At 42.1% G+C, this 127170-nt stretch overlaps 3 protein-coding genes across 5 annotated transcripts; 1 reads left to right on the top strand and 2 right to left on the bottom strand.

The window, feature by feature from the left end:
- The first annotated feature begins 8624 nt into the window (after nucleotides 1–8624).
- Nucleotides 8625–74164, top strand: alcama (activated leukocyte cell adhesion molecule a). Its single transcript, XM_056411668.1, has 16 exons — nucleotides 8625–8830; nucleotides 46212–46318; nucleotides 48233–48458; nucleotides 49303–49367; nucleotides 55459–55546; nucleotides 56054–56224; nucleotides 58696–58820; nucleotides 59186–59318; nucleotides 61146–61258; nucleotides 61622–61745; nucleotides 61962–62083; nucleotides 63574–63703; nucleotides 65771–65797; nucleotides 67608–67722; nucleotides 68043–68161; nucleotides 72439–74164. Exons 1-15 carry the CDS (start codon nucleotides 8773–8775, stop codon nucleotides 68125–68127), a joined length of 1689 nt encoding a protein of 562 aa, XP_056267643.1. The 5' UTR covers nucleotides 8625–8772; the 3' UTR covers nucleotides 68128–68161; nucleotides 72439–74164.
- Nucleotides 74165–77733: 3569 nt separating this feature from the next.
- On the bottom strand, nucleotides 77734–88892 carry LOC130191924 (E3 ubiquitin-protein ligase CBL-B-like). 3 transcript variants are annotated; one of them, XR_008831297.1, is made up of 7 exons: nucleotides 87645–88892; nucleotides 87471–87526; nucleotides 86980–87093; nucleotides 86173–86343; nucleotides 85866–85970; nucleotides 82080–82208; nucleotides 80920–81005 (listed from the first exon to the last, which is right to left on the bottom strand). XR_008831297.1 is itself a non-coding variant. In XM_056411669.1 (6 exons), the coding sequence occupies exons 1-6, from the start codon at nucleotides 87854–87856 to the stop codon at nucleotides 80737–80739; spliced, it is 927 nt and encodes a 308-aa protein (XP_056267644.1). In that variant the 5' UTR covers nucleotides 87857–88887; the 3' UTR covers nucleotides 77734–80736. The 3 variants fall into 3 exon arrangements, 2 of the variants coding, with proteins under 2 accessions (XP_056267644.1, XP_056267645.1); XM_056411669.1 differs by lacking the exon at nucleotides 82080–82208 and having other exon boundaries at nucleotides 77734–81005; nucleotides 87645–88887; XM_056411670.1 differs by having other exon boundaries at nucleotides 80916–82208.
- A 2120-nt stretch (nucleotides 88893–91012) lies between these two features.
- Nucleotides 91013–124932, bottom strand: cblb (Cbl proto-oncogene B, E3 ubiquitin protein ligase). The gene is made up of 16 exons (XM_056411667.1): nucleotides 124674–124932; nucleotides 123488–123665; nucleotides 122994–123244; nucleotides 118062–118208; nucleotides 116007–116163; nucleotides 114705–114826; nucleotides 105102–105239; nucleotides 104105–104192; nucleotides 102275–102406; nucleotides 98037–98237; nucleotides 97643–97837; nucleotides 96306–96692; nucleotides 93606–93697; nucleotides 91551–91730; nucleotides 91422–91477; nucleotides 91013–91043 (listed from the first exon to the last, which is right to left on the bottom strand). The coding sequence occupies exons 2-14, from the start codon at nucleotides 123653–123655 to the stop codon at nucleotides 91592–91594; spliced, it is 2217 nt and encodes a 738-aa protein (XP_056267642.1). The 5' UTR covers nucleotides 123656–123665; nucleotides 124674–124932; the 3' UTR covers nucleotides 91013–91043; nucleotides 91422–91477; nucleotides 91551–91591.
- Between the last annotated feature and the right edge of the window lie 2238 nt (nucleotides 124933–127170).

The following is a 127170-nucleotide window of genomic DNA, read 5'->3' as shown; positions in this document are numbered from 1 at the left end:
TTCTAATCAGATATTAGTCTTCTAAGGCGATTAGCAAACACAATGTACCATTAGAACACTGGAGTGATCGTTGATGGAAATGGGCCTCTATACACCTATGGAGATATTTCATTAGAAACCAGATGTTTCCACCTAGAATAGTCATTTACCACATTAACAATGTATAGTGTGTATTTTTGATTAATGTTATCTTTATTGAAAAAACAGTGCTTTTCTTTAAATATATATATATACACATTTGTCGTCCTTGTGGGGTGATGTTGGTAAACCTCAACCAAGGTGGCCTGAGAAATGGAGACAGCAGGAGGCATGGGTGTTATACTCTGCCAACGCTCTCGCCTTTTCAATGTTGCTTTGTTACGCTTTGACTCAGCTTTCCATACTTGAGCCAGTCCTAACTAGAAGCAATCTGGTACTATAAGCTCTCGTGTGGCAATATGGCACTCCAAGCTCCTTAAGATATGATGATGCCTCACCAATTAAGGCTTTGTAGGTGAGGAGGATTTTAGAAGCAGGCAAGACTGAATGGTATGCGTTAAAAACCAAAGCAGGTAGCTCACCGACTTGGATTGAAGCTGGGGGTCAGAAGTAGCTTAACACGTTTTGGCAAAAAGATGTCAGCTTCCAAGGGTTGCTAATCTCCTGGACAGTGATCAGATGTTGACGTCATTGTAGTTTGCAGACAAAGCCGGTGTCTCAGCAGGGATGACAGGAGGCTGCAATAAGTGGCTGGCAGCCGCATCACATCAACCCGTCGGAGTGATCCCAGTGCTGTTGGCTTTGAATCTTGGGCAGCACTCAGGCCGGGCAGGTCGGTGGCTGCTGATCAATGCTCTCTGGCATCATTATGATCCATCCCATCAATAAGGCCAGAGATGACAGGCACTAACTCGGTTCTTGAAGCAGCAACTCCATCTTTGAACGTAGGCAGTCATTGGGCAAATCAGCCTTTGCTGAAGTAAAAAAAGGTGTGTCCTGTGTTTTATACTGTGGGGATGCAGAGTGAGACACATCCTGATAGGATGGCTATGCACATTTTCAGTATGCAAATGTGTGCTCATGAATCATGATTGTAGGAGAGTTGTGGCAGCTGTGGGGGTGGAGTCTCCAATTTGGCCTCAGCTGCTGGCTGTTTGGTAATCAGCCAGCTGCTCTGGCTGATTACCAAACAGTCAGCAACCGACGCTGCTCTCTTAAAAAGGAGCAGTTGAGAGTGGACTGAGAGAGTGAGCAGTGGTGCTGTTGTGCGGTCTGCTGGAAAATAAAGTATGTTGTCAAATATCCTGGTATTAGCGTCAAATCTCTGGTGCTTTGGGGGAAAACACACGGGTGACGGCCCGAAAGCCATTACACTGGAGCCCAACGTAGGGCCTCTTGGAGAAAAAAAGCACCTGGAAGGAGAGGAGCCAGACCAGCCAGAGAAGCAATGCGGTGGTTTGGAGCAGATGCTGGGCTGGATGCAGGCGATGTGGCGGGACCAGGCGAGGCAGACGTGCGCCCTTGAGCAGCTGTGGCTGGCCCCTGCTCCCCGTGACCCGTCACCGCAGCCGATCCCCGGGACCCGTCGGTGCTGCCGATCCCCGGGACCCGTCGGTGCGGCCGATCCCCGATCCTCAGGACCCGTCGGCGCGGCCGACCCCTGATCCCCAGGACCCGTCGGCGCGGCCGATCCCCGATCCCCAGGACTCGTCGGCTTGGCCGACCTCCGATCCCCAGGACCCGTCGGTGCTGCCGACCCCCGATCCCCAGGACCCGGCCCAAGACCGGTGTGAAACAGGGGTACAACCAAAATGTTGTAACTGTGGAGGAGCCCATAATGTGGCAAATAGAGGGTGTGATATGATGAGGTGGAAAAATGAATACCTAAAAATGAGAGTGGAATGAAGAATCTCTTATGTAAGAGAGGCAAATGTAAAGAACGCTGTTAACCAGGATTCAATGAGCAATGTGGGATCAAGTTACAACAATCGATTTATAACAAAGAAATGACAGGATATATGTGGACAAAAAATATTTAGTAGCATTCATTGCAGTCGTGATTAACAGCACAGAAGTCAAGTTAAAAAAATTCATGAAATCCAGCAGCAGTAAAACCCTTGGGATTTTTGGGACTGAAACAGCAGTCTCCAATAGGGAAAAAGCAGAGATTATTGCCAGGGCGTCTGCAAAGATTTATGGTTCATACAATTTGTCAGAAGAAGAAAGAAGGCGAAGGTAAAGAAGAAGGATTAGCATCCAGATGTTTTTGGGAGAAAACACATGAACCTTTTACTTTGGCAGAGATGGTGAGAGCAATACATGGATCATCACCAACATTTCCAGGGGAGGGTCATATATGCTATAAGGCATTTTGGAAAAGGCCCACACTTGAAGCTTATGCACCTTTACAACAAAGTTTGGGAAGAAGGAAAATGATCATGCAAAGAGGCAGTGGGGATTCCGAATCTAAACCGAACAAGCTACAGACCAATTGCATGAACATACAATATTTGTAAGATAGTGGAAAGGATGATAACAGAAAGATTTGCATATAAACTTGACAAGAGAGGAATGCTGGCAAGTTTTCAGAGTTGTTTTAGGAAGGGTCCTTTCCTTCACCGTGGACATAGTGCTCAGACTAAGAAATGTTTTGATGTCGGTATAGGAGAGAGAGAGGCCCAAGTAAGCAAATGAAAATTAAAAAAACAAGATGCATCCTCTGTGTCATATTGCCCAGAGCCAGTCATGCCACACATGTTCACTAGATGTCCCCGGTGAGTTTCTGTCCTCTGTTGTCCACTTGACTGCCCTGGTTATCTGCGGCCTTCTCATGAGCTCCTCTGTCAGGGACAGTTTACAACAGTGGTCAACAACCCTTTCAAGCCCTGACCTCTGCCTTGGTGACAGGCAAGATTTACATATTGAGGCATTGAGAGAATAAGACTGTCCAGACTGAGAACTTGAGGCTTTGACTTACAACTTGAGGCTTTTTTATTTGGCCTAATTGTAATTGAATTATATCAAACACTTTGGTACAGCTTTCAAGTGAATGTGACCACAGACTAAATTACTTAATTTCAGTGCAACATAAAAACATAAAAAGGAAATTATGTGTGAACCGCACACATATGAACAAGAAAAAAACACATTAACTGTTGTATTTATCAACTGAAGTTACAACACAACACTAACAACATTCAGTCAGTGCAACTAATGTAAGTACAGTTCACCTCTGTGTCTCATCACAATTCCATCAGAAGTCATGTGACTCAAGTCAGTGTGATGGCTGTGACTGAACACTGTCCGTGAGTGACTTGTAGTTGGGCTTATAAACACAGCCAGCCAGTCTGAGGCGGTCTGTAAGGTGTCTGTGACTGAACACTTTCTGTGAGCTTGAGGGCTCATCAGCACAAACATCCAGTCTGAGGCAGTCTGTGAGGTGTCTGTCAGTTAACTGGCTCCTTGACTTTGATTTGGGTATGGGTATATATTAGTATAATATATAAATTCTATTATATTGTATTAATACATTACATTCAAACCTAATCCTACATGTTTTTCAGTGGAGAACATGTAAACTCCATCCCAGAGTCCCGCCGGCTCAATTGTGCAGTAGAGAGGGGTAGGCGGTTGTCAAGCGGCTGCGTTAATATGTAGGCGGGAATCGTACATACTGGAGGCACCGGTCTACACCCTCTGTTTTTTAAAAGGGTAAAGTGGCAACCTGCGAAGGAAAAAATATACATATTAGTATACTATATTGATTATATTATATTGTATTAATACAATAGTTGTAGTTGTGTACTTTGAAAATACAGTACACAATTTAAAAGACAAGTCTGGTGATAATCTATATATCAACCTTATCATGTTACCAGAAATAGTGCACGGAATCTTTAGCTGAACATATCCTTCAACAAATGCACTTCCTCTTTTTGTATAGGTTTACATGAAACAAAAGTATTATAAAATTTTACCTGATGAGTCATTGTAAAAGGCTTGATAATGTGTCAGGATTATTGTTATAATGCATTATGTATATGTATGAGTGCTTAGAACAAAAAATATTCAGTGCTATAAGCTGATTATAACACATTAGATACAACTATATATTTGTATATATATATATTGTTGTATCTAATAGTGTATATATATGTTGTGTGTGTGTGTATATATATATATATATATATATATATATATATATATATATATATATTTACATGTGTTACTGAGCATAAAGCATTGTGACCTGTATTATTGTAACCGTCTACAGGAATGTTGGTTTCCAATACTGTGTAGACCAGTGGTCGCCAACCCGTCGATCGCGATCGACCGGTCGATCTCGGAGACGTTCCCTGTCGATCTCCAAAATAAAATGAAAATAAAATCAGAAACACATTGTTCCTCGTTTTCGAACATTTTCTGAAGTTTCTTCTGAAACGTTTTCTTCCTGACTGGAAGATCGACGTCAGAAAAGATCTCCGCCTGATTTTAATGAACGCCTGAAAACGGGTTCTCTGACAGCCGTGTTGTCAGCTGTGCTCCCTGGGAGAGGGGAGCGTACCACTACAGGTGAGGCGCAGGGGAAATGCAGAAAGACCTTTATTGATAACTTTACATATTACACAAGTTCAAAGTACAAGGACATACAACTACGTCATCAATAAATAAATGTTGTCATGCGACTCATGCCTGTACCTTAGTGTAAATGTTTACGTTACGGCATTAACAAATTACGTTTGCGCATGCGCAACTGCCGAGATTCTTGGCGACTTGCCAGGTACTACCTCCGTGACTTGGGCTTTTCTGCTGTTGTCCTTCAAAACAAAAGCTCAACATTGAGCTTTTTTTCTTGTCTGATGGAGCAATCTGGTTTACTTGAAAGTGATTGCAATTGTATTTATTCTATTATTTGAAAAAGCTCAGATGCAGGAGTCACAAATGGTGATTCTCATATTTATTATTATTATAATTATTTAAATCTGAGGATGTCTGTAGAGCTGATGTGAACGGAACGTATTCACCAATGGGCTGACTTCAGAACCAGTCCCAGATGAGAAAACGTTCATGAATACCACATTTGCCCCGAAAAACTCGTCAGTGAAGTAAAAGAATCACCAAATCAAAGACCAGGAGCTGGATTACTGACAGCAGCTCACAGACGGCCTCAGACTGTCTGTCTGTGCTTATGAACTAACTACAAGCTCACAGACAGAGTTCAGTCACATGCATCACACTGACTGGAGTCACATGACTTGATGGCATTGTGATGAGAGCTGAACTTACATGAGTTGCACTGACTGATCATGTTGTCAGTGTCGTGTTGTAATGTAAACAAATACAACAATTATATTGGTAGTTCATCCAGCTGCTCATTGAAATGTGTTTGTTCTTGTTCATATTGTGTGCGATGAACAAATATCTTACTTTTTATATCGCACTTAAATTCTGTGTTCCTGGTCTCATCAATTTGAAAGCTGGACCAAAGTGTTTTGATTTCATTCAATTAGAATTAGGCCAAATAAAAAGCCTCAAGTCATAAGTCCAGTCTGGACTGTCGTTTCCTCTCAACGCCTCAATAGGTAGATCTTGCCGGTCATGAAGGCAGAGGTCAGGGATCTTGGGCTCAAAAAGGTTGGTGACCACTGGTGTAGACTATGTAGCCATATCTCATTGATTTTTTAACGAGACAATATTCTTCCAAATGTTCTCCATGACAACTCTAAATACTATTTAGTCTTTGTGACTTCACGTCTCATAGGGTCCATTGGACCTGACTGGGTCTGATGCCATGACCCTGCTGATGCCCCGCCCACTCCTCCTCTCTACCTCTATCTGCCTGATGGATTGTGGAGGTCTGGATCGTGGTCCATGCCTGCTATTCCAACTATTCATACAATATGTCATACTCATTGAATGTGTTGTAACTCTGTCATGATTCCTTCTGTACACATGACATATATTGCTTCTGTCCATCTGGGGAGAGGAATCCTCCTACGTTGCTCTCCTGAAGGGTTCTTCCATTTTTTTTCCTGTGAAAGATTTTTTTGCTCCATTTTTTGGGGAGCTTTTCCTGATCCGATGTGAGGTCCTGGGACAGGGATGTCGTATAGATTGTAAAGCCCTCTGATGCAAATTAGTAATTTGTGATTTTGGGCTATACAAAATAAACTGAATTTAATTGAATCCAGTTATTTCAGACCACTTAGTTGTTGACTCAAAATATGCCTTATCGCTATAGAGATATGAAACAACCTATCTGTTGATAGAAGATTACGGCCATCATACTCCATTCTATTTTTACCAGCCGTTTGGTTAATAATACCCTGCAGCTGATAGGCCCTGCGCTGTTTAATCTTATAGTGTTCCCCAAAGGCAGACTTTCAGATGTGAAAACGATCCACATCGATCTGCCTGATGGATCATCGAGGTCTACACTCAAAGAAATGACTCATTGGATGAACTCAATTAAATTGTTGGCAGGTTTTCCATCCAATAATTATATGCAACTCCAACTCAAATTTAGCACATCAGTGCAATAAAATGTAATTAAGTTAGTCCAACTCATTTGTATCAAATACATCTAAAATAAAATAATGATATTCATTAAATTAAATTAATTTATGTTTGTCCAACTCAAAATATAAACTAACTAACTAAATATGCAAACTCCACAGAGAAGGAATGCCCCGATTGGGAATTGAACCCACGGCCCTCTGGCTGTGAGGCAACAGTGCTAGCCACTACACCACCGTACAGCCTTGAAAGTGTCTTCACCTCATGTAAACAACTGATTTTCAGCTGGCGCATGCGCAAAGGGTAGTCCTCAATGAAACACATTTATTTTGAGTTGATATGCACACCATCTAACCTAAATAAATCTAAAAAATGAAAGTATTCATACATTTTGTGTTACACCCATTAAATATAAACATCTATTTTTGTAATTGATTTATTTAAATGTATCAAACAATATTTAAATGTGTCACCTCGAAGAAGGGCTTGAATCGTTTTTGTGAGTGTAACCTAAATAAATCTAATAAATGAAAGTATTCATACATTTTGTGTTACACCCATTCAATATAAATATCTTCGTTTTGTAATTGATTTATTTAAATGTATCAAACAATATTTAAATGTGTCACCTCTAAGAAGGGCTTGAATCGTTTTTTTGAGTGTAGATTGTGGAATATGCCTACTACCAACTATGCCATGGCCCTATTGAGACTCTTCCCACTCCTCCTCTCTACCTCCATCTGCCTGATGGATCATCGAGGTCTAGATCGTGCAATATGCCTACTACCAACTATGCCATGGCCCTGTTGAGACACTGCCCACTCCTCCTCTCTACTTCCATTTGCCTGATGGATCGTGGAGGTCTCGATCGTGCAGTATGCCTACTACCAACTATTCATACACTCTGTCATATTCATTGATTGTGTTGTTACTGTGTTTTAATTTGTGCATAATGATTCCTTCTGTACACATGGCATCTATTACATCTGTCCATCCTGGAGAGGGATCCTCCTCTGTTGCTCTCCTGAAGGTTTCTTTCCTTTTTTCCCCGTGAAGGGTTGTTTGGGAGTTTTTGCTGATCCGATGTGAGGTTCTGGGACAGGGATGTCTAATATGTACAGACTGTAAAGCACTCTGAGACAAATTTGTAATTTGTGAAAATGGGCTATACAAATATATCGAATTTAATTGAAAATCGATCATAGTGACCGTAGTGATCTTAAATGTACAGGATTCCAGCAGTAAACGGGTAAAAAAGCACAAAAGAGACAGAGTAAAAATTAAAAAAATGTAATAGAAATAATAAACGGTTAAAAACAGTAAAGAAAATCTACAATAACTGCATATTATATATACAGAGTCATAATAAATGAATACAAATTTCACAGTGAATTAATATTGCACAGGTTGGAGTAATTAAAGGGATTAAAGTGTGTTTGTGGTCTCAGCCAGTGGCTGAAGGAGCTGTACAGAGCTGTCAGAGTGTCCTGCATAGGATGGGAGGTATTGTCCATCAGGGATGATAGCTTAGCCATCATCCTCCTGTCTCCCACCACCTTCACTGCACTCAGTGGACACCCCACTACACTACTGGCCTTTTTTTTTTTAACCAGTATGTACCCATGGCATCATGTGTGCCATCCACTTTCATTGCTCAACGCTTTGGGCATGCAAACTATGTTTTCCCCACTCCTGTGTCACTCGACATTGAGTATGTGGGGCTCACGAGCCAACCGCAATTAAAACGCTATTTTATTACTATTCAATCAGCCACTGACCTTACTTTGTTGAACACTGATGAATACCATCAGCAACCATATTGTCTAACCCATAATATGTTGTCAATCATCAGTTAATCCCCCATTTGCTCCCATGTTCTGCTTGTTTACTGCAGGCTAGAAGTGTGATGTGTGGTCAGACGGTGTTGTAGTACTTGACATAACTTGTATCGTTTCGTTTGGCTACAATGAAAATCCCCCAACAACTGTAGCCTTTGGCTTAGTTTGCTGAGCCTCACGTGGAGTGATGAGTAACCATATTTCCGACAGCACCTCAAGGCAACATACAAGGGGAAAAAAATCCCGGAAGAGTCTCCTCCTCCTCCTGCTGCTCGTGTCGGCGCAGTCAGATCTCGGTATTTCACCTGCGCTCCCTTCTGACCCTATAGGTTTCGGACTTCCATTGCCTCTTCCAAACCACAGTGACGTATCAACGGGCCGTACTCGTTTAGTCCAGATCGACTTGAGCCACAGAGGGATCCAGACACGGGCTGTGAGGATGGACCACGCTGCTTTCCTGTTGTTGGCTCTCGTGGGCTCCGGGACGCTACTCCAAGGTAAGCCTCGTTAACGTCGGAGCACCGAGCTTTGACAACCGCTGGACTCGGTCCACCGGTGAGCCTCCTGTAGTCACGTTACGTTGTCTTTATCCTGCTAGTAACTCAACGGTAACAGGTAAGCAACTTCCAGACGAAGTTCCCGCGCTCCTCTTGGAACTGGCTCGTTATCAGCGGTCGGCGTATTCACGTCTGTCACGCTTGTTCATGCTGGACGGACCCCAAATAGAGATATTCTATAATCATATTAGTCTTACGTTTAAAAAGAGAAGAAGGGCCGAGAAGAGAAGAGAATGGCTCGAATCTTAGTGTAACTTTCGAGCTCTGAACTCTGGCTGCTTGAGAAGTTGGATGAACTCGTTTTTGTGAATAAACAGGTCGAGGTGCGACGAGCTTTATCGGAACCCCTGGATGAGGAAGTAGTTGCTGCCTTCAGCTCTTTTGTTGTAATTCATGACGTATATTCAGTATAATTCACGCCTGTGTTGGTGTGTGTGTGTCTCTGTGTGTTAGGTGTGGCTGTGCGTGCGTGCGTGTGTGTGTGTTGCGCGTGTGTATTTGAATGGGCCAATAAGAAGTCAGAGATAACGCACTTTCACACTTGATGACTTTGTCATTCAAGTCAAGGAATGTGTTCCCTCTCTGTCTTACTGCTTGTAAGGCTTGTGTTTGAATTGAAGATATCATTCTTCTCCTTGTGGACTGAGAGTCGTCCATTCACAATTCAATATTCATCACCTTGAAAGGTGCAACCTGGAATTTTTTACTAAGGGCTAGTGAAGCCCTAATTTGGATCAGCAATTCAGTCCTGTAGCCTATGATCTCTGATGCTGACAGTGAACAGCTTTTCATGGTGAGAAAGAGTTAACAAATCTTTCAGCAGCGCTGACACATCTGGCATGTTCTCGTGTCACTGACACAGATCCCAGATAAATCGGAATAAATATCCCCTAGCTCTTATCTCTGAGTTGCGTTTGTGTCACTGGACATCCCTCAGCATTCAGCATGCTCTTTGTCAGAGCGGCTGGAGGGCGGCGTCTGTCTGACTAGTGGGTGAGTGGGAGGTGGGGAGGGAGGGTGTTTGGTGCCCGAACACTTGACACAGCCAGGGTCACCATCTCCATCACTTGATGCTATCTGGCCTGTCTCTGGATCAGTAACTCCACAGGAGGAGGGAACGCATAATTTAGGGATTTTTGTCTGAGTGTTGCAGGATTCACTTTACAATCATGATATTATTCATATTTATCCTCCAAATAGTGACAGACAGCAGCACAGTAGATAGCAGCTGAAGTCAGTTTCCAGTTTGATCTGAAACATTCCTCACATCAAAGAGGGAATGTTTTTAAAGACATAGAAGTTTGAAGCCACAGGAGGCTTTTAGGGGTCAATTTAAAGGGGTAAGCTGGACGCACAGATGTAAGTGGATACAAAGTGTTGGCTGTAGTAGAAAAAATTTCTATAAAAGAAGTAGAGTAGTGGTAAACACTGTTTGGAAAAGTAATTTTTGTTGACAGAATGGCATTTAAAGAGAGGTTTCCTACAGTAGGTGTGTCATGTAGGTAATTGGGAGCACTTTCATATAATTCAACAGCTTTCTTGTCGTGTTTGCATGCATATTGTGTTATTGTCCCCAATAGGTAATAGGAGAGCCACGGTACTGTTACAATGTTTCAGCTATTCATACATGTCGTGACAAATTCATGAAGTTCTGACCATTATGATGGGGAAAAAGGCTCCTATTAGCACTTTGTGGAGACACGCAGCCCACTCATTCATTCTAGTGGTACCAATCCGTTGATGCAGCGAGGGGGCCACCGCACATGGCTTCAGCAAACATGAGGCAGGGTCATCCGGAAGGAAAAGTTGAACCTGGAGCAGCTTTTGCCACAAAAGGTTCACTCTCATTTGGGGAGGCACACATTCCTGCTTATATTAATGCCACATGTCTACCTGTGACACATTGAGTTGTGAAATTCTGTCTGTCTATCTCAGTGTTTTGTGTCTTTTAACCCTGTAAACTCATCTTTTACTCAAACTTGACTTCCTGGATCATATCTGGGATCTGGATCAGTTTCACTGTTACCTTAGGCAACAGCAGTGGAGTCACTCGCTGTTTTTCACTCATTACTCCCAAGGCAATCAGTTCTCCATAATGGAGACCTGCAATCCTGTCTCCTTTATAAGATGGCCTTTGTTCCACTAACCAGCTAAATTTCTCAGGGCCATTAAAACATATAATTTTGTTCTGAGGCAGCAGGCTTTGCTCTAATTTTAATAAATACTCCTGCCAATGTATTTCCACATCAAGCAGCTATAGTGTATTTTAGCATTAGTCCGAAGCAGAGAAACAACTGGCAATCTGTTTGGGAAACACATTCTATACGGAGCAAATAAGGGTTGAATTGCATCGTCTAACCTCAGAGCCTGCATACATCATCACCTAGTACAGCAGTATAGCTACTGTTTAACTAAGATATGGGCCTGTTCCTGCCTTCAAGATTAATGATAGAAAAGTTTATTGGCATAGCACAGTGACTAGTAAAAGCTAGTGAGGAGAAACTATCCTGGAGATGAGGTGGTAGGACTTTCGCTCCCTGTTGTTGATATCACAGACCAAACTCATATTCTGCAAGTTTGAATAAAATTGAACTTTTAAGTTTGACAATAGTTCCTGTTAGCCTTGATCCCGCCACTGCAAGGAAGATAATCCAAATGATCATTGTTGAAAAAACTAATCTTATACCTGCCAGATATTTATTAACTACAAGTTTTAACTTGTAGTTAATAAATATCTGGCAGGTATAAGATTAGTGTCTTTAGACGCACACTACACATCTAGCAATACATCTTCCCAATTGCATATTGTCTCTCCATGTTATTGCATTATCATTATTCAAATGTCCTCTTATTCATTTGAATTACAGCACTTTATTCAGAGGGCTCAGACCCCATGACAGTGTCTGGCCCTCTGGTGTCAGGCTTTGATCCTTTCTTAGCACCGATAACAATTCATTCCAGTCAGGCTTTAATTCTATTCTACACAAGTACTTCGTGCATATTTGGTACTTAGGGACATTTGAGAGGTGAAGCTCCCTTTAACCAATCTGTCCTCTCTTTAAAATAATTTTAAAAGGAGTTAATAAGTTAGCTGCTTCTGGAAGTGGGGCAGCCAGACAAGTTAATGGATGAGGTATGCAGCAGCATTTTTAGTTGCTTTAGCTTGGGGACGGGACGGTTTGAAATGCTATCTGCCTCTGCCCCGGCTTAGCTTGGCTCGTCTTTTCCTGGAGGGAAAATACCTTTGTTGTGGTGAGGGAGACGAGGGGGGCAGCTACTTTCAACATTCAACCACCTTTATCCAACAATCCCAGCAGAGAGCTCTGAAAGGTCACAGTGTGTTTGAAGCCCCACCTAAATAAATATTTCTGTCAGATGTCTTTAGTTTGATCTGTTATTCAGAAAGCCCTGTTTAGAAACATCACATGAACATCCCAGAATGTAGCTATTGTCATGTGAAAGGAGTTGGAGGTTTATAAGGTTATTCTGTGAGTTTAGAAAACTCCACCTCCCTTGAGCTGCTGGTGAAACCATTTCAAAACTGTCAATGACATTCATTCAGTAGTGTAAATAAACGCACCAGTGGTTTCTTTCAATTCGGAAAAGCTGACATTTAGGAGAAACAAGGATTTCACCTCCACCTGCGATGCAATGTTAAAAGCAGTTTGGAATGTCAGGATGATAAAATCACCGCCCAGAAGAAATGTATAATGTATGGCATTAGGTCTCCAGTACATACATTGAGCACTACAGCAGGGCAAATTGGCAACCAATTCTTGGCCTTTGGTTCCCATCACTTTATAAAATATAAAATAGAGATAACAAATTGTGCTTCCCAGAATAAATACATGTTTAACATTTGTTCCATATTTAATACATATTTAATCCAGTCAGAACCAGAAGGTGACAAGTTTGACTAATGAACGCCGACACCACAATCAAATGTGCAAATAGATCGGACCAACAGGACATTTATGAAGTTTTCTGCATCTTTGAGCTAGATGAAAAAAGATACCAACATACAAATGACATGTTTACATGGCAACGGTACTCAGGCAAGCAGGCAAACCAAGGAGTAAAACTGTGGCTTTATTTAATTAATTCACTTGTTAATCAAAACCACTGTGGAATAAATAAACATTACAGAGACACACGGTAGCTGAACTGCAGATTCAATTCAGTTTCAATTCAGTTTATTTGTATAGCCCAATTTCACAAATTACAAATTTGTCTCGGAGTGCTTTACAATCTGTACACATAGACATCCCTGCCCCAAAACCTCACTTCGGACCAGGAAAAACTCCCAAATAACCCTTCAGGGGGAAAAAAAGGGATGAAACCTTCAGGAGAGCAACAGAGGAGGATCCCTCTCCAGGATGGACAGATGCAATAGATGTCATGTGTACAGAAGGACAGATTTAGAGTTTAAATACATTCAATGAATATGACAGAGTGTATGAATAGTTCATAGTAGGCATATTCCACGATGGAGACCTCCACGATCCATCAGGCAGATGGCGGTGGGGAGGAGGAGTGGGCGGAGTCTCAACAGGACAGTGGCGTAGTCAGGAGCAGGAATTCCACGACCCAGACCTCGATGATCCATCAGGCAGATAGGATCTATGCCGTCTCATAGGGTCCGATGACCCCATGAGACGTGAAGTCAAAAGGACTCCGGGGAGAAAGCAGAGTTAGTAACATGTGATTGAGAGATGAAAATTCATCCTTAAGGAGAGAAAAAAAAAGGAGATAGGTACTCAGTGCATCCTAAAACGTCCCCCGGCAGCATATCAAGGGTCTGGACCAGGTGAACCTGATTCAGCCCTAACTATAAGCTCTGTCAAAGAGGAAAGTCTTAAGTCTACTCTTAAACGAGGTGACTGTGTCTGCCTCCCGGACTGAAATTGGAAGCTGGTTCCATAAAAGAGGAGCTTGATAACTAAAGGCTCTGGCTCCCATTCTACTTTTTAAGACTCTAGGAACTACAAGTAGTCCCGCATTTAGTGGGCGTAGCTCTCTAGTGGGGCAATATGGTACTACAAGCTCCTTGAGATATGATGGTGCATCACCAATCAAGGCTTTGTAGGTTAAGAGAAGAATTTTAAAAGTGATTCTTGATTTTACTGGGAGCCAGTGCAGAGCAGCTAGTGCAGGAGTGATGTGATCTCTTTTCTTAGTTTTAGTGAGAACACGAGCTGCAGCATTCTGGATCAACTGGAGGGACCTAAGAGATTTATTAGAGCAGCCTGATAATAAGGAGTTGCAATAATCCAGTCTCGAAGTAACGAACGCGTGAACCAATTTTTCTGCATCTTTTTGAGACAAGATGTGCCTGATTTTTAAATATTACGTAGATGAAAGAATGCAGTCCTTGAGATTTGCTTTACGTGGGAGTTAAAGGACAAGTCCCGATCAAAGATAACGCCAAGATTCTTTACAGTGGTGTTGGATGCTAGGGCAATGCCGTCTACAGAATCCACATCACCAGATAATTGATCTCTGAGGTGCTCAGGGCGATTAAAATTACTTCGGTTTTGTCTGAGTTTAACATCAAGAAGTTGCAGGTCATCCATGTTTTATGTCTTTAAGACATGCTTGAATTTTACCGAGTTGGTTGCTCTCCTCTGGTTTTATCGATAAATATAGTTGAGTATCATCTGCATAACAATGAAAGTTTATGGAGTGTTTCCTGATAATATTGCCCAAAGGAAGCATGTATAAGGTAAATAAAATTGGTCCAAGCACAGAACCTTGTGGAACTCCGTGGTTAACGTTGGTGGTTATCGAGGCGTCATCATTTACAAATACAAATTGAGATCGATCTGATAAGTAGGATTTAAACCAAATTAGTGCCGTGCCTGAAATGCCAATCGACTGCTCCAGTCTCTGTAATAGGATGTCATGGTCAATGGTGTCGAATGCAGCACTAAGGTCTAACAAGACCAGGACAGAGAGGAGTCCTTTATCTGCTGCCATTAAGAGGTCATTTGTAATTTTCACCAGTGCTGTCTCGGTGCTGTGGTGTTTTCTAAATCCTGATTGAAATTTCTCAAATAAACTATTATGATGTAGAGAGTCGCACAACTGATTTGCGACCACTCTCTCAAGGATCTTGGAGAGGAAGGGGAGGTTAGAGATCGGTCTGTAGTTAGCCAACACCTCTGGATCCAGAGTGGGCTTCTTCAGGAGAGGTTTAATAACAGCCACTTTGAAGGAGTGTGGTACGTGGCCTGTTAGCAGAGACACATTGATAATATCTAATAGAGAGCTGCCAATTAAAGGCAAAACGTCTTTAAGCAGCCTCGTCGGGATGGGGTCCAAGAGACAGGTAGACGTGTTCGAAGTAGAAACCGTTGAAGATAATTGGTCACGGTTGATGGGAGAAAAGCCATCCAAATATAGACCAGGGCATACAGCGGTTTCCAAGGCCATTCCACTTGAGGACAGATTGGCACTGGTTAAGGGCAAGAGATTATTAATCTTGTCCCTAATAGTTAAAATCTTTTCATTAAAGAAGTTCATAAAGTCATTACCACTGAGGTTTATAGGAATACTCGGCTCCACAGAGCTGTGACTCTCTGTCAGCCTGGCTACAGTGCTGAAGAGAAACCTGGGGTTGTTCTTATTTTTTTCTATTACTGATGAGTAATAGGCTGCTCTGGCATTACGGAGGGCCTTCTTATAAGTTTTAAGACTATCTCGCCAAACTAAGCGGGATTCTTCCAGATTAGTTGAACGCCATATGCGTTCAAGCTTTCGTGATGTTTGCTTCAGTTTGCGGGTCTGAGGGTTATACCAGGGAGCAAAGCTCCTCTTCCTCACTGTCTTCTTCTTCTTCAGCGGGGCTATCGAGTCCAGTGTCATTCTCAGAGAGCCTGTGGCACTGTCAACAAGATGATCAATCTGGGACGGACTAAAGTTAGACCAGGAGTCCTCTGTTATATTGAGACGTGGTATCGAATCAAATGCAGAAGGAATCGCTTCTTTAAATTTAGCTACAGCACTGTCAGTTAGACATCTGGTGTAGAAACTTTTGACTAACGGAGTACACTCCGGTAGTATAAATTCAAAAGTTATGAGGTTGTGGTCTGACAGAAGAGGATTCTGTGGGAAGACGTTCAAATGCTCAATGTCAACGCCATAAGTAAGAACAAGATCAAGCGTGTGGCCAAAGCTGTGAGTGGGTTTCTGTACTCTCTGACAGAAGCCAATCGAGTCCAACAAGGAGATGAATGCAGCACTAAGGCAATCATTATCAACATCCACATGGATATTAAAATCTCCTACAATAATAACTTTATCAGTTTTAAGAACCAAACTTGATATAAATTCTGAGAATTCAGATATAAACTCTGAATATGGACCTGGTGGGCGGTACAGAATCACAAATAGAATTGGCTGTAGTGTTTTCCAGGTTGGATGTGAAAGACTAAGAACAAGGCTTTCAAATGAGGTGTAGTGTAATTTTGGTTTAGGATTAATTAATAGGCTCGATTCAAAGATGGTTGCTACTCCACCTCCTCGACCGGTGCCTCGAGGAATGTGAGTATTAATATGACTTGGAGGAGTCGATTCATTTAGGCAGACATATTCTTCATGGCTCAGCCAGGTTTCAGTTAGGCAACATAAATCAATGTGATTATCTGATATTAAATCATTTAGTAACACAGCTTTAGATGACAGAGATCTAATATTTAGGAGACCACATTTAATAGTCCTGTTTTGTTGCACTGCTGAAATAATGGTGTTAACTTGTACACATCTAGCAATACATCTTCCCAATTGCATATTGTCTCTCCATGTTATTGCATTATCATTATTCAAATGTCCTCTTATTCATTTGAATTACAGCACTTTATTCAGAGGGCTCAGACCCCATGACAGTGTCTGGCCCTCTGGTGTCAGGCTTTGATCCTTTCTTAGCACCGATAACAATTCATTCCAGTCAGGCTTTAATTCTATTCTACACAAGTACTTCGTGCATATTTGGTACTTAGGGACATTTGAGAGGTGAAGCTCCCTTTAACCAATCTGTCCTCTCTTTAAAATAATTTTAAAAGGAGTTAATAAGTTAGCTGCTTCTGGAAGTGGGGGCAGCCAGACAAGTTAATGGATGAGGTATGCAGCAGCATTTTTAGTTGCTTTAGCTTGGGGGACGGGACGGTTTGAAATGCTATCTGCCTCTGCCCCGGCTTAGCTTGGCTCGTCTTTTCCTGGAGGGAAAATACCTTTGTTGTGGTGAGGGAGACGAGGGGGGCAGCTACTTTCAACATTCAACCACCTTTATCCAACAATCCCAGCAGAGAGCTCTGAAAGGTCACAGTGTGTTTGAAGCCCCACCTAAATAAATATTTCTGTCTGATGTCTTTAGTTTGATCTGTTATTCAGAAAGCCCTGTTTAGAAACATCACATGAACATCCCAGAATGTAGCTATTGTCATGTGAAAGGAGTTGGAGGTTTATAAGGTTATTCTGTGAGTTTAGAAAACTCCACCTCCCTTGAGCTGCTGGTGAAACCATTTCAAAACTGTCAATGACATTCATTCAGTAGTGTAAATAAACGCACCAGTGGTTTCTTTCAATTCGGAAAAGCTGACATTTAGGAGAAACAAGGATTTCACCTCCACCTGCGATGCAATGTTAAAAGCAGTTTGGAATGTCAGGATGATAAAATCACCGCCCAGAAGAAATGTATAATGTATGGCATTAGGTCTCCAGTACATACATTGAGCACTACAGCAGGGCAAATTGGCAACCAATTCTTGGCCTTTGGTTCCCATCACTTTATAAAATATAAAAATAGAGATAACAAATTGTGCTTCCCAGAATAAATACATGTTTAACATTTGTTCCATATTTAATACATATTTAATCCAGTCAGAACCAGAAGGTGACAAGTTTGACTAATGAACGCCGACACCACAATCAAATGTGCAAATAGATCGGACCAACAGGACATTTATGAAGTTTTCTGCATCTTTGAGCTAGATGAAAAAAGATACCAACATACAAATGACATGTTTACATGGCAACGGTACTCAGGCAAGCAGGCAAACCAAGGAGTAAAACTGTGGCTTTATTTAATTAATTCACTTGTTAATCAAAACCACTGTGGAATAAATAAACATTACAGAGACACACGGTAGCTGAACTGCAGATTCAATTCAGTTTCAATTCAGTTTATTTGTATAGCCCAATTTCACAAATTACAAATTTGTCTCGGAGTGCTTTACAATCTGTACACATAGACATCCCTGCCCCAAAACCTCACTTCGGACCAGGAAAAACTCCCAAATAACCCTTCAGGGGGAAAAAAAGGGATGAAACCTTCAGGAGAGCAACAGAGGAGGATCCCTCTCCAGGATGGACAGATGCAATAGATGTCATGTGTACAGAAGGACAGATTTAGAGTTTAAATACATTCAATGAATATGACAGAGTGTATGAATAGTTCATAGTAGGCATATTCCACGATGGAGACCTCCACGATCCATCAGGCAGATGGCGGTGGGGAGGAGGAGTGGGCGGAGTCTCAACAGGACAGTGGCGTAGTCAGGAGCAGGAATTCCACGACCCAGACCTCGATGATCCATCAGGCAGATAGGATCTATGCCGTCTCATAGGGTCCGATGACCCCATGAGACGTGAAGTCAAAAGGACTCCGGGAGAAAGCAGAGTTAGTAACATGTGATTGAGAGATGAAAATTCATCCTTAAGGAGAGAAAAAAAAAGGAGATAGGTACTCAGTGCATCCTAAAACGTCCCCCGGCAGCATATCAAGGGTCTGGACCAGGTGAACCTGATTCAGCCCTAACTATAAGCTCTGTCAAAGAGGAAAGTCTTAAGTCTACTCTTAACGAGGTGACTGTGTCTGCCTCCCGGACTGAAATTGGAAGCTGGTTCCATAAAAGAGGAGCTTGATAACTAAAGGCTCTGGCTCCCATTCTACTTTTTAAGACTCTAGGAACTACAAGTAGTCCCGCATTTAGTGGGCGTAGCTCTCTAGTGGGGCAATATGGTACTACAAGCTCCTTGAGATATGATGGTGCATCACCAATCAAGGCTTTGTAGGTTAAGAGAAGAATTTTAAAAGTGATTCTTGATTTTACTGGGAGCCAGTGCAGAGCAGCTAGTGCAGGAGTGATGTGATCTCTTTTCTTAGTTTTAGTGAGAACACGAGCTGCAGCATTCTGGATCAACTGGAGGGACCTAAGAGATTTATTAGAGCAGCCTGATAATAAGGAGTTGCAATAATCCAGTCTCGAAGTAACGAACGTGAACCAATTTTTCTGCATCTTTTTGAGACAAGATGTGCCTGATTTTTGAAATATTACGTAGATGAAAGAATGCAGTCCTTGAGATTTGCTTTACGTGGGAGTTAAAGGACAAGTCGATCAAAGATAACGCCAAGATTCTTTACAGTGGTGTTGGATGCTAGGGCAATGCCGTCTACAGAATCCACATCACCAGATAATTGATCTCTGAGGTGCTCAGGGCCGATTAAAATTACTTGGTTTTGTCTGAGTTTAACATCAAGAAGTTGCAGGTCATCCATGTTTTTATGTCTTTAAGACATGCTTGAATTTTACCGAGTTGGTTGCTCTCCTCTGGTTTTATCGATAAATATAGTTGAGTATCATCTGCATAACAATGAAAGTTTATGGAGTGTTTCCTGATAATATTGCCCAAAGGAAGCATGTATAAGGTAAATAAAATTGGTCCAAGCACAGAACCTTGTGGAACTCCGTGGTTAACGTTGGTGGTTATCGAGGCGTCATCATTTACAAATACAAATTGAGATCGATCTGATAAGTAGGATTTAAACCAAATTAGTGCCGTGCCTGAAATGCCAATCGACTGCTCCAGTCTCTGTAATAGGATGTCATGGTCAATGGTGTCGAATGCAGCACTAAGGTCTAACAAGACCAGGACAGAGAGGAGTCCTTTATCTGCTGCCATTAAGAGGTCATTTGTAATTTTCACCAGTGCTGTCTCGGTGCTGTGGTGTTTTCTAAATCCTGATTGAAATTTCTCAAATAAACTATTATGATGTAGAGAGTCGCACAACTGATTTGCGACCACTCTCTCAAGGATCTTGGAGAGGAAGGGGAGGTTAGAGATCGGTCTGTAGTTAGCCAACACCTCTGGATCCAGAGTGGGCTTCTTCAGGAGAGGTTTAATAACAGCCACTTTGAAGGAGTGTGGTACGTGGCCTGTTAGCAGAGACACATTGATAATATCTAATAGAGAGCTGCCAATTAAAGGCAAAACGTCTTTAAGCAGCCTCGTCGGGATGGGGTCCAAGAGACAGGTAGACGTGTTCGAAGTAGAAACCGTTGAAGATAATTGGTCACGGTTGATGGGAGAAAAGCCATCCAAATATACACCAGGGCATACAGCGGTTTCCAAGGCCATTCCACTTGAGGACAGATTGGCACTGGTTAAGGGCAAGAGATTATTAATCTTGTCCCTAATAGTTAAAATCTTTTCATTAAAGAAGTTCATAAAGTCATTACCACTGAGGTTTATAGGAATGCTCGGCTCCACAGAGCTGTGACTCTCTGTCAGCCTGGCTACAGTGCTGAAGAGAAACCTGGGGTTCTTATTTTTTTCTATTACTGATGAGTAATAGGCTGCTCTGGCATTACGGAGGGCCTTCTTATAAGTTTTAAGACTATCTCGCCAAACTAAGCGGGATTCTTCCAGATTAGTTGAACGCCATATGCGTTCAAGCTTTCGTGATGTTTGCTTCAGTTTGCGGGTCTGAGGGTTATACCAGGGAGCAAAGCTCCTCTTCCTCACTGTCTTCTTCTTCAGGGGGGCTATCGAGTCCAGTGTCATTCTCAGAGAGCCTGTGGCACTGTCAACAAGATGATCAATCTGGGACGGACTAAAGTTAGACCAGGAGTCCTCTGTTATATTGAGACGTGGTATCGAATCAAATGCAGAAGGAATCGCTTCTTTAAATTTAGCTACAGCACTGTCAGTTAGACATCTGGTGTAGAAACTTTTGACTAACGGAGTACACTCCGGTAGTATAAATTCAAAAGTTATGAGGTTGTGGTCTGACAGAAGAGGATTCTGTGGGAAGACGTTCAAATGCTCAATGTCAACGCCATAAGTAAGAACAAGATCAAGCGTGTGGCCAAAGCTGTGAGTGGGTTTCTGTACTCTCTGACAGAAGCCAATCGAGTCCAACAAGGAGATGAATGCAGCACTAAGGCAATCATTATCAACATCCACATGGATATTAAAATCTCCTACAATAATAACTTTATCAGTTTTAAGAACCAAACTTGATATAAATTCTGAGAATTCAGATATAAACTCTGAATATGGACCTGGTCACATTGCGGTACAGAATCACAAATAGAATTGGCTGTAGTGTTTTCCAGGTTGGATGTGAAAGACTAAGAACAAGGCTTTCAAATGAGGTGTAGTGTAATTTTGGTTTAGGATTAATTAATAGGCTCGATTCAAAGATGGCTGCTACTCCACCTCCTCGACCGGTGCCTCGAGGAATGTGAGTATTAATATGACTTGGAGGAGTCGATTCATTTAGGCAGACATATTCTTCATGGCTCAGCCAGGTTTCAGTTAGGCAACATAAATCAATGTGATTATCTGATATTAAATCATTTAGTAACACAGCTTTAGATGACAGAGATCTAATATTTAGGAGACCACATTTAATAGTCCTGTTTTGTTGCACTGCTGAAATAATGGTGTTAACTTGTATAAGGTTATTGTGTACGACTCCTCTTCTGCTTACTATTGATTTATTTAATTGAAGTGGCCGTGGGACAGACACAGTCTCTACTCTAGAGTCATGGGTGGGTAACTGCTCGAATGGAAGAGCAGAGAAGGGTGTTAAACTACAACTCTGCTCCCGGTTCCTGATCTGAACCCTGGGTTGTCATGGATTAAGTCCGTGATCAACTTGGTCATATTCGCAGAAATGAGACGCTCCGTCCAACGTGGGATGGATGCCGTCTCTCCTCATCAGATCAGGTTTTCCCCAGAAAGTCTTCCAGTTGTCTACGTAGCCCACATTATTCGCTGGGCACCACCTCGACAGCCAGCGGTTGAAAGACGACATTCGGCTATACAATTCGTCTGTCTGCAAATTTGGGAGAGGGCCAGAGAAAATTACGGTGTCCGTCAACGTCTTGGCATAAGCACACACCGATTCCACATTAATTTTAGTGACTTCCGACCGACGGGCTCGGGCGTCATTAATAATGTCTTTAATAATCTGTCTTGTCGGGTGTGGGGGTCCATAGGTTGGACTCAAAGGCCTATTTTTTCCGTTGACAGGTAAAAAGAAACTACGAGAGAGTCCCTAGCTGATGGTGTGGATGGGGGAAGTGTTGGTAGCAGAGCACATAGCCATAAATGCTTCTTCATAAAAGGTTATTCCTCCACAAAATCTTTAGGCTTTAAATAAAAGATAGAATAGAACATATAGAACATTGATTTACAATGTGCATCTTACTTTGTAGTTACTGAATGCATGAGCCAAGATTGAATACAATGTAAAAACCTGATCTGTTTGGTGGCCTATCCTCAGGGACAGAAACACACACACACACACACACACACACACACACACACACACACACACACACACACACACACACACACACACACGCACACACACAGACTTATCAATCTGATTTAGTCTGTACTGAAAACTAAACCTTCGACTGCTACTGAGGACTGAAACCAGCTGTAACTCAGTGAGCTGACAGACAATTATTCAGATCCACCCAGTAGCTGAAGCCTCCCGGGATCCTATAATAACTCCCTCAAAACACAAAGAAAATCATTAGGCGTGAAAGATGTCAGATGAGATGAGTCCTGTAACCACTGGTCACCACTGCAGCCTTGGATGCCAGTGAGCCGGATGCAGCTGAGAGTGGCCCCTCAAAGGAACCAGAGAGGAGAAAAAGCTCCGTTACCGCTGAGTTGAAGGAGCCCCGGTGAAAAGACATTCAGCAGCGTGGCCCTTCCTGGAGATTTCATGAGCCTGTAATCTTCTGCCTCACTAATAAAATGAACTCTAAAGCTTCACACCTAATGGAGACCGCACAGAATAGTGATACATTGAGTGTTTAAATCTATGAGTAATGCAGGTCTTAGGATAAACAATGACCCCAAAATAATTGTATTTACCCTCTGAATAGACATCCTGGATGCATTTCTGTGAATAGACCATTTAACCAGCTATGTACCCAATAAACAACCGTAATAAATATAAAGAATAATGTTGTAGAACTCCAATCTAAGAAATCCAGGCTCAACAGCCTGATAATGATCCTAGATGCATACATGTACAATGGACTAATATGAAACCATATTAGTATTCTCTCAGGTTTTCTGTAAATTAAACATACATACTTGTATATTCATGAACACGAGTTCACCCAGGGTAGGACATTTGGTTATTTCTTGTTCATACATTAAACAAACATTAATAATAATAACTTATTTCTTTGTTTGTTTATAATTCAAAATTATATTTATTGAAATTTTTCCTAGTACAGGCAATACAGATAGGACAGACAAAACAAAGAACAACAACAAAACGCTATAAAAGGGGTATACATAAATTAATTAAATTCAATTTACAAACAAAAACTTAGCAGAGCTAAAGGGAAAATGTAATTTGAGAAAATAAAAAGGTACATATTACATTATATGTAAAGTGTATAAATATAAGAAATATGTACATACTGGTGCTCGTTGGCTTATTTGTCAACTAGCACCAGTTTATCATCATCATCACCATCATCTTCATCTGTGTCACTATTAGCCATTGGAGCAGTTGCTGGTCTGACCTGCTGCCTCTCTAAAGGGTTTGATGTGGGCCTATAGGCGACGATGTTTTGACAAGTTCATAATTATTAGAGGAAATTCTGGGTGATATCGGGGGCAAAATTATATTTATTGATAAATTGTATGAGCCCGTAAAACCGGCCAAATCTCCTGTGAAATGTATCAAAAGTCTGCTCTGTGACTTCCTCCAGCTTTCGTTTCACAATATTCAATTCCTGCACAAGCAAGTTATCTGTTTGTAGACTTATCCTGATTATCTTAAAGACAGCTGCATTAAACAGAATAATGTCTCCGCATTTCAAAAGATGGCGTTGCACAGCGTATATGAGTGACAGAGGGCGCAGTACTGTTTAAGCCTAATACCACACATGCAGGGGGACCTGCACCGTCAGCCTTGCTGACAGAAAATGGTGGCTCATGAAAGTGGGTCATGTTGACATTGTTTGCTGCTTTGAATTGGTGCGTCCCAGTGGCTTCACAAAGCAAGCATTCATCTCATGTTTCCCCCCGAAGGAGCCTAATGCCGGATGAAAGCGCTGCACAGTTGTACATCACCCTGTTTGTGTTAAACCACTTCCAGATCAAGTTTACAGCACCTACCAAGTCCCCCAGCACTTCAGCTCCCCAATTCTTTGTCAGCATCCAAATAATGATGATGCTGCTGCTGCTGTTGGATGTTGTAATTCAACAGCCAACAAACATGATGAAGTATTTCTGACTCTTTGGGCTCTACACAGATAAAGTACATGGTGGGAAAACTACACTCTAGATTGAAAACCTTTTTTTAAGTAACATCATTTTGAGTGGAGGAGGACATTGATGCCAAAGTGGCTTTTATTTTTTATGGTCTCTGTGTGAGTAAATGAAAATCACATTCCTCAGAAAAACACACCTTGATGCACGGGTAGTTATCACTGGGATGAGAAGACGTTTTATCTGCATAAACATGTCTCCTCTTTCCCAAAGGCTAAGGAATGCTGCTTCCTCAGTAAATACAGCAGGTTGGGACAACTTGGGAATACAGCTGTGAGACAGTCAGTGGGATCCTGACCAAACAAACGGTCAGACGCCATGTCGTAAGATCTGGCTCGGCTGAGGCCACTCTGAAAAGAAAAGGCGGTTCTGTTGAAGCATTTGTTTGTTTGTTCTTCTCTTTTCAAACAGCGAGTGTAAACTGTAACCTCCTATTTGATTAGAGATATTGAAAGTGAGAGATTTGTCATCCCAGCATGAAAACACTACTTTCTATCCTTTGATATACTAAACCCAACAATGATTTAAATCAAAACACAAAACAATGTCAGAAGTCAATGATTTAATTCGGACAAAAAAAAGTCAGATGGAACCTTGAATTTACACCGCTACAAAATGAAAACCATTATTTAGTGGAATTCATGAGGCACTTTGCACAAGACAAGATTTGCTAGGTTTTGTTCATTTCCCTCTACTTTCTTCCGGCTGTGTTTTGCTGTTATCCCTCTAGCATGCTGTGTCTGTCGGTAATCCTACACCTCATGCAGCCTGAAGCTGCAGAGCTTTTGGTTTTAAAGCTACCAGCCACCTCCTTGCCTGTGAAGGCGTAGCTGGTACCACACACGGTGTTCATATAGGACTTTTTTCGTGCATCTCCAGCGCTGTCGAGCTTCTCAGGTTTCAGTCCTGTGATGGAGGAATGCTGCCCGCTCTCATCCTCATGTTCACACAATCTGCAAGAGTTTAAGTTATTTTTAAGCGGTCAGGTTCCCAAAAATGTATATATTTAAATTTATTTTGTATAGCCCAAAATCACAAATTACAAATTTGCCTCAGAGGGCATTACATTCCTGTCCCAGGACCTCACATCGGATCAGGAAACACTCCCAAAGAAAACAGAAAAAAACCTTCACGGGGGGAAAAAGGGAAGAAACCTTCAGGATAGCTTCTGTCCATTCCTCTCCCCAGATAGACAGAAGCAATAGATTTCATGTGTACATAATGAACAGCATTAAAGAGTTATAACACATTTAATGAATATGACAAATGTATGAATAATGAGTAGTAGGCATGGACCACCATCCAGATTTCTACAATTCATGAAACAGAAGAAGGAAGACAGGAAAGGGGGACATCAGCAGGGCCAAGGCAGGAGGCACAGAGAAGGAGGCAGGGCCATTGGGAAGGAGGCCAGGTCCAGGCCAGGGGCCGGATGCAGGAAGCAGGGGCAAGGAGACAGGTGGGGAAGGAGCCCGGACCGGCTTCAGACACAGCCAGATCCAATGGAGCCTTTAAAGCGACAAGGCACAGAGACATGAATTCATCCAGAGGGAGAGAGAGAAGAGGAGAGAGGAGCTCAGTGTATCCTAAGATGTCCCCCAGCAGCCATATAGCCGATAACAGCATATCAAGGGGCTGGACCAGGGCAAACCTGAGACAGCCTGAACTATAAGCAAATCAGAGACAGCCCGAACTATAAGTGCTATCATAGAGGAAAGTCTTAAGTCTACTCTTCAATGTGGTGTCTGTCTCTGTCTCTCTCTGACTCGGTCTCTGTCAGTGCGTTTACGTGATGGTATAATTCGAATCTTGCTTTATTCGGACTATGCTATCTTTTGGGGGATCTGCTATTATCCCAATATACATGGCAGTGAGTAATTCGAATCATTGGCCGAAAGCATGTCATATCCGATACGATAGGTGGCGCTGTTTTCATTACAACTCGTGGTGATACAGCCATTTCCGCTTGACCTCTTCACCACTACCAACAACAACCAACAACAACAACATCAACATTTCGAGAAAGAACCATGAACTTTAGTATGTTCAACTCCTTCAATACATTAAGCATAAATTCTGTCTGCTCTTCGGTCCAGAAATGTGTGGTGGCTCTTGTGTTCTCCATAGCGTTGTTTGTTTGTTTTCTGCCGGCCAGGCTCCCGGCAGTGACAACTTATCGTCACTTTCGACTTCCGGGTCGCGACATGGGAGGGAGGGAGGGAGGAGGGCGGCGGGATCTCAAGCATGCGCAAAGACGCAAAGTCCAGTTCCTAATCCAATTCACCGTTACATGCCGCGATAGTCGAATTATCAACCGGATCGGATCGAGTTATCCAGGGGTGTTAATCGGATCGTAGTCGGACCGTACATAGTCGAACAAAGGTGTTTACATGAAACGGATAATTCGATTTCAGTCCGACTAAGCCAGTTATTCGAATGCATGTAAACACGGTCTGTGTCTCTCTCTCTCCCTCTCTCTCTCTCTCTGGTCCTGGCCTGCTGTCCTTTGCTCTGAGGCCAGGGGTATAAGGTCTAATTTTAACTTCAGGACTGGATAAGAACAACTGAAAGCTCTGCCTCTTTTGGCCTTATTGTACCAGGGTGATCTCCACATGGACCAGTCGGTGATAACATTCACCACCACCAAGCTGTCTCTCAGTATAGTCTCAGCACTCAGGTATTTTATCCTGGACCTCTTTGAGACAACACTCTTAACTCAACAGCAGTGTGTGACAACAGGGGCTCGTGAGTCAATCTTTCTGACATTTGTTTTAATGACTATGTACAGTATCTTTCAACACCATTGCTTAAAGCTGCTCCAAGGTTTTTTACGAGCATTTTTACCACTGATAAGAAAGCAGGGTGGCATTTCTGTTTCAAGGGATACTTCTGGAACGATCCCTATCTCCCTTCTCCTCGTAGAGCGTGACATGGAACACACACGGTCTCAGAGTTGTCTGATACTAAAATTGATAGTACAGTTTTCTGCTGTGGCCACCCAAATATAAGAAGGCTGTGAGAGAAAAGGTACCACGTCCTTCATTTATCAGGCTCCCCACACAGCTATAGCACAAATCTGTGGTTTATGCCATTTGTTAGTTTACTGCAATTCCTTATTAAGCTGCTCTAATAAATCTCTTAAATCTCTTTAGTTAATCCAGAATGCTGCAGCGCGTGTACTCACAAAAGAGGAGATCACATTACTTCTTAGTTTTATTTGAATACAAATTTGCTCCAAATCAAAACTCAGTCCAAAGATAAATTATGCCTGCATTTTATGAGACAACCTGAAGAAATTATGAGGAGTCACTTTGCACATGAACTGGTCATACTGAGTAGAACAGTCTGTTCTTTTTACCGAGAGAATGTTGGTCAAGTTCAAACTAGCAGAGTTCTTCGGGAGCTGAACATATAAAGACAACTGGTTGAGTGCTTGAGGGCAAAATTCCAACTTGTTTTTGGAAGACATAGAAAGGGAGTAGACCCCAAGTTTATTTTCTGTATTTTCATCCACTAAACCATGAGAATGAGTCTGTCAGTGAGAACTCTAAAGGAGGGAGGATTGTAAGCCAAAGTTACAGTGGGATGATGATTATGTAAGCACAGTCTTTCATAGTTCATCACAGTATTTAGTTTCTCTTGCATGACATCATATAGTTTATGGTGGCCTGTTGTACTGTCAGGACAGGAGTACATCTATTTTGAAAAAAACATGTCATCATGTACGGAGGTTTGCGTGGCTCCACACAATTATGATGCATTTGAAGAAATCAAATCGGTTACAGAATGTAAACAATTATTATAGTGCAAACTGCTAACCACTTTCTTACTCTTCCTATCAAATGGCTCTTCGAGTAATGTCGAACCCTTTGGCTTCACTGACTCCTGTAATCACACTCTCTGTATCCCAACACGTTCTGTGCTGATGAGACGCAGCTTTTCTCTTGGAACACAAGTTCCTGTGGTGCATCTCCAGTTTCTCTCTCTTCACCCACCATCTCTTTTCTGTTCTTCAATGTTCAGTGGAGCCTCTCCCAGCTGTTAACAGAGAGTTATGCTACCCAGCAAGCATTTGTTTAAATTTCCCAAACAGTTGTGTGCCATTTTGTTTCACCTTTTGACGAGAAATCATTTTGGATTTAATTCTTTAAAAAACGCTTTTCTAGTCTTTCGATCACTCAAAGCGCTTTCACACGACATGACATAATTATATCATGTAGTGTGTAAGCGCCCATTCATACACCATGAGTTACTGCTGATGTGCAGGTAAAACCTTAGCCCCTCTCATCAGTATATGAATGGGTGAATGATGTTATGAAGTGTTAAAGTGCTTTTGAGTGGTCGAAAGACTAGAAAAGCGTTTAAAAAAAATAATTAAATCCAAAATGCTATAACAGTACAGATCCATTTACACTGATGGGAGGGGCTAAGTATCCACCTGCACATCGGCTCAGTGGGCTGTTTAGACTCCAGTCTGTCAGATTGTTCCTTGTGGAAACCAATAAATCCTTATTAGGAAGTCACGTCTGCTTGAAACAAACTGTTATTATCAGTTGAGTCCTGAAATCACCCATCATCTTTCAACGTCTCAGAGGAGATTATGGATAATGGGCTGTTGGCATTGTATAAATTGGTGCCATTACCTTGAGGATACATCTATTCAGCAGAACAAATTATTGTCAGTGCAGCAGTTGATTTTCTTGGCATTGTGTCATCCTTTACTCACATACCAACAAACCTGAAAAACACAGGCTGCTACATTCCAATCATTATGATTCCACTCACCGCTGTGTCACATCTAACATGTCATATGACTCAAGCCCCTGCAGCTAAAGGCCCCATTGTTTGGCCTTTGTCCCATTTTAGACATGGGTTTGTTACATACACATGCCTGGATAATTAGGTTAAAGTGGATGAGAGCTGAAGAACAAAGTTAACTATCATGAAAAACTACAGTTTACTTATACTGTGTTTCTGTTATTATAATGTTTGTGTATTGTTTGATCACTTCTCTATCTTGACTCTTTCAAACCTGAAAAAAAAATATTTTATTTTTGTTACAAATGTAATTATTATTATTTGAGATAATAAAGAATTGTGAAATGGGACCGATTTAAAAAGACACAAAGGTAAATTCTCCTATACTTGACACTTCAGTTGTAACTAATAGTGCACGAGTGAGCATTGTTTCCGGCATGTGAATTCGAAGACGTGCGATAAGGCCTCTGACTGCTGCTTGTTGACACTTGTGGAGGAAGAGCAGGGAGAGCGAGGCAAAGGGGAGGGGGCAAAGCAAAGAGGATGAACTCTGAGTGGGGCCTCATACAAGTTTGACCTGTTTAACACCTGGAACACTCAACAATAAACCATTCTACATCATCTTCTTTCTATGTCAAAGGTTCTGCCATGAAAGCATATAAATGATACACTAGTGAAAACCAGAGGGTGATTCATGTTATCAGTATTACAGTCCATTATAGATGAGCCAAAGGTTTAATTAAACCCAAAGGTACTTTAGCCATTTCTGGCAACAACACTCATTGGCTTCTGAAGTCTCTCCATGATATTTTATAGATAATCCTTTTGATATCTACATAGTTCCCAGATAAGGCTGAGATAGACCTGAGTCCACGGCTTGATGGGCTAGATTGGATTAATCTTTTCTAGATAATATCCACAGACCTGGTCAGGATAAAGCTTCCCTTCACAGCTCTGTTCAGTGTCTCTTTCCTCCATATCAGCCTAGCTTTGAGCTCCGGCGCATTTAGTTGCTGATGGACCCTTTTTAACCATTTGCTGGACAGCATCACTTGACAGGCCGTGTCCATTAATATCCACTCTGAAAACCACGGGGAGTTGACTCCCTCTGTGTTTCTGGTAGAGGACTTCCGCTGAGTCAACACGTTCTCTTCACAGTGTTTCCGCTGCTTGGGCAGTGCTTCTAAGCTCGACATTACCCATCCTGTGAATATACGCTCGGCCCATCAAATAAGCTTCATCTTCACATTAATTTAGGTATTAGACAAGAAATCACGTATGCCGTGTACACAACACCTCTATTAAAGTGGTCAGATAGCAGTACTGTTCAGATACAACTTGCTCTCGAGAATCTTGAGGTTGTGGCTCTTTCAGAGGAATCCCTTATGCGTATGTCTGGTCTCCAAACAATATTTAGTCACAAAAACACACAAGAAGTGACACGGATGTAGTCCTCCTGACACGTGTTCACATAATAGCCTTTTATCTTTTTTACACATCTCCACTGTTCCCCTATGTAGATCAGTCACTGTGTTATGTGTACTTTTGCAAGCGTCCATCCCCCAAGGTGCAACAACAACTTTGGTCTGTATTGCAAACCCAACACATAGCACACAGGTGACTCCTACGCCAGGCTTCTCCTCAACCCACGATGTCATTGGCTGTAGCTCCCTGACAGACATTCTGACAGGAACAGATATTTAGCCTGCTAGAGGTCTGGAATGCGTCTGAGATCCAACTGTGAGCCTCTCAGCTTGTGTCCTTGAACAGTTCACACATGGCGCTCGAGTGCCGATGTGCGTGCTCCAAGACAACGTGGATTTGCCTGTCTTCTGGGTATTTAGTCGGCGTGTAGGGCTAAAGTTGTCAGTGTGAACTAGGCTTTTTGTTAACTTTGACTGACTATCGACTTACGTGGCAACATGTCAACATGTACTCATGCATGGAACACAAACAGCTGCCTCTTCCTCTGTTTGTTTGACCCACCCACCTCCCCTCTTGTTAGATCGGGTCTTTACATAGGTGCTGGTTGACAGCCTAGTGGGTTGCATTCAGACACTGTGGCTCCGTTGGTGTCAGAGCACTGACCAAGGTAGCTGATGCAGTGGGAGAGAGACCGGGTTGGCTGAGTAGGCACATTTAAATCATGCACGCTAACTGGCATAATGACAGGGTATCTGCTGAAGGCCAACAACTTTGTCCCCTCTTAATTGCTGTACTCTGACTCCTGAGCTCAGGAGGACACACATTCTCACAGCCCTCATTGTTTTTTGGCAAATTAGGTTTATATTTTAAACGGAAGACGGGTCACCTCCGCTGACGAGCATAACGTTGATGACCAGACATGCTGGTTCCTCTGTAGCCTGCTGAAGCAGCAGAGGGCACTTTTCCATAGAGGATGAATTGGCCTCCGTTCTAGAGGCTACTTGTCTTTCCATCTCCTTCTCCTACTGTCCCTTTATATGAGGAATAGACACAGAGGCCAGGTTGCAGCAGATGAGGAGGTATAAGCAGTAATGTGAGAGAGGCCGAAGGAAAAGTAGAAGCTGAGTTTCTCAACTCAAAATAATCTAAAAATGAGAGCAGGTCTTTTTCCTTCCGGTTGCAAAAGAAGTCTGCCGTTCTTATGCGCAAAGCTGCGGCCGCTGACATGCTCATATCATCAACACCACTGTGAGTAACGTAAAGCACACGAACATCTGCACCAACAGAATCACTTCCACATCTAATTTGTTTCAGAAAAAAGCTGAACAATAAATGCTGACATATGACCAGAATAATATAATGAAAAGCCAGTTGGAGCAGAACTTAAATGTGAATCAGCTGATTATAATTCACTCGACACAATTTTCATCTACATTTTTTTGCTTAACTTGCAGAATCAGTCATTTGTTATTTGACCTGAGTTTGCAACCTAAATGTTCCCTTTTGAGTGAAGTTGAAGATTTCAAGAATCAGCCATCTGGCATCTCGTATCACAAATATGTGGCAGGGCGTTCCAATATTTAACATCACCAATATGCTCAAAAGCTTTTAAATGCCAGATCTTAAAGTCACTTGACACGTTGTATCTAAAGGTTGCAGGTAGTGATTACAGGGTTCTGTTTGTGCTATTTTCTAATGATGGTCTACTTCTCAGGAGTCTCATCGTTTTCATCCTACCATTTGTTCTTGGGTCAATTAGTTTTTAATCCCTTCGCCTTTTGTTCTGGCCCCTTAATCGATCTCTCTTTCTCTCAGTCATGATTGAAATATAAAGAACCGACCCCCTCAGGCCCCTCCCCCCTACAGAGCCACTTTAGTGGTAATAGGAAGAGTTTGTTTGACCTTCATGACTTCTTCTATCTGTGTGGACTCCTGTAGACACATACAGAGAAAAGACGATGTTCTGCTCACAGCCACGTGTGTGTGTGTGTGTGTGTGTGTGTACATTCACATTCTTCCATACAGTATATGCATAGCCAATGTTCTGCATTTACCGATGAACTACACAACACTTTCTCAGCTCAGGCAGAATGGTGAAGAACACTTCAGGGAGAAAATAAAGTCGTTCAGAATGATATGTAATGACAAAGTCAAGCTTTCCTCACAACGGTTCCACAAATGAATCAAATCACAGAGCCTGAAGACAGTCAGATTAAGTTAATATCAATATTGACAGTTAGATGGAAATCTGAAAACGGGTGAAGATTTGAAAATATAGTTTTTAAAACCTTCTCTCTGTGATCAAGCTCACCCATGTCTTGTGCCAGGAGTCTTTTGGCAGTAGTAGTATTAGGGCAGTGGTCACCAACCTTTTTGAGCCCAAGATCCCTGACCTCCGCCTTCATGACCGGCAAGATCTACCTATTGAGGCGTTGAGAGGAAACGACAGTCCAGACTGGACTTATGACTTGAGGCTTTTTATTTGGCCTAATTCTAATTGAATGAAATCAAAACACTTTGGTCCAGCTTTCAAATTGATGAGACCAGGAACACAGAATTTAAGTGCGATATAAAAAGTAAGATATTTGTTCATCGCACACAATATGAACAAGAACAAACACATTTCAATGAGCAGCTGGATGAACTACCAATATAAATGTTGTATTTGTTTACATTACAACACGACACTGACAACATGATCAGTCAGTGCAACTCATGTAAGTTCAGCTCTCATCACAATGCCATCAAGTCATGTGACTCCAGTCAGTGTGATGCATGTGACTGAACTCTGTCTGTGAGCTTGTAGTTAGTTCATAAGCACAGACAGACAGTCTGAGGCCGTCTGTGAGCTGCTGTCAGTAATCCAGCTCCTGGTCTTTGATTTGGTGATTCTTTTACTTCACTGACGAGTTTTTCGGGGCAAATGTGGTATTCATGAACGTTTTCTCATCTGGGACTGGTTCTGAAGTCAGCCCATTGGTGAATACGTTCACATCAGCTCTACAGACATCCTCAGATTTAAATAATTATAATAATAATAAATATGAGAATCACCATTTGTGACTCCTGCATCTGAGATTTTTCAAATAATAGAACAAATACAATTGCAATCACTTTCAAGTAAACCAGATTGCTCCATCAGACAAGAAAAAAAGCTCAATGTTGAGCTTTTGTTTTGAAGGACAACAGCAGAACAGCCCAAGTCACGGAGGTAGTACCTGGCAAGTCGCCAAGAATCTCGGCAGTTGCGCATGCGCAGGCGTAATTTGTTAATGCCGTTACGTAAACATTTACACTAAGGTACAGGCATGACAACATTTATTTATTGATGACGTAGTTGTATGTCCTTGTACTTTGAACTTGTGTAATATGTAAAGTTATCAATAAAGGTATTTCTGCATTTCCCCTGCGCCTCACCTGTAGTGGTACGCTCCCCTCTCCCAGGGAGCACAGCTGACAACACGGCTGTCAGAGAACCCGTTTTCAGGCGTTCATTAAAATCAGGCGGAGATCTTTTCTGACGTCGATCTTCCAGTCAGGAAGAAAACGTTTCAGAAGAAACTTCAGAAAATGTTCGAAAACGAGGAACAATGTGCTTCTGATTTTATTTTCATTTCATTTTGGAGATCGACAGGGAACGTTTCCGAGATCGACTGGTCGATCGCGATCGACGGGTTGGCGACCACTAGGGAATCTGGTCTTAGTCAATAGTATAATTATAATAATAGTATACAAATAATGAAGGAATGAAAACACTCAAAACATCTCTGGTGTCCAGCCTTGTTGTGCCATGCTTATAATCATGGTATGCTGGGTTGGGATGATTTGTAGCAGAGGAGTGCTCGGCCTGAATGTAGCATCAAGTCAAGGCCGTGTCCTCCCTGGCATTCCTGTCCCTTTCCTCATGAGGAACAAAAGAGCTTTATTTGCCTTTATTGATGGCTTGCTGTATCTCAGCTGTGCTGTAGTTTGGGTGTAATAATAATAGTTAAGACATATTGACAATTGTGAACAGTGTTGTATTGTTCGTCAACTTTTAATTTCAACTTTCAACTTGACTTATCCCAGAAGGCAAAGTGGTTTTGCAGCATAGAGTACACCATAGAACATACATGAAATAAGTCTGTCATGTCTGAAACTCCACAACTGTGCTTCATTGGGACGAGAAGCACATTTTAAATTTCAAGGACTTTGTTGAGATAAGGAGACCTCCCGAGACCACTTCCATGAAGTGTGTATTCATGCCCTAATATGTGTGTTATCTAGGTTGCCCTGGGAGAGTGCTAATTCAGTGTGAGTCAGGTCTACTTTTCAGTACCGAAGGCAAAGCACTCACAAAGAGTGCTGCCTTATCTCTCTCTTCCCCTCCAGCTGCTCCAAAGCTCATACTAAAGAAAATACATTTTGCTTTGTGCAGGACTTTTGATTAATGTGGTGAGGACAAGGTGTGTGTATAGTGTGTGTGCATGTGCGTATAGTGTGTGTGTGTGTGTGTGTGTGTGTATGTGCGTGTGTGTGTGCGCAAAATAAGGGGGATTATGAACTGTCAATCAATTTGCTCTCAACTGTAAAATTCTCTGAAGGTATGGCGGAGAATTAGAGCTGGATCAAGGCACTCATTCAGGCTGTTAGACTCTGTTTGAAACAGAAAGGAGAGAGCAAAGGGAAGGGTGGACTGAAGCCGGAGGGAGGGTCAGAGGCAGCCGGATAATGATAGGACTGTGCTGTAACACCTGCAGCTTTGGGAGAATCCTTCACAGAAGCTGAAGTCAGTGGCCTGATGAAGTGCATGTACGTGCAGAAGGAACCGTGTGGGAATGGATATAAGAGCCAAACCCTCTTATGTATGAATGTAGAATGTAGAAAGTAAAAGAAATCGATGCCACAAGTCTCGTTTTTTACCACCATCTCCTTACTTTATGTGTATCTGAAGCTAAAGCTTCTGTATATATTTGTATTTGTTGTAGAAGCCTTCATTGGGAACACAGTTTCTGGGTTGGATTCTCATGGCCATTTGATAAGTGAGCCATCTGGCAATCTACCCATACAAGGTGTGACACAATGTAAACTGATGCTTGTCAGTGTCACCCTCTCTCTCTCTTTCTCTCCCATTGCCTTTCTCTCTTAATACAATGTGTTTTTCCACTGCTGTGTGGGTGGAAAGAAGAGGTATCAAAGTGGATTGTGCCCCCTTGTTGTCGATAAGTCCACCAATCGGTTGTGCTTGTCTTAGTCAACTAAGATGTATTTATGGAATGCGTCATATTTTTTAAATGTTATTTTCATGCTGAATGACTTATTTTCAAGAATCTTTATTAAATTAAATTAAATTCAGGTTATTTTGTATTACCAAATATCACAAATTACAAATTTGACTCAAAGGGCTTTACAATCTGTACACATACGACATCCCTGTCCAAGGATCTCACATCAGATTTATCCACATCTCTGGTGAACACTAGAATCAAAGTGTTGCTTTTGTGTGCTTCTTTGTGGAGAAATACGGTTTGACAGATATGTTGATTAAATCAACTCATCTATTATGAACCAAGACTCACTTCAGTTTGCATGGTCAGGGCTTTGCTACTAATGGTTAGAAGTATCATTGTCACACGATAAGGACCCTGTTGTTAATGATCATCATCATCATCACAATCACAGCCTCATTTAAAAGCAAGACAAAACTTAAGGCCTTACGAATGGGATGACACTGAAGCAAATTAGATTCTCTGATGTTTTCCTTATTAGTGGACAAAGATACATCTGTGCTTCTAACAGGCTCCTAATCGACATCTCAATGCTCTTCAAATTACTCATTAGTGTTGTAATCTGGTGGATCGGATTTTTTTATATTGATGCTCACATTTTAGTTAGCGATGGCTCAAAGTGGAGAATAAGAAATTTACCATATGGTCTGGTCCAGGCACGTGCACAGATAGACCTCTAGTGGTGCTCAAGCACCTGCCCTTTTGCCCTGGATGAGAAAAGGGCCCTTTCTGCTGGAGACCATTTTTTCTTCCTTATCAGTATTTAAGAATAAAACTTACTCTCTCTGTCATCAATTCCCGCCAAATGTGTTTGGATATCTGTCGGGGCATTTATTTGAGTTATTGTGAGAATTTTGCCTCGACCTGCTCCGCGGCGCTCACAAGCCCCCGCCGCACCGCACCCTCCCTCCTTCGAAAGTATGTTACATTTATTAATTCATTTTATAAATGTCACAAGAATTCACAGCTAGAAAATAGCAACTAAACTATAATGCTAGCTTTCTGGGTCACACTACCCTTGTGCTACATTGTTTTACGTGGTATGTTTCTCTTTATTTAGTTTGTTCCAGTTTTACAAAGATCATGTATCCCATCCACACAATCTTGTATGAGTAATTGCAGAGGGTGAAAAGAGTAAACGCAAGAAAAAACAACACTCTAATAACTACTTCCTAACCGAGAGTGAGGTCATGCCGGGAAATATAAGACTTCCGTAAAAACGTTAGAAAGCCTCAATCTGATATTTCCCGGCATGGCCTCACTCTGGGTTAGTAAGTAGTTATTACAAGTGTTGTCTTTTCTTGCTTTTATTCTTTTCAGCCGAGCAATCGAGGTTAGTAAGTTGTTTATTATATGGCATTTTTTCGCTCCTGTTGTTTTGTAAATAAAAACAAATTGTAATATGTCATTCGTTCAGCTCTCATGTCTCACGACACAATGTGTTTCAGGTGTTTCCTAGCAACCAGTTACTTGCTCACTTCAAGTTACAGTGATCAATAGATAAATCATGTTGCCGATGGGTGCCCTTTTTGGGGGGTTTGAGCACCTGCCCCCCAAAATGTCTGTGCACGTGCCTGGTCTGGTCAAATGATCTAACCATTGAGCCTCATGAATGCATCAGGGTTCATACAGAGATGTCTAACAGACAGATAATGGCAACAGCAGGCCTCAATCCACTGAGTCGAATTGCAGCCAAGATAAAATCAGTCTGGTGAAGTGGTGCCATGCTTACTCTCAATATATTCATTTGATTTAGAGAAAATTACTGATGATTCAGCCGCATATTGTGGAGTACTACATGACCAAAAGGAAACCCATCAACTCTCGTGTGACGATGATTTAGCTTTTATTGTTTTTTTTTAATGAGCTTGGTATGCTAATCGGCCTGTTAACAACGATCTACAAAAGAAATACAAAGCGGCTACACCGGAACCCGAGAAATATTGTCCCTTGCCACCAGAAGCTTATTGTGGTCAGACCGATGAAGGAGCCTTGTCCTCAAATTCTCACCGACTTGAAAGTACTGTGCATGTGTGCGTGTATGTTGTGGGTGGGTCCGGTGCACTTAGCTGACAGGCTAAGTGCTTTCTAGCACAATCTTTAATGATCCATAACGAGCAGACAGTAAGAGCGGCTCTGCTCAGCAATGTGATGAAGGGAGTGATACAAAGGGAGGATGCCATTCATGACTGGTGAAAGTCAGGGATCTCTCCCAGAGACATGCCAATACAGCACCTGCAGAATACGGTCCATGCACAGGTCGGTTACGTAGACACATCTTAATATAGATAGCAGAGAGGCTACGACACGTTAAAAAGTGTGGGACTGAATTAGCACAGGGCTGCTCTATGAGTGCATTTTAAGGAGGTATGTGGCATTATTTGCAAAATGTAGTATGCATATGTATGCATGAAAAAGACAGAGCAGGCTGGAATGCACTAAACAATGGCCCTCTGTTTCAAGGCATGCTGGTGGGAGCAGGTAGTAATTTAAACTCTGCAAGAGGAATCCACTGGGACTCACCAAGCCTGTTCTGACCTCCACACCACAAGTCACTGGCCTTGTCCTTCGTCTTCAGATCCAGCTGGCAACAGGAAGCGATCCTGACTGTTTTTTTCTCCTGCACGTCATAAAACCTGAGCTGTCTTGCCAGAATGAACCCGATGGATTTCTCTGTTTTGACAGTGCTGGGGCAGATTAGAATAATGCAAATGTAAACAAAGACTCTCTTTGCCTCCTTTTGAGCAGCTGCTAAGCATAGGCTACTCAGGCTTTATTATACTGTCAACAGCAGGCAAATAAAGATGAATTTGCTTTAATTTTTCAATGAACATGTCTCAGTACGCAGTGATCGTGATTAAACTCTTCATCTGTCAGGGTTTCAGAGAAGACGTGCCTAAACCAGCAAGCAGCTCCTCCTATGCTGGAATGCAGCAAATGCTGTGTGTAGATAGAGAAAGATGTTGTGAGACATGTAGGGGCCGATGGAAGAGTAGGGGGATGCTTTTTGGGCCACTGAACAAACCTAAGTGAGTCTAACCCTGCAGGCAGACACTAGAATCAGCCTCTGCCACATCCTGCTAGTCTAATTTCATTAGTCCCCCCCACCCCCCCTCCATCCACTGTTGGAGAGCCGTTGTAGTTCTCTTGTTCCACAAGCAGCAACACAGAGATGTGCTAATACCATGTGTATTCACGCTGAACGAACGAATCTCTGCAAAATTATTAATAATAGCAACTAATATAACGGTTCCAGTTCATCTTCCACTTGAAAACATCTTCTGTTTTTGAGGATATCATGGTTTTTGTAGCAGTCAGAGACATCTGAGACTCCCTCACATGTGTTCAAACCTCCTGCACGCATTTTAGATCTCTAACAAAAGCTGTGATTAACCTGACTGGGTTTTGAAGCGTTGTGTGGTTACTGGCACAGGTTCCAAGACACTGGTCCCGCTCAGAAACGACTCAAAGGAATAGTCCACCAAAAAAAAGTTATCCCTCTGTTATTTCCATGAACATAACTTTAAAAACAACACAATTATGTCACAGTGACAGCCTGTGCTAAAAGTAGATGATGTTCCCTTGGCTATGAACTGAAGATGTATTTTTGTGTTTATGAGAGAATCCGAATGAGCACAAACCCACGGTAAAAATAATCAAGTATGACATATTTCACATTATATTACATTGTGGGTAGCATTTATATTGTACTGCAGTTTGTATTATTTATTGTAAAACACATTTACATCAGCTTGCCCTGAGTGAAGTCTGCTAAAAGACTCATAGTCTTAAGCTAAATGATGCAGGAGGTCTTAGTGCTGGAGGTGAAGATATGGAACGTTACATGACCTTCACATCATCACTCTCCACAATCACACACTCATTCCCACAAAAGGGTTCACCATACAGGGAACTACAAACTCGTGCATGAAAAGAACTGTGAACGTGAATTTGTTGCAGTGAGACAAACCATAAGAGAAAACAATGTCTGTCTGCCAGCCAATCAAAATGGACCTTTTGATACATCATATGAGGTGTTATAATATAATAATGGCTGGTAATGTCAGGCTACAGATTGACACTTAAATCCAAACTAAAAACAAGTGTCTCAGACTTAATCTCAGACTGATACAGATGGTGCTGCTGCGAGATATTGACATACACATTGATGGACATATGGCCTCTTGATTGACGTTTATGCTGGCAACAAATGATCTGTTAAGTGCCAGCAACTTGATCCATCACTAACGTTGACCCCAACAGCTTGGTTGCAGGCCTCCAGTGGTGTACTTTTACACAGGAAACCCTGCAGATGGTGCAGGACTGTCCTCTTTAAGTGCTGACATCGAATCCATCGGTTACCTCTGAGAGTTATCCCTAATCCCTCAAGTTGTATTCTAGCGTCCCTGAGGGAAAAGAAAGGCAATCAAGAATGAAGACTAGGATCTTAGGTTTGTATGAAAGATTAGGTTCTTTATTGCTGTTAAAGTCAGATTTCTTTCCCCTGATGTATTTATTCCAAATGCAGGCTGTTTGACCTTGGTAAAGATAATTCATCTCACCCTCTCTTGCAGACCATTTCATCATTATTCAACACTGTGTCTTTTTAGGACTGGGAATACATTTGAATTACCACAAGTAGTTGAAAGTGGTAATGCTTAAAGGAGGATTTATTATGCAGGAAAAGAAAGTGGTCTACATTCCAAATTAGCCATACATTTGCCAGAAAAGATCAGATTAAAATGTAAACTGCAGGATCAAATGTATCCCCTAACTGACACAGTGCAGGGGACTGGCCTTAATCTGATCCATGGATCATGCTGGAGCTAATTACCATCTGCTCACTTACACTTCCTGGCCCCGGAACACTGGCTTGTTTTCAATTACATCTCCCGAAATAAGATTACAGCTTTAATTTTTAGATTTTTGGGAGGAGGAGCTGCGTGGCTACATCTTTTCCAGGTGAGGGCCAGCATGTGTGACTGCAGTAAGTGCCAGCTGCTTATTTCTTCCACTGTATTGTAGGGCTCAGCAGTGAAGTGAATCTACCGCTACAAAGTCTTTATTGATGCTGTGCATGACACTTCTATCCTAACATCCCATATTAGATAACGACCATGTTCCGCCTTCCATGCAGCTCCAACATCTTTGTGGAATATTCTGTGAATTTCAGTTTTTCGCCATCATCTCTCCTGCTCTTCTTTCGTTCAATATTTCTGTTGTCCGGTTCATGAACACACTACATTCTAGTGGCCATTAGAGCCCTTTGTGTCATAGGCTACTTTCCTGTCATAGGCTACTTTCCTGCCATAGGCTACCATATATATATATATATATATATATCTCGCTTACAGAGTGGCAAGAGGAGGCTACCTGTGACCACCAAGACTGTTAGGAGGTGGTTTCGGGGGGCTAATGACGCCCTGCAGGACTGCTTTGAGTCAAAAGACTGGGATGTGCTGTGTGGACAACATGGGGAGGACATCCACAGCATGACGGACTGCATCACAGAATACAAACACTTCTGTGTACATACCACCATACCAACCCGGACTGTACGCTGCTTCCCGAACAATAAACATGGATCACCAGTGGCGTGAAAACACTTCTTAATAAGAAGAAAGCAGCTTTCAGGTCTGGGGACAGGGATGAGCTCAGAGTCCAGTACGACCTGAAGGTGAAGCTCAGGGAGTGCAAGGAGGCCAAATTCCAGCAGAACAATGTAAGGGAGGTGAGGACCGTAATGAAGCGGATAACTGGCTTCAAGGTTGGAGGGGGACAACAAGGAGGTTCACTGGAGAGGGAAGACAAGCGAAACCGTCTCTTCAATAGGTTTAGTTTACAGCCCTCATCTATCTCCCACACACACCACACCTCACAAACACCTCCCCCTCTGCCCTCTGCTCCCCCCTGGTGAGCTGCACAAAGGGTTCTTCTACCCCCTCCCTCCTCCTCCTCTCTGTGACGACTGACCAGGTGAGAAGACAGCTGGGAGACTCCACCAAGGCAAAGCTGCAGGATCAGCTGCATCAACCCCAGGGTCCAGAAGATCTGCACTATCCAGCTGTCTGATGTCCTGCAGCACCTCTAACCTGAGCCTGAGACAGGAGGAAGTCCCGGTGCTGTGGAAGACATCGTGTCTGGTCCCTGTTCCAAAGAAATCAACTCCATCTGTCCTCAAGGAACTCCGACCAGTTGCCCTCACATCCAATGTGATGAAGGTGCTGGAGAGGCTGGTCTTGGCCCACCTTCGACCGTAGGTGAAATCCTCACTGGATCCTCTGCAATTTGCAGACCGGCCTTTTCTGTGAGTGGACGACGTCATCATGTACCTGCTGCAACAAGCTCAGTCACACCTGTATGGAGTTGGTGGCTGTGTGAGAATCATTCTCTTTGACTTATCCAGTGCCTTCAACACCATCCAATCACTGCTGCTGATTGAGAAGCTGCGGGGGGTGGGGGTCAAGGTGTCCACCGTCTCCTGATCACTCAGTTTGTTTACATGCAATCGAATTCTTGGCTTAGTCGGACTGAAATCGAATTATCCGTTTCATGTAAACACCTTTGTCGGACTATGTGCGGTCCGACTTCGATCCGATTAACACCCCTGGATAGCTCGGTCCGATCCAGTTGATAATTCGACTCTCGCGGCATATAACGGTGAATTCGATTAGGAACTGGACTTTGCGTCTTTGCGCATGCTCGAGATCCCGCCACCGCCCTCCTCCCTCCCTCCCTCCCATGTCGTGACCCGGAAGTCGAAAGAGACGATAAATTAAATTCTCCATGTACCTTCGGCGACGGCGTCTTCTCTCCGTTATCAACTCAGCCAATAGCGCCATTTGCATTCGCTGTACTCCTATTAACACCATGGAAGAATAGTAGAGGGATGTAGCTTCACCTTGCTCTCTGTTCGTCATCTTTCTCGAAATGTTGTTGTTGGTAGTGGTGAAGAGGTCAAGCGGAAATGGCTGTCACCACGAGTTGTAATGAAAACAGCGCCGCCTATCGTATCGGATATGACATGCTTTCGGCCAATGATTCGAATTACTCACTGCCATATATATTGGGATAACAGCAGATCCCCCAAAAGATAGCATAGTCCGACTAAAGCAAGATTCGAATTATACCATCATGTAAACGCACTGACTGACTACCTCACTGGACAGTTTGTCCGACTGGGCCGTGTGCTGTCTGAAACGGTGGTCAGTGAAGTTGGAGGCCCACAGGGAACTGTTCTGTCTCTCTTCCTGTTCACCCTGTACACCACTGACTTCCAGTACAACTCAGGGTCATGCCAGCTGCAGAAGTTCTCTGATGACTCTACAGTGGTCGGGTGTATAAAAGATGGATGGGAAGTGGATGGCAGTTGCTCATTGCAGCGTATAATAATGCTAAAACGTGATGACTCGCACATATATGCACTCGTTTTGTTTTGCACATTATTGTTGTTTTGAAAAGACATGCAGTGTAAAAGTCTTTATTGTCAAATGTTCTAACTAGTTTTATCTTTGTTTTTTACAGGTTGCACTTTATTGTTATCTTGAAAAGATGTTCAGTGCAAAACGGGTTAATTGCAGCCACTATAAGCTATTTTTTGCCAAATGTTAGTTATTATTTGCAGATAGAACTATGTATTCCAATAAAGTCATTGAAAACTTGTACTAGTTTTTTGTCTAAAGCAGAAAACTGGTTTGATTATCAAATTTGTTAAAGAATTCTTATACTGCATTTTAATTGTCGAGCGTCTTTAAATGTTAACTTTTCCAACTTGTTTTAGGTTGGCAAAAGCACCAACTATAGGTGTTTGTGTTTGTATCGGTCGGTCGTTCATTATTTTTCTTAAAGCTACCAGAAAGAACTACCATTTTGAGTTGATTTTGGCGGTCCCTCTGGACAAACGCACCAGAGTGCCTTTTACTGCAACGTCTAACAGTCTGCGCTGCGCAATCCCCGTTCTGGAGCAGTCGGGCGAAGCTCTGCTCCAGAACTGGGGGCTGGTTGCCGCCGGGAGGAATCTCCTCTGGGGTCTGAGCTGAACTGAGTTTCTGGAGAACCTGCAATATTAGTTCTGATTTCAGTGGAACTCGGTGGCACCGTTGATGAGCACAAATCAACAATCTTCCCTCTGATGGGCTTGTTCACTTACGTAGGTCATATGGAGGCATCAGTGATGAACTCAGACTGTTTCAGGTCCAGTTTTCTCTTGGAAACTCAAAGTTACACCGTAAAGTCTTTTGCTTTTGAAGATGTATTTCCTATCCAGCTTGTCATTCGTCCCCTGCACAATCCTGGCAGCTTCAAATACACGGCACACTTATCTTAGAGGTGCTGCAAGTTTGGAAAATGTTACTACCCAGCTATATTTACTAGTTATACTATTTGGTGATAAAAATGCATAACGTCTTTGTATGCACGCTTTGTAGCTAACAGGATTTTGACAATTTTAACATTGCTTCTCCCTTCTATTTTCTGTAAGCCACTGCAACTATCACCTTTGTATGAATGTGAAATGCAGTAACAGGAAATTGATTTGGTGAACAAACCAATTTAGTTCTTTGTCCTATGAAGTTTTCAGGAAAACTGGTTATCATAGTTGTCCATCCAGCTGGAATACACCAACAGTGTGTTGACTTCTCCATAACTGTTGTTGTGTGTTCAAAGTAACCGGTAATACATTTAGCGGACTCCTCTGAATTACCATGTGACTTGTTTCTTGCATTACCAGAGAAAACATGCAGTTTTTTCACAGTACCATTCATTAAACCCTGACTAGTGTTGCATGTTGTGTTTGTGGGTGCTTTCATTTGAAAGCATGATCTCCTTGAAGAAAAACAAATAATGATTCTTTGTGTTTTTGGAAGTCTTACAGCAGATGTATTTCATTAGACGTTTTTCGCCGGCTGCTCTCTGAATACACATAACCAATCATAACTGACATTACTTATTGCATCATATAGGAGGAAAGAATATAGTACAATTTGAAATACAATAAAGAAAATCATATGCTCACTTTCTCACAATGGCTGGCAGATTTTAAGTAGCATGATTGATGAATGTGTCTAATGTATTCACTGATAAATGGGTAAACAATTGGGTTATATTCGAAAAAAGACTTATTGTATCAACTTTGAAGAGAAAGTGATACAGGGACTCTTTCTCGCTGTTTTTAGAGATTAGATATCAGTAAAGAAATCAGAAAGTCAGAAGAGAGGAGCATTGCCTGGGCCAAACCACTTCAGTTAGCAGCTGCTCTTGAATGACCAGAATCTGAGCTGCTTCTTGTTCTGCCTGTTTAGCTCAAAGAGAAAGAGTTGGAGCGTGGAGACCTTGGTGTCACTCCACTCTGCCCTGACCTCCATCCATTCATCCATCTTCTCTCCACCCTTTTTTCTGCGTTCCTCTTCCACGTTGCACATGACTGGGCTGTGCCGCCATAGCAACTACTCCACCTCAGTGCTCCCTCATTTCTGTGGATAGAGGAAACCCCATTTCCTTGCGTTGCACATGGAGCACTAAGCTCGACCTCATCGAGCTTGAAATGGTGGCGTTGTGACATTTGGAGTGACAAAGTAGTTCTGAGTAGCATTATTCACTTTGTTCACACCTCTCCATTTCTAGATATTTCTACTTGGGTGGAGCTGCCATGTCAAATCTCACAGGGATACAGGCCCCATATTTAATTAGACGCTAGACTTATTCTGTTCTGAATGTAAACCGCAGCAACAAATTCTCCGGGCAGATAATATGGCCGACATGTCCTTCATATTAAAAATTCTAAATATGTTTGAGCACCAAGTCTCACAATGTAAACACAGAATCCACCTCCTATTGTCATAGATTGTAAAGCACTCCGAGACAAATTTGTAATTTGTGAAATTGGGCTATACAAATAAAACTGAACAGTCACCGCTGCACTGTCCGTCTTATTTTTCTGCAACAGAACATCAGACAGCCAGCAGCATGCTGGGTAGTGGAGTAGCCTGGTCCTAGCTGTGTTAGCTTAGTTTGGTCCAGCAGGTCTGGTTGTTTGGTCGGCCGTGGGCGGTGATCGTCTCAAAGACCACTGGACTTGATGCACACACTTCCTTTTCAGATGTTGATCAATGTGTTCTTTCATATGCCATTAGTGATAAACACGAGAAAAACGATAGAGATAAAAATGGAGCCAAAGTCATGGGAGCTACCGGCCACAGCAAGTACATGTACATTGCCATAGCAAAGGTAATGGTACAGAATGTATTTGATGATAGTAACAGTGTGTCCCCTTTTTCTTGCAGTGTCGGCTACAGAAGGTATGACTGCCTTGTATGGAGATATCATTGTTGTCCCATGCAACAGTGGAGCTACGACACCAGAGGATCTGATGTTCGTCAAGTGGAAATATGTAAGTAGATACTGTGACAGTTTCACAGATCTTTTTCAATCAGTTTAATTTGTCTTTTTAATATCTTTTGACGTGTATGAGGGTTACTGAACGCACATATTCCAAAGACCTTCAATGACGTGGAAGAAGAGGAAAAGGAAGCCCATATGATACATTTGGCTTTTCTTTAGTGTACATGACAACACTTTGTCTATTTCATCAAAACTGAGTGACAAAAGCATTGTCTTTTCCTGGAAGAACTAGAAGAAGACTTTTCTGCACATGTTCTAATTATAGATTAAGCATTTTTAAATGTTTTCTCCCGTGATAAATACTGAAATAAACCCAACGGAATTAGAATAACTAAACATGTCTGCAAATACATCCGTGTCATTTTTTTAGAGTTTAAGTCACAATCATTGTAAAACAAAATAGACACGATTAAATATAAAATATTATGGGAACACATTTAGTGCGACAAACCAATGAAAACCTATAAAAAGAGGGTCACCCATTATCACAAACAACAATTGTATACTTTTACATACCACCAACCAGGACTACAATATACTGTCACATCCAACAGTTATGTACATAACCAAGAGTAAATTCATTTTTTTCCTCAAGATAAACTAACAGCTTTTAACTTTTTTCAATGTCGGCCCTCTCTCTGTGGTGAGACACTGCTGGACATTTAAAGTGTTACCTCTAATGTTCCTCTTACACTTACTGATGTGCTCGCTCTTCTCAAAATAATGTAGATGTTTACCTGAAAATAGTGAGCTCATCCGGGAGATCGTTATTAAATTGTTGTTGTATATTGATCAATAATTCCAAAGTGAAAATAAAATTCTCTTTTATTAATGCCAGATTTGTATTTATTCTTTAACCCTTGTGTTGCCTTCGGGTCATTTTGACCCGAATCAATATTACACCCTCCCCCCGCTTTAGGATTAATTTGACCCCATTCAATGTTTAATGTCGGTGTTCTTTCGGTAGTCAACAAACAAACATAAAGTGCCTCACACTTAAACTTGGAAAACAATATTAATTCTAATAATTTTCTGGAGGTTTTAATTGCTGGCGTCAAATTGAACCCAAAGGGTAAAATATGTTAGTAAATATAAAGGTAACAGGAGGGTGAAACATTGAATCGGGTCAAAATGACCCAAAGGCGGGGGGAGGGTGTAATATTGATTCGGGTCAAAATGACCCGAAGGCAACACAAGGGTTAAATAATGTGTTTTGTGCCAAAGGAGCTTTCTGAGGAGAATACATGAGTTTCAGTATTACATTGTCGCCTAATTTAGATTTAGATTTTTAGCATGAGCCGAGCTTTAAAAGCTTGTTACCCTTTAAAAAAAATTTTAAATTATAATTAGGTTGGCTGTAGCTCATGGGGAGAGTGGTAGTCAAGGTACCCGTTTCGATCGCCGCTCTCTCCATAGTTGTATATTGAAGTGTCCTTGAGCAAGACACTGAACCCCGAGTTGCTCCCCGGGCGCTTCATCGCTCCTTAATAAATAAGGATGGGTCGAATGCAGAGAAGAATTTCCACACTTTGGGATCAATAAAAGTGTACATTCCTTTTTTCTTTCTATTAAAACATGGTTTCCGTGTCATATTAAAGATGTTGGTTAAATATGGATCATCATAATCTGCAGTGTAAATAAACAGAAACAATTAGATCAATTATGATCTGTGATGCTGAAGCTGCTAATTATAGAAGAGACAATATGACTTGGTAGTGCCCCCGAACTAGCGTTTGTTTTCCATGGAGTTACAGCTTTCAATTAAATAATAGTTTGATGTTCTTTGGAGGTTTGCTGAAATACAATAGTTACATGTTGGGTAATGTATGCTAAGCTAATTGAAGAACTGTGATACTCAGATTTACCACATGACTGAACCGGTCTGTCTTCTCTGCCTCTTCAGGAGAAAGATGATGGCACTGTTGGTGATCTGTTGATCAAACAGGCCAAACCACCAAATGACCTAACCACGATTCAGGCCACGGACGATTATGCCATGAGGGTCAGCATCGACGACAAATTCAGCCTGCATATCACCAAGGCCTCGCTCAAAGACCAAAAGACCTTCACCTGCATGGTGGTGTCAGGCTCCGAACTCTCGGAGTACCCCGTCTCTGTCCTTGTTTACAGTAAGCTCCGACAAAACACTACAGCAATGTCAATCCTAGACCTTCATTGATGATTTCATGTGAAGTTAACTTTCATCTCAGACTTCCTGTTGGGCTTGGTCCCATCTAAGGGCTTCGTTTCAGTTCAGTGAGCTTTTACTTTAAAGTCACGATGCCAGTCTTTCCAACCTGTGATATTTCTGTTACACTCCAACACTGCATGAATCTGCATGAATCCGAACTGAATTCTGCCAGATGAAAAAAAAGAAGATTCCCCACCATGAAAATCATCATTTATCTGTACAGTGCACCTGTGGAGACTGAACCACTGGCCAGCGCACGACCCCGGTTACCTGAGCTACATCAACGCCTAGAGTCTATCACTTATTCATCATCTCCATGAGCTCAAAACTGAAACCCCGCCAAGAGACAGTTTTACGCCAATAAGGAGATTTTTCTGACCATGTATCACCTGCAAAGCTTGGCTTTGCAAACCCAAGTGTAAAAAAGGATTCAATTTCAATTCAGTTTATTTTGTATAGCCCAATATCACAAATTACAAATTTGCCTCAGAGGGATCAATAGACCTTCAAGAGAGAATTAGGTGGTAGTTTACAGAGGACAAGAAATCATGTCCTCCAGCTTGAATATTAATAATGCAGCTCCAGTAAATATTTAGATGAACCAGGCTTTCTACAAGCCAGGTGTTGGCAGTTACATGTTTATACTCACTGTGCCCCTCTGTACTGTAGATACATTTAGAAGTTATTGATAGTATGAAGGACATCCAAACAACTTCATGAAAATACTCCCTGAGCCAATCTCTGTGATTCTTAGACATGACTGTCCCCTATTGTGTTTGCAGAGAAGCCGTCTTCAGTTCAGATCATGGACAAGTCTAAAGTGCTGCAGAAGGACAAGGCAACAACGGTAAGGGTCACTACTACTGCCTTTACATTTTAATGCTCTGTGTGAAACTGTCCTCCAATACCACATGCATTCTACACACATGAATGTGAGTGTAGGCTGTGGTGTGTTGTCCCCGGTACTGTTATGTGCTGAATGTAAAGGAATAGGATGGGAAAACCCGCTGAGAGTATTGAATGCTAATCTGGCCTGCACACAGGTGACAGACATGTTGGATAGTGCACAGTCCAACAGCCCAAGGCGTTCAAGGAAGTCTGGTACAGTAGTCGATATGAGATTCACGATTCAGCTGCTGTCAGAGCAATTCTATGGTGAAAGATGACTGAGCTCTCTATCATAATTACTCTTAAAATACTTGTCAGACTATGACAGCATGTGCACAACTGTGTGCTTTAAGAACAACACATACTTACTTTCATTCATAGTTAAACACACACTCCTGCAAAAATGTCTCTCCTCGTGTTGCTCTTTATTTGTATTCCCTGAACACGAACACACACTGTTATAAATATATTTTGGAAAAAGGGCTTTTTAAAAGCAGCATGTTCACAGTGGTCATCTGCCTCCTCTCTAGCACATGTATTCCACCACAAATACACATTTATTATGGACCAAGTGAGTGCTGCTGCCTCCCATCAGTATTCCCACCGAGGAAATGCAGTTCCGTTGAACAGCTTTGAGCATTCTGTGGTGAGGGGAGAGAGACGAGGAGAGACGTAGGGTAAGAAAAAAGTGGGAGTGGAAGAGAGGGATTTCAGTTTTGATAATTTACGGGAGGGATCATGGAAGGTACGACTGCTTCATACTCGAGTGGAATTCCAAATTAGAGGAGTGTCTTGTTGAGTGGTGGAGAATGCAGCAAGCCTGAACGGTCTCGGCCACGGATCAGCTGAGGTTGCATTTTGATTTGATCACAAAAGTCAGCCTGTGTGTATTCTTTACACATAAGCAAGCGATGTCAGATGCTATATAGCAGATACTGGAGCAGTTTTTGTTCTTGAAAATCAGGTGAGCGGTTCCTGCAGTTTCTCAAGGACAGAGAGAAAGTTTGATTAAATTAAATTAAATTTATTTTGTATAACCCAGAATCACAAATCATCTGCCTCAGATGCCATTACAATCTGCACACATATAACATCCTCTGTACCAGAACCTGTTGACAATTATAATTTATCTTAAGAAGACAGTTTATATTATGACAACTGTTTTACTATGTTGTCATAGATTATCAGGGATAATTAATGACAAATACATGTACGCTCGTGTGTACCTCTGTGTGTATGTCTTTTATGTGATAGCTTTCTGGTTTGCCTCCATCAGACAGTTTCTCGCCCTATGTAGTGCTTGAGCCAAGCTAATAGAGTGAAAGGGACAGAGAATGACATTTTAAAAAATCCATGAATGATGGATTAGGAGATTAGGAGATTAGGAAAAAGTCAGCGTTATCGTCGGGTTAATCAGAGTGGGAGAGAAGAGCTCCACATTGTACTTGAATGGGAGCCTTTGCTTGCCTGAAGGTGATTAGTTTCAACAGAGCTCTCCTCCTGGACCTGCAGTATGTTAAAAACTCTGTAGTCTGTATTACTGTGTGAATATCTGAAGATTCAATTCAATTCAGTTTATTTGTATAGCCCAATTTCACAAATTACAAATTTGTCTCGGAGTGCTTTACAATCTGTACACATAGACATCCCTGCCCCAAAACCTCACATCGGACCAGGAAAAACTCCCAAATAACCCTTCAGGGGGAAAAAAAGGGAAGAAACCTGGAGGAGAGCAACAGAGGAGGATCCCTCTCCTAGGATGGACAGATGCAATAGATGTAATGTGTACAGAAGGACAGATTTAGAGTTAAAATACATTCAATGAATATGACAGAGTGTATGAATAGTTCATAGTAGGCATATTCCACGATGGAGACCTCCACGATCCATCAGGCAGATGGCGGTGGGGAGGAGGAGGGCGGAGTCTCAACAGGACAGTGGCGTAGTCATGAGCAGGAATTCCACGACCCAGACGATCCATCAGGCAGATAGGATCTATGCCGTCTCATAGGGTCCGATGACCCCATGAGACGAAAGTCAAAAGGACTTCCGGGAGAAAGCAGAGTTAGTAACGTGTGATTGAGAGATGAAAATTCATCCTTAAGGAGAGAAAAAGAGGAGATAGGTACTCAGTGCATCCTAAAACGTCCCCGGCAGCTATAAGCCTATAGCAGCATATCAAGGGCTGGACCAGGGCAAACCTGATTCAGCCCTAACTATAAGCTCTGTCAAAGAGGAAGGTCTTAAGTCTACTCTTAAACGAGGTGACTGTGTCTGCCTCCCGGACTGAAATTGGAAGCTGGTTCCATAAAAGAGGAGCTTGATAACTAAAGGCTCTGGCTCCCATTCTACTTTTTAAGACTCTAGGAACTACAAGTAGTCCGCATTTAGTGAGCGTAGCTCTCTAGTGGGGCAATATGGTACGACAAGCTCCTTAAGATATGATGGAGCATCACCAATCAAGGCTTTGTAGGTTAAGAGAAGAATTTTAAAAGTGATTCTTGATTTTACTGGGAGCCAGTGCAGAGCAGCTAGTGCAGGAGTGATGTGATCTCTTTTCTTAGTTTTAGTGAGAACACGAGCTGCAGCATTCTGGATCAACTGGAGGGACCTAAGAGATTTATTAGAGCAGCCTGCTAATAAGGAGTTGCAGTAATCCAGTCTCAAGTAACGAACGTGAACCAATTTTTCTGCATCTTTTTGAGACAAGATGTGCCTGATTTTTGAAATATTACGTAGATGAAAGAATGCAGTCCTTGAGATTTGCTTTATGTGGGAGTTAAAGGACAAGTCCCGATCAAAGATAACGCCAAGATTCTTTACAGTGGTGTTGGATGCCAGGGCAATGCCGTCTACAGAATCCACATCACCAGATAATTGATCTCTGAGGTGCTCAGGGCCGATTAAAATTACTTCGGTTTTGTCTGAGTTTAACATCAAGAAGTTGCAGGTCATCCATGTTTTTATGTCTTTAAGACATGCTTGAATTTTACAGAGTTGGTTGCTCTCCTCTGGTTTTATCGATAAATATAGTTGAGTGTCATCTGCATAACAATGAAAGTTTATGGAGTGTTTCCTGATAATATTGCCCAAAGGAAGCATGTATAAGGTAAATAAAATTGGTCCAAGCACAGAACCTTGTGGAACTCCGTGATTAACGTTGGTGGTTATCGAGGCGTCATCGTTTACAAATACAAACTGAGATCGATCTGATAAATAGGATTTAAACCAAATTAGTGCCGTGCCTGAAATGCCAATCGACTGCTCCAGTCTCTGTAACAGGATGTCATGGTCAATGGTGTCGAATGCAGCACTAAGGTCTAACAAGACCAGGACAGAGAGGAGTCCTTTATCTGCTGCCATTAAGAGGTCATTTGTAATTTTCACCAGTGCCGTCTCGGTGCTGTGGTGTTTTCTAAATCCTGATTGAAATTTCTCAAATAAACTATTATGATGTAGAAAGTCGCACAACTGATTTGCGACCACTTTCTCAAGGATCTTGGAGAGGAAGAGGAGGTTAGAGATCGGTCTGTAGTTAGCCAATACCTCTGGATCCAGAGTGGGCTTCTTCAGGAGAGGTTTAATAACAGCCACCTTGAAGGAGTGTGGTACGTGGCCTGTTAGCAGAGACACATTGATAATATCTAATAGAGAGCCGCCAATTAAAGGCAAAACGTCTTTAAGCAGCCTCGTCGGGATGGGGTCCAAGAGACAGGTAGACGTGTTCAAGTAGAAACCGTTGAAAATAATTGGTCACGGTTGATAGGAGAAAATCCTCCAAATATACACCAGGGCATACAGCGGTTTCCAAGGCCATTCCACTTGAGGACAGATTGGCACTGGTTATGGGCAAGAGATTATTAATCTTGTCCCTAATAGTTAAAATCTTTTCATTAAAGAAGTTCATAAAGTCATTACCACTAAGGTTTATAGGAATGCTCGGCTCCACAGAGCTGTGACTCTCTGTCAGCCTGGCTACAGTGCTGAAGAGAAACCTGGGGTTGTTTTTATTTTTCTATTATTGATGAGTAATAGGCTGCTCTGGCATTACGGAGGGCCTTCTTATATGTTTTAAGACTATCTCGCCAAACTAAGCGGGATTCTTCGAGATTAGTTGAACGCCATATGCGTTCAAGCTTTCGTGACGTTTGCTTCAGTTTGCGGGTCTGAGGGTTATACCAGGGAGCAAACCTCCTCTTCCTCACTGTCTTCTTCTTCAGAGGGCTATCGAGTCCAGTGTCATTCTCAGAGAGCCTATGGCACTGTCAACAAGATGATCAATCTGGGACGGACTAAAGTTAGACCAGGAGTCCTCTGTTATATTGAGACGTGGTATCGAATCAAATACAGAAGGAATCGCTTCTTTAAATTTAGCTACAGCACTATCAGTTAGACATCTAGTGTAAAAACTTTTGACTAACGGAGTACACTCCGGTAGTATAAATTCAAAAGTTATGAGGTTGTGGTCTGACAGAAGAGGATTCTGTGGGAAGACGTTCAAATGCTCAATGTCAACGCCATAAGTAAGAACAAGATCAAGCGTGTGGCCAAAGCTGTGAGTGGGTTTCTGTACTCTCTGACAGAAGCCAATCGAGTCCAACAAGGAGATGAATGCAGCACTAAGGCAATCATTATCAACATCCACATGGATATTAAAATCTCCAACAATAATAACTTTATCGGTTTTAAGAACCAAACTTGATATAAATTCTGAGAATTCAGATATAAACTCTGAATATGGACCTGGTGGCGGTACAGAATCACAAATCGAATTGGCTGTAGTGTTTTCCAGGTTGGATGTGAAAGACTAAGAACAAGGCTTTCAAATGAGGTGTAGTGTAATTTTGGTTGAGGATTAATTAATAGGCTCGATTCAAAGATGGCTGCTACTCCACCTCCTCGACCGGTGCCTCGAGGAATGTGAGTATTAATATGACTTGGAGGAGTCGATTCATTCAGGCAGACATATTCTTCATGGCTCAGCCAGGTTTCAGTTAGGCAACATAAATCAATGTGATTATCTGATATTAAATCATTCAGTAACACAGCTTTAGATGACAGAGATCGAATATTTAGGAGACCACATTTAATAGACCTATTTTGTTGCACTGCTGAAATAATTGTGTTAACTTGTATAAGGTTATTGTGTACGACTCCTCTTCTGCTTACTTTTGATTTATTTAATTGAAGTGGCCGTGGGACAGACACAGTCTCTACTCTAAAGTCAAGGGTGGGTAACTGCTTGAATGGAAGAGCAGAGAAGGGTGTTAAACTACAACTCTGCTCCCGGTTCCTGATCTGAACCCTGGGTTGTCATAGATTAAGTCCGGTGATCAACTTGGTCATATTCGCAGAAATGAGACGCGCTCCGTCCAACGTGGGATGAATGCCGTCTCTCCTCATCAGATCAGGTTTTCCCCAGAAAGTCTTCCAGTTGTCTACGTAGCCCACATTATTCGCTGGGCACCACCTCGACAGCCAGCGGTTGAAAGACGACATTCGGCTATACAATTCGTCTGTCTGCAAATTTGGGAGAGGGCCAGAGATGGATGGTTGTCCGGGGATGGTTGTCCGGGGATGGTTGTCCGGGGATTGTTTTGTTATTTGACTCGGACAGTAAATTTGTCTATTTTCCTCCTGTGGTCAAGTTGAATTAGATTAGTCCATAAACCTCCATTTTCTCTTTACCCGTTACTTGATTTTTGTCTTTGATTTAAGTATTTCTTTGAATTGAAGCATTTTAGTTGAAAAACATCAGCTAAAACTGTTAGAATCTTGGGTAAAATGTTAAGTAAAAAGATTGGTTTGGAGCCAAACGCACCACACCTGTCCTCGGTGGCCATGACGTATGCCATGATGTATCTTTAAATAACAAAAAAAGCAGGTATTTTCAGCATAGTTCTTTTTATTTACATACTATTACACTAGTAATATTTACACTCTCATCCACATAGATCATGTTATGTTGATGTATTCTTGTGTGAGATTGTAGAATATATTATCCTTGTGAGTATGAGTGTGTAGACTTTGTTTTACTTTGTTTTATTCAGGTGGGAACATGTGTTGCGACGGATGCAAACCCCACAGCTACAATCACATGGACAAAGAATGGAAAGCTCTTGGTAGCCGACGGGAAAGGTAACAATGACACACACAAAAACTGTCCAACAGTCACACGAGATGCTGTCATACAGAGATCCCCCTGGGTGTTCTAGTACAGTGAGCGGAGAGTGAAAATGAAATCATAGTGGATAGTATTTAAGACAAGGGAAACACGTAATTCGCTGTTTGCTTGTCACTGAAGGATACAAAAAATGTATACAGCATCTTGACTGTTTTCATTTGTATTTGACCAACTCTGGGATCAGACAGTAACAGATAGAACATTATGTAAAAGTTTGGCGATGAAGTGCCTGAAAATAAGACAATCATACAAGTGTTTGGAAATGGCTACTTGGACTTCTAGACTTTTCTGTGATTGCTAATTTACCATCATCTGGGTTGGTTTGATCCAACAAATTTGGTTTCTGCTAAACCAAAGAAGGCTGTATGCAACATTGTTAGCTGAATGCTTGGTTTACAGCACTAGCTATGCTGTGTACTTGTGTGTGTTTGTCATCTGACCCGCCCTCCCTTCCTCTGTAGTCGTTGTCATCACCCCGAGCATGAAGTTGGATCCAGCCACAGGCCTGTCCACCACCTCCTCCACCCTCCAGTATGCAGCTTCGAAGGAGGACGCTGTCGCAGTCTTTGCCTGTGTCTCCACACATGAGCTGAGCAATCAGGAGACTAAGATGGAGCCCGTTCCTGTTCACTGTAAGTGGAAAACGCCACCGCCACCACCAGGCCCTAGAGCTGTATTACACGCTGCTCTACCTGCTGACATACAATAGATTGGCAAAAGGAATGAGTGTTCTATCTGGTTAATACTTGTTTAATGATCTGGCACTAGGGGGATATGTATTAAGGCTTTACAGCCCTTTTAACTGGGTTTTTTCTCATGTAATAAAGGACTGCAAGGTTCTGTGCAATTGAAATGGAAGAGAAACAGCACTGGAGGGAGTGAAAATGTATAGTAACAGTCACTAGAGCACACACTCTCACACACATTCACATGCACACAGAAATGCCAATGAAAAGGTGTATTTATGGAAGTTGACCTGTTATGTATTTTTTTTATATTATCTGCAACAATATAGTCAAATGAATTTAAAGTTTTATCCCCAAAAATTTCCCACATTGATTTTTTTGAAGTTGACAACACCAAGTTATATTTCCACCCATAAACTGACAGTCTTTTTCGTGCAGGATGAGGTCAACTTGCGGTTCCAAACTATTTCTTCAACCAATATTCCACGTTCAGTTAAGGATAAACATCTCTTTCTTAATGTATTATTTATTGAAGAAGGGCTACCACCATCCTATTTAGGGCTGCAACAACGAATCGATAAAATCGATAAAAATCGATTATTAAAATAGTTGGCAACGAATTTCATTATCGATTCGTTGTGTCGCGCGATTATTACGGCCCTCAATAAGTCGCGGAGTATAAAAAAAGTTGATTTGAGCGCAGAGCGGCGCTGGAGAAACAAGAGCGGCGGAGGGAGAGAGACCATAATGTTGCTTTGTGAGAGCTAATCAGCGCTGAGCTGCTCCTCCGTTAGTGAATCTAATTGGCTGCTGCTGCCCTCGTGACGCTGGAAGCGGAAGTCATTTACGTCGTCGGAGTGACATTCACGGAGCTGAGTGCGCCTACGGGTGATGTTATGAACCCAGACACCAGGGCACTAGATGTTACCACGTGTGTGGCATTTCCACAAGCAGTATAACGTAGAAAAGTGGTTATTTTTCCGTGGCGGATGGCGGACAATATTTTTCCACGGAGAAAGGCAACGGAGATAAGCCACGCCCCCTCTCCGTCTGAGGCGTTTAACCCATAAATAGCCAACTCAGGAGAGTAAACCGCTGTCAGTCTGTTTATGACAGGGTTCATACACATGACCAATGAACAGGGTTCATACTTCATACACATGACCAATGAACAGGGTTCATACACATGACCAATGAACAGGGTTCATCCACATGAACAGGGTTCATCCACATCATACTGCTGACCAGTGGATCTCCAGGACCTTTCCAGGAATTTAAACCAAATTTCCATGATTAAACATTTTGTGAAAACTCGGTGTATACATGAACAAGTGAGAAGATGTAGTATTTAAACTAACAATGAGAATTCCAAAGCATACCGTATATATTCCGTTTAAATTAATATTTGAATATAATAAATTTGCATTACTTTTCCAAAAATTCTGAATTAATTACTTTTCTAGGCCTAGAAACAGCCATTTAAAAACTCCATGACTTTTCAAGGTTTTCCATGACCATACAAAACCTGTTTTGAGTAAAGGGTTGACAATTACAGGTTTTTTTATTTATTTATCCGATTAATCGATTAATCGATAAAATAATCAACCGATTAATCGATTATCAAAATAATCGTTAGTTGCAGCTCTAATCCTATTAAAGGTCATAGAAATGTCATTTATTTAGAAATATGCATATTTCGCAAAGAAATTGGCAGTCTATCAAGCTGTGTGCATGAATGTTAGCATACCCCATATAGCATATAGTTGAAAACCCCCTTTAAAAAAAGATTTGTAGTGGAAAGCAGACTCATTGTACCCATAAATACTGATACAACTTGATGCACTAATTTAGTTTTTCACATATTGCACATTGTTGTTGTTTTGAAAAGTGTACAATTTAGTCAAAATATTTATTGCCAAATATTTCAACTTGTTTTCTTTTGTCACTTCATTATTATTATCTTGAAAAGATATTCAGTGCAAAACCAGTTAATTGTAGCCACAATAAGCTCTTATTTTGCCAAATAATATTTATCTTTTGCACAGATAGAACTTTGTTTGCATGTTCTAACAAAGTGGTTGTGCGTTTTATTTGTTTTTGTCTGATGCAATCTGGTTTACTTGGAAGAGATTGCAATTTTATTTATTCCATTATTGACAAAGCACAGATGGAGGAGTCACAAAAATTTGTTATTTTAATACAAATTAATTATAGACCATTTTGTTACGATCTTGTTGGGGCAGAGGAGCATGAACATTTTTCTTCCTCCAAAGTGGGGCGTGACAGAAAAGGTTTGAAAACCACTGAACTAGTCCATTGTGAAAGGGATTTCTTTATTGTCTGTGAAGCTTCAGTACACATGCTCCATTTCGTTTCCTTCATTCCCTTTCCCCTCAATTACCCCCCAAACCCCTCAGATCCATCAGAGAAGGTGAGCCTCCAAATTATGTCCAAGGGACCCATTGTAGAAGGAGATAACGTGACTTTGAAGTGTCACGCTGATGGCAACCCTCCACCCAGCTCCTTCTACTTTCACATCAAGGTCAGTCAGAGCTTCAACCTCACTGCTGTCTGCTCTGGAATAATCGTTGGTAATTGAGAGTTCAGCCATCGCCTTACCATAGACAATGGCAGCCACCCATTATCACTTCCCTCAAATGTACATTTGTACAAGTGGTCTTGTGTGTGGAAAAGATTCATACAGTAAGCCAGAATTGGGTGATGATGGTTCAATGTTCAACTTGCTATAGTTGTTTTAAAAAGCACTATATGCCTTATCGATCTGACTTCTAGAAATGACTTGTCTCTGCATGCTGTCTGCTGTCTTCCTTTCTTTCTTATTTCCTGATATTATCGCAGAATCACAAGCTAACAGACCCTCTCTCCTCTCCCTCCTGTCTTCACCAGGGCCAGAAACTGCTGGTGGAAAATTCAGACACCTACACCTTGGCTGCGATCAGCAGAGAGGCTGGGGGTGAATATAAATGCTCCCTGGCTGACAACGAGAAAATGGAAGCCTCCCAAAGCATTGTCGTTAACTGTGAGTGCTCGTGACATATGGAAAGCCATAGCATATTGTAGCAACTCAAGACAAAAACCTCCAACAGTCGTCTTCACTTTGGCTTTGCCTGAGCCACGGCTGCCAAAACTCCCTTATACTCATAAACTCACAATCAGTCAATGTACATACATGAAATTTGATTAAACAACTCGTTCTACCCACTGAGCCACAGCTGCCCCACCTTGATTAAAATGTCTTTCCTTCTTATAAATAACAAGGCACTCTTATTCAATGTAAACAGAGTCATGGGAGCAGGTTAATGGTCGTCAAATTTAAACTTTGAGAGCCCAGCCTGGCAGGGAGGTAGATCAGTGAGTGCCAGGCTGGAAGGAGGAGAACTTATTAGAAGTTTCACTATAGTGAGCAAAGGTGTAGGGTAGGCGAGGAGCGAGGAGGACTGTTTTCCCTCCACCCAGCACTCAAGTAATTACACCCCTTCTTCCCAGATGTATGTTTCTCGCCTTCCTTTCAAATGGGCCGGATCATTGTAATAAAGAATAAGTCCCTGCTCTACATCCAATATTGCAGCAGGAAAAAAAGGATAGCAAGTTGACCTAAACTGTACAGGTTAAGTTATGTGTGTGTTTAACTTCAAACACATTTTTATAATTATTACCTCATCATACTTATTTATTCACAAGACTGATGTGAATGTTATTTAAGTGGGGAACTCATATCTGCCACCAACACAGTGCCAAAGCCATGTTATAACAAATGTAAAGACGTTCTGTGAAACACATGTCATCCTAAAACTGATCAAACTTGAAGGCTCACACATATGGGCACTAATTTAGTTTTGCACAGCTTACATGTATAAAGATATACAGTGTAACATTCAGTAAAACTCTTTATTGCGAAATATTTGAACTTGTTTTGTTTAGTTTTTCACAATTTGCACTTGATTGGTTTTAGCTTGAAAAGATACTCAAAGCAAAACATGTTATTTAATTGCACCCTCATTAAGATATATATTTGCCAAATTGTAGTTTTTTGCACAGATTTTTTGCACAGATTGTATTTAACATTTTATTTGTTTTTGTCTGATGGAGCAATCTGGTTGACTTTAAAATGTTCTTTATTCTATTATTTGTAAAAACACAGATGGAGGAGTCACTAAAAGTCCTGAATTCAATAAAATGTCAGCATGGACCATTTTGTTCTAATTTTTTTGGAACTGTGGGGCATGAACATTTTTCTTCCTCTAAAGTGGGACCGGACAGAAAGGTTTGAGAACCACTGCTTTAAAGCAAACAGCTATGTTGTTGTTTTTAACCATTCTTCAGTAATGTACAATTTACCGAGATTCAGTTTGATCTGGATCAGGTAAAAACAGGTTCCTCTGTGTTCTAGATCAAGTGAAATCAGGTTTCTGAGTGATCTAAACCAGGTTCCCGTTGGATCTTAATCAGATTACACCAGGTTGGATCCGAATATTGTTAAACTAGGTTCCTGTTTGATTAAGATCAGGTTAAACCAGTTTATTGTTTGATCAGGATCAGGTTAAACCTGGTTCCTGTATGATCAGGTTAAACCAGGTGTTTGCTTGATCTGCATCAGGTAAAACCAGGTTCCTGTGTGATCCTGATCAGGTTAAAGCAGGTTCCTGTGTGATCCTGATCAGGTTAAACCAGGTTCCTGTAATAAATACATGTTGATCAATTTGATGTTTGAACCTTTTGCTTGTTCATAAATTAGACCGAAAAACTGAACTCTCAGAAGTAAATGTAAAAATAGATCTTGTGACATTAGAGGCAGCCAACCAATAGGACTCAACCCAATGATCTGTTTCCTGTCTTGTTTTCTCAGACATTGACCTGAGTTTGACTCCCACTGGAAAGGTAGTGAAGGCCGTAGGGGACACCTTGTCCGTGAAGATGGAGAAGAGCGCCTCGGGTGACACTCAAGTATCATGGACAAAGGTAATGGTGCCAGGTTTTGCAATCTATGGTAATCAAACCTCAATCCATATCAATCTCATATCCTGTGAACAATCGTCGTGAAAGAGAGCTCAGCATACCACTGTATTTATAGAAGGGCTGATAAATCACAAGTCTATCGTAAAATAAGAGGAGAAAAAGCAGTTTATATATATTGTTTTTTATATTTATTTACGGTTATTTTCACTAAAATAATTATTCATGTTAATCCGGACAGGAGAAGTGGGGAAATGCATGATACTGACATATTGTGTTAATTTACAGACCGGATAAGTGAAAATGACACTGGATGTCTGTTACTGTGGTACTGAAATTAGATTTGCAGATGTTTTGTTTTGTTTTCAGAATGGAAAGTTACTGAAGGAGCCGGTGTTTAGCAGGCTGACTTATGCTGATGCGGGACTCTACGTATGTGAGCTTTCCATGACTGGCCTCACACAACATCAGAGCTTTGAACTGGTCGTAGAAGGTGAGAGATAGTGTGTGTCATCGTCTCACTAATAATGTCCTCTGGCTGAAAATAATGGATCACTAAACATGTATAACTTTTGTATTTAGTTGCACCATCTTCTTTTCTTGATGTTGAACAAGTTCACAGAGGCCGGGTTAGGGATTAGGGTCTTTTCATATGTTTCTTTCTGGAAAGTGGTGGGGGTCATAACATTGTGTCATGTTTTTGCATTAGGAAAGCCTGTGATCACAAGTCTAACCAAACACCGTCCTGGTGATGCCAATTACAAGGTTTTGACCTGCGAGGCTGATGGAGTACCAGAGCCCAACTTTCAATGGAGCGTCAACAGTACAGATGTAAGTGTGTGTGAGTTTAGTATCTTTTGTGGGGGGAAAAGCAGCGGCATGTTGTAATGGGATCACACAAGCCTCCTCGCTAAATCAGACCTGCATTGTAAAGTGACCCCTTCCCCACATCCTAACCCCCTAATCTTGTAACGTTTTGTGACTTCATCTTCATGAAATCACAAAGACTTCTATCGCAGTGACAAAGTCTGTCCACAGACCTATAAACATGTGGCAAAGTACTCCAAACCTCCTTTTGTGCTAGTTTCCAAATTCTGCCACGACAACACACACTCAAACTCACAAGGGGGACTGTGGATCAGTGTTGAGTCCTTCAATTAGAGGATCGGTGGTTCAATCCCCAGCTCCACTAGCCCATGTTGATGTGGGCTGGACACATAACCCCACATGTCTCCTGTAGCTGTGCCTACAGTGTATGATTGTGTGTGGGAATGTTACTCCTGAACGGAAGGTGGACGTTAGCCACTAGCTCCTCCCACTAGTGTATGAATTGGTGTGAAAAGGTGAATGTAGTGTGAAAGAGCTTTGAGTGGTCGGCAGAGTAGAAAAGATCTATAAGGTACAGTCCATTTACATTTACAAAGTGAAAAAAACGCCAGCATCGCTGTAACAGCAAACTGTGCAGTGCTCTATGAGGATCCTGTCCTTAAAGAGAGCTCCTGTTGAGGTTTCCCTCTTCTCCACCGTCGCTTCAGCATGACAGCCGTACAGAGCTGTTTCATTGAGGCTGTGCGTTAGTGCAGAACTGTCATTATGTATTGTAACTCAAGAGTTATCACTCTGGAGCTGTAATGCATCAGTTGCAATTCAATTCAATTCAATTCAGTTCATTTGTATAGCCCAATTTCACAAATTACAAATTTGTCTCGGAGTGCTTTACAATCTGTACACATAGAAATCCCTGCCCCAAAACCTCACATCGGACCAGGAAAAACTCCCAAATAACCCTTCAGGGGGGAAAAAGGGAAGAAACCTTCAGGAGAGCAACAGAGGAGGATCCCTCTCCAGGATGGACAGGTGCAATAGATGTAATGTGTACAGAAGGACAGATTTAGAGTTAAAATACATTCAATGAATATGACAGTGTATGAATAGTTCATAGTAGGCATATTCCACATTGAGTGAGAATAACTCACTCAGATGACCATTAGTGTGTGGATTCATTCTCATGAATATTGTACTTATCAAGATGTTCTGGTCAGGCCTCTGCATGAGCAGGTAATGTTTCACAACAAGGCAACATGTCTGTTGGCCAGGAAATGTTTCCTTCTCCATTCAGAATAGGTTTGCAGCTATGCATTCACTGCCAGCAGCAGAGTTCAGCTCTCCGGTCTGATTTTCCTCCCAGTATCCGTCTTCCCGCTGTTCCACACCTGTTGACATACACAATTTCCTGTAGAGTGGAGTATTTGATGTTTGTGCAACGGGAACGTGTGTGAGATGTTTGAAGTCTGTGTTTTTGTTTTCTGCTGTGCCTCCAGGAGGAGAGCACCTATACCAACGGCAAGGCCACCCATAAAATCTCTGTGATCCCCAAGGTGAATCTGACAGTCACCTGCAGCGTCAGCAACAAGCTAGGAGAAGATAGCATGACCATCAATGTTTCCTCTGGTAAGTTCACATGAGTCTACAGTTTGGTCATTGGCCTCACACAGTGATACTTCTTGTAGTGGAGAACTGACGTTAAGCTGCATGGAAGAGACAAAGCACATATTTTCACTTGCTTTGCGTTTTTGTTGTTTTACGTTAATGCAGCTAATCAGGATAATTTGGCAGCAATACTAGAAAATAGAGAGAGATACATTAGTCACATTCATATGAAAGCTTAACTCTCTCTGCAAGGCTTCCAATGTAAATTGTGATAGTGATAGTGACCTGGCTCGTCATGCCATGATTGTGTTCCTGCCAGTGTGACTTCAGAGAGAGACCATGCCCACATTTTTTATTTATGACTGATTTTGATATCACTTCAATCCTTTTTTTACAATTTAAAAAAGCGTTGCATGAAACAGAATAACTTCTAATCAAAGCTTGTCTGCAGTTAGAGCAATTCAAGTTGCTCGGGTGAGAGCTGTCTGAATTTTGAATCTAAAGAAGACCAAAAGAATAAAGTATATATAAGGGCTTTTATACAGATACTGATAAGACATATATGGATTGGATAAAAGAGAACTCACTGCATATGTTTTAAGTCTTGTAATACTTGGTTTCTTTCTTTCTTCTGTATTCTACGTTCTATGACAACATTAAAATGTAATTAAACTACATCATAATCGTATCCAATCCTGAGCTTAAATGAGTTCAAATGAGATTTTCTTTTTTTTATTATAAAGTAGACCAAAAAGGGATCCAAGAACAAATGTGATACAAAAATCGACTAAGTGAAATTCAGGAAGCCTCTGAAGCATTTTACAAAAATCTATACTCTAAAGTTCTGGGGAGATGTAACCCAGATTGATAGGTATCTAAATTCTATAAAGTTGCCCACTTTAAATGAAGACAGTGTGGTGGCCGGCAAAAAAACTCTCACCAGGAAATGGTTATCACAAGAAAGCCCTACTCTAATTACATGGATGGACGTGACAACACGGAGAAGATAACAGCATCTGTCAGCTACAAACTGGAACAATATTTGGCATATTGGAAAAAAATGATTGCATGCGTAACAACCCCACTTGATTTTATTTTCAGAAATCAATGAATGTACAATAGAGAATAGATCACCCACTAGTTATACATTATTTTCTTTTTTGTTTCATTCTTTTTCCTTGTTGTTTATTGTATGTTTTACACCTCTTGCTCTATATGTGTATAACTCAAATGGGCATCATCTAAAAATCTGCACATGTAATGTCAATTGTCTGAAAGACATCTTTTAATGTCGAAATGCAATACAACATGAAATGCAATGCAATACAATGCAATACAACATGAAATGCAATGCAATACAACATGAAAATAAATAAAGTAGACCAAAGATCAATGGAAAGTGATAAAAAAACAATTTAGTGGAATTACATCCCACTGGGATGAATTTGTTATTTGAATGACTTCACATGAGCCCACCTTGTAAACTGGCCCCTGTAAAAGAAGTCTTTTTAGCAGGTGTTGGAGTGAGAAACCACTGTCAGTGTTACAGACATTACCAGAATATTGAGACTTGAAGGAGTTTTTTTCTTTCTTCGAGAACCCTTGTTATATGTTCTGCAATTCATATCAACCTATTTTCAACATCAGTTATTTGCTGAGTCTAACTTGCTTAAGTGGAACATTTAAATGGTGACAGTTACACAAAATCCTTCATCTGAGACAAAACAAAGAGGATTGTTTAAGGAAAGGCTAAATGCTACATGGAATCATGTCATGCATTGATTCTGTCTCTCCTTCTCCGTCTTCGGCTGCATTTCCTGTTTAAGGGTGCTAAATCTGTCTCGCTTGCGGTTTGAGCCACAGCCTGGAATATACTCTGAAAGCATAGTCAATTGTTGCTTTTAATATGTATCGCTTCTTTCCAAGGTACAGTTTGCATCTTGAATAGGCACTCGGAAAAGTATAACTATAAAAGGCCTTACTCCTGTTTGATCAGTGCAGTTTTTTGTTTTTTTTGACAAACAGAATTTTCATGCTTTATTTGAATTTCATTTTTATGAGTTCTAATTTATTCATGTTTTATTTCAGTTTTTAAAGAGGAAAAGGAGGATAAAGGTAAGATTTGTTATTTTTGTATTCCTTATCTTTTACTTTCTTTGGAGGAGTCTCTGTTGAATAAGAAATGTCAAGTACTCTTCAGGTAGTCAACGTTCACTAAACTGGTTTCTCTAACTATGAACTCAACAATCACTTCTCTCTCTCTTCATGTATGAACTGAGCCTCATTCATCACTTTACCTGCAGACATACTGTCTTCACATGCACCCTCATCTCATCTTTTACATTTCATTCTACTTCTTTAAACTCCTGCAGAGAATTAGCATCATATTGGACAGATCATAAAGAATATCCAATGATAAAGACATAGTTGTGTTAAATGACGACAACAGTCAATGTGCCACTGAATTATAAATGGCCTAATGTTCAGTCAAAGCATTTTGTATTTAAAGAACATTATATGATCTTCTGGTAGCATCTGTAGATATATACAGCATATTTACACTTTATAAACTTACTGTACTGGCTGATACATATGATTCCTTTTAAAATGTTAGATGAGTTTTAATTTGTGTCAACAAAACAAGTCCCTATAACTTCTAATTATACTGTGACTACGCATGCACGGCCCACATGACAGTGTCTCTTCAACATTTATAGCAGTGTTTACTAAATGTAATGGAGCAGAACGTTTCTCGTCTCACTGACACGCAGGTGAACCTCTCCTCTTCTATAAAAGGATCACATCACCATCTCCACCATATCCAACATTTGATGATATACAGCTCATGAATCCCAGAATGTAAACAAATCTTTACTTTGATGTTGCTATAGTAACAACAAGGACACATTGTCTAACTATAAACACAAGACGAAGCAATGAAGTGTTTGCTGATGAAGTGTCATAAACTAGAGTGTTAGTCTGGCTCTCTGGAGAGTTTGCAGGGAGAGTTGCAGTGAATCATTACTGAGGACACTTTTTGATGTAGGTTGCTCTGTTCTCATGCCGCTAAGTTGAATCAGTGTTTTAAAATGAAATTCTGTTTATTTTGTATAGCTCAAAATTACAAATTTGCCTCAGAGGGCTTTATAATCTGTACACATATGACATCTCTGTCCCATGACTTCACAACGGATCAGGACAAATTCCCCCAAAATAGAAAAAGGCAAGAAACCTTCAGGAAAGCAATAGAGAAGGATCCCTATCCCCGGATGGACAGAAGCGAGAGATGTCATGTGTGCAGATGAACAGCTTTAGTTAGAGAGAAGAGGAGGAGCTCAGTGTGTGTATCTTAAAACGTCCCCCTGCAGCCTATAAGCCTATAGCAGCATATCTAGATAACGCCGAGATTCTGTAGAGGGCAATGCCATCTACAGAAACCGTATTACCAGATAATTGATCACTGAGGTGTTCTGGGCCGAGTAAAATAACTTTAGTTCTGTCTGAGTTTAACATTAAGAAGTTGCAGGTCATCCATGTTTTTATGTCTTAAGACGTGCTTGAAGTTTAGCGAGCTGGTTGGTCTCTTCTGGCTTGATCGATAGATATAATTGAGTATCATCTGCATAACAAGGAAAGTTTATGCAGTGCTTCCTGATTATATTGCCCAAAGGAAGCATATTTATATATGTAAATAAAATTGGTCCAAGCACAGAACCTTGTGGAACTCCGTGGTCATCGAGGCTTCATCGTTTACAAATACAAATTGTGATCAATCTGATAAATAGGATTTAAACCAACCTAGTGCTATACATGAAATGCCAATTAACTGATCCAGTCTCTGTGATAGGATGTTATAATCAATGACAAAGACACCCTTTATAAGTGTTAGTCACACAACTGAAGCCGTACTGCTGTCTGTTGCCAGGCTCTTCAGAGGAGTCAGAGGACCAGTCTAAGCTCATAGTGGGAGTGGTGGCAGGGCTCCTCATAGGCGCCGCCTTGCTGGGACTCATCTACTGGCTCTACATGAAGAATGCAAGGTATAGAAACACAAACTTGACACACACACAAGATAGAGTGGTTTAGATGCTGGAGAATTTGTTCTCTGGTGGGTGAATTTACAATAATAATCCGAAGGAATGGGAACAAGGTCTACAGCCATAGTCTCAATAGATTAACAAACACGACTGTCTGCCCTAAAACGATCCCATTATGTGGAAGAGCATAAGAATAAGCATGTGATGGGCGGATGTTGAAGAGTTGGTATGCTTCCTGCTGTGGCCTGACGTCTGGGGCAGGGCGAGACGGTCATTCTATAGCAAATGGGTTTCACACGTTTGCAATTCTGTATTCAACACAGACAAGGAAGCTGGAAAACTGGTGAGAAGGAGGTGGGAACATCTGAGGAGAGCAAGAAACTGGAAGAGAATAATCACACTGTTTAAAGATACTCAGCCTGTGCTACAAGGGATGAAAGAGGTAAGGCACACAACACGGCAGTTACATTTGAGTTCAGCTTTAATTTGAATATCAATATACATCTCAATATCTCCAGTATAATTTCAGTTTATTACAACATGCTTCTTATATTTGTATGTTTCTCGAGGTTTGGTTATGATTTATTCTCAGTTAAATTTCAATACAATTGTTTTGGTATATAGACGGTAAGCCCAACATCACAAATCACAAAGTTGCCTCAGAGTGCTTCACAATCATTACAACGTACAATCCGTAAGATGATTGGACAGATAAAATAAACAAGCTAGTGAAAAAAATATTAGTGCTGTGAAAAATAATGCGTTAACTCAGTTAATTCAATTACAGGTTTAACTAGTTTTTTTTTTTTTTACGCATTTAACGCATGCGCAGAATGAGCTTCCAATCCGTCTGTTGTTGGTCGTCGGGACGAAAAAAAAGTCACTTGCAAAATGAGCTTCCAATACACCACTTCAATCTGAACTCTGTCCGCTCTCATGCAGACGGTCTGTTCATCGGTAATGATCCTTCCGCAGGTTCACCTACGGAAACCTTGTTACGACTTTTACTTCCTGTAGATCAGGGGTCTCAACACGTCGATCGCGACCTGCCAGTCGATCGCGGCGTAGTGTTGGCAGATCGCATGACATTAAAAAGATTGGCCCGCCCCCTGACATGTTCTCTAGAGCACGTCTTTGTTCTTTTATTAAACTAAACGTCTGTTGTTGATCGTATCTCCACAGCAGCATGTCATTTCTGTCTCTTCGCGTTGCGTTAACACTTATCGATCTCCGTCTCACGCGCCACAGAGCTCCGTGCGCGCATCGGACCGAGCAAAAAAAGTCACTTGTCAATCTGTCCCGTGTCCGGGCCGGTGAGGTTTCAGCTTTGCAGCGGTGTCCCCGCCGTCCCTTTCATCACGGCCCAGTTCATGAAGAAAACCCACACAGTCAGTTTGCCTCAGCAGCTGCTAGAGGAAGACTAGAGGCCTTTAGATTGTATCATGGTGGAGTTAATGTTTGACAAACAAGAGAAACATGTTCTGTTTAACCCTCCTGTTACCTTTACATTTACTAACATATTTTACCCTCGGGATCAATTTGACCGCAGCAATTAAAACCTCCAGAAAATTATTAGAATTAATATTGCTTCCCAAGTTTAAGTGTGAGGTACTTTATGTTTGTTTGTTGACTACCTAAATAGCCCTTTAAATAAATAAAAAAGTTGATATTTCTTATATGTTTGACACAGTGAAGAACAGCCTGGGGTCAAATTGACCCCAAAGAACACCGACATTAAACATTGAATGGGGTCAAATTGACCCGAAAGGTAACAGGAGGGTTAAACATTCTGTTTAGGATGAAGATGTGTTAATATTCCATATGGAAGAAAACTGCTAAATAACTGCTGAGTTGCAGCACCATTGTATAGAAGAATGTATAAATGTATATATCCGTCTTTTGTCATAAATCTCTATGTTCTCACAAAATATACCGAGAATATCGGTAATATGTGATTAATCATGATTAATCCACAAAAACCTGTGATTAACCCGATTAAAAATTTTAATCGTTTCACAGCCTTAAAAAATATATAAGTGAATGATAAAATAAGTATGCTACAACATCCGTCATACATTACAAAAGACTGTGTCCTTCTTTCTTACCCAATTAATCATCTCACGACCCCTCAGAATCTTTCCCCAGGTTGGGAACAACTGGTTTAGATGGTGTATCTACACCAGTGTAGCCTGGTTCCACATCTTGGAACCACCATCCTCATGATTTGTTCATTGATTCAAAGCAATTTGGTGTGTAGTGAAATTCGAACACTAAACCAGCCAATCAGAGCTTTGCTGGTAGGACACAGAATAATCTCACAATGTGGGCCGGGCCAGCCAGATGATTCAAACTCTGTGACAGAAATATGCATTTGCTTTCTTTTTGTCAGATTAATGAATTGGTGCATGTGCCTTATTCTTATTTCCAGAAATGGACTTAGACATGCCCGTAACCACGGTTTGCATTGCAAACTCACCATTCTAAAGGTGCGTTCACACCAAAAGCGATGCGATTTTTCGCGTCGCCCAAAACGCGTGCGTTTACTCACTTGACCATTTCCCGTGTTCACGCCATAAGCGTCGAGACGCTCCACGAGGGGCGAGGCTTATCTCCGTGTCTCGTCTCCGTAAAGACCGTTATCATTTCCTTCATCCACCAGAATAACTAACCACTAGTTCTGCTTTATACTTGTTGTGGACACCCCACACACTAACGTCCTCGTGTTTGGGTTCATGACATCACCTGTAGGCTCACTCAGCTCGGTCACTTTCACCGATGAAGTTACTGTTACGTCTGAAAGACTTCCGCTTCCAGCGCTATGAGAGCGGAACATTATAAACGCTGTTATCGTTTTCATAACATTATTGTCCGTCTTGTTCTGATTCAACAGCGGCGGACAGCGATGACGCTCAGAGCAACTCAAGAGCTGATTGGCCCGAGTTGCGAGATTACCACCTCAAAGTTGAAATATTTCAACAAGGGGCGAAAATTGTGCCACTGAAAACGCGCCGCTGTAAATGCGTCGCCCACATCGCGTCGCCCCAAACGTACCGCCTGATAAAATATCGCATCTATCGCAGCCACACGCGTCTGTACGTTGACTTTTAATGGGATTCGGTCGCGCGAAAAAATCGCTTCGCTTTTGGTGTGAACGCACCTTAAGAGTGTCAGTGGAAATAACAGCAAATTAGATTGGCTCCCATTGAGTTTCCACAACAGCGGCAGTTATTTATAGTGCCAAAATCATGTGATTTACCTGTAAAGCAACATCTACACGTACAATGTATCAAGTCTGTCAAGTGAGGTATGAGTTAGCCAAATGAAGTAGGTACCTCCAAAGTAACAGTTTATGTCACCATGTGAACCTGCAGTAACAGACTTTTTAGTCCATAATTCCCTGTTTCTGTTACTTTGAAGATACCTGCTTGATGTTTCTCATTCCGACTGCTGAGGCCAAATATCATCTTCAGATAATCTCTGGAGGGTGTTTTTGCACAAAACAAGCACAGCAAAATGTGTCCCCATTACTTACCTTCAAAGACCCAGCCGGGTCCGATGGACCCTATGAGACGTGAAGTCAAAAGGACTCTGGGGAGGAAGCAGAGTTAGTAATGTGCAATAGAGATGAAAATTCATCCATAAGGAGAGAGAAAAGAGGAGGGAGGTGCTCAGTGTATCCTAAAACGTCACCCAGCAGCCTATAAGCCTATAGCAGCATATCAAGGGGCTGGACCAGGTGAACCTGATTCAGCCCTAACTATAAGCTCTGTCAAAGAGGAAAGTCTGAAGTCTACTCTTAAATGAGGTGACTGTGTCTGCCTCCCGGACTGAAATTGGAAGCTGGTTCCATAAAAGAGGAGCTTGATAACTGAAGGCTCTGGCTCCCATTCTACTTTTTAAGACTAGGAACTACAAGTAGCCCCGCATTTAGTGAACGCAGCTCTCTAGTGGGGCAATATGGTACTACAAGCTCATTAAGATATGATGGTGCATCACCAATCAAGGCTTTGTAGGTAAAGAGAAGAATTTTAAAAGTGATTCTTGATTTTATATGTATACATGTGCATTTGATCCTTATTTTCAGATCTCGTGTGGACTGCAAAACAATCGCAATCAAATATTGGCACACAACGTGACTAACTACTTTATCATGGGCCTTTTACAATCATGTCACTCGAAAACTGAGCTGGTCTGAAGTCTGTGTGAGAGGCAAACATTTCAATCCGCTTTTTCAGCCCACCACTTTGGTCCAGACTGAAATATTAGAAGTACTTTGGACAGACATTTATGGTCCACTGTTCATTTCACTTCTCCTGGGCTCAAAATACTGATTGTTCAATACTTTTAGTTTACGACCACTAATTAATTAGCATGCTAATAACTAAGTTGGTGAATATAGTAAAGGTGATTCCAGTTAATCATGCAGTTAGCCTGCTTCCAGCTGTAGCACCAGCTAGTGTGTTCACACAGTTGTACACAGTGTTGGTTTATACATCTGACCTCTTGAAGGTTTGCCACATCTGACTTTGTTACTGTGTTCCCAGATCTCCTCAGGTACTTTGGTGAGTACAAGGTTGCCATATTTAATAGGACTGATGGCCAATAACTAATGAACCATGATCTATGTTCTAATAAACTGGAATTATCCTTTTTTTCTCTTGTATATGTTTGAATCTTACATAATTGAGATGATTAATACTGTTTCTCTGTTTGTCTTAGTGAGGCAGTTGAAAGCAGCCATGCAACAGAGAAAATACAGACTGCTGGCCCCTCAGGCTCCACAAAAGCAGCAACACTGTAATTTCCCACCAAGTCCTGCTCACAGCCTGCTGTCCCACCTCACTTACTGTTTGATTTTGTGATTCTGTGTTCCTGGTGAATGCTTTCTGTTACTTTTTGTTTTGAGCAATTCCTCTAAGGCTCTGTGGTGGGGCTTTTACCGCTGAGTTCTTCCTTTTAGGATTTATTTGTTTGCTAGTTCGTTCTTGAATTTCTTCAAAGAATGTAAATCCCGTGTACACTTTTTGTTTAACAAATTACAATGATGTGTCTGCCCTCACGGAGCATGCCAATGTGTATTTGTTTTGTTTCTATAGATGTCTGTGTGCTGTTTGAAAAGCCTTTGTTGGCTGTGCTCAGAGAAAGAAACACCTTCCTGCTGTATAACCTCACTGAATCTCATCTCAGACTTAAAGATAACCTCAACATCTTAACATTGGCAAATAGATTGTCTGTTTAGTTAATGGATGGCTTCTCCAGAATGACTAGTTATAGTGATACTGTTGATGTACTATTAATAATTCAAACACTATTTTTTTTATTTTAAATGTTAGCTATTTTAAATTTCATTGGTGTATATTTAAATTAGACATCTGCAAATTACACATTAAGACACACTCAACCACTAGTTAGTTGTTTTTGTAACTTAGTCATTTCTTCCAACTTTTTTGCCGTCTCGAGACTTTTTACTTCCTTAATGTAGAAAATAGCTGTCGTCAGAAAAGTGAAACAAAATCTAAGAGATGTAGGTTTTTGCCAAAATGCTTCTTTTAGTAGTTTAGTTTAGTTAAATGCACGACATTGTTCATGTCTTCACCTCTTAGTTCCTGCACCGTATTTTGTTTTTCATGCTTTTCTCCATCTTTTTATCTTCATGCCTGGACTGAAATCTGTTTTTGTGTTTTTTATGTATTTATATTCTGTGTGCACCATCCCTGAATGCCGATGCTGCAGCATGCAAGATAGTTGTTTTTTAAGCCTGCGTGGAAAGCATCATCAAGTGTTGAAAAGGTGGTAGGGAGTTGAATGAGTGTGAATAAGGTTATACAGTATCTGTGCTTATTCTCTGCTATATTGTTATTATTATGTCATTTTTAGCTCAGTGGTGTGAAGGATTTCCCATACAGTGGTTATGATTTGCCAATCAGATGACATGCTTTCTGGCATTACATACATTTATTATGGTACATCCCACAATTCACCACTCCAATAACCCACCAAGGACAAAGGGTTGATAAAACTTAAACTTTTCAACAGAACATTTCTAGTTCACACCATGTAAACTTGCTTTTCTCAAGAGCTTCAGATGCAGATAATGTTGGCTGATCATAAAACACTAAATGTTAACTTGAAGGAGTTTATCTTTCGGTTGTCCTCCAAACTGAAGCAAACGGATGACATTCCATTCTCTTACTTTTTGTTTAGCTGTGTAGAAGTTACCAATGTGCCCACTCAGCATGAAAACGCCGTAATCAAATTGTGGGATGGTTGCCAGTCAGTTGATCACCACTTCAAGCACCTAGTCCTCGTGCCTTTTGTTCCCTTTTCAATAATCAGATCAGCAGTGAAACCAAAGACGGTAAGATCAGAAGGCCATAGTAGTGTTGTAAATACAGACTTCTGTTTTTGTACGTTGTAGACAATAAAGTTTACATTTTGAAACTAATAGTGTTATGTCTGAGTTTTTGTAAATGCATACGACATATAAAACTAATTTATATGCAAGGACACATAGCGGTGCAAAGTTTTGAGCGTGGCAGACTGTCAGGCCCTGCTGCAGTGGACTGGCTTCTCTAAGGCAATGTGGTGCTCTGAAACACGACCGCTTTGGTCTACAGCACAGGTCACTAACTGGCGGACCGCGGTCCGGGTCCGGACCCAGAGGCCGTCCCATCCGGACCCGGACCGCCAGCCAAAACAGAAGGTTATGATTTAAAACCTGACGGGGTGTTTTAATTTTTTTACCCGGCGGCGCGGCGCAGCTTTTGCAGTCTTTACGGTAGTGGTTTAGCGGATGCGGAAACGCACAGACCAATTGCATGCGAGTTAAGCCATCCCACGTGATACCACTCAGCCAATCAAATCTATGCATTCTCGGCGGTAAACATTACATCTCAACAGAGCGCTACGCAGACAGATGAGAAAGTAGAGGCAGGTTACACTTGAAAAGACGGTAGAAAGAAAAAGAAAGATAGCGATACATGTAGAAAACAAAGGAGAGAAACGGACGACTGCGCCGGAGAAAGTTTAGAAAAAGGCGAGTGAGACAGCGAAAGGGAGAGAAACGGACAACTGCGCCGGAGAAAGTTGAGAAAAAGGCGAGTGAGACAGAGAAAGGGAGAGAAACATAAGGAACAAATGTCGCTCTCCAAAAAAAGAAAAGTTGACAGCGAAAATAGAGCATTTAATCCGGAATGGACAGACTCATTTCTGTTCATACTTCCCACAGGGAGCACAAAACCAGTATGTTCAGAAACCGTGGCATTTATTAAAAGTGGCAATGTGAAACGCCATTATGAGACAAAACATAAAGGTTTTGAACAAACATACCCACTCAAATCCGAAGTGAGATCACAGAAAATAAGTGGTCTCACAGCCCAATATGAACAGTCCACCAGGATCCTGAGCCACACGTTCACTGCCCAACAACGTGCTCATGAGTGTTCCCTCAGAGTTGCTTGGATTTTGGGGCAACACAAAAAGCCATTTACTGATGGAGGGCTTGTCAAAGAATGCATGAGTGTCGTCGCTGAAACATTACTTGACGGAAAACCAAAACAAGAGCTTTGTGATAAGATAAAGCAAATACCCATGTCAGCATCATCTGCCACAAAGAAAAGTGAAATATTAACTCAGGATGTGCTAACCCAGCTAAATGAAGCCATACATAAGGCACCATGTGTAGGCTTAGCTGTGGATGAGTCCACTGACATCTGTGACAATGCTCAGCTGTTAGTGTACGTCAGGTTTTTCAACACAGACCAGAAAGCATTCTGTGAAGACCTGTTAGGTGTCACTCCCCTTCAGACCAGTACAAGAGGAGAAGATATCTACCTGGCCATTAAGGAGATGTTAACGAAGAGAGGAATAGAACCAACACAAGTGGTTTCAATAGCCACAGATGGAGCCCCTGCTATGATAGGGAGAGAGAAAGGAGCTGTAAGAGGACAATCCAGAGCTCATAGCTTACCATTGCATCATTCATCAATCTGTCCTCTGTGCCTCCCTGTCAGATGAGCATGCTGAAGTGATGAATACAATGATGAAAATAATCAATTTTCTCAGGGCATCCTCTTCCACCCAGCATCGCATGCTGAGGGAATTCCTCAGAGAAGTTGATGCCAATGCTGATGATCTTTTGCTGCACAATAATGTGAGATGGCTCAGCAAAGGGAGGGTCTTAGCGCACTTTTGGTCCATCAGGAGGGAAGTAGCATCTTTTTGGCAGAGCTAACACATCAGAAAGCAACACAGTTTTCTCTCTTTTAGGAAATGATAAACAGATGGATAATGTGGCCTTTTGGTTGATATCACTGCACATCTGAATGAACTGAATTTGAGGCTACAAGGCAAGGACAATTCAATTTGTGAACTGATGACCGCTGTCCGCTCCTTTCAAAAGAAACTTGAGTTGTTCAAGGAAGACCTGCAGGGAGACTGTGCACACTTCCCAGCAGTGCAGGAACAGGTTCAGGGACAGAGAGATGCGTCTTCTTTTGTTGACTTCATTGATAAGCTGATCGTAAACTTCAGCAACCGTTTTGACAGCTTCAGCTTTGGACAGCAGCTCACCATGTTCATTCAGAACCCATTTATCATCACTGATGTCAGGGGGTTCTCAAAGGAAGTCACACAGCACTTTAAATGGGTAAATCCTGGGCCTCTCCAGATGCAACTGGTTGATCTCCAAGCAGATGTGTCCCTGAAAGAGCAGTTTCTAAGAACTGACCCTTCCACTTTCTGGCTCCAAACGGTCCCTGAGACAGCTTTTCCAGGTCTGAGGAAAGTTGCCATATACATCTTGACCATGTTTTGCTCCACCTACAACTGCGAGGCAGCTTTCTCCACGATGAATATCATCAAAAATAAATATCGTTCGAGGCTCACCAATGAGCACCTCCACATGTGCATGAGGATGGCCCTGACTCATTCAAGCCCAGGTTTAAAGTCCTGGCAGGACAAGCTAGAGCTCAATTCTCACACTGAGCAAACAAGTGGGGGAGTGGGATGCAAGAGTGATGCTCTAAAACTGTTCAATTGTTAAGATGTGTTGAGATTTATTATCTGTAAAATTGTTTGAGACTGTGAAACAAATGGGAAATTTAAGCTTTTCCTCCCTTTATTTAATTTTTCTGAAGTTAAGCACTTTATTTGATTATTATTATTTATTATTACATGCACAATTTTCATTTTGTATTTATTTTATTTTAAAATGCAGCCCTATTTTTATTTAGTTCATGAGAACATTATACATATCTGCAGTCCAGTTCTATGTTACATGATAATAAATATTGTTAAAAAGTGTTTTAATCGTACTGAATTCATTTGATTTGAAAGGTATTGATTACATGCAGATGTTGATACAACTACCAGGCTATATATATCACACTAAATAGTTAGACATTATGATCTTCTGGACCTTTGCTTCAAGAAAATTTCTCTAACTGGACCTCTTAACATTTTAGTTGAATACCCCTGGTCTACAGGGACTGCCGAAATCAACTCAGTTCCTGAGTGTAACCTTAAGATGATAGAAAATGTATGCATGTTACACATGAGGTATCACTTTCTTTCATATCTTCCACTTTATTTCAGCATTCCTTCCTTATTCAGTACCTCAAATAGCTTTTTCCTGCTCTGATATCAGTGGCTGACAGTCAGTGTGATGCTCCCTGAAGTCATAATCTGTACACAATACATCTATTGCATCTGTCCATCCTGGAGAGGGATCCTCCTCTGTTGCTCTCCTGAAGGTTTCTTCCCTTTTTTCCCCTTGAAGGGTTATTTGGGAGTTTTTCCTGATCCGATGCAAGGTTTTGGGGCAGGGATGTCTATGTGTACAGATTGTAAAGCACTCCGAGACTAATTTGTAATTTGTGAAATTGGGCTATACAAATAAACTGAATTGAATTGAATAATCACACGTGACTCAAAGGAGGTTTGATTTACAAGTAGGTAGTCATAATTCCCATGATATCATGATGAAACACAAACACACACATGAAATAAAACAAGGAAATTATGACTTTTTATTTATTTATCCATGAAAATAATATATCAAAAAGAAATATTAATAATGTATAAATTAATTGCAAAATTATGCTTTACATATTCTTATATCATGTTGTTGTCACCAAAGCACTTTAATACGAAAATGGCATTAGAAAATAAAAACTGCTTACTTTGCAACCTAAGGCCACTTTCCCCCTTCAGAAGAAACTCCAAACTGAGTAGTTCAAGCCTGAGAAAATTAAGCCTCAAGTTAAAGGAAAAAAGCCACTGAATTTGATGTCAGAACGTGATGTGGCTCGTTCTACTGAAGATAAACCAGACAAGGGTTAAATCATTGACTAATCTGTAACATTAACTATACTCTAATTATCTAAGATGTGAGTTGGAAAAGGAGAGCAGTCTTTCAGATTTCATTCTGAGGATTTTCTGGTTCAGCACAAAAAAAACCTAAATGCTTTAATATTTGTTCACCATGTAACCATGGTGATTAGGGGAGCAGATGACTTGGCTTTATCCAAGGGCTTAATTTCATGTTTTTGTTTCTGTTTTGTTTAGCTGACATATTGTTATGGCTTTGCTGTATGGGGTAAAAACATTTTTGGGAATCTGTGTCGGCACTGTCCAGGATAACAGAAATTAGAGACTCGGTTCTCAGACTGTCTTTGCACACAGCGTTGCTATTATCACTAATTGAAGCCATGAGATTATCATATGTTCACTGGAGGGTTCCCTTTTATAGTACTGCTCAAGGAAGGAAAGGATGGCAGTTGAAGCAATACATCATCAATGGTGTGCCTCTCAGATTGTAGACTTTATGAGCACATGGATATTTAGTCTCCATTACCATGCGTGTTATTCCCATGGTGGATCATGCAGCAACCTTTTGGCCACCTGGTCGGTGACTTATTCCAACACACAAAAACACCACAGAAGTACGGAAAGTGCTTTCACGTTTGGTTTCACTCCCTCATTATGAATATATGTGGAAGTAAAAATAAAAGTCATGGAGCTCTATCCTCCTGCTATTTTATCAGGATGTTCCAAGTGATTCTTCTCATTTCCAGCAACACTGAAATGTTTGCAGACACTGTGATACCTGCGTAGTGAGGAGACCTTAACCCAATAACATGTTTAAGCTCCTCCTGGGAGAAAACTATAATATATCATTTGAAATACATGTTGATAGCCATGAATGAGTATAGAGAGCCTGGAGGTGAAAATATTCAATGCCATGCATCTGTGTGTTCATACGGCTCGTCCCGGGGTATAGCTTGGAAATAAAAAAGCGGGATCTTCGACTGACTATGCTGTTCAAACACATGCTTAGGAAGTAGCATCGATTATGTAACTTTTATGGAAGCAAATACTACTAAGGGGACTGAAGCAGCCATCAATCTACACATTTAAACTTCTACAGGAAGCAATCTTTATGTCAGATTTAACCAGGATAATTTTGTTTTTTATCTGCAAAAAAACATTGAACTCTCCAAATTGCTGAGATCTGGAAACCCAGCAATATCGCTAGATAGAAGATGGGAAAGGAATAGGAGCATTCATATGATAGATAGTGTTTTAACAAACTGGGTTTAACTTTAGACTGCATATAAAGAAAGGACATAGTTGTTTTGATTCTAAAAATAATAGCTGGGTAAACAAAGCCGTTTCATGGCAAAACTACATCATCTCTAAAGGAAAAAGGCTAAGAAAACCAAATTGTTTTGCATTTGGACAAATCCAATACATGAAATGGTGAGAGATTTGACCTTAATCTCATCTCTTACTTAGAATGATTTACAGTATTCTGTTCGTCTTTACTTTGATCATTCTACAATTTTACATCAGGAACAATTTTCAATTGTTGGGAGAGGCAACTTTCACTCCAGATTAGACAGTGATTCCTCAAACATGTGGGACATGTGGCCATATGGCGGCTGTGTAATTGAAGCAGACAGGGAGGATGCAGTGTGATGGCTGCCGGGCACATTGTTTTTGGAGCTCTAACAGACACCATCTGTCTCGTTGATCTACACAACCGGTCCACTTCTGCCATTTAAATGCTTGAGCTGAAATGCAGGCACAATCGTTTGGCTTTTGGCGAGGATAAATTGTACAAAAGATATAGCACATTCATGCAGAACAAATACATTCATCAGCTTGCAGTCCTCAGATGAAGAAAAGTGATTAATCCTCTGGTCAAGGAACAGAAAAAAGAGCAAAACTAAGCCTTTCACCCTCTCCATGCATCACTCTTCTCGTCTAAAGATACCAAGTCTCACAAAAAGTGCTTCTCTGGAGCTGTGGTAGTTTTCTCCAGGGGGAAACAAGTGAATCAATCAGGCACCCTCTGGCTCCATCTAACGGCTCCCAACTCACTAGATCTTGATAAGTCAGCCAGATCCTTGACAAACACTGAAGTATTCTCCAATGGACATGGGAAGAGGAGGGAGTTAGTAAAACTGAAATATGAAATATGAAAAGAAGAAAGTAACAAAAGGAGTAAGAGAAGATAACTGGTGTAGTCTGGCTCCACCCATCGGCTTAAAAAAAAATAAAACCTGCATGTAAGGTGAAAAGAGCTGGAGATATTGTGTAAGGCTATTGTAAGGCCCTTCAACATACATCTGAACAGGGTACCGTAGCAGCAGTAGGAGGTCAGGGCTTTACAACAGGCACACAATCCAGGCCTGAAGACACACTAGAGTTTTTAAAAACTAGAAGCCAGCACTGACAAAAAAGCTCACTGTAAACAACACCAAGCCGGGTTCTTTTTTTCTTCACGGGTTTAAATCATTCACAGATGGTCTTTTTTCCCTTTTTCGATTATCTGTGTTCTACTGTGATTTGGTTTTAGCCACTTTGTTGTCCATTGTCATCCCTGTTCAGCAACAAAAAGGCAAGTCTTTTGAAATATTTCTGTTGAATACTGTAGTTCCAACAGTTCCATGCCAAGCAGAGTCCATTTTAATTGGTCCATTCAGAGGCACAGCTTCAATGTTGTGCTCTCATTTACTGTCTCTTGGTCTGGAGGTTTAGTCTTGGGGCCACTAAGGCAAACTCACGCAGAATGTTTCTGGCCACATCCACTTTGTACTGGGCGATCATCAACGCCCGCTTCACGTCCTCGAAGGAGTAGCCCTCCCCCATCAGCTTTGCGATTTTGGCATCAACGTTGTCTGACTCCAAGTTGTGGGGTTTGCCCGACTTAATATCCGGAGGGATCTTCCTGGGCAGTGGCTTGGGCGGCCTGGCAGGGGCCTGCAAACAGTCCATTGATACTTGGAGAGAGAGAAGGAGAGAAACTGTGTCAGTGGAAAGAGGCCCCTGGTCAAGTAGATATCTGTAGACTTTACAGAACAAAAGCTTTGTCATTTTTTCCAATATTATCTGAGTTTGGACCTTTATTATTATTAATAACAATGATAATAATACATTGTATTCAAGGCCCTTTTCCTGGTAAAAAACAAACAATAGAAGCAACAATAATATAAAGAGAGATAACATAACAGTAAGAAACAAAACAAAAACATGGTTAAATAGCATCACAGGTTAAAAGCAGATTTAAATAAATTAGTTTTAAGTGCTGTTTTGAAAGTGGTGAGTGATGGAAAATGTCTGAGGTGATGGGGGGGAAAGTTCCAGAGGGAGGGGGCAGCAATGGAGAAGGCCCTGTCTCTCCAGGTCCGATACTTGACAGAGTAGGGGGGTAAGGAGGTTGGCGTCTGCAGATCTGAGGTTGTGGGTGGGAGCATGTCAGTGCAGGAAGTCAGAAAGGTAAGGAGGGGTTCAGGATTGTCAACAGCTTTGTATGTGATGAGGAGAATCTTGAAATGTATGATTTGCTGTGTGAGGAGTCAGTTAAAGTCTTTGAATGACTGGGTGATGTGAGTGGGAGAATAGAAGCTAATAACAGCAGCGTGCTGGATCTATTGTCGTTGTTGATAGTTTTGGTGGATGTGCCGTACAATTCAATTCAATTCAGTTTATTTGTATAGCCCAATTTCACAAATTACAAATTAGTCTCGGAGTGCTTTACAATCTGTACACATAGACATCCCTGCCCCAAAACCTCACATCGGACCAGGAAAAACTCCCAAATAACCCTTCAGGGGGGAAAAAAGGGAAGAAACCTGCAGGAGAGCAACAGAGGAGGATCCCTCTCCAGGATGGACAGATGCAATAGATGTAATGTGTACAGAAGGACAGATTTAGAGTTAAAATACATTCAATGAATATGACAGAGTGTATGAATAGTTCATAGGCATATTCCACGATGGAGACCTCCACGATCCATCAGGCAGATGGCGGTGGGGAGGAGGAGTGGGCGGAGTCTCAACAGGACAGTGGCGTACTCAGGAGCAGGAATTCCACGACCCAGACCTCGATGATCCATCAGGCAGATAGGATCTATGCCGTCTCATAGGGTCCGATGCAGCAGTCCAGTCGAGAGGTGATGAAGACGAGGATGAGTGTTTCTGTGCCTGAAGAGGAGAGGGAGGGGTATAGATGGATGATGGTTTCAAGACGAAAGAAGGCGGTTTGTGTGATGTGCTTGACGTGGTGTAGGTAGTGGGTGTGCTGGATTTGGTGGAGATGTAGAGCTGTGTGTTGTCGGGTGGTGTCTGATGTTGCCACGGTGGGGAGCAAGTAGAGAATGAAGAAGAGGGGGCCGAGGACTGAACCTTGGGGGACACCTTGAGGAACTGGGGCTGTTAGACTTAGATTTAATGATGATGAGGTCTAGTAGGATTAGGATGTAGAGGGAGAGGAGGATGGAGTGGTTGATGGTGTCAAAGGCTGTATTGAGGTCTTGTAGGATTAGGATGTAGAGGGAGAGGAGGATGGAGTGGTTGATGGTGTCAAAGGCTGTATTGAGGTCTTGTAGGATTAGGATGTAGAGGGAGAGGAGGATGGAGTGGTTGGTTGATGGTGTTAAAGGCTGCACTGAGGTGCAGTAGGATGAGGTTGTAGAGCACACAAACACAAGGCCCGCTGGCCAAATCCGGCCCGCCACGTCATTTTTATGTGGCCCGCGACGGCTTGAAAGACATGGGTGGGGGAAGAACAGATAATCGAACTCTTAGTTGCTTTACTAGCATGAGTTTACTAGAGTTTACTCGCCAGACTAAGCACTCGAGAGGGGGCGTGGCTTATCGCCATAAAAACAGTTCATTACCACTGTCCACCATAGAGGAAATAACCACTATTCCTTCTTTGTACATGTTGTGGAAGTCCCACAAACGTCGGACCATCGAGCCCTTGTATTTGGATTCATAATATTAATATTATATACAATATTATCCGTAGCCGCACACAGCTTCTCCAGGAACTGTGTCTGGATGACTGCCGCTTCCACACAATCAACTTATCCTGCATAGTTTCCGATTCAACAACGCCATGACGTCAGTGATGTCAGGCGGAGCATCTCAACGCTGATTGGCTATAACTACACAGCGGCACAACAATGTTTCCATCCTCTGCTCCTTCATCACCGTCTAGTACGCTGCAATAAGGACCAGGGCAGGCTGCAGCACATTATTCGCTCTGCTGAGAGGGTGATTGGCTGCAATCTGCCATCCCTTCAGGCCTTGTTCGCTTCAAGCGTGCAAGAAAGATTGTAGCCGACCCCTCTCACCCTGGGCACAAACTGTTTTGAGTCCCTTCCATCTGTCAGGAGGCTGCGGTCTATCAGGATCTCACGCCACACAAATAGTTTCTTCACGTCGGCAGTCAGGCTCTTTAACAGAGCCCGGGTCCCCGACTGACTGACCGTCATCCCCAGGACAATTTCCTTCCGGTCACCCTGCACGTCCCTTAATTCTTCACATCACCTAATTCTTCACTTAAATACAGTTAACTCTTCACTGTTAATACACTTGTCACTTTAAACTTACTACAAAAATGACAACACTCGTTAAAGTACTGAAACCTGCCTGTCTGTGCACTTTATTTTATATTAATTCTTAATTCTTGCACTCTGTTGATTGTTGTTGGTTGTTTCTAATGTTATTTTCTATTTTTGCACCACCCGCCATGACAAATTATTTGTATGTGTAAACATACATGGCAAAAAAAGGTTCAGATTCTGATGGTGCGTGTCTGTTTGGGGTTATGGGATGCGGATGTCAATGTCCACGGTAGATAATAGAGATGACCAGGGGTTAAGGACCAGAGAGCTTAAATGTCAGGTGCTCAAATGAGGATGGAGTTTGGATGGTAGTCAGGCTGGTTTTCAGTTTTCATGTGTAAACAGCTCCGATTCCTCCTCCGCGGACATCAGGGTGTGGTTTGTCCAGGGAATTACATCCAGAGTGGGTGGTTTGGTCGAGTGCATTGTAGTCCAGGTTTTCTTTCAAAGTTTCAGTCAGACAGAGAATATCAAGGTTGTTGTCGGTAATTAATTTATTGATGATTAGTTCAAGAGAAAATTTAGCAATTTTCAAGGAGTGTTTTGAGAGGATTTGGGTAGTGTCGGGAGGTTGGCTGTATTCACGGCCGTTTGTTGTGATGACATTAAAAGGGAGTGGGCTTGCACTGGTTCCACAGAGACAGGATTGAGTTGACACAGGTGGGTTTGCAGATGATGAACTTGCACTGGGAGCCGATGTGGACATATCTAGGATGGATGTTAGAGGTTGTTTCAGTTTATGGCTCTCTGAAGGCCGTGTGGAAGTGGCAGCCTGTCTGCCACTACAGTCTGAATGGGGAGAGCTGCAGCTGAGTGGGTTAATGACTGGTCAGGCCAGTAGGGGAAGCTGTCGGGCAGTTAAGGAAGGATGTCAGGGGCCTTTGCTCTAGGCCAGGGGTCAGGAACCTTTTTGACTGGGAGAGCCATAAGGTGACTTTTTCTTTGCTCCGCCCCGATGCGCGCACACATGCCGGCATCGGCGCTCTGCGGTGCGCGAGACGGCGAGCGGAGAAGTGTTGCTGTTGTGTAGAGACGATCAATAACAGACGTTTAGTTTAATAAAAGAACAAAGACGTCTTTAAGAAAGGGACCTTAAATTACTTCTGCTGTGATCTGGCGCGATAGAGAAAATTACAGAGTGGCGGGTGGAGATTTTTGTTTTTTAAACTCAAACTCAAAAGAGCCATATGCCGTCACCGGAAGAGCCATATATGGTTCGCGAGCCATAGGTTCCCGACCCCTGCTCTAGGCCCTGGGAAACAGTGTGTGGCTGCCTTGAAGAAACGTATCTTCCTTCAAATTCAATCCCCAATTATCACTGTGGTCAGAGAGAAAAGCGGGCGAGAGGGTAACACTGTGCGCTTAGCGTGAATGGATGGAGGAGGCGAAGATTTGGCCAGTAATGGCGGAGAGGACAAAGGACAGAGAGCGGAGGGCAGGATCTCGCCGCGGTGCCGATGTAAAGAGCGGGAGGTGCCCTTGGCTGGCAGCTCTGAGTTGGAAAGGACCCAGAGCCGCGAGGTCGAGGAAGCTGGGAGTCCCTTGCCAAAGGAGGAAAGTCCTGGAGGGCAAGGATTTTGTATTTATTTTCCAACTGGACTTGAGTATAGTGGTGAGTGGCAGGAGAAGGATGCCTCCTTCCAGAGCTGCTGTGAGCACGTACCAGGGCTTGTTGCGAGATGGAGTGGAGCTGACCAGGGCTTTATGCTTAGCCACGAGCCGGAGCCAGGAATCCTCAGGGACTGGGACCGGAGGAGGGGAGGATCATTGGTTGTGTCTGTTTGTACTTGATCAAAGCTGATGGTGTCCATGAGTTGCTTGGCATCCTGGATCTTGTAAAGTGTGGATATTCTTCCTTTCAGATCTGATTTTATCGACCAGGCGGGAACAGCTGACAGTCGGATGGAGAGGTGAGTGGAGCCATATTAGATGTGGCGGACACAGGGGCTCCAGCCCACAGCGTATTATTAAGTAATCACTGTCATACGCTAGAAAGCAGATATTGAGATATTCACTGCCAATATCTCCTCAATTCCAGAGATGGACAAACATGGTCTGCCTGCTTCAAGGGATAAAACAGGATATGGTCTGGAAAAAAAGAAAACTGAAACCAAACACAATTAAGCAGATTTGGAGTTCAAAGTTTCAGACAAACTTTTGCACGTCTGCTCATCTGGATTTGTGTTTTGAGCCATATGTGTGCATGTGCTGAGAAGGTTGAGGTACCTACCTTGATGATCGTACTCCAGGCAGCCCCTGGAGCCTTTATCATGCTCCGCGTGTCGTCGGACTGGAGGCAGAGGAGCAGCATTGTTCAGAATGTCAAACACTGTGCCTAGACCAAAGACAACAGTGACAAGGGAGCCGGTGGGTCAAGAAAGTGATGCTCTGTTTCTTGTGGATTTTTCCACACTTCGGTTAGCATAAGAAACACTTTATTCCCTGTGATTGACAGTCATTAGCTTGGCATAAAACTGTAGGAGAAGCACTTAACTTGTATCTTATTGCACAACTTTGATCAGAACGAGAAAGCTTACTGGGGGTTAACAGCAAGTGCTCGTGTCCAGAGGGGGGCCTATGTGGTCGTGCACTGACAGAAGAGGAGCACGTGGAGGAGTTGCAGGATGAGGACGGAGAAGAGGAGGAGAGGTCGGTGAAGCTGTGTCTTGCCGGTGGAGGAGGAGGCTGGGACGGAGCGACTTCTAATGCTGAAAGAAAGACAAGACTGAACTCTCTGCTCTGATTCACAGTTCCTACTTATTCCAGAAGGAGCTGCCTGATGGTCATCTGTTAAGCCTTTGACAGGTCCACTGATCAGTCTTTTCCGGTAAGCGTATTGCATCACTTCTGGTTGCCAGCTTAGCAGCTAGCGATGGCTTCTTTCTCTTCCTCACCCATTCCCTCTTGCTCAGTCTGTCTCATGTATAGTTATTCCGTCTAAACCGTCTACCTGTCTCTTGGACCCCATCCCGACGATGCTGAATAAAGATGTTTTGCCTTTAATTGGCAGCTCTCCATTATCAATGTGTCTTTGCTAACAGGCCATGTACCACATTCCTTCCAAGTAGTTGCAATTAAACCTCTCCTGAAGAAGCCCCCTTTGGATCCAGAGGTGTTGGCTAACTACAGACCGATCTCTAACCTCCTCTTCCTCTCTAAGATCCTTGAGAAACTAGTCACGCACCAGTTGTGTGATTTTCTACATCATAATAGTTTATTTGAGGAGGATCTGACTGAAACTGAACAGGAAAGCCAGGGTGGCAGAGGTGTTGAGACAGACAGGGAGCTGTGGCTTGGGGAGTGTAGGTGGGTGGTGGGGATGTGATCAGGTCAAGGTGGGCTACCTTGTGGGGGCAGCAGAATGTCATAGTCAGAAGGTATCTTGCTGGTGTTGAAGGGACAGAGGGCCGTATGTGCCACCCGTGAGACCAACCCCCTGACCGACTCAGAGTGTCCGCCTAAGTATCAGAAGCAAAGAAGACTTTTTCAGTGATTATGGTCTTTCACCTATTTCAATAAACGAGACAGAATGAGATGCTCTACCGTTATCAAGATCAATAATTTCAACAAAAAACTGATACTGTACTAGAAACAAAATTAAATTACTGTTTCTGATTGTAAGTCTCAACTAGAACATTGTAAGACTCAAGTTTCAATCACGGTCTCTTAATATAATCATACACTTAGTACAAACCATTTGTGAGCATCACATTCACCCTGCTCATTGCAACATTCACCACATTAGATGAAGATGCCAATGATCTCACAGTACGATGTAATCAGATCAAATGTAGAATTGTGATGTTCAATCATCTCTGGTGGTTTCAGGACTCACCAGGCTCCAGGGGCTTCTCGTCAATGGAGGGCTCTGGAGAGCCGTTCTCAGAGTGCCTGAATTAGAAGAAATATTTTGGGTTAACAGCAGCCTAATTAAACTCTAAGGAAACCATCATAGATGGATTACCATAGCAGCTTTAAAACATTGAAAGATGTACCCAGCAGGTACTACCTGCTGGGTACAGAGATGCTGATGGGAGCCTGGCTCAAGCAGAGGTTGGATGAAGGGATCTGATAGTCATCCTCCATTCTCTCCATCACTCCCCGCTGTCGTTCTCCCATAGGGTTGCTGAAAGGGTTGGAGGGTCTGAAAAGATTACCATTTATCAACCCAACAATTAGCATCACTTGTACAGTTATTACAATGACTGCAATCCCTGACATGTTCCCAGTCCCATTAGAATCCCATCAGATTATAGTGCTGGGGGGCAGTAAAGACAGGCAAAGGTGCAGCAAGATTCATTATTTTACATTTCTTATTGTATACTTTAACAATGTTTCACCACACTACACATGCTTTTACTTGTCCAGTTATCTGCGGCAGGGCAAAAAATTAATCTCTGCATGAGTAGGAGTTATGCGGATTTGAGTAGAATCTGAAGTCTCTCACTGATGGGTTCAGATTCCTCCATACATCTGTCAAATGTATATCATCTAGCATTTAAGTCAAGCACCTGCACTCGTTCTTCTATTTGTGTCTGCTGGGGACCTTCTAATTTGTAAGCACAATGTCACATTTACTGCATTATTTATTGTATTGTCCAAATGGAAGTAATAAACATTATGTAAAAACCCTGCTGTTTGTTGAAGTAAGATGCTTTTTGACCAGCTATCACGGCACTCAATTGCAACTGAAAAGATGCATCAGTGTAAACAGAGCCTATAAAATGCTGATATATTTTAACCCTCAACAGTCTGAGAAGACAGAGAGCGTCTTGACAGGACAGGTTTTAGCTTGGACAAATATCCATCACTGTAGGTTGTGTGATAGTGCAGTTCCCAACATCATGTGTGAGAGCTGACTTTTTAATCCTGTTTGAAGTCAACTAGACTCACAGTGGTGTAGTGGTTAGCACTGTCGCCTTTCAACTGGCTCCAACCTGTTCACTTGCCCCACCTGAACTGTGTTTACCTATCTGCCATGATACAGTACAATGTTATTGTGCTGTAAAGGTGCAAAGTACACCAACAGTTGTGTCTTGAGTAGGTCATGATTAAACAGTAAAGGAACTGTTGAAAGATGCAGGACCTTCATCAGCCAATCAGTTACAAAAAACACCTGTGCAGCCTAATATCCAATCCTAACCACTGAAACATTAAAGATGTAAACTGAGCAGGTAGATGCAGTAATGACCAAATAAACATACAGGTTCAGGTTTGGGCTTTTGGGAATGAATGGTTGTCTCCATATGAATAGCAATATAAACATGTCACACTGCGAATATAACCTATGCTACAAAATGCAAGTCAGCTAAATGTTCCTTGTGTAAGGGAAGTGTGGACATCACTAACAACATTACAATATTTTACAGCACTAAATTGTTTTCAGCAGGACCGTAGCTTCCCCTTTCAGCTCGAGCTTCATGAGAAGTGATAGTTATATTCCCTGCCTCCACTTCAGCCCAATACACATAAATGTCTAATCTAATTCTGGCTGGAGCTAAAAGGCTATTAGAGGTTCAGCAATCATTTTTAAAAGCTGTGTCTAACCAGAATTTCCCCTAAGGCCACTAGACCTCTGGTAGAAGACCCCTGAGTCTGAAACCACAGTTAAAATAAAGGAGGAGGTTCAGATGCAATAGAACTTTGAAATAAAAGTAAAGGCAATGGAACAAGTAATTATTTTTATTATTTTTAATATTTTCTTTGCCACAAACACATCGGCACTAACAACATACGACCGCAGCACACTTTTGGACATAAACTTTTGCGCAAAACAAGGGTTTTGTCCACTTTTTCCATCGATCCAGCGTGGCGGCAGAGATTGTACAGCGAACCACAACAACAACAGTGGAGCCGCTACTACGGGGACGACGAAAACATCGAGGAAACGGAGCGGATTCGAACAGACTGAGAGTTCAAGCCCACCGTCCACCTCTGCCCAGCATCCTTCTTGCTAACGTCCAGTCTCTGGAAAATAAGATGGATGATTTTAGGGCAAGGATCAGATTCCAACGGGACATGCGGGATTGTAACATCTTTGTCTGACGGAAACTTGGCTGACCCGCTGGTGCCGGATCAGTCATATGCCCAACCGAGTCCTTCTCTGTTTCCGTGCAGACAGAACGGAAGAGTCTGGTAAATCTAAGGGTGGAGGGGTTTGCTTCATGACAAACAACATGTGGTGTGACCCCCAAGAACATTAAGACTCTTTCTCGTTTCTGCTCGGCGAACCTGGAACATCTGAGGATCTCATGCCGTCCATTCTACCTTCCCCGGGAGTTCAGCTCGGTCATCACCACAGCCGTCTACATTCCACCACAAGCGGACACCGGCGTAGCACTATCGGACCTACATGATGTGTTATGTCGGCATCAGAACAAGTATCCCGACGCGGCTGTGGTGGTGGCTGGGGACTTTAACAAGGCAAACCTAAAAAAAGTCATGCCGAACTTTCACCAGCACATTACGTGCTACCAGAGGGGAAAGAACGTTGGACCACTGCTATACGCCATTCAAGAGAGGCTACAAGGCTGTCTCTCTCCCTCCGTTAGGGAAATCAGACCATGCCGCCAGGATGAGGACGGAGAAGAGGAGGAGAGGTCGGTGAAGCTGTGTCTTGCCGGTGGAGGAGGAGGCTGGGACGGAGCGACTTCTAATGCTGAAAGAAAGACAAGACTGAACTCTCTGCTCTGATTCACAGTTCCTACTTATTCCAGAAGGAGCTGCCTGATGGTCATCTGTTAAGCCTTTGACAGGTCCACTGATCAGTCTTTTCCGGTAAGCGTATTGCATCACTTCTGGTTGCCAGCTTAGCAGCTAGCGATGGCTTCTTTCTCTTCCTCACCCATTCCCTCTTGCTCAGTCTGTCTCATGTATAGTTATTCCGTCTAAACCGTCTACCTGTCTCTTGGACCCCATCCCGACGATGCTGAATAAAGATGTTTTGCCTTTAATTGGCAGCTCTCCATTATCAATGTGTCTTTGCTAACAGGCCATGTACCACATTCCTTCCAAGTAGTTGCAATTAAACCTCTCCTGAAGAAGCCCCCTTTGGATCCAGAGGTGTTGGCTAACTACAGACCGATCTCTAACCTCCTCTTCCTCTCTAAGATCCTTGAGAAACTAGTCGCGCACCAGTTGTGTGATTTTCTACATCATAATAGTTTATTTGAGGAGGATCTGACTGAAACTGAACAGGAAAGCCAGGGTGGCAGAGGTGTTGAGACAGACAGGGAGCTGTGGCTTGGGGAGTGTAGGTGGGTGGTGGGGATGTGATCAGGTCAAGGTGGGCTACCTTGTGGGGGCAGCAGAATGTCATAGTCAGAAGGTATCTTGCTGGTGTTGAAGGGACAGAGGGCCGTATGTGCCACCCGTGTGACCAACCCCCTGACCGACTCAGAGTGTCCGCCTAAGTATCAGAAGCAAAGAAGACTTTTTCAGTGATTATGGTCTTTCACCTATTTCAATAAACGAGACAGAATGAGATGCTCTACCGTTATCAAGATCAATAATTTCAACAAAAAACTGATACTGTACTAGAAACAAAATTAAATTACTGTTTCTGATTGTAAGTCTCCAACTAGAACATTGTAAGACTCAAGTTTCAATCACGGTCTCTTAATATAATCATACACTTAGTACAAACCATTTGTGAGCATCACATTCACCCTGCTCATTGCAACATTCACCACATTAGATGAAGATGCCAATGATCTCACAGTACGATGTAATCAGATCAAATGTAGAATTGTGATGTTCAATCATCTCTGGTGGTTTCAGGACTCACCAGGCTCCAGGGGCTTCTCGTCAATGGAGGGCTCTGGAGAGCCGTTCTCAGAGTGCCTGAATTAGAAGAAATATTTTGGGTTAACAGCAGCCTAATTAAACTCTAAGGAAACCATCATAGATGGATTACCATAGCAGCTTTAAAACATTGAAAGATGTACCCAGCAGGTACTACCTGCTGGGTACAGAGATGCTGATGGGAGCCTGGCTCAAGCAGAGGTTGGATGAAGGGATCTGATAGTCATCCTCCATTCTCTCCATCACTCCCCGCTGTCGTTCTCCCATAGGGTTGCTGAAAGGGTTGGAGGGTCTGAAAAGATTACCATTTATCAACCCAACAATTAGCATCACTTGTACAGTTATTACATTCAAACTGCAATCCCTGACATGTTCCCAGTCCCATTAGAATCCCATCAGATTATAGTGCTGGGGGGCAGTAAAGACAGGCAAAGGTGCAGCAAGATTCATTATTTTACATTTCTTATTGTATACTTTAACAATGTTTCACCACACTACACATGCTTTTACTTGTCCAGTTATCTGCGGCAGGGCAAAAAATTAATCTCTGCATGAGTAGGAGTTATGCGGATTAGAGTAGAATGTGAAGTCTCTCACTGATGGGTTCAGATTCCTCCATACATCTGTCAAATGTATATCATCTAGCATTTAAGTCAAGCACCTGCACTCGTTCTTCTATTTATGTCTGCTGGGGACCTTCTAATTTGTAAGCACAATGTCACATTTACTGCATTATTTATTGTATTGTCCAAATGGAAGTAATAAACATTATGTAAAAACCCTGCTGTTTGTTGAAGTAAGATGCTTTTTGACCAGCTATCACGGCACTCAATTGCAACTGAAAAGATGCATCAGTGTAAACAGAGCCTATAAAATGCTGATATATTTTAACCCTCAACAGTCTGAGAAGACAGAGAGCGTCTTGACAGGACAGGTTTTAGCTTGGACAAATATCCATCACTGTAGGTTGTGTGATAGTGCAGTTCCCAACATCATGTGTGAGAGCTGACTTTTTAATCCTGTTTGAAGTCAACTAGACTCACAGTGGTGTAGTGGTTAGCACTGTCGCCTTTCAACTGGCTCCAACCTGTTCACTTGCCCCACCTGAACTGTGTTTACCTATCTGCCATGATACAGTACAATGTTATTGTGCTGTAAAGGTGCAAAGTACACCAACAGTTGTGTCTTGAGTAGGTCATGATTAAACAGTAAAGGAACTGTTGAAAGATGCAGGACCTTCATCAGCCAATCAGTTACAAAAAACACCTGTGCAGCCTAATATCCAATCCTAACCACTGAAACATTAAAGATGTAAACTGAGCAGGTAGATGCAGTAATGACCAAATAAACATACAGGTTCAGGTTTGGGCTTTTGGGAATGAATGGTTGTCTCCATATGAATAGCAATATAAACATGTCACACTGCGAATATAACCTATGCTCGCAAAATGCAAGTCAGCTAAATGTTCCCTTGTGTAAGGGAAGTGTGTGGACATCACTAACAACATTACAATATTTTACAGCACTAAATTGTTTTCAGCAGGACCGTAGCTTCCCCTTTCAGCTCGAGCTTCATGAGAAGTGATAGTTATATTCCCTGCCTCCACTTCAGCCCAATACACATAAATGTCTAATCTAATTCTGGCTGGAGCTAAAAGGCTATTAGAGGTTCAGCAATCATTTTTAAAAGCTGTGTCTAACCAGAATTTCCCCTAAGGCCACTAGACCTCTGGTAGAAGACCCCTGAGTCTGAAACCACAGTTAAAATAAAGGAGGAGGTTCAGATGCAATAGAACTTTGAAATAAAAGTAAAGGCAATGGAACAAGTAATATCTAGCTAGTGCTGAACTGAATGCTACTCAAATCTAAAACATTAGTCCAAGTGTGTCACACAAGTCTGCTTTAAGACCATAGACTAGACAGCTATTTTGTTATATTCCCATTTACATCTACACAAGTCTTACAATTATTTTGTTTGCATAAAATGCTCAACAGACTTTTGTCCAGCATCTTTCATCCCTGCATGTTCAGTAGGAGCTCACTGGTTGCAGTAATATATCAATGCATGGACAAGGCAATCTTTTCCGCCCATATTCTACAAATGTGCTGTTCAGATGTATCATATTTCCAATGTAACGTTGCGTGTGTGTGCATGTGTGATACTCACTTATGGCTACTGGCAAGCGTGGACTGCTTTGGCGAGTGCCGTGAGGGAAGGATATCATAATCGTCGCTGACTTGAACACCATTAGAAAAAGGCTGCACACAGAAGAGAAGGGGGAGAATTATAAAATGCACAATGTAACAACTGAAAAGTTATACCAACTGAATTGATGAACTTAAATAAACTTAAGTATAGTATATTATGCTTTAGATATGTCATGTTATTCCCTGTTTCTCTTGGGGTAGTGGAGTCCTTATCACTTATCAAACACATCCAACTCTGCAGTAAACAGAAACATTTTACCCACTTTCTGTAGCTTCAAATCCACTCACTAAAAAGGCAGTGTGTGGGTTGAATGATTCAGATTGTGTATTTACATGCAAATTATTGGTTTTAATCAAACCTTCTCAAACTACAGACCATCTTGAGATGGGTTCAGGTCGCAGTGCCAAATCAGACCAGAAGTGTAAAGTGGGGAGCCCAATGGCCCCTTCTCCACTTCCTACCCTTCTACTTCTGGCGCCCTTGCTCAGACCAAAACAATATTCTCCTATATTTTGATCTCAACAACACAACTGTGAAGTTTCAGTGCATATTTCCCTCTGTTTGCACTATTCCAAAGACGAAATCTGTCCGTAAGCAGAAATTTAAAAAACACTTTGCAAAAAACTCAAAACCTCCCCTTTATGTGAGCGAATGCATGCACGCACGCACGCACATCCCTGGCAGAGGCCACTAAGGTAGTCAAAAAACTCCTTGGTTGTATATCACTATGTTTTAGGAAAGGAATCCAGAGTTATATTATATAACACATTCCCAGAGCGCCTCCAGGAGGCCTGTAAAAAAGGACAGCATCTCTGAGTGACAAAGAAAGAAGTAAGTAAGTTCTACTACTGGGCAGCACGAATGCGGTACATATGAGTGGGTGAATCCAGAGGCTACAAATGTATAAATTGACATGGAGTCGGCAAATTGTGGCTTACTCACTTTAAAGAATTGTCCCTTCTGGAGCAACTTGTCAAACTCTATGAGGGAGAACCTGAAGAGCAAATACTCTCTCCAACAGTCCCATTTCTTTCGCTATTTACAAATAAGACAATATGTACCCAAAACCTTGGATACCACAAACATGTGCTTCCTGGAGGAAATCCTCACACAACCCATACCAAGAAGATTAATCTCTCATGTCAATGAAGCCTTCGGCCTAAATCTTAATTACTCCACTGACCACATCCGCAAACAGTGGCAGATGGACATGGAGGATCAGATAGAGAAAAATGTATGGACATCAATTATGGAACACATACTTAACATCCTGAGCTGTAGCACAGATAGAGAAAGACAATTCAAAACATTACATAGACAGCATTGTACACCACTGCTGAGGTGCAGGATTGGCCTAGGAAGTAAAAGATGAGGTGGTTTCTTTGAACGGATATTACCTGGAGCTTTAACCTCCTCAATGTGTTCTGGCAGCTAAAGTGAGAAGTGCAAGGAGTGACAACAACACTAACCTGGAATACTATTGTATTTGGCACGAAAGACAATTCTTAAATTCTGGATTTCTAAAGATACCCCTTTTATAGATGATTGGTAGAAGGGGATTTTGGAAGTTCTCCCCCTGGAAAAGATGACCCACACCCTCCATGACGATGTCAAAAAGATTTGTCAAGATATGGAAAGCGTACTTTGTCTGTTTGTTTTGTTCTTTACCTTTTTCTTTCTCCTTTCCCTCTGTATATTGTATCACAAGACTCCTCGGAGGAGTTTGCCTAACCTGATCTCATCCGATACTTCGGTAAGCGTATTGCCTCACTTCCTTTTGTCAGCGTGTCTACTATCTGATAGGATAGCGTAATTTCACAGCTCTAGCTAAACCAAGCTAATTGTGTGATATTCTTTAGTACAAGTGGCTGATTACCTGCTGTACATCTTTTACATTTGAACACTCAGCTCTCTCTCCTTATTTTAGCGACTTATCGCTTAAATCCAAGTACATAGTAGCTAAATTTAAAGAAGTAATTCTAGATTGGTCATCTTGTTGATAGTGCCAAGACTCACTGATAATGACACTAGCCCCTCTGAAGAAGACGGTGAAGCACACAATTTAAATGATAGAGAATTTAAATTGTGTGTTTTTATTGATTCAAACAAATTGTGTCATTAGGGAGGTATTCTAAGCCGTTAGAGCTACTGTTAGGAAGGTAAACAGCTCGTATTTCATCTCTAATATCGATTTTATATTCATGTTAAAACATCTCCTTCAAACAACTGAATTTATTTAAATTTCCAATCAAAACTACATTTTACATTACAAGATTACATTTGAACATATCATAAAGAACCTTTGTTGGTTGGCCGTTAGCGGTGCTTCTGACATTCAGCTCCTGTTAGTTGGTTGTTTACAATGTAACAGTAATCAGAAACATTTCTGTCAGGTAAATTTAGTACTACAATGTTTTCCTCAGAAATAGTAGTACACTAAGTAATAAACATATGTGTTTCATATTTTTAAATGGCATTAGGGGATTTTTGTAAGATATTTAGGGGCACAATGATTTAGAATAGTAACATAATTCAATATCTTTCAAGTCTAAAGATCATATTACATTTTAAGCTGCTTGGGGCCCTTTTAGAAATAGGCTTTTACATACACACGCTAAGATTTTACCTTAAATATTTAAACTGATATCTAAGCCCTACCTTGGGGCTCTCTGAAGTTCCTGTCATCTCCATTCTGTGATGTAACCTCCCAAATCCAGCAGACGGGAAACTGAGTGGTCTTCCGTTCAGGTGAGAGTGGCCTGTGGTCTCCAGCTGGAACGGGTGCTCTGATCCGGTCCTGTGGGTATCTGCAGAGTGACTTTCTTTGGAACACCGTGTCTTAGGTGGCATTTCGGAGTCTGCCACCGTGCCCGTAGAAAATGAGATGGAAGATGTCAAGGGAGAGGACGCGGGGAGCCAAGAGTGACGGGACTCTGGGGGGATGGGCGGAGGACGCTCAGGAGGAGGGGGTGGAGGTGGGTTCCTCTGTGGAGGAGGTGGGGCTGGGAGAGGCTTGTCCTGCTTCCTGGACATTCCTGGCGAAGACTAGAGAGGTGGAGAAATGGTATGTTTGTTAAATAGAATGACAGAAGACACTCTAAATAATGTTCAACACATTGATAAATCACAAAAAACATTTTTCTGATTTATTATTGATTTTATGTGAGTCCAGGAAGACGAGCAAGCTACTTTTTTTGTAAGCTAGATGGACTGAGAATGTTAATAAAGACCACAGTCTATTTATTGATTGATTCATCCATCTATTTATTATTTAACTTTTAGTTATACAGAATTATCCCATTAAGATTTTGAATCTCATTTACGAGGGGGCCCTGGCCAAGATCGCAGTGTAAAAGTTATATGCAAGCCCCACAAATGGTGGACGTAAAAAACAAAACAAATCTACATTTTACATGAAATAGACTAAATAATTATCATTTAGAGTTAGAACAAGTCCTTAATAGATTAAAAAACTATATATATATATATATAATCAAAATGAATGTAATTTAATATTCTATTAAATCAAGGTCACCAAAAAGAAAAGTTTTACGAGAGAAAAATGTACCAATCTTCATTTCCAGGATATGAAAATAGGCTATTCATGCAAAGATACCCTACATTTTGGTTTGGTCCCATGTCCTTATGGTACGCTGCCAAATCAAATGTGCAAGTGAGATATACAACTTTATATTTTGAATCGTCACAAAACATGAACAATCGGTAATAAAAGAAAAGAAAAAAATACATTGTTATATACTGAGTCAGATTGTAGCCTTGTTCCCCCTAAATGTTGGGTTGTTGCTTCTGGTGACCTACAACTGTGTTTGTGTTCTGTGTATAAACATATACTGAATAATTGTGTCAATTAGTCTTGTTTTCAAACCATACTGTAAAGCTTTGCTTTCGTATAAAATGCGTTTTCGTTATTATGTGACTGCCCACAAATAGTATTTAACCATTTATCTCTGTACCTGTGAAATGCTGGGACTGACCTTCGGGGAGACGGTGGGACTGACAGAAGGGGAGCGGATGGCGCCCTTCTGAATGAGGTCGAGTCGTGGTGGGACAGGGGGAAGTCCGAGGTGCAGGACACAGTGGCTGATGTCTCCTCCGTGTACCTTTCTGTGTTGGTTGACAGGTGAAGAGCTGGGAGACACCATGGGCGAGTTCTGGCGCTCTGCACAATGCTGAGGGAAAAGTACATATTCTCTGAAAGAGGTGTTCAGTCATTTAGGACCAGCTGTTGTTTTGTTGAAGCGTAAGATAATGAATAATTTTTTCTTACATGTAAAACTGCTAAAAGTAAAATGTCATTAATATATTACATTGGAGTTTATTTCCATGTTTTAATTTATACCGATGATATCAATAAAGACAAGTCTTTACCTTCCTGATGTTGGCCAGTCCATTCATGACCAGGCAGTCTTCTTTGTCTTCCTCATCGTCCAGCTCCAGCATTGGGCAGCTGTGCTGGTCCAGGAAAAAGCACCTGTTGCCATCATTGCGTGGGTCAAAGGGATCCACAATGATAGGCTCTGTGCCTTTGATCTCACAACGACAGAACGGACAACCCTGACCATCCGATTCCTGCAACAGATAAGGCAAAGTTTGCATGAAACAGGATATGTTTAGAAAACACAGACAGCCATACAAGTGCATCTCAATGACTTAGAATATCATCGAAAAGTTAATTTATTTCAGTAATTCAATTAAAAAAGTGGAACTCATATATTATATACTGTCGATTCATTACACACAGGGTGATACATTTTAAGCATTTTTTTCTTTTGATGTTGATGATTATGGCTTCAAGCTAATAAAAACCCAAAATTCAGTTTTCAATTGATTTAGATGCTCCTGTACACAGGCATGGTGTGGCGCTGACATTGGTAACACCATAGACCCCATAAATGTAGAACATGAGGAATCACTTGGGTCGTCGAACAGCAAGGCGATTCCTGTAAACAACTAGGATGTGCATTGTTAAGGTTATGCACTGAACTACTGCCCTGTATCTTACTCTCATTTCCATGAACCCTGGACACATGTTTGTGTAGATCCTCTCCATGGAAAACTGTTTTGAAACTTACAACATTCATTGACCACATTTACATATCCCAGATGGCTGCTCCTGTCAATCAGAGGTCATAAATAAGAGGATAAAAGAGGTTTTATTTTTTAGTGTATCTCACTCCACTGACTCAAGGGATACAATCAAAGGCAGACAATATTTACAGAGAACAAAACTGTGTTTGTGGCGGCCATATGGTTGGGGACTTGGGGCGCGACGCACCAAAGGCATGTTTGAAATGTAATCCTAATTAGAGTAGGTGGAGAAGGGAAGGAGTGGGAGGTTAAAAGGAAAGGAACCCAGACAGGGGAGGAGATGGTAGGATGGTCATAGAAACAGAAGAAACCGACTCAACTGAAGCGAAAACCTAAAAAATTGTGGTTTTCTCATGGTTAAGGGGAAACATCCCCAGCGCAACTTCTGCTGTGAACACTTAAACCTGGTCGATTGATTTTTGTTGAACAAGCTGTAAAAACTACATTTTCATATCATCGCTTCATAAAGTTGATATTTTTAATGTGTTTTCCAACACTAGCCTATTCATAGACCCATTAGAGTGAAAGCCAAATTAACATGTATTTTGAGTAATGTTTCTGGCCAACTAAAACTACACATTCATAGAAATAAAAACAGTTGAGGAAAAACAATAAAATCTTAATGCAAAAAAAATAATATGAATTCTCTTTTTTTTAACTCTGTTTTGGTCTCCATCATGTCCAGTTGCTAAATGCTGAATAGCGAACAGAATTTCCAAAACAATGAGCTCACAATACTATCAGTAGAGCAGAAGCTTTTTGCACCACACCAATACAGATTGTTTTTATGCATTAGGTAACATAAAATATAGGTTACCTTCTATTCTGTGCCAGGAAAGTATCAAGAGATACAGACTCATACATACTGTGCAGAAAAAGAAGAAGAAAAAACAGGATGTGGAATAACATAGATCATTGCTGTGAGTAAATAGTGATCCTCCCCAGCTGACCAATATACAGAATGAGAGGAAAGACAGGGAACCACCACAAGTCAATGGCATGAAAAGTGCTGGGTTACTCAGTGTCAGTGAGTAGGTTCCTTCTCTCTGTGACTCGCTGTCATTAATGGGGAGAAACGTTGAGTTTGTCATAACAGGAAGTATGACAAAAAAACACTGGTAATGCGGGGGCTGCCAAGTCCCACGGTTTACAGAGCACTGAACTTTGGACAGGCTGTGTTCATTTACTAAACCTACAGCTATGTTCGGAGTTAACCCACCCAAAAACATTTTATCCGGTTAAATAGATCCCCAAAAGATGTTTGCCTAATTTTAGTTTGAAATTTGTTGTTTTTTAGATTAGCAAAACATCTACAACTAGAATGGGCACTCGGTAGAGCGCATACCTTCGCATATCACAAGATTGGGCATTGAATTATGAACATTTTGGCATTAGTTGCATGCCAATTGGACAAAAATTTATCGTGCTATGGTAAAAAAAGAGTTTGACCTTTCCATGACCTTGACCTTGACCTTTGACCCGATTGATCCCAAAATCTAATCAAATGGTCCCCGGATAATAACCAATCATCCCACCAAATTTCATGCGATTCAAGAACATTTTGACCTGTTCATGACCCTTGACCCGTTCGATCCCAAAATCTAATCAACTGGTCCCCGGATAATAAACAATCATCCCACCAAATTTCATGCGATTCGGTTCAATACTTTTTGAGTTCTGCGAAAGATTTTGACCTGTTCATGACCTTTGACCTTGACCTTTGACCCGATCGATCCCAAAATCTAATCAACTGGTCCCCGGATAATAAACAATCATCCCACCAAATTTCATGCGATTCAGTTCAATACTTTTTGAGTTTTGCGAATAACACGCATACAAATAAATAAATACACGGCGATCAAAACATAACCTTCCGGCATTTTCAATGCGAAGGTAAAAATACCACTGAATATGACTTCTTGTGACATCAAGCACAGCCCAACTGCATTATCCCAGAAACTATGGGATTGACCGATCACGTCTGCGTTTTCATCAAAAGACAGTATCATATTTGGAGAGCAACATATAAAGAGCAATCAACTCCTCTGACTAACACAATGCAAACTAAAGGCTCATGATGAATGGAAACTATTATAGCGCAGAGTGGCTGAATAATGTATAAAACCTTGACTCGTCATCTTCCATGCCACAACCTTTGCAAAAGCTCCACTGAAAAACATCTAAAGTAGATGTTGGGAGGATTATGTAAAACATGAAAAAATAAATATATATAACACAAAACAATTAAAATAATGCAAGATTAGCTGTTGGTCTATTTCAGTTACAAACAGAATGACTCCAGTGAACACATAGGGTCTAATATGTCTAATGTCCTTTGACTTTGATATAAACAACCTGGCAAAAATGGACTTTCAGTCTCTGATTTTAAAAAACAACTCAATAGAAAATGGTGATTGCAGGACAGGTTTTTGGGCACGTGTCCAGAGTGAGAGGAAATATATGTTTTCCTGTCATAGATCCATTACATCAGTGTCAGTGCAGAAGTCGTACTTATCAGTAGAGCCATCTCACTGTGACTGCAACACCGATGTCCCACACAAAGGAGAGGTGGAAGGACAGGGTCTCTGAACTCCATGCTAATAAATCATTAGGGTAAGGTAATTATAAACAAACCTTGCTTGCATAGCTTCTGAGCATAACATCAGTGCAGGGCCCTATTCCTCGTACATAGTTAAACTAAGACGATCAAATGTCCTATTAGCAAGCTTAAATTAATCTCGGTTTCTCAAAGGCTGATCCGCGCTTAAACAATTTCATTCATTCGAACCAGACTTCAGTAATCAGGATAGTTGCACGTTTATACTTGTCGAACCATCAAATGCCCTTGTCTTTGGATTCATAACATCACCCGTAGGTTCACAAAGCTCGGTGAATTTCACCGACTACGTTTGGATAAATGGATGAAAATGTGCTTTATTCGCATCCATTCGCATCTGTGCACTGACTTTGCATGGAATCTACTCACATGAACGCAGCATAAGTGTTAGGAAATGTATTGAGTGGCTCATCACCCGAATCAATTCAATTATATTCTTCAAAAGGTGCCTGCTGGAATGCATCATCCAATGAGATCGAAAATAATTATCTCAACTCTTTTGAGGATAAGTAGATTAAAAAAAAGCAGAAAATAATTGATAAGAATTAATATATATATATGAATGAATAGATACATATGAGGATATGTGTACTGCGCTTATGGACTATACATGTGTATATACGTGTATGTGGAGATGACCATATAGAACTAGGAGTTTGAATATATGTGTGCAAATCTGTGTATGGGCGTATCAGTATGTATGTATGTATGTATTATTCATAATCAGAAATTCAATCAATTGAAGCAGGGTAAATAAATTGTGTTATTCTCTCTATTCTTCTTATGAGTCCACCTTAATCATTTTCTACAATATTCTGGAGTCATGGACGGAGTCCGACCATTTGGCCTCTCCATTTGTTATGAGGCAGGTGGAGTCACAGATCATGGTTCATTACAATACCTGCCAGGCTGTTAGACAGAAAGTACACATAAGGTGACCGCAGGGTTCGATCTTGACGTCTTTGTCGTTCTCAGCGCAGATCTTACAAAGCTGGAAGGTGGAGCCCATCTCACAGTACAGCTCATACTGCTCCTGTTCAGACAGAGGACACTGCTGTTAGTCATCAAGTGGTGCACAGATCTAACTATATAAGAGAACACACAAAATACGAACACTAAATACAGTATACACACAGTGAAAGCTTCCCACCACGCCACACCATAATGATAAGTTTTGTTTTTCAGGACTTTTTTTGTTGAAACCATTACCCATGTTGGAATTCAAATACATTTAGGTAGCTAGTTGCACGTGCCCGTATTTCACATCTCTGTACTTTTTTTGTTAGACATTAGTGTTATGTTCGACACCATTGACCATGACATCCGATTACAGAGATTAGATCAGTCGATTGGCATTTAAGGTACCGCGCTAATCGTTGCTTTAAATCCTATTTATCAGATCGATCTCAATTTGGATTTGTAAACGATGAAGCCTCGGTGACCACTAACGTTAGTCACGGAGTTCCACAAGGTTCTGTGTTTTGACCAATGTTATTTACCTTATACATGCTTTGGGCAATATTATCAGGAAACACTCCATAAACTTTCATTGTTATGCAGATGATACTCAATTATCTCTCTCGATCAAGCCAGAAGAGACCAACCAGCATTAAAGACATAAAAACATGGATGACCTGAAACTTCCTGAAGTTAAACTCTGGTGATGTGGTTTCTGTGTATGACATTGCCCTGGCATCCAATGCTACCGTAAAGAATCTTGGTGTTATCTTTGATCAGAACTTGTCCTTTCACTCCCACATAACGCAAATCACAAGGAATGCATTTGTTCATCTATGTAACATTTAAAAAAACAGGCACATCTGGTCTCAAAGCGATGCAGAAAAACTGGTTTACGCGTTTGTTACTTCTAGACTACATTACTGCAATTCCTTTTTATCAGGTTGCTCTAATAAGTCTCTTAAGTCTGTCCAGTTGATCCAGAATGCTGCAGCTCGTGTACTCACTAAAACTAAGAAAACAGATCACATTATTCTTGTATTAGCTGCTCTGCACTGGCTCCCTGTAAAATCAAGAATCACATTTAAAGCCTCCTCACCTACAAAGCCCTGATTGCAACTTGTGGTTCCGAGAGTTCTAAAAAGTAGGATGCAGACCACAGCCTTCAGCTATCAAGATCCTGTTTCATGAAACCAGCTTACACTTTCAGTCCGGGGGGCAGACAGTCACCACATTTAGTAGACTTCAGACTTTCCTCGCTTTCTAGCGCTTATAGTTGGGGCTGGCTCAGGTTTGCCCTGGTGCAGCCCTTACGCTATCACTGGTCATTTTTAAACTGTGAACACAAGTTCAAACTTCAATGTGCACATAATTCACTTTCTGAAAACACTAATGAGTAGGAAGAATGCTTCATTCTATGTGTTTTGTGTTGTGTGTTTTATTATAAGTAACGCTGTTCCTGATTTGGTGGTGTGCTACATGTTTGTAGCTGTCACCACATTTTTCCTAGAGCATAGTAGAAAACTGGCACATTTACAAAAATGTCTAATCCCTGTAACTTTAAACTGTATAAATAAATTTCACAACACAATTCATGTCTCTTTTTTTGGTTAGCAACATATTTGGTCAAGTTCAGGCAGGTTTCAGGAAACAGTTTCCACACTTAACTGTCAAGTCTGAGCTTATATGATGTATTCTGGCTTTGGGAAGCTAAGCAATTCCATGACCAGTTAGAACCATGAATATTATTTTTTAGACACACGAACAAACCCACTTGAGTCACTTTGATGTGATCATGAGGCGTTGGTTCACATAAACCAGTGAGGTCAGGATTGTAACTGCGACCATCAGGAAACAAGTAGCTGCGAAAGAAAAGAAAAGGTTGAAATAGAGTACCAAACACAAAACAAGATATTCTACACATGCGAACATGTAAATAACTCAGAAATGCGCCACCCTGTCCTGCCAAATGACAACAAATTATCCTTGAATTTGCTAAAACAGTGAGTAGTAATAGAACCTAAAGTAATAGTAATAGTTTCTTTGGATGCTAATTGACATTAATAATCCTCACTTCTGACTGACACAAAATATCAGTTATGAGCAACTAAATCACCTCCTAAATGGACAAAAAAAAACATGATCTTTCTCTGTATGAAATAAAAAGTCATCAGCAATTATCACAGAACTGATCAGAAACACTTTTCCCATTACAATCAATGTTAAAATTGATTCAGCAATTACAAGCCTGAGAAGAGTGACTGATGTGAACTTAACTTCCCCCAGAGTTTCTGCCGTCTCCCTGCTTGATCAAAAACAGCGGTGCTTCAAACAAGACCCGCCCCCCAAATCTCCGGCTACAGTAGACTTGCAAGAAGACAATTCAGCCGCTGGCTGACGCTGAAGCAAAATGCTACACACTAGATGGAGGAAGAGTGTTTAATTTCTCTGGGGGCCTGTCAGACGATCAGGTATGATAGGAACAGAAGGCCTCGCAGAACCACATAAGACTCAGATACAACCTCTCCTCTAACTGAGACTAAATAAAATACATGTTTGACCTAGGAAGTGGCTTTCAGAAAGGAGCCTTTGAGGGGCACCACACTTTGGTCTGGTGAGAGAGATTTGAAGACCAACCAGAACAGATGACTGATTAAAACACAGTTGAACATTTTTCAATGGGATACAGCACATCCACAGTGGAGAGTTGAGCAATATAAAAAGAGAGAGTGAGCTAGAGGGAGAGAGTTTGTGTGTGATAAGTTACGTACAAGCCCTCCCTGTAGCCATCAATGAGGGCCTGGAACAATGGTTTGTTGTGGGGGATGGTCTGCAGTATGTTGGTGTCATTGGTCACATAGCCGATGGCCCACTGGCCCAGCCTCGTACAACTCAGTCTGAAGATGTAACTGTGAGAGTGAGAAGAAAAAAAAGAGAGAGAGATAGAGATAGAGAGAGAGGTGCATGGTTTACACACACAAACTGCAAACCAAACTTCAGGAACAAATAATAATGTTTGAAGCAATATAACTCCATTTGAAACTTTCATTGTTATGCAGATAATACTCAATTATATCTATCGATTAAACCAGAGGAGTCCAACCACCTCAGTAAAATTCAAGCATGTCTTAAAGACATAAAAACATGGATGACCTGCAACTTCTTGATGTAAAACTCAGACAAAACCGAAGTAATTTTACTCGGAGATCAATCATCTGGTGATGTGTTTTATATAGATGGCATTACCCTAGAATCCAACACCACTGTAAAGAATCTCGGCGTTATCTTTGATCGGGACTTGTCCTTTAACTCCACACATAAAGCAAATCAAGGACTGCATTTTTTCATCAACGTAATATTTCAAAAATCAGGCACATCTTGTCTCAAAAAAATGCAGAAAAATTGGTTCACGTGTTCGTTACTTCTAGACTGGATTACTGCAACTCCATATTATCAGGCTGCTCTAATAAGTCTCTTAGGTCCCTCCAGTTGATCCAGAATGCTGCAGCTCGTGTTCTCACTAAAACCAAGAAAAGAGATCATATTACTCCTGCATTAGCTGCTCTGCACTGGCTCCCCGTAAAATCAAGAATCACTTTTAAAATTCTTCTCTTAACCTACAAAGCCTTGATTGGTGTAGTACCAAATTACCCCACTAGAGAGCTGCGCTCACTAAATGCGAGGCTACTTGTAGTTCCTAGAGTCTTAAAAAGTAGGATGGGAGCCAGAGCCTTTAGTTATCAAGCTCCTCTTTTATGGAACCAGCTTCCACCTTCAGTCTGGGAGGCAGACACAGTCACCTCATTTAAGAGTAGACTTAAGACTTTCCTCTTTGACAGAGCTTATAGTTAGGGCTGAATCAGGTTTTCCCTGGTCCAGCCCCTTGATATGCTGCTATAGGCTTATAGGCTGCTGGGGGATGTTTAGGATACACTGAGCACCTCTCTCCTCTTTTCTCCCTCCTTGTGGATGAATTTTCATCTCTCTATTGCACATTACAAACTCTGCTTTCTCCCCGGAGTCCTTTTGACTTCACGTCTCATAGGGTCATCGGACCCTTTGAGACGTCATAGATCCCATCTGCCTGATGGATCATCGAGGTCTGGATCGTGGAATATGCCTACTATCAACTATGCCATGGCCCTGCTGAGACTCCGCCACTCCTCCCCTCTACCTCCATCTGCCTGACGGATCATCGAGGTCTGGATCGTAGAATATGCCTACTACCAACTATGCCACTGCCCTGTTGAGACTCCGCCCACTCCTCCTCTCTACCTCCATCTGCCTGATGGATCGTGGAGGTCTCGATCGTGGAATATGCCTACTACGAACTATTCATACACTCTGTCATATTCATTGATTGTGTTGTTACTGTGTTTTAATTTGTGTATAGTGATTCCTTCTGTACACATTACATCTATTACACCTGTCCATCCTGGAGAGGGATCCTCCTCCATTGCTCTCCTGAAGGTTTCTTCCCTTTTTCCCCCCATGAAGGGTTGTTTGGGAGTTTATCCTGATCCGATGTGAGGTTTTGGGACAGGGATGTCTATATGTACAGATTGTAAAGCACTCTGAGACAAATTAGTAATTTGTGAAAATGGGCTATACAAATAAACTGAATTAAATTGAATGTGAAGTTTCCTATGATATTGTTTTCAGAAAACTGTGTGGACTGTTCATTTAAAAAACATTTTTATTATTATTTTATATATTAAAGTTAAAACTGATTGAACATAAGACTAGTCACATACTTTTTAGCAAGTGGTACATTGTTGTACATTGTTGTACGGTGTCAGCGATGCTGCAGAACATCAGAAAAGCCGCTGTAGGCCGGGCTGTTCCGAATTTATTTAGCGCTTGAGAAACTTCAAGATGTGTTCATTACATTCAGTGCTTGATACACAGATTCAAACTCATATTCAAATCTTATTCTATATGGTCATCGCCACATACATGTACATACACATATATATTATCTACTTGTTCTGGAAGAGTTGAGTCATGAAACAGACTGCTAGCAGGCATATTTAAGGAAATATAATTGGATTGATTGGGGTGATGAGGCACTTAAAATTAGCCGATTAATTTTCTCAACACTTATGTGTTGAGAGTAGATTCATGAATGCACAGACGAGAATGGATAAGAATAAATAGGACTTTCGTCCAGTTATTCAGACGTAGTTGCGGGTGAAAGTTGCCGAGCTGTGTGAGCCTACGGGTGATATTATGTATAACTATATATATGATATTGTTATGAACCCAGAGGGCGTTTGATGTTCCGACATTTGTGGGGAGAAAAAAAGAGGCTCTTCCTTTCAATTTATTTGACTTTGTGCCGTTATAAAATCATGGTTTCGGTGATCGACGCTTCCCCCTTTTCTTTTCTTTTGTTGTTTTTTAAGGGACAGTGCATATTAATAAAAACATTTCAGTAAATGTGGCAGAGTTAGCCAAGAGGCTATTTTTCATCTGTAGTCCCAATGATGCTGATGTTTGAAGTTGGACAAGTACTGACTGACAAAGTCTTTTTCAAATTAACGACACAGTTTAACCCTTGTGTTGCCTTAGGGTCATTTTGACCCGAATCAATATTACACCCTCCCCCCGCCTTAGGATTAATTTGACCCCATTCAATGTTTAATGTGGTGTTCTTTCGGTAGTCAACAAACAAACATAAAGTGCCTCACACTTAAACTTGGAAAACAATATTAATTCTAATAATTTTCTGGAGGTTTTAATTGCTGGAGTCAAATTGAACCCAAAGGGTAAAATATGTTAGTAAATATAAAGGTAACAGGAGGGTGAAACATTGAATCGGGTCAAAATGACCCAAAGGCGGGGGGAGGGTGTAATATTGATTCGGGTCAAAATGACCCTAAGGCAACACAAGGGTTAAGGGCGGATCAGCCTTTGAGAAACAGAGATAGCCTGATGTCAATCGTCTCGTGAATTTAAGCGGGTTAATAGGACATTTGATCAACTTTGTTGAGCCACGTACGAGAAATAGGGCCCAAGTCTTGAATTTTCTAGTGATTATACTTTCCTGGATTGTATCCATGGAACTCATCTATATTGTTTGTTGTATAATCATAATCAAACACAACAGTATGTTAGAGCTGCACTTCAAAAAATGGTCGCAACAAATAAAACAAGCTCTAATCGTTTGAGTCGCACCATTTGTAGAAGGTTTTCAGGCTTTAAACTTACTTTAATGTAAACCCATCTACGTCATTATTAGATGCTCAGAGTAACTTCCGTGGTATAAAGTGCATGATAGTCCCCTTGGTGGGTCAAACAAACACAGGACTTTCTACAAGGAGAATGTTGAGCGTGTCGTAAACTAAGTCAACTTCTTCTCATGGCAGTCATAAGTCATTTTCACCGGTTAGTCACACTCACCTCATCAGCTCATTCAGTGCACCTGTTAGTTACACCGACCTCATCAGCTTATTCTGACCTGTTAGTCACACCCACCTCATCAGCTCAATCACTCTCACCTGTCCACTCTGCTGCGCCGACTCCCCTGGTATATAAAACGCAAGTTACGTATGTAACTATGGTTCTATGAATCCTGGATGACCGCCAGAGGGGGTGCTTAGCACTGGATATCTTCCGTCTTGCGCATAGCAGGTCGAGTATTAATAACGACAAAGTCACCTGTGACCTCGGATGACACGCCCACCGGGTATAAGTTTCCGGTGTCATCCCGAGATCAGTCCTACGGAATCTTCTCGCGAACTCACGAGATTCCGAGTGACTAAGAACTCTGGCGGTCATCCAGGATTCATAGAACCATAGTTACATACGTAACTTGCATTCTATTTCATCCTTCCTGACCGCCAGAGGCGGTGCTTAGCACTGGATGACATATCAACAGAGTCACGAGGAATCCCAAGGAAACTACCTCGTATGACTCAAGCAGAGGATCTGGACGGAGAAACACCTGCAATGCATGGAGGGTGTTCCCGTTCGCTCTATAGTCTCTGGTGAATGTGCTCAACGGTGCCCCTGAGGCTGTTGCACATATATGCACCTATATTCCCTACGGCCATACCTCTCAGGGTCGCCCGTGATGTAGGAACACTGTTGGTAGAACAACCCCCCTGCTCTGGATGGCAGAGCACAGACGTTCACCACCTCTGCACAGTCAATGGCCTCCACTATCTAGTGGAACAGGCACTGTTTTGCAATGGCATAGCCCTCCTTAGATCCACCCTAACTGACTAGTTATGGTGGTCAAGCTGTGCGGGCTGGACAGGCTGGTTGAGACCCGAGCGTGCCAGCACCCTTGGGGGAAGCCACTGCCTTAGGCCGCAGTGTGACACCCGAGCCATCTGAGTTCCCCTCAGACAAGGCTCATTGACCGACATAGCGTGTAGCTTGCCTACTTGCTCTGCCGCAGTTATGGCAAGGATGAAAGGTCTTTGCCGACAGCAACCACAGCTCTGCCTCTGCCAAGGGTTTGCAGGAAGGCGAGCATGGGGTGTCCAGTATCACGGGCAAGTCCCCTGGAGGAGCCCTCAGGGGGCTTAGGGGACACAGTCGCTGAGGCCCTCCTTATGAAGAGGGACACCAGCTTGTGGCTGTTCTGCGTCATTGTCGGCTTTAGCATACTGCCCTGAATGGCAGCTATGTAGGCCCTCAGGATAGAAGCAGACATGCCCTTAACTAGAAGGGATGACGGAGGCGTGAGTACCGTAGGCACGAGGCACCGTACTGGGTCCCTCCGTCCGTCAGTCGGGAAGTGGCTTCTGTCTGCACATGTCTTGTAGACGGATGGCACTCTGGCGTTTAGAATAGTCCTTTGGACTGATTCTGTTCAGCTACTTCTGCGGCCAGGCCCCTTGTTGGGCGCGGCCGGGATTGGGATGGCAGATCTCACCATCTAGCTGTGCTAGGGTCCCGCATGTCAGCGAGGCGCCGTCTCCCAGGGAAGTCTGTGCAGCCAGGGGAACCAAGTCCTGGCTGGACGCAAGGGGGCCACCAGCAAAAGTCAGTGGCCCTGTTGAAGACCCTGAGTAGTTGGCAAGATCAGCGGAAATGTGGGGAACGCTCTGGTTCCGTTCTCCTGGTCTATACCTCGCCCGACAATTGGTCAGGTGAAGGGTTACCGGAGTAAGAAAAGTCAGAAGGGCACGGGAGCTCCGTAGCAGCTCTGCAGCCCTAGAGACCCCTGGAGGTTCAAGTCAACACGTGGTTGAGGCGATGTCTCGCCCAACAAGTACATATTCCTTCCCAAGTATGGCAGGAACTGTTTGAGCGCTAGGTACATGGCCTGTGGCTCCAGACCCAAGTATCACGAATAGACTGTCCTCTGGAAGTCCTGTGCCGCCAGACTGCGCCCCACCTTGAGAAGCGGGAGTCTGCTGTGGCGATCTCCCGGCGGGGCGGACCCCTTCCCTGGGGATACCCTCTGACAGGTATGCTCTGACCCTCTCCGGGGATAGAGCGGAAGGCACTACTGTGAAACCTGTCTTGTGCCTGTGGCCCCTGGTGAAGACCGTTAGGCCCTCCATGCGAAGGGCGCAGCGACAGCAGCCCAAGCATTTGCCCGATAGGCAAGGAAAAAAGGATTAAAGACCACTGCCTGCCCCCTCAGAGAGGGGAAGGCTGCGGAGGATGCCATCCACCTGCTTGAGTGACGGGCAGGCCCATTTAGTGGCTGCATCTAGAGCTACACCAATGAAGGTTATGCTCCGAGAATGGCTCAGGGAGCTCTTTATGTTCACGAAGGCCCAACCGCGCGGTGTGAGAGAGTGCGAGCAATGCACTGTGTGGCCTTAAATGGGTATGGCGCACATATCAGCCAGATCGCCCAGGATGGCAGTTTCCTCACGCCCTGGTGATTGCAGGGCGGCAGTAACGCCTATTGTAAAAACTCCTGGGGAAGTCCAAATGGAAGAAGCCTGAGAATAACGGCTTTGGAAAGCTAAACAGAGCAACCGTCTGTGAAGCATGATAGGAACCTGACAAAAGGCCTCCCTTAAGTCGACAGACATGAGCCGATCTCCTCTGGAGACCACACGAAGGATGTCTGCTGTGCTCAGCATGAGAAAGTCAAGACGTGGCGCCCCCGAGTCTGCGGGGTGTGGACACGGTCCTGCGAAGACCAGATAACTGCTGCCTGGTCTAACCGGCTTGTACGGTGCGCTGCTGCGCCTGTAGAGCAGGTCCCCTGATTTTACTGAGACAGTAGGGAGGTTGTTCCTTCATGTCTCTGACAAGGGTGCCTGCGCTGGCCAAACAGCTGGTCTGAACCCTGGAGAGCATTAGGCGCCCAGGTTCTCTTGACGTAAGTGCAAATGCCTGCAGTGCAGCCTCACTGAGGCTGTAGTCAAGTATGACATAGGTGGGGGAGTTGCCGTGTAGTAAGCACGGTAAAATGGTCGCCTGTGAACCGACTGGGCTCGAGGGCACCGGTCAACCGGCCTCGGAGTCCCCTTGGGGAGAAAATGATGGATGCGATAATCAGCTCAATGGATGGCATGCGACGAAGGCCACATTTGGCCGTGTCCTGCATGGACGCCGGGGTTCGGTGATCTGTCGTAAGATGGTAACCCCTCAGATAGTCTCCGGAGGGGAGACCAAAAAGGTGGCAGGGCCGGGAATGCCCCTGAAGAATGCACTAGCGTGCGTGGGGTTCCGGCTGCTGTATATCCAGCAGTTCCTGTGCCCTGCGAATGACGCACCCGATGGGGCAGTCGACTGCCCCCTACAAAGGGCTAAGGCCTGAGGAATGGGAACCAGGCCCAGAAGCGTGGGTGGGCCGCTCGTCCCCGTCCTCCAGTAAGGAGATTGGTGGACACTGCCACTGAGATGTCCTCCCTTGGGAATGGATCAGCCGTGGGTGGATCTGATGCTTCAGTCCTCCCTGCACTAGGGTGGCGATTTATGTGAGCTAGTTCCGCGGTCAGCAGACCTACGCTATTAGCTAGCATGCCCGATTGAACTCTGCTAGGGGAGCCCCTGCGGCTCCTAGCCGGCGCTTGTAACTGGTCAACTGGCCTGGAGCTGACCTGACCTCTGTCTGTTGGGGTCCTAGCAGTAGCCAGAGCGAGCGCACTCCGCTACTGCAGCCCAGGTCCTGTGGAGCAGGGCAGAGACAGTCCGTCTAGTGAGGGGAGAGCGCGAACGCTGCCCTCACAAGCACGGTAACGGTCGCAGCTGGGGACGCCGCAGTAGCACTCCGCTACTGTGGCCCAGGTCCCTGGAGCAGGACGGAGACAGCCCGTCTCGTGAATTGAGGGTGTCCAAAACCACCGCTGGCCTCACTAGCACGGTAGCTGAGGCTGCTAGGGGACGCAGCAGTAGCACTCCGCTACTGTGGCCCAGGTCCTGTGGAGCAGGACGGAAACAGCCCGTCTAGTGAGGGTATCAGCCACCACTGGCCTCACTAGTACGGTAGCTGTAGCAGCAAGGGTCGCAGCAGTAGCACTCCGCTACTGTGGCCCAGGTCCTGTGGAGCAGGATGTTAACAGCCCGTCTAGTGAGGGTATCAGCCACCACTGGCCTCACTAGTACGGTAGCTGTGGCTGCTGGGGGTCGCAGCAGTAGCACTCCGCTACTGTGGCCCAGGTCCTGTAGGGCAGGACGGAGACAGTCCGTCTAGAGCGAGGACACCTCTTCAATACAGTAGCTGTGATTACTGGTGTCCTACCAGTAAACTTAAGCGAGAGCACTCTGTTACTGTGGAAACGGGTTCTGTGCAGTTTTAGAAAACAGTTTAGAGAACAGCCTCTCTAGAGAGAGGAAGTGAGGACACGCCTGACTAGTACAGTAGCTGTAATTACAAGCATCCCACAAGTAGCCTGGTCGAAAGCACTGTGCTACGGGGGAGCAGGTCCTGTGAAAACAGTCGTAGTGAGAGGGCAGGTCTCTTCGAGGACCCTCTCCACTAGTATGGCAACTGCAATTACTGGTGTCCTCCCGGTAAGCCTGAGCGAGAGCTCTGCGCTACTGTAGACGCTGATCCCGTGAACACGGGTCAGAAAACAGCATGTCTAGTGAGAGAGTGAGGACACACTTCACTCGTCTGGTAGCTTTCAGTATTAGCGTGGCAGCCTGAGTGGAGACGCTCTGCTAGCTGCAACAGCAGCGATGTCATGGAGGTACATGTGCACGTATGCATCAGTATCGACTTATAGCCTCCTTAGCGTCCCACCGGTGAGCCTGAGCGGGACGCTCTGCTCACTGGAAGCCGGTCACGGTGTAGCAGTGTGGCAGCCAGCCGCAACGAGCGGACGCGCTCTCGTTAGCGCTGTAATCGCCCAGCAGTAGCCTGCGCGAGAGCGCTCCGCTACTTGGGCCGAGGTCCTGTGGAACAGGAGGTAGCTGTCGGATTTAGCGTAGGCTCCGTTAGCCTGAGCGGACACACTCTGCTAGCTATACACGGCGGCAATGCTACTAAAGTCAACACACACGCTATCCCAATCGCTACAGAGAGCCGGTCGCGCCGGTGTAGCAGCCTGGCGACACCGAGCGGACGCGCTCTCGTTAGCACACAGTTAGCAGGAACGAGAGCTCTGCTACTGTGGGATATGCAATCGTAGACAACAATTGTATTCGATCTCACCCGATTGAAGCTTCGCGGTGAAGGTGCTCTGGTGAGGACCGAGAAAAAACCTGTGCGTTCTCCGGTCCGCCTCGACGGTCCGCCGTAGAGAAACGCAACGTCCTCCTCCTCAGAGGAGAGCTCGTCACAGCCTTTGGAGGGCGACGGATCGCAACTCCGACCATTTGGTCACAAGGCTCCCCGCGACGAGCTTCAGTTAAACTTCAGCTTTAGCTGATGCTAACGTAGTAATTCCGTTAGCCTGCGTTTGCGAGAAGATGAAAAAGGACTGATCTCGGGATGACACCGGAACTTATACCCGGTGGGCGTGTCATCCGAGGTCACAGGTGACTTTGTCGTTATTAATACTCGACCTGCTACGCGCAAGACGGAAGATATCCAGTGCTAAGCACCGCCTCTGGCGGTCAGGAAGGATGAAATAGAACCCAGCTTCACTGCCAGGTCATTCAGCACTTTTCACCTCAGACTGGTTTCCCCTTGTCTCTGCCCCAGTACGAGCCTGCCCGTTTGGACTTCTCCACATTGCCCCCGGTACTACCCTGTCTGTTTGACTTCTCCACCTTGCCTTTCTGCACCGATTCGCCTGTCGATCTCCCGCGCCATCTTACCCTCACTCAATACTTGAACTCTTTCATTTGGGGTAAGCACTCCATCCCCACCTGGAGGGAGCAATTTACCGGTTTCCAGATTTGGAGGTGCTGACTCACTTCACACTCGGCTGCAAATCTTCCCAGTGAACGTCTATGATCCTATGGCAAGGCGCCAGGTATATAGGTTAAAATACGCACAGTTGCCATACCTGCCAGGCTTGTCAATGTACTTGTGCAGTCGGGCCTTGACTTCATCATAGGTCAGAAAAGCCATGTAGCCGGGGTGTGTCACTGCCAGGAAATTCCAGTTCCTCAGAATTGATCCCCACGGCTGAAAAAGATTGATATGCAATTAACTTTTAATTTAAAAAAAATTTGCATTGTTTTGTTCAGTCACAAATTGCATTGCAGCCATCTGTGTTTGGATTTATTAACAACTGGTTTAAGGTATTCTGCAGATGTCAACACTTCCAACTACCTCCAATAACATTACAATCACTTTACTTTTCAGCAGGACAGACTTATCAATCAGTTGCTATACACGACTGACACACTGGTTACACCAGCAGCCAGCCAGTCAATTCCTACCCACTTCCATATCTTCTTTAGTAGACCATATTGCACTATTAAGCACACTGGCAAGCTGCGAGTTCATTAAAAATGTGCAGTGAATCAGGTTTCACTTTCTTTTTTTTAAGCTTCAGAACTTGATAAAAATGGCATTATTGATCCTAATTTAAATTAGAACTTTTAAATATTCACCTCAGTGCCCACACCTTCTTGAAGCCATGCGAGAGAGTGACCAGCATGCATGCACACACTAATCCTTTTGTGTGTCAAAACAACTGTTTTCTTGGAACTCATTTACTGTAATTATGTAGTTTTATTGTTGCCTATCTTTTGATATATAAATATGAATATGTTTTTTAAATTTCCAAATGCAGTGTCTTAGAGAGAGCTAGCCCAAACAAGCAAAAACTGGAACCAAATGCATCGAGAGAATCTTTCTTTTTTTTTCCTATACTGTGAACCTACTGTATGCCATACATAAGGTTTTGTTCCTGCGTGTGTTGCTGTGTCACACCATTCTGGTCTTTTGATGTGAGATAATTGGTTAAATAAAGCAGCGATGCAAAGCCAACCTCATTGTGAGTCTGCATATATTTAAATATAACTTCTGCTGCTTTAACCAAATGGTATGTGGCTGGGCATCCGATAATGTTATTTTATAGTATTTCTTTTTTTTTTCAGCCTAGTGCCATCTTATCTCTGCAAGAAAATCCTGACAAATCCCATTGTGAGAAAAAATTGTCTGTTTAGCTCTCAAACAGGCAAGTTAAAACATATTTTTGCTTTCTTTACATGATCAACAATGTGTTTCCTGACTTGAATCCTCCAAATCATAGAGGCCTGATATTAGTCAGTTCAATTGAATTTTCTGGAAAGATTACTCTGGTTTTAAATAGCTTCCCCTATGTTCATTATACATATACTATTGTATTTTGACCAACCTGAAAAAGGCGTGTAAAAATGTCAAACTCAAACACAGAAATGTAGTCGTTGCAGGTAAGGTCGATGGTGGATTTGAGGGCCATGGCCTCCAAGCCCGAGCTGATGGGATGCACTTCGTGAAGGCACTGTCGGAAGACTTTCCATGACACTATTGTCCTGCAACAAGACAAATCAGAAAAGTAAAGATAGAGCAACTATTGAGACAAAGGGTATTTAATCAAACAATACCTCTTTATTGAAATAAATGTACATTTGAAAAATGATATGGAGTTTTGTACAGCAAAAAATGTAAATGCACAACTGATATGTAGATGCCAGGGTTTTTCCTGCATAGAGAAAATGTGGGCACGCTCCTAAGCCGTTTTCCCGAACGCCTATGACAAATCCCGAGCGCCTAAGGCAAAACAAAAAAACTGTGTTCATCACGTGCATGTCAGCGAATATGTTCTCAATAGTATGTTTCAAGTAGGCTACAGCCGAACCCTCGTTCTGTTTTGATCAATAGTAATCGAGTTGATAAGCGTGTCTTCTTGTCTGATCAATACGCAACTGTGAGGTGCGCGAATGGACAGAGCGGCCAGCTGCTGATCACTCACTCAACAGCCCGACGTGCACGAATACACCTGGACTATTGTCAATAGGGATGCACCGATCTGATCGGCGCCGATCCATATCGGCCGATATTCCCATTATCGGTTTTGATCGGCGTTCTCAAAACGGCTGACCAAACTTGGCCGATCAGATGACGTAACATCTGCGAGAACTATCAGAGACGTTTTAATCGCAGCGCACCGCAACGGAGAGTGCAGAGGTCCACGAGGGGATCCTCACGCACCGAGCGGCGTCCCCGTCCCTTGAGTTGAATCACTGGGTCAACTCAGCCGACACTTCCATGTCTGTGCACCTACAGACTGATGTTGACGGTAAACGCATTCGATAGGGAGCGCGCGAGGGTTTTGATAAAGTTAGCGGAAGGATTTACGTGAAAACATCCGGTTTTGTAAAGTTAGCGGAAAGAACCACGTGAAACATCCGTTTTTCAAAATAAGATGTCGACAAATCAAACACTAACATATACAAGTAAACAATGAACTGATTTTGTATCTTTAGAGATCGTTTCTGAGATTTAGCTTAAATTATGCTAACATTAAAAATTTTTACTGTACCAAGGAAGAGTTTATAAAAATAAGTCTGACTTTTGTATGTTCAGAAAAGTCCTGTATATAGATTTCCCCAAGAGTTCCAGGAAATGAATGATGCAGATGTGTTCCATACATATCTGAAATCCCCATCACTGGCAATCAATCAATTTTAATGTATCAATTAGGACATTTTTCAAAGTAAAAGTCCTAAATGTTTAAAGAAATCGGTAATTTCTTTAATGTTTGAGGTGCTTTATATATGTATTTCCTCATATTCCTAGGCAATAATGCTACACAGTAAATAGAATGCTTCAATCAACACCGTGATCGGTATTATCGGATCGGCAGATACTGATTTCAGTGATCGGTACCAAAAAACCTGATCGGTGCATCTCTAATTGTCAATCTATTAGCCTATCTATTTTAATCTAAAGTGGAAGCAAAATGATTTCCTAAGCATTGCCTCCATTATTTCTGTGAAAAAAAACAAACAAAATACATAGATGTCTGCTAATTATGGTGATATGGTAACACAGACCTTCAACAATTTTTTTTGGGAGCACCGAAGACCCATTTTGACCCAGGAAAAACCCTGGATGCGTAGACCATGTAGAACCTTTGTTCTAAAGCTATTATGGCTGAAATTAGATAAAACAATGAAACGGAGAAGATGGTGAAGCCGAGTGGTAGATAATGAGGTGGCTCACCTACATCTAAATCCTGTTTTTGCATCACAGACCGTTTAGATTTTAAGTTATAAAGGTTGTGTAGGCGTGTGTGTGAGAGTTTACCACACTGTCTTTGGAGGTGCTCTAACAGAGAATCTCTCACATGTCATGATATCAATAAAATAGATCGTAAAGCATCGACGCAAAGCTGCAAAAGTGGAAGCAAAAATGAGGTGAAACTTACTTATCTCCAAAAAATGTCCTCCAGAACTCAGACGCATCAGCTTTCGTAATCCTAAAAGTGTTGCCCTGGAAGTGTCCTCCAGGAAAGATGGCTTTGATTTCAGCCAACATGTGACTGAAAATCAGAGACAGTTTGGTAAGGTTCCTCCTGCAGAAAAGAGGCCAGAAGAGAGAAAGAACTGTTATTCAATTAAATTCAGTTTTATTTGGAATAGCCCAGAATCAAAAATTACATATTTGCCTCGGAGGGATTTACTATCAGCTGACTGTCGGCCCCCCGGACTGAAATTAGAAGCTGGTTCCATAAAAGTGGAGCTTGATAACTGAAGGCTCTGGCTCCCATCCTACTTTGTAGGACTCAAGGAACCACATGTAGCCCCGCATTTAGTGAGCGCAGCTCTCTTTTTGGGTATGATACTATAAACTCTAGTGGGTTGGTATGGTACTACAAGCTCCTGAAAATATTATGGTGCATCACCAATCAAGGCTTTGTAGGGGAGGAAAATAATTTTAAATGTGATTAATGATTTTACAGGGAGCTAGCGCAGAGCAGCTAGTACAAGAGTACAAATTTGCCTCAGAGGGCTTTACAATCCGTACAAATACGACATCACATCAAAAAATATATTTCACGGGGGGGAAAAAGGGAAGAAACCTTCAGGAGAGCAATAGAGGTGGATCCCTCTCCTCGGATGGACAGAAGAAATAGATGTCATGTGTAGAGAAGGAATCATTACAGAGTTACAACACATTCAATGAGAATGAATAGTTCGTAGTCAGCATGGACCACAATCCATGATCCATTAGATGGGGGTAGAGAGGAGGAGTGGGCGGGGCACATCAGCAGGGCCATAGCATCACACACAGCCAGGTCCAATGACCCCTATGATACGTGAAGTCACAAGAGCCCGATTTCAATCATCGGGTTAATTCAAGCTGGATATTAGGACATTAGTTGAACCACATATGAGAAATAGGGCCCAGGATGGGAAAGTATTGTTTTTCTACCTGTGTGTTTGTGTTTGGATGTGTTCTTGCAGCTACCAGCAGAGATATGGGGTAAGCAGAGTCACTATATGAGGGACTGAAATGGCTTCACAAAGGGTCAGACACATGTGGTGTCTATCAGATCTCTAATATGGTGCTGCTGTTGCCATCGGGTTGACGGAGAACAAACTGCTGACGTCAATGTCATTAACTTTATAATAGCCTATGGAAACTTTCCGAATCACATAACTAAATGTAGATCTTTAAATTGGCAAATATTAGCTTGTCGCAGCAAAGATATTGTATAAGATTGTTTCGTTTTGTATGGTATTTGGGTAATATGCCCATAAGTAACACGAAATTGCAGACCAAACTTAATTTGTCGACTGGCAAGTTGACTTTTCCACTTAAATATATCCCACTGATTATGTGTCTTGAACACAATGTGTTATTGTAAAGACCGTGAGGTGATTATAGTTGTATGTGTAATCCTTCAATAAGTAAACGTGGTGAGTTGGTTCCAAGTTCATTGAGTCAGAGGAAATATTCCATGGTCCATTCCACACAATGGGTGTCAGCGGATTGAGAGAAAACCTTCGTCAGAGAACAGTGACTAAGCCTAGCAACGACCCTTACTACACACACACGCATACATATACACACAGCTCCGAGCCTCTTGGTTCATGAGGCGCTCTGGCTTCCTCATCTGGTGCTTCACTTCCTCTCAATGTGGTTCTACTTTCTGGGAACTCATCTTAGCCAGTTTCAGGCCTTCAATAGAAACGTGTGACATCATCACTTCAAAGCTTGTCTGCTCGCTGTGACATACTGACATGAGAGTTCTACAGAACTGATACCAAAGCAAAAGCACATTAAACATTATACATGGGTTTCTTTCGATCTCTAGAAGTCACAATTGGCAGCTTTCCTAGCCTTAACGGCTCTTGTTTAGTGGTCCAGGAAACACACCGACCAATTGCACGTGTTCTAAATCATCTCGCATGATCCCACTCAGCCAATCACATATGTATATTGCGTTAAGCCCCGCCCTCACACCGCCATGTATGTATGTATGCATATATATATATATATATTCTACATCGATGCCTCTTTTCTAATGCAGAAAGAAGGAGTTCAGTCATTGTTCTGATGCCAGAGGATTGTTCTAGAAATAGATGTAATTAAAAGGATCTTGAAACAAGGAAACCAATTTGCCTAATTATATAAAACAGCCTACATGACTCATATAAACAGTTCCTTGGAATTTTTATTAAAAAGAGGCTACAAAGGCAAAATAGTTATTCAGGCTTAAGGGTAAAAAACACATAACTTAGAAAGACTAACATTTAACGTAGAAACAGAAAAGTCCTGTGCAATCTTACATTTTTTAACAAGAGCAGTTGTTTGGCATATTTCCATTCTTCAATTTCCTAATTAATATTCCTGCTGTAACTCAAATGTACATGATCCAATCTGCATGATGACAGTCCAGGCTAGTTTCTTGAATCACTTTTTTTTACATCTAATTTACATGACGCAGTCTACACTTCACGTTGAGACAAATGATGCATGCATATGTTCACATTGTTACAGAGCCCTCTACAGGCTCCACTAGACTTCCTTGAATTTGCCCCAAATGTATCATGCTTGATAGAAGTCACGCTCTGAGGATATCGACAAGCTTATTTTCACTCCTACTCTGGCGAAAGGAAATCAATCCCTTTTTTTCCCGTGAAAGTTTTTTCTGATCCGATGTGAGGTCCTGGGACAGTGACATCGTATGTGTCCAGATTGTAAATTCGCTGAGGCAAATTCAGAATGTGTGATATATTGGGCTATATAAAATAAACTTAATTGAAATAATGCAGATATGAAAGATGCCATGTCAAAAGCCGAGTTAGACATGTATGCTTACTTGTAACAATGCCTGCTTTAACCTGTCTAAAATGTGGGAAGCAGAAGCTAGTGTTGTGTTTTTAGATGATGGGAGTTGCAGGTTGAAATATCTTGACTACAGACAAAAAATGCCCAATATTAATGTACAGAATAACCGGTCAAGTGATTAATCTTTGAAAAAGAAAAAATCGATAATTTTCTGTAAATACTGCAGCAATGTATAGTGTTTCCTTTTAACACTATAATAATACAGCATCATTTCCTCGTTAACAAACAATGACCTAAACACAATTTCATCACTTGGTAATGACTAGAGCAGCGGATGTAAGGAGATTGAGACATAGATGCTTCAAAAACATCTGCTGGCTATTTGAGAGCTCAACCAGAGAGGAAATACAGTATATGAATAGGATGTAAAGTGGATAGGGATTTTCGCTCTGCACATGGTAACCAGAGAGCTCCTGATAATCACTGGAGCATTTCACACTCAAATGATAAAAGACAGGAACAAACAGTATCAATACAAGTTGAATCATGCCAGAACATACACTGGTTTGCACTGAGGCAGTTTACTTGCTTTGCCGTTTTGGCAGCCATGGTTTTTAGTTAACTACAATACAACACATTTGTCCTACTTTATAGTTCCCATTCATCCTGTCTCAAACTCCTTACATCCGCTGCTCTAGTCATTACCAAGTGATGAAATTGTTTTTAGGTCATTGTTTGTTAACGAGGAAATGATGCTGTATTATCCCCCCAAAAAAGCGAAACTATATTTTACTCGACTTAATAATGGCAAACTTTGAGTCAGTAATGTCAGCAACTTTACTATCCTCAAACTACATTAATATCACATCTCTAGTATAATGCATCATAGGATAAAGCCTACTGTAAAACCAACTGCAACATAGACTTTCAGCTGAATATGTCACAGCTTTCTATTCTCCATCCAACTCTCCTCTCTTTCACTTCTCCATCTTGGCCTCCCACTCTCTCTTTAATCTAAGTTAGCCAGGCTCATATCTGTCACATCCCGATCCTGATTTAAGTAAAGATGACATGCCAGACGGTTACAGGCCACAAACCAAAATTGGATTTGTCTGATATGTCGCAGCTACCTAATTAGAACATGGACAGGACATAACTGCTGGGTATCCTTCCTGTAACCCTGGTGAAATAGGCAAACCTTTCATTTAAGATCACCATCATCACTATCATCCGAGCACCTCTGTCATCACCCCATGTTGAGATCTCAATTTGTGGCTGAGATCATGATACACCGGTTAATCAAGTTAATTTTTTTAGTGAATTGGAGTGCACTAAAATTATAATTATTAGATGGCGTTTAAGATGAGTAACTTGCAACTAAATTAAAATATAGTAAGCTCTAGAACAGAAAAGGAGTTGTGGTTTTTTGAGATATTGCTTTTGAAAACTGTTTTATATTCACCACTGAGTATTAGTTCTGATATTCAATGTGCTGGATATGAGTAAAGTGTTACCATCTGTAAAATGGTACAAAAGTATAGTCCAAAGCTGAGCAAGAGACAAAATGTAGCATCATTTAGTTTTGATGAAACTTTACTTCTCTTATTTCTTTTCTTGCGTCCATTGTAACCATGATTATTATCTAATTCCACGCGTAACAAAATGGGCACAGTAATGCCAGACACAACTCCCCTCCTGTCTATTATTATATAGTGACAGCTGACTAGAGGGCATCCTGCAGCATCTACTACATGCTTAAACTACAGAATACTGCACACAGCCTAAACTAGGGGACATGAACAGAGAGTACCATCAGAACAAGAACATTTAAATACATGAGGCATCACACGAGGACGATCACCTTACCACTATGAAGTCTGGAAGCTGCCCACACCATGGTACAAAAAGTCAAACTAAACAAATGTGAAAGGTCAAACCAGGTGAATCAGTTAGCCTCTGTACACCATGAGCATGGTCACTCTTTCCCAGTCATCTCAAAAGCCTCCATTAAGTAAGACATACAAAATAAAAATAATAAAAATAAAGATAAAAGCACTCTCACCTGTCCTGTGACTGTTCCTCATACATCCTTTCCTTTCCCTCTTTGAAGAGCCGGATGGCTCGTTTGGATTTCCTCATGAGGCTATCGATGTAGATTTTAAAGTACTCATTCTCACTGAGTTGTGTGAGTCTCTGGTTTTCTTCATATTTGCTCAGTGTAAGCCGCAGGTGCTGGTAGGCGTCCGGTAATATATCCAGGATGTATGGTGGACTGTTTTTCAGCTGAAGTCTGGGATTTTGGCAGAGGCGAACCTGCGGCAGAGAAATCCATTGCATTGATGACTGCTTGATGGATGCTCCAACATTTAGTTGTGGATCACATGACAAGTTTCTTATCCAGAATGCTGATTTGCACATTTTGATGTGACCCCTTGAACTTGAAGCTTTAACTCTCACAGGCAAACTCTAATATGTCCCTGAGGTCAGCCATGTACAAACTATTAAGCAAATTACTTCCTTGTCATTATTGCAAAGTTGACACGCCTCCAAACTTACAACTTTATCCATGAGTTTCCAGGTTTTCTCCACAGTCCGCCGGTCAGCAGCTGCTTGTTTCGGTGGCCCCACTGCATCCTGGATGGCATCAATGATGCCTAAAATCCGACCCTTACTTCGGTTCGGTCCACGTCCTTTGGGGTTTCGGCCACTAAGAGCAGTTGCCATATTCTATACACTGGCCAAGAAAATAAATTATACATACATTAAAATTGCCCTTTTTCAGTTAGTACACATAATCAGCTACAGTTGTCCTATTGTTTGTATCCTATTTATTAATAGATATATTTTCGTGGCTGGCTGCATGTTGTTGTCAAATGTATTTCTGAGAACATTCCTCAACTTTTTCATAAAACTAAAAAGGGCAGGGCATCTTTTTGGTTAATTTACAAAGGTGTGCTACATGGAAGTGATACATATAATAACAGCACAGATGCTGATGTTATTACTTCAGATACCCCAACAGGACTCTTTGTGAAAGTGGTTCAAGGATCACCGGAGGTCTTTGAAGGTGTTCAGAGGGTTCTCAGTTCAGTGTTATGCTATTTACTAGATAGTATTATGTTCAGAGAATGTGCTTCTATGATTATTCTATGGCATTGTCCTTCACCTCCAGTGTCAGGCAGTGATGAAAGCCCTTTACCATCAGAATTGGTTTCAAATGCTTATAGGAGCTGGTGGTGGGCTTCATTGTGTTGTGTTTTAGTCCCAGACATTAGTTCATGCTGCTCTCTTACCTCGGGAGTGTTACTGTAGACTCATCGTGCAATTTTGGTACCGAGTCATGATTTAAATGCGAAATTAAACAGTTACCACATTACACGTTACAAGCTTCTGATTAAAGTGTGTTGTAGCTTTGTGATTGGGCTCAGATCAAGTTGCACTGGGTAACTCTATGGCCATGTTGGGATCGTGGTCAGGCTCAGGTTAAGTTGTACTGGTTAACTCTATGGCCATGTTGGGGTCCTGTGCGGTCTGCGTGCTCGTGTTGACGACAACGTGGAAGTGTTGCTGTTAGTAAGGCAGCGTCGTCTAACTACCTCTTCTGTGGGTTGCTTCTTTCAAGAACTACCAGAGTCCTTCACACAACAAGAACAACATATTTTGTTTTCGCCATTGTGCGTTTTTAAACAGGAACTTACATGAATCGATCATTAGCGAGAAAAAACACGTCATGCAAACTTACCAAACCACCAGGGAATGTCTGCTGGGATGCCGACTGAACTCGGTCCACATCCAGCGAACAAAAATGAAGGAGTGTCCAAGTGTCCAGAGGGAGCGAGAGGCAGCGAAACTGTATACATGTATATACATATATATGATATGGTATAACCTATATGTTGATGTTTAATCCCGTGACTTCGCTCCAAAGTCTACAAATGTTACAGGCGTCTCGTAAAAGCTGTCGAAGGAGTTGAATTTAAACACGAACCTGAGAGTTCTGCGCTCCAATATGTGTTGTATCGCCACATCAGCGTTAAGTTAGATATCATACAAAATAACGGATCCGGTGGCGCATTTCAAAATACAGTCTTCATATTCGAACAAAGTAATAGGACATTCAATTATTATTTTCGAGTTTTATTAAATTATGTCATTCAATTAAATTGATCATGTTCTAGTCTCCTGAGTCCTTTCTACCAAATATAGGATGTTTTTCTCTCTTTAATCTTAAGGATGTAGGGTTACTTCCGGTAGTGTCCGTCTATGTTCTGGCTGGCTTGAAGCAGTTGTTCCAGCGGTATTATAATATTTCCCAGGAACCAACCAATGCGTTGACAGAAGCACTGTCAGAAGCACTGAGAAGCACTCATTGGTGCTCTGCAAGTATTTTACTAATATCAAGTTTGACAGACTCGGAGAGAACAGCAACCACCGGTCTTGATTCTTAAAATAAAAGGCCTTTTGATTCCCCACACCGGAAACAGCTACCAGCTGACAGGTATTACTATTGTAGGTTCCCTAAAACAACATGGTCCTGCATGTTCCGTTAGCTGTTGTTTTTTGTAGTATTCAATTCAATTCAGTTTATTTGTATAGCCCATTTTCATAAATTATAAATGTGTCTCACATATAGACATCCCAGTCACAGAACCTCACATCGGATCAGGAAAAACTCCCAAATAACCCTTCACGGGGGGAAAAAGGGAAGAAACCTTCAGGAGAGCAACAGAGGAGGATCCCTCTCCAGGATGGACAGGTGTAATATATGTCATGTGTACAGAAATAATCATTACACACAAATTAAAACAAAGTAAGAACACAATCAATGAATATGACAGAGTGTATGAATAGTTGGTAGTGGGCATATTCCACGATCCAGACCTCGATGATCCATCAGGCAGATAGGATCTATGACGTTGCATAGGGTACGATGACCCTATGAGACATCATAGAAAATTCATCCATAAGGAGAGAGAAAAGAGGAGAGAGGTGCTCAGTGTATCCTAAAACGTCCCCCAGCAGCTTATCAAGGGGCTGGACCAGGGCAAACCTCATTCAGCCCTAACTATAAGCTCTGTCAAAGAGGAAAGTCTTAAGTCTACTCTTAAATGAGGTGACTGTGTCTGCCTCCTGGACTGAAGGTGGAAGCTGGTTCCATAAAAGAGGAGCTTGATAACTGAAGGCTCTGGCTCCCATCCTACTTTTTAAGACTCTAGGAACTACAAGTAGCCCCGCATTTAGTGAGCGCAGCTCTGTAGTGGGGCAATATGGTATTACAAGCTCATTAAGATCTGATGGAGCATCACCAATCAAGGCTTTGTAGGTTAAGAGAAGAATTTTAAAAGTGATTCTGAGAAAGGTGTACAGTAATTGCAAAGTAAATATAGTGATTGATGACTGGAATATACTTGTTGTAGGCCTGTTGTAATCAGAAGTAAAACATAAAAGGCATATATATACAGGAACATTTGTATCAAATGGATGTGCTCAAAAACTCAGCAGGTCAAAAGGGTTTCCTCGGCTGAAGCTGTTCCTGTGCCTGTTGGTGTGGGACCAAATAATGTGGCGGTAGTCATCAGACAGCACCAGGCAGCTCTGATGATCCTGTTGGCAACCAAGGTGTACAGGTTTCCATGTTCTGGAGATGTCAGAGGCTTAAAGTCGAGTGTGGTGCCAGGCAGGTAGTGAGGCAGCCGGACAGGTTATTCTCCAATTAGTCTTCCTGTATAACTGTATACAACCGACTCGTTCAGTTAAATATATGTGCCCCAACATGTGTGTATATATCAGAATTCCACTTAATTTAAGGTAATTCTATTCTCTTTTCCAATTGCATCCTAAAGTAGAGTCTGTTTGTGCTTTTATTTTGAATGCAAACTGACCTAACTTCCGGTGTGTTTCTTGCTTGATGCTAGTGGCTTGATTCAACCATAGAGGAGGAAGGTAGACGAAAGGCCGCTCCCAAAGAAATTTTCACAACTCTTCTCCCAAGCAGTGTTGTACCGGAAATGACTCACAATGCAGCGTGGGTCTAACATGGACAGAATTATCACCAATCAAGGCTTTGTAGGCGAGGAGAACATTTTAAAATGTGATTCTTGATTTTATAGGGAGCCAGTGCAGAGCAGCTAAAACAGGAGTAATGTGATCTCTTTTCTTATTTTTTGTGAGTAGGCCTACACGAGTTCAGGGCTCTTAAGTGTCACGCATTGAGCGTGAGACTCACGCATTTCGGTCTT

This window comes from Pseudoliparis swirei, chromosome 3 (genome assembly GCF_029220125.1).
Source record: "Pseudoliparis swirei isolate HS2019 ecotype Mariana Trench chromosome 3, NWPU_hadal_v1, whole genome shotgun sequence".
In the NCBI taxonomy this organism is placed as follows: Eukaryota; Metazoa; Chordata; class Actinopteri; order Perciformes; family Liparidae; genus Pseudoliparis; species Pseudoliparis swirei.
The sequence above is the reverse complement of the archived record's forward strand: the minus strand, read 5'-3'. Positions and strand labels throughout refer to the sequence as shown.

What these genes read in the sequence shown, in the direction of transcription:
- cblb (XM_056411667.1), bottom strand. Translation starts at nt 123,655, where the DNA reads ATGGCAACTGCTCTTAGTGGCCGAAACCCCAAAGGACGTGGACCGAAC. An exon ending in GAGGAACAGTCACAGGACAG is followed by an intron (nt 118,209 to 122,993) that starts GTGAGAGTGCTT and finishes TCTTTTCTGCAG; the next exon opens with GAGGAACCTTACCAAACTGT. An exon ending in GATGGCTACAGGGAGGGCTT is followed by an intron (nt 104,193 to 105,101) that starts GTACGTAACTTA and finishes TTTCTTTCGCAG; the next exon opens with CTACTTGTTTCCTGATGGTC.
- alcama (XM_056411668.1), top strand. Translation starts at nt 8,773, where the DNA reads ATGGACCACGCTGCTTTCCTGTTGTTGGCTCTCGTGGGCTCCGGGACG. An exon ending in TGTTCGTCAAGTGGAAATAT is followed by an intron (nt 46,319 to 48,232) that starts GTAAGTAGATAC and finishes CTGCCTCTTCAG; the next exon opens with GAGAAAGATGATGGCACTGT. An exon ending in AGAGGAAAAGGAGGATAAAG is followed by an intron (nt 65,798 to 67,607) that starts GTAAGATTTGTT and finishes GTCTGTTGCCAG; the next exon opens with GCTCTTCAGAGGAGTCAGAG.
- LOC130191924 (XM_056411669.1), bottom strand. Translation starts at nt 87,856, where the DNA reads ATGTCAGGGATTGCAGTCATTGTAATAACTGTACAAGTGATGCTAATT. An exon ending in CATTCTGCTGCCCCCACAAG is followed by an intron (nt 86,344 to 86,979) that starts GTAGCCCACCTT and finishes TCTTTCTTTCAG; the next exon opens with CATTAGAAGTCGCTCCGTCC. An exon ending in GCACTTGCTGTTAACCCCCA is followed by an intron (nt 85,971 to 86,172) that starts GTAAGCTTTCTC and finishes TCTTTGGTCTAG; the next exon opens with GCACAGTGTTTGACATTCTG.